This window comes from Pseudopipra pipra, chromosome 10 (genome assembly GCF_036250125.1).
Source record: "Pseudopipra pipra isolate bDixPip1 chromosome 10, bDixPip1.hap1, whole genome shotgun sequence".
NCBI classification, from domain to species: Eukaryota; Metazoa; Chordata; class Aves; order Passeriformes; family Pipridae; genus Pseudopipra; species Pseudopipra pipra.
In genome coordinates this window covers 18293319-18437497 of record NC_087558.1, presented here as the reverse complement: position 1 = coordinate 18437497, position 144179 = coordinate 18293319, and the positions used below count along the sequence as shown (strand labels likewise).

Below are 144179 nucleotides of genomic sequence, written 5' to 3'. Positions count from 1 at the left end.
GGGCAGAGGGATGCTACATTGATAAAAATAAATACTGAAATACAGTTCTTGGCTCATTTCTATATATAGAATGTTCTGATTCTCTTTGATCAAGCATACTGTTCAAGGGGCAGTTATGATGGTTTTGAGGCTTTCCCCCCCCAAACCCAAGAGAAAGCAAACAAATCATTGAATCACAGGAGTCTTAGAAACTAGTAACTACATACTGGTGAGGCTGTGCCAGCCAAAGCACATAAATCATAACAATTGTTCTTTTCCCACCCACTGGATGTTTTCCACATTATGGGTTTCCTCCTCGTTTCCACCCTCCTTCATATTTCTTTATCCTATTGCTATTATTCTTTTAACTGTTGAGGACTTCGTCCAAATTCTTCGAAAATGTCACCTTTGTATCTCCTCCCTCTGTTTTGATCTCACTTTAGTTGTCAACTCTTCCTATCTTTGTGACTTTCGTGTACTTGGGTTTTTTCCTCCTCTTTTTCAGAAAATTTGTTTCCACAATTGCCCTTTCTTTAGAAAAGCTTCCTAGAGTTTATCACTCACAACATTGCACCAAACCAGTTATTTGTTAGACCACAGAGTTTAATAGGAGAAACTGAACTCTGCTTTTTATGTGGTTGGATTGTTTGGGTATGGTCCTGTTGTTTTGTTGAGTTTTTTTTTAATTGTAGACTCACAGGAACATAGTAGACTATTAAATGCCACAGAATGACCCAGCCTATTGAAAGATTCACATTGTCTGCTACGTCATATAAAGCAGTTTATATCACCTTCTTTCCTATAATATCTGAGCATTTTGTAATCAATATTATGGCAGCATGGCATATAGCAAGTGAATACCACATTTTACAGCTAAAGAGATACAGCTCTTTATGCATAAAAGAGGATGCAGCTGCTATTTAGCAATGCAGGGCAGGCTATTTGTCACTCTGGGGTTTGTGGCAGTGGAATCATGACCCTATTTGCCTGGCCTATGTCCCCACTGCCATTCAGGCTCTTTTCTCATAGGGCTCCTAAGACACTATGATGGGCCACTGGAGAGCAGCATATGGGGAATGCTACATACTGAATATAACTCAGTGATTGGCTTTTACCTGGTTTGCTCTGGGAAAAAGAGCTACAGGAACCTGCAGTCTCCTTTCTGTTCCCTGTTGTAACTGTCATCTCATTTCAACTAAAATTGTTATCACAGAAAGATATCTCAAAAGAGAATTTCCTACAGATTTCAGTCAAGTTGAGAAAAGAAGGATCCCATGAGACCTGATTCTGAGATGGTCTATGTCACAGTCTCTCCTTATTAGACAACAGGGAGTGCACAGACACTTTACACAGTTCCCAGCTATGGGAATGATTCATGCTTCTCAGACACCAAAGGAAGACTAACATCAGATATTTGTACAGAAAAATGTAGAATCATACTCCATAAGGAATGAGGCTTTACTGCTGTCAGGACTCAAATTATTGCCTGATTGCAATTGCTGTCTGAACAAGTAAAAGTTTTAAACAATGTAATTCAGTACAACTCAAAATTAAAATTCTAGCTAATGAGGTTCTCACTAACAAAATAAAAATTCCATTCAAGATCAAAGAATTTTGTGTCAAGATGAAAATACACATTCTTTATTTTAAGGCATTGAATAGAACACACTTTCTTAAGCACATCTAAATTCACAACAAAGGTGGCACCTCGAAATTGTACTTTCTTTTGTCTGAAACCATTTGCCTATTTTGATCCTAACTCAGTCATTATTTTTGTTCTCCTTAAACTCCCTTCATCAGCAAAATCCCACTGGTCTTTATTTTTTGTACAGCTCTACTTCATAGCATTTGAAAAACATCAGTTCTGAAAAGAACTGTTCTCAGTACATTCAGTAGTGCCTCACTGGTCATTTTATCCTATGGATTGCGAGAAAAAATATCCACGGAACAAAGTATGTGGGGGAAAAAAATTGCCAAGTTCGACCTTTGCAATTACCAAACAGGAAAAACAGAATGAGATCTTAGGATGAGCTTTTCAGTGTGAATTCTTCATCCAGTGCTGCCAGTGCGGCTTTAGATCACACAGAGGCAAATGTTAAAGCCAGTAAAATCTCTCATCTTTATCTCCTGCCTTGTTTTTCTTCCCTCTGTTCACAATAGCAGCCTCCCCAGTGTGGGATAATTCCTCATAAAGATCTGTCTTGCTCTCTGTGTCCCGGGTTGTTTCTCTCTCTTTTGACACCACAAGCATCCCTTGAGTGGAATAATGCCCTGTAAAAGCTTAATAGTGCATGTGCTACATGTTGTCTATTTGTGTTTTAAATGCCTTCCCTGGTGTGGTATAATACCTAGTAAAAATCTGTCCTGTCTTTATGTTCTGCATTGTTGTTTTCTGAAACCAGTGAATTCAGCGTCTGAGCAGTGTCAGATCCTCGTAAATGGCAGTGTCATAAAAACAGGTACTAATACCATGAAAACAAATTATATTCTGAAATGTTTCTCCTTAATTTCCAGAATAAACTATGCAGTAAGAATAGCTGGTATTCTGCATAAACCAGCACTAGTGGTAAGTACCTGAACTGTAGGAGACTGAGAGACAGGTGTACTAATACTTTGGAGACAAACACTGAAAGAGTGTGGGTATACAAAGCTCACACCTACTCCCATCTCACTTTCTGAAAATAATAATAAGCAAAAATTAAATGTACAGTTGTGCTTAGTCCACCCAGAGTGCAGGAGAGAAAAGGTTTGATCTGTGGTAGCTTTTTCTACTGCTATCTTCTCTGGCCTGCTGTTCAGGGAAGAGAAAAATTAAGTGGTAGGGCTGTACACAGATGGCTCTCCCTAATCCAGAGTAGCAGGAAGTCTGGAAACGGTAGATAATGCAAAAGCATGAACAATATAGGTGCTATATTCTGCAGAACATGGTACTGAGACCCCAGACAGGGTCCACCAAAGCTGCTTAGCTCCTGCTCAGCTGGTTCTCATATCATGTTCATTCCACTTTGCTTTTCCCCATTCTCTCTATCAGCACTGTGCATGCTTATTTTCTTTTTAGCTAAAAACCCTTCATCACCCACAAGTGTAAGAAACAAGTCCCAGCAATACTAGAGTTTGATGATCATTTTCAGTTACATGTTACTGCTTTATATATTTTCTGTGGCAAATCAGCATTTATTGAGAAGTAATTTTCTGTTCTGAACTAACAAGCAATGAGTGTGACAAATACTGCTGTTAGTGATTGTGCATTTTAAGGTAATTTTAGAGTGCATGATCTCTGTGGGAATTGCCAAGCACATTTTGCTTCTCACATATATATAACTTCAAGTCTCAGTGATAAAGTCCCATTAAAGATATCCTACCCTCTTGACTGGGGTTTTTATCTTTGCTAATGTATTGCTAGTGGCTCTGATGCAATGTGAATGTCCTTGGACTGATTTAATTGGGCAGAAACCTTTGAAATATGCCACAGGCTAATTCACTTTGAGGGTTAAAACAATGAATCCCTGCAGAAAATAATGTATTAGTGGGTAAAAAGATGAATTAGTGGCAGTACTGGAATATCATCTCTACAGCAACCAGAACAGCTGAATTAATAACATACTGGGGTTTTATTATGGCTTGAGAATTACAGCTGTGATGACACTATGAGTAGCTCGACCTTCCTCTTTATTGGACCTTTGTAGACACAGTAATCCTTTGGCCCCTGGAGAATTTGTTCTTTCGTGGTGATCAAGCAAGGTTATTCCATTTACATGATCATCTCCTCCCTTAACCATTTCTTTCCCTCCTTCACACACAGGTCACACCCCAAAGGTATACCTGGACACATGCAAATCAGGAGCTTGGAATTGTAATGCCCTGCCTTCAAATCATAGTTTTCAAGAGAATAAATGAGTTCTCATTCTGCTTACAAAAATAAAAGAGTTTCTTGCAATAAACATATGGGCATAAAAAAATTCTTTCTGAGAAATACTAAAAAATCACAAGGTGAACTCTCCTGTCATGTGCCTTGGTAAAAAGATGGAATGGCTCTTTGTTCAATCGGGTGAAGGATACCAGAATTACACTGGAATAACAGTGGGCAGACTGCACTATGTGTTTCTATTTTTTTAATCTATTGACACTGTTCAACAAAGAGACCTCCTTGTGTGTGTCTGACAGTGGGATATTTATCTTAATGTACTTTTTTCCGCAGAAAGAATTTCAGGGGGAAAAATCCTTCAGCTACAGCATTATCTTCTGTTGTCTAAGTGCTTCCTTGATTGATACAAGTGCCATCTTATATCACAGAACAAGAGAAACATTTCTACCAATATGCCTAGTTCTTGAAAGTGCAGGATGAGGCTGTTGAATACTACAGACATCTGCTAATGTTATCTATCACTTTGGTAAAGAACTTTAGATTGTTTGTTCTATGAATATTGCTTCAAATGCAGAAAAAAAACCCCAAACAAACCTCAAGAATCTTTAAAGGATTTGATAAAACTTGAGGTATTAAAGGGATAAAAGGTAATTTACTATACATTTTAGATCTCTTTTTTTCAGTCTGTTGGAGAAGACAAGGGTTTTGTGGGGCACTAAGAGGGAATGAAACTCTTAGTTAGTTTGGTTTGGAGGGTATTTTTCCAATTAGAAAAGGAAATGCTTAGTGTATTTAGGAACTTGTGCAACTACTTTTGACAAGCTCGTAATCATAACCTAAGCTGAATAGAAACCTGTAGGCAGAAACACCATTCAGCTTCCAGGTCCCTGGAAGAAGCTGACAAGAAAGGAGGAAAAAGATCTGTAAAAAGCAGCAGAGGCAATGGTGGATGGAAATGAAAGGAGAGGCAAGGAATTCAGTGTGGTACCTTCACCTTTAAAGCTAAAATTACTCTCTACCACACTTAAACACTTTTTACCACACACACAATGATGACTTGGCCACATCTCTGGATATTTCTATTTCATACAGATTTCCTGTAAATGGGGATTAGGCCATTTCAATCATAACCTGCTCACATCACAACTATTCAGCAAAAGAGCTATTAAAATCAATGGGAGTTTGGACCATTTGGAGAATGCAGAATAAATTCTTGGTTTATGTTGTTGCATTTTTCTAAGCTTACGTTGCTATGGGTACTGAAAGGATTCTTTTACTGTGCAGGGGATAATCTCACTGTAAAAGACTGCTATGTTAGGAACAGAGCAAAATGACTTGGGCAAAAGCAATACCTACAGCTCTCAGGGTGGGAGCACAGAGTTTGGTTTGGCTGCAGGCATTTTCAGGTGTACTTGTGCTGTCACTAAACTCTCTGCAGCTGGATCCTCCCCTCCTTTACACTGGGTTTGCTTTCTGAGACTGGTACTTCTTCAGAGAGGAAGTGTTTTTCTACACTGCAAAGAGGTATGAGTGTGAAGCATGCAGAGATACACCTGAGGTAGCACCTACAGGAAAAAACATCTAGTGTTAATCACAGTAGAGAAAGAGTCGTAGAGAAATGCAACATCTAGAAATTAGAAATTCAGTTACTTCAGACTAGAATTAAATGCATATTTTTAAATAGAGAAGCTAATTAAGTCATTAGAAGACATTACCAGAGGCATGGTTTAGTTTCTCAGTCACTTAGGTCTTTGAACTCTTTACATTTGAATATGTTTCTAGGACTTTTCCCTACGTATAAATCTTTTCAGGTGCAGTATCACTCAAACTGAAGTGGTAATCTTAATGCCAAAATTCCTAATTCTGGTGTTCTGAAGCACACGTCACATTGCCAGGTACACATTAAAGAAGGTTTCCTCTTACTTCAGAAACTAGGAATTTCCTATTTAATTCCTGAGTGAATTTCCAGAGACTCAGTAAGAAAATATGCTATCAAAAAATGATCTGTTAACTTTGTTGATTGACAGTGCCTCACATTTTGTATAACTATTTGAATTCAGGGTGTTTACGCTGAACACCACCTTAGTAAACTTCCTCATCAATCGCCTAAATCCATACAAGGAAATATCTCATTTAACTTTGCAAATGGATATATGCAAGATTGAAACTCACATTAGAATTGAGAGCAACAAGCTCGGCAGAGAGAGAATATGAGAATTGTCACTCATTTGAGATGGGGCAAAAACGTCTTCCCCTGCTATTATAAATACTGCCTGTGTCAAAGCAATGAAATTATATACCTTGAGCAGAGATGTGTAGTTGTTATGAATCTGCCCCAGGCCAGTATGCTATGAACAGTGCATTGTCAGTGCTGTGAGTGTGCCAGGAGCCGGTAATCTTCAGAGATTACAGGTGAGGGGGCAGGCCTGCCATTTTAAACTAACAAAATGAGTGTTGTCCTTAGCTCACAGTTCTTCACAAACACTACTCTGCATTCATTTTCAAGCCATCATAAATTGGACCCTCAAAATCAGGTTTTCTTTGAGGTCTAAAAGTTGAGTTATTGGCACTCCTCGGGGGAACAGGCTACGAAAACTTTTGCATCAGAGTAATCTGGAGTGTTTTGCATGCTGTTTTCAGATCAGCTAGTTTGTCTAATGAATGAGATGTGAAATGAGTTCCTAGGGCTCAGGAGAAAGCTGAGGGAGGATTTCTCCGTCTCTCTGGAACTCATAGCATTAACCCTGCATACGCTATTGCACGCCAGTGTGTAACAAACACCTAGACAAACCAATCCATCACCAAACCGTCTGCAAAGCATTAGCAGCCAAAAGCAAGGGAAAGGGCAGGATGACTAGTTTTTGAATTCCAATAATTTTTAAAGAAAATAAAGGCTAACACATGAAGCTTTTGCCAGCATAACAGTGTCTTCTAGGGTTCTAAGTGTCTGTGCTGAGAAAGCCCCACACAAACATAATATAAGATATCCCCAGGGCTATCCCTTGTTTCAATCCCAGAACTACACGTAAAGTAAACTGGTAAATGCACTTTTTTGCTGGTATAAAGAGAGTCCAGACTATGTCTGTTTGCCTGTGCAGGCATGTCAGTATTGCTAAAAAACATTGAAGGTGCTTGAAACTATTTTCAAATACCACAGTGTGAACCTTTGCCACAGCTAGATCATTGCAGGAACTGAATGAGGACTCAGATTAAAGGAAAAAAAATGTTCTCAGTTGCAAACTGCAAATGCTTTGTCACTTATTTGCATACATAAATGTAGAGCAGAGCATGTGGGTGCCACCCTAATATAAATGTTTCTTATAAGCTATAATAACATCATGATTTCCATATGTAATGTCCCATACATAAGCACTGAAGAGTTTCCCCACAAATTCTCAGGCCTGTCCCTACCAGCCAAGCTGGGCTCTTGCCTTCTCATGCAAATAAATACTGTACAAAAAGGGTGTGAGCAGAGCAGGGAGCTGCAGTAGAAAGATTACCCTGGCCAAAATGGAACTCCACTAACACCTGTGACAACCCTGGCTTTGTGCCTGTAAAGTCATCCTCTTTGCTATTCAGCTGGAGACACACACTGAGTAAGAAAATGCAGGACCTGCTCTTGGTTCTCTCTCTACAGCTATTACAATTGACAAGGATGAAGAGTTCAGAGAATTCATGGATAACTCAAATGAGGGAGGCCATCAGATGTGGAAAAAGGCTTATTTTTCTAGCAGAACAGAAAGGAAGCAGGCTTTAAAAAAATCAGAACGGTGTAAGCTTTTTGAAGAGAAGGGAGGGAGCCAAAGCAGGCATTACTGCTGCCTCAGGTATTATGCTTCTCTCTAATTACCAGAGAAATTGTTGTAATCAAATGCCATCAGTCACATTTATGCATTAGATATTTCTAGATGAGTGAGATGCCCCCCTTTTCAGACAGTATAAAAATGAGATTGTATCTTCATGATAACATAAATGTCTAAGACGTTTCCCAAACGACAGATGGACAGCTAAAACCTAACAAAATCATTGATTTAAGCAAAGCTCCATCAAAAGCATAGTACTCAGAGCCAAGAGTGATCAGCACTTTGAAAAACCATAAGCAACAATGACTGCAGCTGCTCAGAAAGTTCCCAGTATCTCAGATTCACTCAAGGTTCATATTAGAGATTTTACTGTGGCTAACAGTTTTAGGATTTAGTGAGCTGCATTCTGGTATGGAGCTCAAAAAGAAACAAATCACATCCCTTTGTTAGCAACTCTGAAACCAAATCCTTCGAGTATTGACCACCATTTGAACTCTCTCACCACATAGTTCTTCAGCAAATAGCCTTTGTTACCAAAGTCACAGTTAAATAGTGTTCCTATTTGTCATTTACACTTCATAGATATAGAGGAGTATAGATAAAAATCTTTTAGTACTGCATGGCACCCAACCACTATTCCCTGCCAGTAATTAAATCCTGCTGTAAAAGTGCTACAAATATTTCTCAAAAGCAGGAACAGATGTTTTTTTGCAACCAAGCAACAACGAAAATCTAACAAGCTCCATAAACCAAAGTTGTGGGCACTTCAGAGAAAACTTCTATGATTTTTCTGCCATGCTGTCTCAATTTGCCAGCAATATTACAGAGATAAAACATGACCACTTTCTAATATTATTACTCTTGTCTTTAGTAACACAATAAGTGTCAAGGGAACTGTGGAGTAAAAAAAATAATAATCGTAATAATGAGGCACAACGGTTACAATTTTACAGTTCTATTTCCAAACCATAATAAATTAGCACAATCACTGAGACTCAGTTACTATTCACAAATCACATCCTCATGTGGCTTTCATAAACTATGATAGTCTAATTAATATTGGTACTTATAAACATCTCCTGGTTATTCAGTACCTTTTTTTTTTTTTTTGGTAGGTATTGAGATTCAATTACAGCACATGAGTTGTTCTAAGCAGTGCCCAAGCTGTGAGACAATGTATTTGAGATGGTGGAAGGGGGACATTTTGCATTCTCCTGGGTTAGGGCTGCTGCAAAAAGGACCTTAGCCTTTCCTTCAACACAAGTGACTAAGCCACCTTGAATTGCTTTACAACAAAGTAAACCTCCTCTCCGGTTCCAGAGTGTGTATATTCACCACAGTTGTCATGAGGGCTTGCCAGTAGGGTGAGATGAAGAGAGCTATTTGATCTGCAAGGACTTAAACTGATGGCAGAGATACCATGTTCAATCTAGAGTCACGGTAGCAACTGGAAACCAGGATTCTCAATCAAGCTGGCTTTAATCCAGTGAAATGCAGTTTAAACAAAAAGGGAGAAGACAGAGACCGGATTTCCAAGAATGCTCAGCACCCCCAACTGGGGCAATATTTTTAAAGAAATGGCTCAGATCAGAGATAGGCACCTGTAAAAACAAAGGGTTCTTCTGCTTGGTGTCAAGAATTTATGAAAACTGGGCAACGTGGACTAAATGTCTTAACAGCAGCTAAGCTGCCCACAAAACCTGACACATAAATTACCCAGAAAATATAATGCCTGCACAGGTTCTTTGCTGAAAAGCATGATGACACCAGCTATCACTTATTTAAACTAGTGCATTTCATTATGTCAGAGCAATTGCCACTCTGGTACATATCTTATTAGTGCTTATTTATTATCAATGTTAAGGAGGTTAACTGCACTGTTATTTCCTCTGCTCCTGGGCTTTATTGAATGTCTGAGGCACAGAGTTCTGACTAAGCTCAGGCAGCAAAGGAAATAACAGAGGCTGTGGCTTAAAAATAAATATCCTCTAAAAGACTATAGCAATCAGGTAGGGAAAAACAAAGCAAATTTCTTCTGAAGAGAAAAATTTCTTCCTCTAGAGAGGAAACCTAGAGTACCCACTCTGATGAGAGCTAGATGAATAACCTACAAAGGTCATTTATCTGAGTAACTGAATCTTTTTTTCTGTTGCAGAGTATCTGTAGAGAGAGCAATCTTCACTTGCTTGGCAAATTCCCAGTATTCTTTGATTTAACATTATGGCTTGATTTCTATCAGTTGCTGTGGAAAGTCATTTCTCATTGTAGAAGGAACATTAATTAGTTGCTGCCCAGTCAGAAAAGTTACCTTGTACTACTGCTGATCTGTCATTGCATGACCTCAAAAGCAATTCCACTACTGGTACTCGTAGTCAATTGGAACACTCACATGTTTAAAAGCTTTCCCATCACACCTTCGGACACTTGCCAATGTGATTACAAGGGAAAGTGATACCAATAGGAGTCCATCTCTCATCTCTCTTCTTCTCAGAAGAAAATTAGACAGAAAAAAAAAGTGATGTACCAGTAGTACCACTTTTGTATATTCGTCCACTTAACAGGAGCTCTGGTACAAGAAAGTAGTATAACAGTTAAATTACCTGCACACAAGTAAAGATACATTAAATAGACCATAAACATTTGAAAAAGAAGAATAGCTACAACGTTAATCAAGCAGTAAACCAACAGCTTCAATTTCCTTTGCATTTCCAAACAGTTAATGGCAAATGCTACATTTTACATTCCTTTACATATTGTTAAAATTAGATAAAATCACATAGATTTTTGCAAAAAATACAGTCCTGAACTGAAAAAAAAAAAAAAAAACCAAAAACATGGACTCATCATTTTAAAACAAATCACTTGTTCATTACACAAAAAGATGCTTAGCCTCTCCCACTCTCAAATAATTTACCTGCTCAGGCTCATCTGCACACACAAACAAACAGCACTCCTTCCCCAGGCACTGGATGTCCCGCAATATTCAAGACAGGAGTCAGACCTGGCACTTCATAAGTGAGAGAAAAATCCTGGTTCTAAACAGGAAAAAGATTTTCAGCATGTTATGAGACAGACATCTTGCATATTTCTGTGTCTGCTGACACTTATGACACACAAACAGGGGACCGGAGTAGCCACCTTAGTTGCTGCACATGGTTCCTGGCTAAACAGACATTTTCCTTTGCAATGGTAGTGGGAACACTGAAGCCCAAAGCATATATCAACCAGCAGTTGACTGATATATGTTGACTGCATTACTTGTTGATTTTTGCCTGACAGAACATTCGGGAATATATTTGTTAGATTTAATGTTACGCAGCCGGAAAACACTTTTTATCTTCACTGCTCTCAGCTTGATTCCCTCACATATATGCACACATATATCCATGGATACATTTTGTATGCACGCCTGTAAAATAGCTCTTCACTTTGGACAGTGCTCTCATCAAATCCTAGGAGGAATAAAAACAGGAGCAAGTCTTCCCAGCCTGAGGGAGAGGCACCCACAACTGGCAAAGACCCAGTGGAGGTAGCCCCTGGGGCGTATGGAGGTCCAGTGCTCCTCCACAGCAGCTCATGGACTCATTCCAAAAAAATAACTGAAACAAGAGAAGGAAAGCATCCCTTTACCTTCAGGCAGCACCCAAGAAATTTGCTGAACGACATTTGCTCCCAGCCCTGCAGGTTGCTTTGCTATAGAGCTGCTGTGAGGTTTCCATGAGCTGGGTAGTAATGAGGCAATAATTCAACAACCAAACCAGACACCACTGTTAAAAAAACCCAAAAAGTTAAACTTTGGGAAAACAAGGAAGCTTTGTGCTGATGAAATCCCCGCCTATCTCTCTTTGTGTTTTGCACCCTGATGGCAGCCAGGCAGAGCCTTCCATAATAGTGAGCAGTGGGGGCTGCGGGGAAGCATCCTCCTGGCCCCCAACAGCTTTTTAACAAGAGTCTTCCCTGTGCTTCTTAACCCTAAACCAGAGAAATTCGACCACTGCAGTTAAAATACAGGTCCCAGAGAACAAAGCACTGCAGAGGCACCAGGTTGGTCCCTCACTCACGGCCTCAGTGGCAGTCAGCAGCCACGGCCAGCTGGGCAGCCCTGCCCAGGGCACCCACCACCACCTTTCTGACTGGAAATATTCCACTCCCAGCTTTGTCTGCTTGAGGTGTTGAAAGTTGCTCTCAGTTCCACCAAATTTTCCTGCATTTTCCCATCCAATCAGTCTTTCTGTCCCTGCCTATGAGCCCAGCCAGCATTGTCCCACAGCGTGAGGCTGCTGTGGGGCACTGAGCTGGGCTTGGGCGAGCACCTGGGGGCTGTAATAGCGTAGCAGTAGAAGTGCTCCCATCCTGGGACACCCTGGACAGCCTGACTCATCACCCCAGCCCCATGGAAACATTCTTGGCAATGCATTCCCCAAGGGCAAGCTTGGCAGCAATAACATGACTAAGGATGGAAGGAAAGGTTAGTCCAGGGGAACAGCAGGAACAGCAGCCATGGGACAGTGTGAGGAGGAAGCGTCAGTCCCTGGTACTCAGTCCCCTATACCCACTCCTCAGGTGCTTCCAGGAAGCATAAGCAGGACAGCTACACATTTTACCTCCAAGCAGGTTTCAGTCACTTTTACTCTCTGCAAAAGCCCCTCTTGCACTTTTCTTTCTCTTTCCTTGACACACCTCTCAGTAGGGCCTTCTGCTCTTCCCCCTCCAGATGCCTCTTTTCTTTGCCCTTTTCCATTTGGCATCTGCAGAGCTGGTGGACTCAATGTTTCACCAGTAGCCAGGTTACCACCTGTGCTGAAGGCATCACTGTTGCTTTTCTCCTCCATCTGCATAAGCCAGAGGTGATAGAGACAAAAAAACGTTGCACAGATCGTTTGGGAAATCCCTTCAGGAGAGATAAGATTGCTGTAGATTTCAGGTTTATTGGCTCTTTAATTAATACCTATAGGATCAATTTTCAAGAATCCCCCACAGCCTCGCTTGGGATATTATTTAAAAGGCTAAAGGCAATTCAGAATATTTTTCCTAATATTCAAATTAGATTTTTCCCTTTATGTTCATTCTACTGCTCCTAATTATATCCTAGCTTATATGGTGTGACTGAATCCTTGTTTTTCTTATATATATATATCAATTACATTATTTTGCATTATTTTGCTATTTGGCTGCTATCCTGCTAAGCATGTAATTTACCAGAATTCCTTATGTTTACCTCTATACAGCAGTCCTTCCAGACCACTTGATTTCTCTGTTATCACTATTTTTCAGGTCACTGATATCTTTACAAGATATCCCAAACACGAGTACATGAGGATGCATGCGGAGCTATCAAAGTCCCAGGATACCACTATGAAAGCCTGGGAGCAGCTAATGTAGGGGAAAACCCATGGAATTAAAACCCTAAGGAGTTAAAGCAAGACCCAATCTATGGTTTATTTGCTCCAGGACACATTTCTAATCAATGCAGCCCCAAACTGTGCTAGCCTTTCTTCCTGTTATACCACGTTGCAGATCAAAGCTAAATTTATGGAAGCAATCAATCTCGAGTCTTTTTACTACATCATTTCTTGCTATATCCCTCCTAGTTTGGAGCCTGCTGTAGACAGGTTTGTTCTCATATATATAAGTTTTCATTTTTCCATAGTAAATTTCATTTTATTTTCAGCTCAAGAGTTACATCTACCTGTGGAAATAACAACTTTCACTTGATAAATTAGATTTTGACCATAGGCAAAAGTGGAGTGGGGTGAATAATGCAAAACCACTCAAGAAACAAAGAAAACTCATAAGAATATTCATTCAAATTTAAACACAAAGATGCTCCAGTTATATTAGTATCTGTGATACCTTTGCTTTCTGCAATTACTATGAAAATTGAGTTTTATAAGACTTTCTCTGAATGCTTGGTAAAGCAAATCTTAACTTTCTATACATGATCCCACAGGAATGTGATTAGGAGGATTAGGTTCATCTAGTTAAGAAGCAAAAACATTACTATACACTCTGTGGCAATCTGTGCCATAGACCCATGCAGAGCACATGGAAGTCAATTCCTTTGGCTGCAGGACTGAATATGAAGTGAATAAACAATCTAATAGAGATGGCTAGGTATGGAAAGTGTTAGCTAAAGTGCAAGTAAAATTCATGAAACATTTAATCAACTAATTTTAAAATATGAATGAGATTTAAAAACAATCAGAGGTTGTATTTAAACACCACGAAAAAAATGGAAAGTACATTGGAAATATACTTTTCCTGGAGTTTTACATATTTAATTTTGTGAGAGGTTAAATTGGGTTACACAGTGTTAATAACAATCAAGTGAGAAGATTTGTGAGGCATGAAAGGATAAGACTGGGGAATAATAATTTGATCTACTTGATTTGGATGAGAAGCGTGAGGTGAAATAGATGAGAGGAGAATTCTACTGAAAGTCTGGACAAGCAGTCCCACAGGGAGATTTCTAATCACAGGGGATGCCCAGCAAGGTGCCATCATGCCCAGGAGCCCAGAGATGCTCAGCAGCTTGTTTCAGCTCACTGGCATTGCAGGGATCTTGCAAGTCTCTCTCTCCCTTTGACCTTGCTTCCTGCCTAGAACATACAAGCAGGGGTGAATCCTGCCCTGAGTGAAGGAAGCTCAAACTCATCTCTGGATGCAGGGCCAAGATTTCCAATTTTTTTCCCTTCAGAGTGCCTGTTCTCTGCTTACCTCAACAAATTGGTGGACTTCACAGCTTGTTTGCTGCAGACAGCTGCTACACAAGCAGCTGAAATCCTGTTTTAAAGCAACAGCTCTTTCTGGAATAATGCAACAGAAAACCAAATTTGGAAGCAAATTGTTCTGTTGGATTCAAGGGTTTTCTTTCAATAGAAGCAGCCCAGCTGTATCTCAAGTCCCAGGCTATGGATAGTGTGATCATGTTACCATAGTTTTCCTTCCCTGTTTAAAATGGACACTGGATACAGAGAATGTATCTCTCAAGCCATTATGGATACTGTATGCTGTAACAGAATACTACTATTCCTGTAAAATCTCAACAGAGACACAAGATATCACTTGCTTGCCATTCTTAGGTGACCACTGCTAAATAATGGGTAGGTTGCCACACAAGGGGAAAAATATCTTTTTCTACGACTTCCAGTTTTACCTCAGTGAAATGCTTGCAGACTTTATCTAGGTGCTTTTGCAAGGTGTCTGAACCCTCCTGTCTGAGAAAAGGATGCACCAGTTTCCTCTGGTGCCCTGAACTAGGGTAATATTGTCTTTAATGGACTTGTGCCTACGTTCAAGATGTACCCTGCAATTTTATGTCTTGCCAGCCTAACAGGAGTGCTTTGCATTGCCATACAGGTGATTCCAGGTCTGATTTTCATTTCCCCTTCCCCATGTCAGATGAAGGTGCCAAATCTGCTTGTAGATAATAATCAAAACCACATTCTCAGCTCATTCAGCCTTCAAAGACCAGTGTACCCCACCATGAGGTCAAATTGGCAGGGGCTGTAGGAAAAGGCCTGGCAGGATGAGAAACACCCTGCTCTTAACAATCCAGAATCTACCAGTTGCTGTAGCAAAAAGAAAAGCCCAGGAAAACTGAAGCAGCTTTCTCTCATTTCATGACCGGCCTTGCTCTGTGCAACACGGAGCTGAGGAAATCACTGTTTGGGAGCCCAGCTGATAGCACACAGATTAATCACACGGGTATGCAAGAAAATAAGTAGGTGCATAAATGCTTTAGCTATGATGTGCATTTCCCAATGCAGACTTCCTTCACTTTAATGCTGACAAGCTGTTGATTTTTTTATTTTTAATTATGAACTGAAATCCCCTTTGTTATCAGTTATAAATGTAACAAACAGTGTGCTGTTTAACTTCAAACTCCATATCACTCATGGAAGTTGTAAGTTTAGTCAGCTTAGTATCTCTGAAATAAAATATGTGCCGGCAGGAAAATGAAAGGTTATCTCATATTAAATAAATAGATAGTGATATGACTTGTTAGTGAAAATTCCAGCCAGATGACTAGTGTTAATCTTGTAATACCATTAAACAAATCTACAGTTATGAAGGGTTTCTCAGCCCATTCCAAACAGCAAAAATGCAGGAGGAAAGATATCCTTGTCATTAAAGAACAGGTTTGTGATCCTAAAGATCTGACTTCTGTTCCTGGCTTTGTCACATGCTGTCTGGGTGACCTTTAATAAAATAACTACCTCTTAGTCGCCCTCAATTCCTACTTTGTAAACTGGGGATAGTGAAACATTCCCTTTTTTCTAAATAAATGAGGGTTTCTTTGGTGGGGAATCTGTAGCTGACATGTTAAATAACACAAGGGGAGCCTCAAAGAAAGACTGAGTTCTTCCAACATCTTAATAGAACTAACATATAAAAATAATAAGAAAATTATCACTCTTTGCACCTGGGGTGTAGGGTTTACTGTGGAACTTAGTGAGCTGCTAAACAACCCTTTTTTTATTTGATGCATTCCCAAATGTCAGTGTCTCAGACAGACTGATCCATTCTGCTGCTGTGGTGTTTGCTTCAGCCTTCTCTGAGAACCAACTCTCCTCCTCCTTTCCCTGCCTTCCCCTCAGGTCCTTTACCTCTCTCTCCCTTCGTCTATTCTCAAGAATGTCAAGGCTACAAGAGGTTCATGTTTGAGAACCTCTGACATACTCTGAAGTCATAAAAAGAGGATGTCTGCCTTGTGCACAGAAGCAGATAATCTATCATTTTTCTTGGGACAACAGATTTACAAGAACTTGCTTTAACACACCTTGTCAGCTACTGGGATCAACAAATCTGTGAGAGGGAAATTCTATTACCAAAAATATCTTAGAAAATCTGACTGGGATACTTTTTTTTTCCCTTTTAGATTTAGGAGGAGGAACAGAAAACCTAGCCAAACCCTTTGCTTACTTGAGAGACACGCTGAAGAAAAAAATGTCTCCAAAAATGAAGTTCTGTTGAAAGGCAGTACAACACCTCACAACTACAGCAAGTGGCAATAGGCAGTATGCAGGAAAACAAGCTTGTCTTGAATTCATGAATTGACAAACTGGTTTCTTATAATAATTATGAATCATCATAAACTTTAAACTTCTAACTCATTATATATTATTAACTGCTAATTCAGCTCTTCTCTTTCTTGTCTTTTGTCTCTTGGGAGAAGTGGGAAGGCATTTCAGAGCTTGCTTGGAACCTTTGCCTGATGGTTGATTACTCCAGTGCTATTCCCAGGAGCATTTAGTTACCACCTCAAATGGGGCTATTACTTTAATTTAGAATAGTATTAACAATTCTCTTAATCCGTCTATGCTGCAAAAAAATGTGTCCAGATACCAACTGCACACACTGATAAGGAAGTTTTTATAGCAGAAATATGCTTTCATATCTATTATTCTATTCTGAGCTTTCGAGGGCAGGGCAAACCATGGCTTTGTTATTGTCTTGAAATAGGAAATAAAATATTTACTAAGCAAAGGTAAGCCTGCCTGGGACTACACATTGTTAATCATCAAACCTCACCCCTATTAGAGAACCAATTGAGAACCAATGTCACAGAGTACTTTAGGTCCAGTTTCAATGACAGCAAGGCATTGTCAGGGTCATGAGGCCTCCCAGAGCCTCAGCAATGCCTATGATCTGTAGCATCACCTAAGTGATGCTCAGTTTACTTACTTAGTTTACTTACTTTACAGTAAGTAAAGTGAGTAAAGTGTACAAACATAAGTAAACAAAATCTATTATTTTTACTACAAGTGAATGAATTTTCTTAAGTGAATAACTACTTATAAGCTGAAGGTTAGGGAATAACTACTTATAAACTGAAGGTAGAGTCTGTAATTTTTGCATTTTAAAAAGCTTGTCACAACAGGCATGCTCACAAAAGAAAAACATTTCCTGCCAGTAAAGTCAAGCAGGTAAAGAATATTTCCCAGTAATTTCAGAGACTGGAAGCGAGTCCTAAGGCCCAGATGCTACATGAATTTAAGCATCTAACCCCAGAAAGGTTGAAATTCAAGTGAGTTTCCTAAAAAACTTAAAGGCACCCAACTGGAAAGGTTCACAGATCTAGAGAAACATCTCTGATGAGAGAAACCACCCAGGTTCTTTCACTACCAATATTGCCTTGTCATGCTTTGATAGCATTAATTTTTCTTGGAGCAAACCTGATTGGAAATCCCTTGAAGGACATGGAAAGAAGTTCATTGACTTGATTTCTTTGTTATTAAACTTAATTACTAGTGTTTATCCTGTCCTTTTAAAATAAGCAGCAGCAGCAAGTGCTCAACCCACCAACTAAAAAAAACTAAATCAAAAAAAACCCCACAAAACCTCTTTAGTTCCTGAAGGCCATTTTGCAGAGTAGCACATGAAAATGTAAATAATTATTTGGAGCAGAGAATATAAACTTTTAAATTACAATTGGGGCAATGTTATCTGGGCCAGTGGCATGAGCATGGTCATCTACTTACAGATCAAGGAATGAAAAGGTGTTCTACAGGCTCCTGGACAGGTAATTTCTTTTACATCAAGGCAAATATCAGTCTCTGTCTTTCATATGGTATTCATTAGCCTGTTCAGACAGTCAATAATAAAGTTCAAACAGCAAAAATATTAGCTGCAAGAAAGCATTACTTGTTTAAAAGTGTTAGGACAATTAGTCAAACTTCTTCATTTCAAACCCTGTATGTATTTATCTGAATCTAAATATAACCCTGAGACAACGCAGCCCCAGTGGAATGCAGTGACGTGCTGTGCTCTATGAAAGGTAGGTGGGAACAGAGAGGAAATGAAGCTCGTTTATCTCATTATCAGTGTGGGCTTCAACTGTATCAGGTCACAGCCTTGCCCACCTGTACCAACACTTCTGTAATTGATTCCTAAAAGTCCTCATGTGCTATGGCTTCCAGTTCCATTCAAATGCAGATGTGCACTAATGGAAGGGCTGCACATTTCTGAACCAAACTCAGGGAACATATTACTTGCCTATTCAGCAATCTGAATGCTTTTATTCTTTTCCTTAACAGCCTTTATTTTGTTGTGTGTATTTTTTTTTTAATTTAAACAACATGGGCTTTTTCCACGGTCTGTTAAAAGAGGAAGGGGGAAAAGAGCTAATTATATCTGAACTGAAGTGTAACCATGGCCCTATTAAAAAGGTAGCAGTTATGGGCTATTGATCGCAGTTCACAGGAAAAGCTTGTCATGTAGTGTCAAGAGGTTAATGTAATTACAAGAGTGGGCAGCAGGATCAGCTGTGTCCTCCAATAGGCGAATAACTAAAAGCTGCTTTAGAGACACATAATGTTGTCAAAGCATAAATAATTCATCCCAGCATTCGAGAAGAAATTACTGCTCTGTTCCAGCGTATTATTCAGCCATTAAAATCCTGCCCTTGTAAAGTCTTTTGATGTAGTCATATTTTCAGTTCTAAGAGCAGTTTTGGAGCATTCAGCTTTTATTAAGCCTTATATTGTGCAGTTTTCAAAGTAGTAAAAAGGATATGAAATAGACTTACAATTTGTTTAATAACTGCATTGCGATTCAGATAAGAGGGAGAGAGCTGTGTGGATTTATGGAGTGGCCGTGCAGCACGACGAGGAAGCTGTGGCGAGATGTGATGGAATTTTTAACTCCCTTAAGCTGGACAGAATTAAATAGGCTTCAGCTATTTACTAGCATTGATAGCTGCAGCAGTCTTCACAGCATTTGGTGACCCATTTCTCGAGAGCCAGCTAAGCAGGAGCCATGAGAAGTGTCGGTGTGCCAGGCTATTCTCCTGTTACAGCCTCTTGACTCCTGCTCTTTGCTTGTCCTCATTAAAGTCTGTGGCAATTTGATGCTGAATGGCTTCCACTCTGCATCTGCAGTCCGAACTGTTTTGCTGTTGGATTCAATGTATACAGTTGCCCACATTTACTGTCGGGAGGATGGTGCTGATTTATGTTAAATTAAAAAACTACCCTAAGTAACTGCTTCTCTACAAGGTTCCAGCTAGCCCCCATGCACAGGGGTAGCTTGGTGGAACAAGAGCAGGGAGGAAGGACAGGATGTTACAAGGGACTGTTCTCTTCTCAACCCTCCTGTCTCCATACAAAGTTAATCTGATGCTTGGACAGTTCTGTTACACAGGCAAACCCCCCAAATTGCCCTTCACTAATAACTCCTAAATTAAATTCCCAGATAAAATTTGCAAATAAAAGAGCTTTGGGGTCTCAACCCACCTATTCACAAACTTAGGGTTGCTGTGACATTGACCATGCACATAAAGGAAAAAAGAAGTGGAATCTGAACATATAATTCTGATGTCTCTGATTATTTTTTATTTTAATATTCAATCAGAAAAACAATTGCTTGTTTGATAACACACCAAGCAACTAGGAGCTTTAAGGAGTAGGGATGTGGCTTAGCAGAGAAAACAGGCCATCATTTCAAGCTGACCAAAAGGAAAGTCACCCTCTACACACCCCCAACCATTCTCTCCCCACCATAATTATTCACCCTTCTCTCCTGTTAGAGCCTAGTCCCTGTTCTTCCCCTGTCCACAAATGTGTCTAGAGCTGGAATGCAGCAGCTGGAGGCATGAGCCTTACCCTGCCCTCTGCTAACAGCACTGCTGCAAGAATGTTGCCAGTATTAGGAAGTCTATAGTGAGCTTTCAGATAATGATGGCTGTGGACCACTGTTCATTTTTCATCAAGTAAAACAGCAGCCTGTATTTGGTATACAATTACAGAAAACAATCATAGCATGAAATATTGCAGCTCTCAGACACTACAGGGATTGGCAGCAATCTGACAGAGAAAGGAATGAAAATCTAGTTACAAAGTCAGTACAGGAAAAAAGGGAAAATAAAACAGAAAATAAAGGTAATGCTGAGAAGACCACAACTGCATGAAGTAGGAGCCTCAAAGCAATTTCACGGGAGAGGTTTGCCAGAATAGGAAAAAATACAGAAAAAACATGAAGAGAACAAAAAAAATACAGGTTCTTCATTATCTTTTGCCCTATGAAAGCCCTTAAAATACCACTATTTTGGCACAGCAGTTACTCTTCTGTCTTATTTTCAAGAAATAAAAAACAAGTGAAGTCCTGCCGAAAACTACTATTCTAATTTTAAATCTACTTTTAAACAGGATGTCCCCAAACATTAGATATTTTGTCAACAGCACCTAAAGAGACCATATTTCTATGACAAAGAAGAGTTAGTTTTTAACCAGCCATTTTGTTTCAGCAACAAAAAAAAACAAAAAAAAAAAAAAAAAAAAAGAAAAGAAAAAAAAATTAAAAAAATTCAGGAAAAAAGACTCAAAGCAAGCAAGTTAGTCCTCACCAGGAATATCCTCATCTTTGAACCATGTATACACTGGTTTTCTGTGCCTGTTTCCCGTGTGCTCGTGTACGGATGTGTGCTGTGTTCTGAGGGGAATTTGTCTTGGCTTTGTGTGTGTCTGTGTGGTGTTGACAGTAGGATTTTGATGTTTCTTGCACTGTTTCAGTCAGAGCCTGAGGAACACAGCAAAGTTTATTCCTAAGGAAAGCTGAATTTAGTACCTTAAGTTCACCATACATGAGTAAGATGATTAGCAATGTGTCAATATTCTGCATTCATAGTTAACTAGGAGGCTGTGCTTGAAACTGCCAAACCAACTCTGAATAGCAATCTAAAAGCAGTTTTCTGATGGTTCAATCGTTACAAACCATGGAAAAAACCCCACAAAATATGCAAGATGGGGGCTTTGTGCTGTTTTTCTGCCCCTCAGGGTTTGTTTGGCCTGTGGCATCTCCAAAATCTCAGCAGTGTTGCATAGGGACAGCCAAAGGCCAGTCCCATGCTGAGTCCATCAGGCAGGGGCTTAGTCCAGTCGAGGACTGTACTTTTTGTTGTTCCTGTCACTAAATTTCATCACCCCCATCACATGGGGGTGTTTGGACTCCTTGAATTTATCCTCTGATAAGCAATTGCTTCCCAAGCATGCCACGTAGTAAAAATGAGATCTATGCATGTGCTCCTGTGTTTGATAACAGAAGCTCAGTTGTCTACCATGGCTGTGTGAAAACACAATACTCAGTGCCGTAGGTTGGACAGAGACCCAAACTCTTCTTAGGAAACAAGCCAAAAGCTGAAGCTCTCACCTGGCTTGGATTTGAAAATTTTGCAATTCAGCAGTTTTGAATAATATCTGTGAAAAAAAACGCCAACTCCTAAAATTAGACAAAGGCTTGTTTGGAAGGTTTTTGACGATTTTTCCAGAGAGCTAGTTTCACATTTCTAGTTCCTAAAGCAGTCTGACCCCCACCCCTCCCCCAGGGGAGTGCTGGCTGAGCCCAGTTCTTTTGTTTTTAAGAGATTCACTAGCTGACTGAATAAAAAACACACAGGTTACAATCTTTCTTCTTTTGAAGACAATGATAAAACTCCCAGTGGGGCTGGGATTTAACTTGAGGATTACAACTGCTGTGAATCAATCATCTACCAACTTTAGAAGAGTTGGGCCAATTAACACCAGCCAAGGGCACAGCCCTTTCATTCTACCCAGAAAGCAATAATATCCATTATTGTTTTTCCCAGCCAGCACTCTACCATTCTCCTTCACCATAATTTCCCCTCTATTTCCCACCTTTTATTTCCCAGTTCTGACATTTGACTTGCAGAGCCCTCTGAACCCTTAAAAATATTTGTTCTCTAAAAAGCAATAGAAAGAAAAATGTTTGGATTTTTGCTTTGTAAAGAATCTGTTTTACTCATGTCCAATTAAAACAAATATAAAAAATAATCTCCTCATCTTCAGTGAGGAAGGAGCTGGGGCTTTCAAAATATACAAATCAAATGAAATAACAGCACAGCCAGCCAGCCCCAGATCAGATGTGTATGGAGGGATGTATGCAATGTATTACAAACATCCACACTTCAGGCCACATCCAGGGATGTCCTTGGGTCCATTGTCCCTGTTCTGAACTCTTTAACACACAAAAACCTCTGTGATCTTAGATTATTTTTTTGTTTCAATACTTAGTAAATATAGTCATGTGATTTTAATTCTTCAGAACAAAGTTAAAACCGTTAATCTGTGATTTCACTTTTCATTGTGATAACTCTAAAAATGAGCAAATTCTCTGCTTTGAGAAACTTTGTAACATGCTTTTGTTCCACGTTTATGTGTTAGAAGTTTTTCCTCTGCTCTTTTTCTCCTCCTATTTCTTAGCTTCCCTTTTGTTTCTCAGCCTGGCTGCAGCTCTGCCCCAGCTGTCTCCTACATTCAGACCAACTTTTCACAGCCTGGAGCCCAGACTGAAGCAGGGACAACCTCCTCACTCATCAGGGCTGCTCAGATTTATACCTGCTTACAGTGCTGGGACTGAACCAAAGTGCTGTAAGACAAACTGTACTAACTGTGCTATTTCATGCCAGGAAAACTCCAGCTGGCTTCTTAAGCCATCTTTAAAGCTGCTTCACACACCTTGAAATCTGGGCCTTAGAATACGAACAGGGTTTTTCAGTTTTGTGTGTTTTTCTTTTAAATTAGAGTTTCTTGCTGGGAAAGTTTGATTGATTCAGGTAACACAAAGAAAAAAAATCCCATGCAACTCAGTTGCTCAGTCACACACTGAATTTCAAATAGCAATGAATTAAAGAGGATAGTTCATGAGCTGAATGCTTGGCTGTGCTCTTCAGTAAATCCATTAAAACAATACCATTTATTTTACAAAATGATACACAAACAAAAAGAGCGACACCATCGATATTAGATATCTACAAATGAGAACACAGCTGAAATACAGCTGCTTTAGCTGGGTTCCATTTGAACCAAAGCCCCAGGACACAACACTGATGCCAAAGAAGACAGAAAAAGCTGCAAAATGAAACAAATGAAGCAAGGCAGCTCCAATCTCACCGGTCCAATATTGCCCTTGGTAAATACTCCACTGGAAGTCACCGAATCTAAAGGGATGAATGTTACTTCATGCAGTTACATGTGGGAGAGGCATGGGGGGGTTTTGCACAGACTCAGACTTTACAATGAACACAATTTGTTCACAACTGAGACCTTCAGTTGCTCAATTTAAGATTCCATATGCTGTTCCTGCTGGTAATGAGATATTCAAGATTATGAGATAAACCAACATGGCATTCTGATTAAAAAAGGTAAGCTTATAAGTCCATGGAAATCCCTTTTTAATACAAGCAGAAAGGACTTAGCATTAGTGTAAGTTTGTTCGACAGTCAATAAAATTAGACTCAATAAGGAAAAGGATGAATGAACAAAGGGATTTATATTCCAGCAAGAAAATAAGACTTAGTGTTACAAAAATCATCTGGTGACTTGTCTTGTGCTAGGGAGCTGTTTGGGTTATGTGAACACTGCCTGGGCAGCCCTGTGTCTGTTGACAATACCACATACAGCTCCTCAGTCACACATGGGGGGCAAATTCCTTCTCAGAACACGAAGCACACACAGAGGAATGTGCGTGGTGTTTAATAAATGCTTTGTTTGAGAACAAAGGAAGGAAGGATTCCAATGCCTGACAGCACATTGTCTTTATTTCCTCAGTAATTTAAGTAGAGCTGCTTTTCATTTTTTTGCTGAAGTGTATTTATGTCTGCATTAGATATTGTAGTGATGTTCTCTGCGTGTGTGTCATCATGACAAGCACAAGCCTCTCCAGTCCTGAAACTACGGTGGGGCTGCCAGGAAACCACAGTGCATTCAGGACTTGGGAAAATGGAAACTCCTCACCAGTGGCAATTTAAGAGTGAGGGATGAGAAAGGTTTAAAGATGGAAAAGAAAAAAAAAAGCCAAAAAAATATAAACGGGAGTTGGAGAACAGGAAATACAATTAATTTGGGATGAAGATAAATATGAATAATTTGGGATGAACATAGGAAGGAAGCAATCAAAAAAAAAAAACAATAAACCAGGACTTCATCAGACAAAGCTTCACTGAAGGTTGTCTGCATCATGAATGAGCAGACTGAGGGACTGAAGACCCAAGTACAGGTGAAGAAAGTTAGTATTGGCACTGCTGATAACAGTGTGGGGAGTAATTACCAGGTAATGTAATGAAAACATGCAGGTTTCTTCAGAGAGGAGAATGTCAGGTAAAACCTGCCAAGTACACCGAGTGATTCTGTTGACAGCCCAGCCAAGGCCCTTGCTTTGTTTATTGCTCTGTCTGGTTTCTTTGACCAATGCAATACAAACCTGAGCTCAGGCTGAGAACTGGTCGTGTGTGCTTTTAGAACACAAACAGATTCTGTTCAGCTTTTCTTCCTCCACTGTGAGCAACAAAAGCTTATTTCAGTTGGCTCAGTGTTTAACAACAATTAACTTTGGGTGGAGGGAACGAAGACCATGTAATTTTTCAACAAACTGCAAAACTATAGCCCAAGAAAAAATACACCCCTACTTTCATTTAAAACACAAACTGTGCATGATTTTGCAGGTGTTTGTGATTTAAGTCAGACTTGTTTGTTGTTTGCTGCTTTTCCCAAGCAAATGCCAAGCTAAAGGCTCGCTGTGATACAAAACGTATCTACCACAAAAGCACCAGCCAAGACATCAGAATTGTTGCTCCCCAGCATCTGAGCCCAGAAACATCACCCCTTGGGATGTCCCAAGACACAAAGCACTTGGGTGCATTCCTGGCTGAGCCTGGGAGCACATGTGGCCAGGAAAGGCTGAAGTTGCTTCCGCTATTAATTCACACTGAGACAGCATTTGCATATCCTGACACCGCAACAAGTCCCAGACCAGCAACCCAGCCCAAAGAGAAAAAAATTACCTTGTATCCTCAGGGAACTGTTTCCTTCTGAGTTCCTTCTCCCCTCCCAAGCAGCTGCTGGCTATCTGGGGAACCAAGAGCATGGGAGCACTGTAATTGTGGCTTGCAATTTAAAGGTGCCCAGTAGCTGGGATACATCTCGGACAATTTCCACACCTGGCAAAAGCTAGATACACATTGACCACTAGTGGTTTCATATACCTTGCAAAGATCATGGTGAAGGTAACCAGTTGCATTTCCCACAGATGGAAGCTAAAATAACATGGCTGAAAGTGAGGGAAGCAAAAAGATGCAATGTCAGCAGTGTGTTTGCCCTTTTTCTTAATCAGACTACCCCTGTTCACAAGTACAAAGTGGCCCCAGAGAATAAATCTCTGTCATTTTTATACATCATCAGTCCCACCCAAACTCTCAATCCAAGCTCAGGGACAGATTGATGTGACTGACTTATGTTGTTTTATAACAAAAAGAGATTATTTATTTATTAAAATGTTCCCAAGGAAATTCTTATTGTTACAATACTTTAGAGAAAAGAGGTTGACCCAGGAAGAAGCCTGCGCTTTACAGGGAAGTTGGTTGCTCCCAGGGACTCTGATCCCTTGTGGCAAAAATTCACACAGCTTCAGAAGCATTTTTTTAAAAGCTCTCCATCTGTCCCACAAGAGTCCTCAGCCCATTAGCAGACACATCTGAGAGTGGAGGGCGATAAGTGAGTCCTGCTCATACTTTGTTTGGATCTGAGTCACCTTCTGACAGGTTGCTCTGTATCATACCAAAGGCATCCTTGTATTATGCACATTCGTTGCCAGCTGGAGTTGTCTTATTGTGTGGAAAATAAAAGACTAATGTCATTAATGATTTGCCCTAGAACACATGCTGGCAGCAGCATTGCTGTGGAAGCCGTACCTCAGCACTTGACAGGTTCATTTTCAGTTGTGCAAATAAAAGTAGTTGCCAGCAAGGTAAAAATACCAGTAAAAATCTAACAGTGGTATTACAAAGCCTATCTGAATTGTCTCCTAAGGGTGGTCCTGGGACAGGCAAGCCCATGCACAGGCAAGCCACATCTATTGCTACTAGGCAATATTTCAGGAACTTTTAACTGGGAAAAACCCCTCAAACTTTTTTCTAAGGATCCATAAACTTACTCCTCCCACCATTTAACTTGTTACTAAGCAAGAGAAAAAAACCACCCACTAATCCAGCAGAGCTCTTGCACACCCATCTGTATATTTTACTTATAATACTTAGTACTGTTGAAGTCAAACACAGGTTTAACACATCACTTACAAGTTATTCCCAGAATTGAAACAGTTGTGTGGACTTTCTTGGGTTTCAGAATAGCTCCTTCATAGAAATGTCACAGTCAATCAATTAAGAAAGCTAAAAGTAATCAGTCACCCACGGTTGATTGGATTTAGCAGTTGGTGAATGCTTTTTTGTTCTTGGATCAACTACACCCACTTTCAAAGCTGATTAAAAATTGTTGATGATCTCTTCCACCTGCTCAGGATGATAAACTAGCTCCAAAACTAATCACCTCCAAAACCCCGGGTAAGTCAAAAGTAGCTCCTGCCAGGCTGCACCCTGATGTGAAGACAAAAGCAGGAGAAAAGTGAAGCAACACCTGTGGAAGAAAAGTTTATAGACATCAGTTTTTGAATCTTAGTAACACTTAGGAAAGCAGTGTTCCTGGGCACAGAAAAGTGGAATTGCTTCCTGCAAATACTCAGTTACAGCCACTGCTTGGGCTCCTCTCTGTGCCTCCTCCAGTGCAGTGGGAACCACCACACCAGTGCACACGGAGCAAATGGCATCATTGTGGGTGAACCTCCAAAACTTGAAATAACACTGCCCTGCTGGTGCTTTTGAAAATACAACAGCCAGCTTATTAGGCTGCTTCCCCTCTGGGAGAGGTCACCAAAGCCAGCAAAGACCCTGGCTCTGCCATTCCCATGGCTCCCGTAAGCAGAGCTGAGCCACCGCTGCTCATTTGGGCTGTTGGATGAGGGGAGCAGGTTGTGTCTGTGTGTGCCTGCCCAAGCTCAAACTCCTTTAATGGCATGAGGGGGCTGTTGAGTTCTCCATTTCTTTCCTCCATCTGTGCATGCTAGAGATCAAAAGTGGGTGAATGACACATAGATGTCCCTCCTCTTCAGCAAACAGTGGAACACTCTGAGAGCCTGCAAAAATGACAGAAAAGGTCTCTGAGGATGGCGTGTTGCAATCTCAACCATTTGGCCAAACAAAACCCATCTGCCATCATAACATGAACCTGAAAACAAAGCTGACAAAGCCAGGAGTTGCAGGACTCCACAGAAATCCTTCTTGTCTGTTGTTGGATACCATTTTTTTATATTGTTCAACATGTACTTCAAATATTTGTATGAGTAATGGCCATACAAAAAAAAATCAACAGACAAGAAGACCCACCTGAATGTGCTATCACCACTTGAGTCATTGCCAAACCACATTTTAAAATATATTTTCTGGTGAAATATATAAACAAAATTACCTAAAGTTTCATGTGGCACGTAGCTAAGGACTAGATCCTTAAGCTGATGCAAGTCAGGGCACTCCCAGTGAGATCAGTTCATACCACCCGCAGGACCAGATCCTCATTTATACTTATTTCCTTATTATTGTCAGTGTTACCTTTCCTAGGCCATTCATTTATGCTGCTTCAATCAACCCAGCAGCCTCTTTAATTGTGGAAGGACATCAACATTCAATTTTAACCTTTTTTTGTTCCCAGAAGCATTTCTTTCCAAGGGAATTTTAACAATTTTTCAAAGAGGTGAAAGTAAATGCTCTTTCATTCTTGTCACACATTGTGAATCTGCTGGCTGGGAAGTCCCAGGTAAGGTCTCAGACACAGGTTAATGCAGTCAGCAGATGAACTGGGGATTGCTTCCCTGGGGATTCTTGTACTGAATTTGTAAGTGTTGAGTTTGCAGGTGATCCCACTGGCACATGGCAATGAGACAGCACAGACCTCCACAGCACTTCTGAAAATTTGAGGCCAGAATCCTTGAAGGACTTTAGGATTTAAACCTACAGAAAACCAGCATCTCTGATGCCTGCTCACCTCCCAGCTCTCTGTGTTTTCAGAGCATATGTGACTCACCCAGCCTCAGCCACTGAACAGCTGAAATGCTGCTGCTGTTCCAGAGCTAAGGACCTTACCCTGGACTTCAAATGAGTGGGAGCTCAGAGACCATCTCCCAAGGGACACTCACCTCCCACCTCACCCACTGAAGGGCCTGTCCATAACACCTTGGGCTCTGTTCAGGTTGCAAGGCAGGAAGCCCTGGTCAGACCTCGGCTTCTGGTGAGGAGGAGGCAGGATACCACTTCCCATGAAAGCCACCATCCCAGTGATATTGTTGTTGTGAGGAAGGACTGACTGTACAGGCCACAAGAGGCACCAAGTAAGAAGGGCCTGCAAGAGCAGGACCTGCCTTGGGCACTTCTCACAGTGTCTGGCTCAGGGCAGGGTTTGCAACAGGCTGAGAGGCACAAAAGCAGCAGAGCAGGTCCCTCTGCAGCTTTCCAGCCTCTCTGAGCTTACACAGCTTCCTGCTGTGAGGGTTGGCTTCTGAAAAATCCCTGCCCCAGGTGATTAGGATGGACTTTTGGGATGTCATCAGCAGGATGCTTAATGCAAGGCTGAAAATCCAAGTGGGAAGTGAGAGCTCATTACATGAGCTGCTGCACCCCTCTGCTAAGCAGCTCCACAGCATCATTAAAAACCTGGCAGTAGGCACCTACCTGCACCTGTAATTGCCTAATAGCCCTCAGAGTTTAGTTACTGACCCCAGGGGAGGCAGGTTACCTTGGTAGAAATGGGAGGAGAGCTGGGTTCCTGATGGTGGTTTTGTTTTGCTGACCAGGGCTTTTTTTTTTTTTCTTCCCATTTTAAAAACAGTCTTCAAAAAATGAATGTCAAAAAGCCTCAGCCCATTTAATTAATTATAAGATTTTATAGAAGAGAATCATGAGTAAGTTCAAGAGCTCTATAAAAACAAGGATTTCATTATCTTTTGTTGGTCTGGTTACAGGCTAGTAATCCACAGCAGATTACTGAGATATGATATATATATATATATATATATATATATATGTATGTATGTATGTATACATATGAAAGTAACTTAATGTAGCATATTCCTGTGGCTACTCTCTCTATCCACCCATGGAGAATATATTTTACTGAACTGATTGGAATGGAATGCTTTAGGTTTTAATTTTACTTTTTTGAAGAAAAACTCTACATATTCATGTAACTTTCTCAGAGGCTTCTGTAAACAAAGAATTATGTTCAGGGCCACTGCCAGAAATAAGATATGTCAGAGGTCTGTAACCCATTCAATAGAGGATCAGTCAATGGCCCAAGGGTACTTCCTTGCAAGGGAAAGGGTAAAATAACTGAGGTCAAGGCCTCAAACACAGCTTTAGTTTTAATCATGTTGTTGATTTAGAGCATAACATGCCTTTTTTTTTTTCCTTTGCAATTGTCAAAAAAAATTTTGCTTTTCTTGACATGTCTAAATGACCCCCATGTCTGTTCATTGCACTACTCCAAGCTGAGCTCATGAGCAGGGATGTACACCATCACTGAGATGCAAATATATAGGCTTTACATGTAAATAGATTAGTTTCCTTCATGCTACTCTACAGACATGTGGAAAGAGTGAGGGGCAGGGAAAGTGAAAATGTCTTTTTGGTAAGGAAATCTTTCAGTAAAATCCATACACTTGGAAGCAAATTAAACCATTGGGGTAAAAAGTTTCGATACAATGATTTCTTAGATTTGGGAGCTAACAGGGAAAAAGAGCACAGAATCAGCAAAAGAAGGGAGAAGACCCAAGTTTTCAATCCTCACTGGACATTTTGAGACAGTTGTTTCATAAAAAAAAAAGATGTAAAGCTTCTTATTTCATTTTGCAATAAAACTAAATAATTTGTAAAACATCTTTGTGCATATGAAATGGAATCTATTTTTCCACCATGACACATTCTATCAATACCTGACTGACTGAATCCAGGCACCAGATGAAAGATCCAGTTGGCTGCCTTCCTCACCCAGGTACAAAAGGACACAGCGAACTTGCTTTTAAATTACAGTACAAAAAAGTGCTATTGGCAGGGCTTTTGGGGACCAGGGCTGTATGATACCATTCTGCTGGCATCACTGGACTCTCTCCCAATTCAAGAACAGTTTGCTTCAAAATCTTCTTCAAATAGCTCAATCAAAATCTTAAGAAAATTTCTAGACGAGCCAGTTCTTCTGTGGCCCCCGCGAACGGCGTACATGTGTAATCTGGACAGTTAGGAGTGCCAGGAAGCCTGTGTGTCCCAAACTAAGCACTGCACTGCAAAGAGGTGACAGGTGAGGCCGTCACACGCACACAGAATACACAGCTCGTGCCCCTACATGTTTGACCATCACACAGCAACATCCTTTACACAACACCCACGCTCAGTCTCTGGCTTAGAGCTCTCTTCACACAAACTGCCCCTCCCCATTTTCTGCTGCTCCTGACACCTTTCACCACCTCCCTCTTTGACCACAAGTGTCCAGCATGAGTCCACTGACCCAAATTGCAGCCCACAAGGAGAGCAACACGGGCAGTAAGTCAGCAGTAAGGTCATGAGAGGTGAAACCCTGGCCCAAAGGATGCTGTGAAAACTGTAGGATTTCTGTTAAGGTGATGTCAGGTCTCAGGCAAGGTCCAGATGAGGGAGCGGGGGTGGGACACTATTCCCAGCCAATCCCAGTTGTGCAAATGAAACAAGATGATGACCCTGTTCAGGCACAGCGCCCATGGATACTACCTGGTCTCCAAGGAGAAATGATTGATATTGTTAACAAGGTCAGCCTGACTGCAGCATCCTTCCCACATCACAAACTCTTTCAGCACACCACACAGTCCAGGACATGAACTAGGAACAGTAACAAGCTTTAAGGTACTCGTGGGAGTTTTGCAGCTCAAACAAACTTTGGGAGTGCATTCCTGTGAAGTCTGCTGAAGAGAATTAATCCCTTTGGGGTAAACGCCAAGGATTTTTGATTTGGAGAATTATTACTCTGTAATTCTGTATTCGTATCTTGTGAATATGTTGTGAATAAACTCTACATTAAACAAATATACAATGATTAGAAATAGTCCATTTCAGGTTTGTACAGCAACTACTTTATTATTTTCAAATGCAAATGTTTGCATTGTTTGCTATTTTACAATTTTACAAACTAGGTATAAAAGACCATAAATAAATGACATAAGTTATGTGTACCTAAAATTCATGGAGGGGGGAAAAAAATTACAAATTAAAACAAAATAGAAAAATCTATATATCTAACCCAGAGATCATTCAAATGCATGAACCAAGAAATGCTGTTAGATTTTTTCAGTATGAACTAAATTATAATATGCCTCATACATTCTAATTTTAACCACAGTCCTTGCATATTCCAACATACTTGCAGTGATACAAAAAAATAAATGCACTCTCTTTTTATTTGTCTGATTAGTATTTCAGATTTTTTTTCTTTTCTGGTTATGAAAATGTCACATAAAAGAAAAATACTGCTTTTTAAGTCCTGTTCACTGGTTACTTACCAGCTTTTTGTATTTTATACATATATATTTTTAATACATAAGATCCATCACAAAATTAGCACAGCAAGAAAAACCCGGACAAACATCAACCAGTGGTGTGTGAGCAGGACAATTTCTTAACACACAGAGGCTTCTCGTGTCAGACAGGCCAGCAGTGACCTCTCCTCTCCCAAGGGGCAGCAGTGCCGTGGCACTCGCCTTCCACTTGTCCCAGCTCCATCTGGAGCAGCCTGTGGCTGCCCATCCCAGCACAGCTGGCACCTCCTGGTGCCCTGCCCGTGCCCAGCCAACAGCATCGCTGCCTTTGCTTCCCTCCCACAGCCCTGCCACTCCTCCTCTGCCAGAGCAGGCAGAATTACTGCTCCATGAGCTCCAAGGGTCAGCAAGGAGGAGGAAGCAGAAGCGACTTCAGGATACCACAGCTCCAGTCAAGGCTGCACATCCAGACTGCCCAACGTCTGCCAGAGCCAGCCCCTGTCCCACCTGGGCTGCACTGGTGGCCCCCAGCAGCCAGGGAGCAAGTGGGGAGCGTCACCTGCCCCACTCCAAGTACTCTGGCAGCCCCACGTTCCCTGGGTGCTTCCCCTCAGCTCCACTCCAACTACCTTACGCTACACTAGGGTGGATTCTCCAAACACAGAAAGATTTCCTTGGTAGGAACCAGTAAGTTGCAGCACTGTTCCTCGGGCCATGGAAGAGAGAGCATTTTCTACTGCACTTCACCTGCTCTCCATTACCTGCACAAGGAACAGGACACACTTCACAACTGCCTGGCTAACTACAGTTACTTTACTGGCGTTATTTGTTCCTTATCTGTGCTGGGAACCAGGGAAGTGTTCTGATTATTACATTACAAGATTTCACAGCTTGCACACAGAGCAAGGTGCTTCTGTGAATGGAAGAATTGCATATATTTGTTCGCATTCAACAAGTCTTTAAAATCCTATTTTTGCAGATAAAAAAGGCTACTTAAGAATTCAGTTCAGGATTACCAGTGGACGGAAATGCAGGTGTTGCCTCCATTACCTTGCCACTTGCAAACTGGTTGGTCTTGGTCATGAACAGGGCACTAGTACGAATAAACGACACTTAACAAAAACCTTTAGCACCCTTTAGATTCCGCAATCCGTAAATCCAAAACTAACTTGAAATTGCTCCTGTTTCAGGCTGCAGAACTACTCATTAGCGTGGCAGCTAAAAAATACACTTACAGATACAGAAATTCAAACTTTTTTAACGTGTGTGTTCTTGCTACCATTTCAGACACAAGCTATTGGGCCTACTCTCATATGACAGGGGACTCCTGCGCTTCCAGAGGTGTTCTCAGCACATTCACAGGCGGTTCTACACACGAGGTGCCTCGCAGGCAAACACACGCACACAGCCACACATACGCACCTTTCAGAGGAGACAATAATCCATTATCCACTCAAGGAAAAAAAAATATATTTATATCACTGCAATGGCAACTTCAGTGTAAAATGTCACCTCAGCAACGTACATAGGCAGCTCACAGGAACTGGGTTCTTTGCTGTGGCACCTGGCCTGGTGTCCTTGGTAAGATGTGTAGTGCTCCATCACCTGCATCTGTCCGAGATGGAGCGGTAACAGCCAGGGAGACGAGGAGAGGAAATAACAAAATATATAAATAAAACTGAAGGTAGGAAGAGAAGGCAGAAGGGGAGGAAAAAAAATCCAGAAGTCTGCAGGGCTTTGACACAGTACATTCCTCAAGTGACAACTGGGTGCTGAGTCTTAAAGAGTCAGTTATCGCTCAGTGGAGAAAAACAACAGAGTGGGTGGCCCGGAAAAAAAAAAATAGAGAAAGCAAAAGTCACACTCTCTTCAGGGACTGATGACTGCTCAGCATGTGTTTTCCAGAATCAGTGCTATGGAAGACGCAACTGTGGATCCAGAAGGCTTCATGTCTAGTCCATGTTCCTCCATGGTCAATACGATCAACAGGACAGGCTATGGGGCCGTGAAAGCAAAATCCATTTCCCTGCACAAAAAAGAACACAAATGTATTAAACCACATGTGCCAAGACAGACACACAGACCTGCCCGAATCCCTACTCCTGGATCTCCCGGAGAAGCCCTGCTGTGTGTAGCCAGTCCCTCCTCAGCTTCCCTCACACTATTTCAAAGTCTTGCTTCCATGGCATATCTTATATACAGACATATAACCTACCTATCTATCTATATTTACATGTGCCACCTCTTTTTTTTTTCATCTGCTCTCTTCTAGCTGAAATTACATTCCAGTGGATTCCCTTCATTGGCCAGATTTTATCACAGGGAACACAACCATCAGTGGCAGTGCTGAAAAACCAGCATCTGAGCTGCCTTCACAGTTTTCATTCTATAGGGACACAGTTTTCCATTTTGTGTGGAAAATATTGCACTGTTTTGAATTACCACTACTAGACTCCAAGACAGCAATTTTATAAACTGGCCAGAAAATTGGGTGCATTTTGTTTTTAGATAAAAAGATGATCTCAACAGAATGCAACAGATTTACAGCGAGGAAACTTGAAATATCTCTGCACTTAAGATGCAAAAGATTTTTTCCTGCTGAAAGTACAAATGTCAGGTCTTTAAAATGAGTAACTACTTCTTATGTTGCCTGGCAAAATGACATTAAAACATGCTGGTTTAAGTAGTTTTTTTTAAAGAAATCTTAAATTTCTTGAAATGGAAAAGCTTTTATAAGTAATACCGCAGAACACTTTACACTGAGCTGTCATGACTTGACAGGATCCAAATTTAGCATTCCATATTTTGAACATGTTGTTCTCTGAGAAAGTTGGGAATGCAGGAGAGTTAGTGGTCAAAATCATCAAGTTATTGTTAAAAGTGACAAAAAGTGATGTGAGTGACAATACAGTAAGTGTGACTTGTCCAACTGAGTGAACTGTTTTGGCTTTAGAATAAACTCAATTATTAAAAAAGTCTGACATATAAAGCCACTAAATCATTTCTGAATTTGCTGTCAGGGGCAGACCAAGACCAAAATATTATAGACTAAAGAACCAGTCTTAGCACCATCAAACTGTAAATTTCACCTTCTTGACATTGTGCCTGGCACAGCTGAAATGAAATGTCTATTCTAAAGGACACGTCATGAAAATCCTTCTCCTATTCAGCACAGTATAAGCGGGCCCGTCCTGTCTCTTTTCTAAGGTCATCTCATCACTTTCTTCCTCAAAAGGACTTTAAAAGGAATCTAATTTATATAGTCTGTTCAGAAAGAGTAATAGAAGCTTTAATATAAATAAAATTCAAACCTAAATGTGTTCAGAGCTTTCCTGGATAAAGCTTTATGCGGTGCGACCTACAGAGGACAACCACATTCCCATAGCAGTCTCCTCCACCTAACAACCCAGGGGATCCTTTCACTCACTCAGTCTCCCATCTGTTCCTTAGAGGAGGTGAAGGGCAGCTTTTCCAGCAAGTCATGCTCCATTTTTTTGGCCATACTTGCAGAGGGGCATCAGGCCTCAGCTATGCAGCCTGTACCTGGCACTCACACTCACAGCTGCCTCGATAATCCAGCCCACAGTGCTGGTTACAAGAGTGAATTTGGTTCCCACAGCTGATCAGACTGGATCACTGTGCCTGAACTGTAACATTGCTGCATAGCACAGAGCTGTCACCCAGCCTGACACCCGCACTGCAAAACCAGGAAGGCTGCATGCACAGTCCCATTTCCTTCTGCTTCCCCTCCCATAAAACCACTGACACTGCAACTGAAACTGGTCTTGCTAAAACATAAATATTGGTTCTACTTCTGCTCACGAGAGGGCAGGAAAAGTCCTTGGTTCTCCTCAGTGCATTTATGAGTATCCGTAACTTACAAGGTTATTGTTACTTCCTATGGGATCCACACGTGTGAGTTTTTCCATCCAAAACACAACCGCATCTCTACTGCTCTCAGTGCAATGTGGGGTCAAGCTCTCAGCACTGAGCTGAGCCCTAAGACACACTCCTACACCTTGTCTGCACATCCTGACATGCAACATCTTGAGAGCAAGACCAGATTTTGAAAGAGTGCAATTTTCACTGTCATCAAATAGAGCAAACAATGGGAAACACTCAGCAATTAGTCTGGGAAACCAGCACAGGTTCTTACAAACAAGTTGGGAACCCCAAATAATACATACCACAGCATTTTTTACTTTCCCCCAACAGTGTCGAAATCCTAGCACAGTTTAAGAAATAAAGCACCATGAACATGTACCTTCCGTGAGGCAAAGGGAATTGCTTCTTGAAAGAGAAAAGAAGTCTGAAAGCTCCACAGCCACGATTGTCACAGCTGACTACTGGCAAGATGTTCACAAAATGTCTTTCAATTGTAGGCTTCAGCACGGCACAACAACAGCCAATAATCTCCCCAGAAGTCTAGTTTTGCCCAGTAATCCACAAGGTGGGTCACTTCATGTCTCAAGCCCATAAATGGGCAGATAAATTGGCAGGCACTGATTAGCCAAACAATATTCTCACTGAGGTTTCTGCAAGGTATTAGTGATGCATCAAGTCTGCAAAATATATCCTAGGGCAGATTCTTCATTCCAGTGAAAGATGCACATCGGTGGTTTCACCCACGAATAAAACACTATGGTTGTAATCCTACGGGTCACGGGGAGAAGGAAAGTAATGCTGTTGTTTTTTTCAAGCACAGTATCTGGCAGCAAACATAGCATCAAAACTTGAATGTGACTTTATATTTATATAGATAGATGTATTTTACATATCGTTGATCAACAGAGAAGTATGTTCCAAGAAACAATTTGTTCCAGGTCTGATCTAAAATGACGGCTCGTCATTTCTGGAGGACCCCCCCCCCAACACACACGCTCGGCTTCCGCAATCTGTACATCAAGCAATGCTGCAGATCTTTATTTCGACGGGCGAGGAGACGAAGTAAAAAAAGTGCAGTTCTTCAATTAAAGTGCATGGATGAGGTAAACTAATTTCAAGAGTTTTGAGTTTATTCAGTACTGGCTCAGACGGGAACCATCCTGCCGTGCATCTGTTGCATTTGGGTGCGCATCGCTTGGACACTGCTCAGGATCTTGTTCTGGTGCGCGATGGCCGTGATCCCGATCCTCGCAAGGTCACTGTGGAAAGCAAGAGAAGAAGCGAGGGGCTGAGAACCATGGATCAGATGCTGGTGCAGAGAAAAATATTATGAGTCAACCACAAGCAACATTAGCAAAAGCAAGGCAGATGTACAGAAATGTTTAATTAAATAAGTGGAGGCATTTTAAAGTTATCCTCCATCCAAATGAAAGGCATTCCATTCCTTTAATGAGTGTAATGATATGCAGCACAAAGCAAAAGAGGCTGATTAAATCCAGATTTACCAGTTTTTTGTTATATCGCTGAGTACTTACTCCTGGTTCATATGCACCACAGCCTCTAGGGTGGTATAGCCAGCAGCTGTGAAGTTATCCTTGTATCGCTCCATTTTCATGGCTTGGAGCCAGTCACCGACAGAAACAACCGCTGAGAACTCAGGGGAGCTGGGATCCAGCAGGGCTGTGCTAGGTCTGGATGCCAAACAGTGAAAGGACAGAGAAATGGTGTCAGCTGGATCATGAACCACAAACCAAAGTTTGGTCTCTGCAACAATTATCCTCAATGATGAGGGAAAGCAAGGGCGAGACTCTGTGCTCAACGAAACTGGTGGCTCTGCACATCAATGCAAGAAACTGAACAAAATGCAAAGGAATAGGCCAATTTTTGCTAAGAAAGAATCTGACCTTAGGTTTTTATTTTTGGTTTGAGACCTAATTTGAACCACAATGCTGCTTACAACTTCTACCTCAGATGCAACCAAGTTCACAGAAAATGCTTTTACTTCCACAAACAAAGAAGATGGCAATGCTGGAAGGCGTTCAGTCTGCTGGGTCTGTATCTCACGGGCAGCAATGCCAGACCTTGCCAATCCTGCATGTGTCAGACCTCAGCTCAGCAGCTATAGAAACACTACTGAAGTATGTGCAAAGGAACTGGGAGTTCACACCCTGCCAGACTGGTTTGGAGGGTAAAACTCAGGGCGGGTTCAGATAAATCCTATTTCTAGCCAGGTCTGCTCAGAGCACTCAATCAAACTCAGGACAGCAGGGAGTTAATCCCCTCTTTAATCAATCCATTCCTGACTGCAGTGTGTGCCAGGAGTGGCGGGAATCACGCGAGCTTTGATCTTTCTCTTTTTGCACTGTGGAATGTGCTTCTCATTTTCCCTTGCACAGATTTGCCAATAATTATTTTTACAAAATTTGCTTCTCTTATTAATATTGCATTTATTATTTCATGTATAGCATAAGCCCCTGTTTCATTAAACCACTATAAATTACTACTATCTATCTAATCAAAACAATTATCATTTAGCAATTTATCTGAAAATGCACATCAAAGATTAGGTGTGCAATAGCATGGTTACATCTTGCCTGAGGCACTGAGTACACACTGGTTATACTTGGTACAACTCTTTTACTGCACTATCTAACACAAGACCAATCATGGCAACCTATTTATATATAATCATGCTGCATGTATAAAGTCATATATTAATAATGTTATATGCATACTTGAAATTCATATTCCAAAGATGAGAAATGTATTTATAAACAGCCATGAACATGAAATGACCTTGAATAGGCTATTAACTTACATATACACACACAGAATGACCTTGAACTGACTATTAACTATTGAAAAATCTACATATTTTCAAAGAGCACCTCTAAATTGGAAAGAAAGCAAAATGGAGGAGTTCATACTGTGGTTCTCAAATCAAATTATCACAGCAGATCATACTGTGATTCTCACCATGTAAATTATTTAAGCATCAAAGGAAGGATACATTTTTGCTAGGCTACCATTACAATTGGGGCAATTTGGAAGACGTGGTGATAGTGGCCTCACAAGGTTAATAATCCCTCTTCAGATAACACACATTGTAAGCAAGACTCACAAAGGGACCTACAAGTTTAAAAAAGGAGCTAGCTTTTTTTACAGTGCTGTTCTATTGAAGGCTGAGACAGAATCGCTGTTACTCCTTCGCTGATTCAAGAAGCTTAATTTTGTATTGTCTAATGGATATTTTTGTACCTTCCCTTCTACTGAAAAATATACTCCCATTATCTTCCTCTAGTTTCTTTTCTTTTACGCTTTTTTTCCATATTTGCTGTAAGCAAATTTACCTGACAAAGACATTTTAAAAAAGCAGACCAAACCTGGTGTAAATTTGTAAAGCTCCTATTACTTCAGCAGTATTTCATCAGCTTAAACAAACTGCTGATCTGTCCCAACAAAGATATTTTGGTTTTACCCTACTACTCTGGGAGTTTCCTTCCTGCTGTGCTTCTTTTGCACGTACCAGGTATACCATGCTTAGCAAACAAAACAAATGTAATGTGGGATCGGTGGAGACATGAAACTGGCTTTCCACAAAATTAAATTCAAATTCACATAAAAATTAATCCACACCTTCCCAATGCCCGCAAGGCGTTGGCTGTAATGCTGTAATGCTCATTTGCAAATCCTACACAAATCTAGGGTTTATAAAACTTGATGATGTGCTTTTCCTCAGAAAACCACATCACTCCTGTTAGCTACACTGCATGGGGATGACCCTACCCCATTCAAGCCCTTTCACCACGGGGGCAGATGGGAAAGACGCAGCAAACTCTGCCTTCCAACAGAGCTTGAATGCGTCAGAGCTTTTTCAGGACGTGCTTAAGGCTGTGCTATAAACTTGCTCAGCGTTGGTGTGATACAGCAACAGCTCTGCTCGTTCCATTTTCCTTCTCGCAGGGCTGGGCGAGCCTGGGGTGCCCTGGGGGTCCAGCAATGTGCCAGCACGAGCCCTGTGCTCGCTCGCACAGTGCAGTGGCTGCTGTGCAGCCTCGCTCTGCAGAGCCACAGCGCACACCTCACACCCAGGACTCGCAGCTTTGCCTGTCACCTCCAGTGTGCTCCCTCGTCCATCACCATTACTAAAGCACAGCTGACCTGGAGCTCTCACTGCCCGTCCTCTTCAGGCTGTTGGGGTTGCGGATGAGTTTGTCCAGCATGTTGACGATCTGTCCAAATTTAGGCCTGTCACTGCGCTCCTTCTGCCAGCAGTCCAGCATCAGCTGATGGAGAGCAATGGGGCAGTCCATCGGGGGTGGCAGCCGGTACCCTTCCTCAATGGCTTTAATAACCTATAAATGGCACAATTAGGAAGACATTAGAGAACATCAGACACTGCTCACATCTACCAGCTGAGTATCATTTATCCTAGGGCAATCCGAACTATGGTAACAAATCCACAATTAAGTGAAACAACATGGAAAATTTCACTCAGACTCAGGCGGTTGGTGGTCTCAGAACTGTCATTTCTCCTCAGCAATTCAAAACTAAAAGGGTTCAGCATCCAAAGCAGATATCAGATACAGGAGGGCAATGTGTCACAAAAGAGCACATTGGATATAGGGATGACAGAATAGCCCTGGTTAGAATTAAGCAACTATTGTTGGACAGAGTTGGAGAAGCAACAGCTCTACAGGAAATCTTAACTATCTGTCAGTTTTGGGTGCAATATGTTGAAGATTATGTTTTCCCCATAATTTTTAAGGTACAGCAGATCACCCCCTCCCCCTTGTCCCCCGGGCTAGTTAATCTCTATGAGTAATAGAGGCCTTGCAGAGAACCTGATCTCTCACCACTATATGCTCTGAGCCAAGAAATGCAGAGATGGGAACCCTTTTGTGCAGCTTTACAGAAGTCCAACATAGCTTAAGCATGTATTTCATATTTAACAGAATCCAGAGAAACTCACAAACTGAAGTAACTTCAAACCCTCCAAAATGGGCTCCAGAGCTCAGTATTCTGATGTCTTCTTAGCTCCCTCAGGAGAACGGGATTCAATTCTGACATGACAGGGACACGACCCAAGAGCCTCCAGATCTGAATTAATCGATATAACACTGCTGGCAGGACTCACCATGAGACCAGAGACCAGGAGTGAACTGAGACTGGGTTGCACTAAATTCCCTCATTTAGTGCTTGTCCAATTAGTGGCTAAAATCCACTGGGAGGACAGCGTGAGGAATATGCTTGTATTATTAGCAGCTATTCAGTGACCACAAACAAAGTGGCTCTCACTACTCCAGAAAGTATGAAGATCCTTTTGATCTCTCTTGATTCAACAGATACTGAGTATACTTTGAAATCCACTTCTGCTTTTTGTGAAAAGTACTGATTTTGCCATCATTAAGGAGAAAAAAAAGGCATATCTATGACATGTACATGTAAAGAGTGTGCAAGGACCATAATACTGGCTTTCCCCGTCCTGTTCAAGCCAGCTTTTCAACCTAGTCTAGCAGAACACATTAGCAGTGTACACCAGCCTAACATAAACAGCTCTAATAAAAACAGCTCTGTGTTTGTTGCAGTGAGCTCCACTGTGCTGTGCAGACATGCTTGATATAACCGAGACACATCTGGTGTTTTATTTTCTTGCTAAGTCTTGATGACTTCCTGTTAGCAAAGGAAGGCAAGATTGGGTGCCAGAAGAGACATTTCACATCAGAAGGAAATTAAAATTATATCCCCTGTTTAGATTAAATGCCATCCGCATCTAGACACTCTTTGAAAATGTTCAGCTCTACATAAGAAAGCAGATGACTTGTAAAATGACTTAACCACTCCCAGGACCATATATTCAGATTACCATTTTCTTCTTCCTTTATACCCTTGTAAATCCCCTGGGAAAAGAATTACGGATAATCTAGGCTTCATTTTCACTGGGATTTTTTTATTTTCATTTAATAAAAATTCCATTAGCAAAAGCTCTTATTAGCATTATTATTAAATACTCTTCTGGAATAGCAGCCATTGTGCATGCTCCCTCTTGGAATACACTGAAGTAGTCCAGATGGTACAGTTAAACAGGACATGCATAATTTAAGAATGGTCATTTCCAAAAGCTGCTTTTTAATGTCCTCGGGGGGCAGCTATACCATTGTCACAAGGATGCTCTGACTGGTAATCAGAACTGGATTTCATACATGTTGATTTAGATATCCTACAAGAAATAAAATCACCTGAAAGAGTTACAAGCATAGTGGAGCTTCAAGAATTAACTAGCAATAGGAAGCCCAATTAAATTCAAATATTTTTTTCTTAAAGACATTTAATAAACTCAAGATTTAATATGAACATTCAAATCTCCCCTCTCCTGACAGTATTACGATCTGACAGATTAAATATATTAGTTTCCCTTTCCTCCATTTTTCTTTCTTACATTAATTGTTTGGGTTTTTTTAATTAAAAAACCAAAACAAATAAAGCTGATACACAAGTTACAGACCCTAACTTGAAAAATCCCTATTCCCTGATCAGAGACCAGGCTTCGAGTACTCAAGGAATTTTAGTTCCAGAGAAGCTCCCTGAGAAAACAGGGGTTCTACCACCCGTAATATCCTTTTAAAAACCTGAAATAAACATCTTATAACCATATAGCAACTGACAGGGAAACACATCAGCAGACGTCTAAGGACAAAGGTAAAGGTGAGGTGAGAGGAAAGAGAGAGAAAAGGAAGAGGAAGCTCAGAAGGAGACTCACATCTTGATTGGACATATCCCAGTAAGGTCTTTCTCCGTAGGACATCACTTCCCACATGACGATGCCATAGCTCCACACGTCACTAGCTGATGTGAATTTACGGTAGGCAATTGCCTCTGGTGCAGTCCACCTGATGGGGATCTTGCCACCCTGTCACAAACAAAAGAAACCACAGGCTAGTGAGTCACTGACCCAGTAATGTGCGTGGCTGACATTGTTCTACACATTAAAAATACAAAATGCTTTTCGTACGCAACTCCAGAATCCTTCTTAAAAAGGCATCCACTTTCTCTCTTGCTTGCCATAAAACTGTCAGATCCAACCAGGAGGCAATGCTGCCCATCTGTTTTCTTTAGTCACAAGGAGGCGAACCAGTAAATTGTTAAATGAATTTTTATCAGCCCTCCAAGAGATCTCTGCTTAGGGCTATGCTGAAGCCTGAGAACAAGCCAGGGGTTTTACAAAGTATATATTAGAGATTTAGTTGACAAAACAAACAAGTACATGCTGTTAATTACTATTTCCTTGCTTGCCTGTCTGACCTGTTTGGCCTGTTTCAGAAAAATGGGATTATAAACATTTTGCTTTTCAAAAAGGCAAAATAAAGAGAGGAAAAACTGGAAAGATTTATGAATACGGTGGTGTTTCCCATGGGCAATATCCCAATTCCTACCAGAGATGTGAGATGGCAAGCAAGCCTCTGGGCTCTCCCAGACCCTGGGGGAGGAGTTCTACACCAGACCATGGTACAAAGCTGCTTTTGATACCTGTTGGAGAGAGCTGCCTCTTCTTACAATACTTCTTTCTAAATAAATAAAAAAACTTGGGCATCTGATATGGACCACTGAGGTCCTGCACTGTTTAAAAAGGAACTCACTCCATCCTGTTTATCTGATTTTGCCTTAGCTGAGTGATCCCAGGCCAGAGATTTCTCCTTTTGTTTATGCTAATATGTAAGGTGTTTTTAATTGAGCTTTTGGTTTCCTGCAGTTCCATCTGGGGAATGACTTAAGCTGAACAAAGGTTTTCGGGTTTTTTCATTTGCTTTTATGCTTTTTTGATTAAGTTTGTTTTGGTAGTTTTCTCCCCAACAACCTTTCAGATAGTTTTTATCCATAACAGAGTGCAGCATATGCTTACTTAATGGTATATTGTTCTAGTATATCTCTCAAGTGTTTTATATGGACTTGTTCCAAAGCCAAGGGAAATCAAAAGGGGTCCTTCTCTTAGCTTCTTTGGCCTTTGCATCAGGCCCTTTGTGAATCAGGTTGTAGCAATATGTGCCTTGTGAGGCTATAGGATGCTCTCACTTTAATACTACTAACAAGAGCAGAACACACCATTCTCTTATAAAAGGCTGCTTTAAAAATTGCATTCTACTGCATTGTCTCTGGTTATGCAAAAGCTTTATTCCTCCTTTCAGACACAGATGCATGGACATTATTTATACGTGGTTGTTGTTCTAAAAATTGTCAATAAGCTCTTTATATTTAGCTGCTTGAGCACAGTGGAGTTAATTCAAATTTTCCTGATCCTTCATTACTGATACCAAATGAAGACAATGACTAAAAAGCAAATGTCATTGATTCTCTTTAATTTACTCTTGAGAGCAAACATAATGTTGTATCTCCACTTGCTAAATTTAAAGGGAAGCCTTTTAGTCATTTCTGTCTTGCCCTTGTGTACTTGTCTAAACTCTAATTTCCCCAAATCTAGCTTTCAGATATCTGCTTCTTCCACTTGTCACCCTTATGAGTGAGAAAAAGCAAGGCTGGCCAGCATTTAATACTACATGAGTCTATCCTTCCCCATAATGAACTGTGAATCCATTAAAGGATGAGTGTTGGGATTAAACGGCAAGATCTGAGTGCTGCAAACAAACTCTGCACTGCAGAGAACAGATGGAGAATGGCAGATATTTAAAAATGAAGAAAATAAGCAATTAAAAAAGGAGACCTTATAAACTCTGACTTTTTTTTCTTTGCGTGCATGTTGATATCAGAGGTGTTGGTATAAAGACTGGTAATAACTGGGATGTTGTTTTGTGGCCAGAACTACTTGCATTAGCCCTATTCCACATGCAGCATATTAAAATGGATTTAGCAAAATTAGTTAACAGTGGGATGCTGAAATACAGATAAAATGGGAAAGAAACAAAAAATGGGAAAGAAATAAAAAATGGGAATGCAGGCCTAAATTATTCCCAGTACAAATTATTTAGGTCAAATTTACGACTGGCTTCATGATGGGCAAGAGTGGATTTATATATTTATTTTTTTTTTTGGTGACATGTCTTCACTTGCTGTATCAAACCTCAAGTAGGACCGGCCACTTGAAAACCATTAGGCACATTTGTAGATATCGGAAGGAAGCTCTAATTTCCAGCATCAGATTCCTGTCATGCACTCTTCCACGCTGAAGGAACCAGAGGAATACAGGGGTCACATCCTCAGAGAAGAAATACTGATGTGGCCACTGCTGTAGCAATAACACTACATCAATTTATACCAGCTGTGGAGTCTGGGCCAATGTTTACTTTTAGGTTGTGCTATAAGTTTTCACTTGTGACTGAGATTATTTTAAAACAAACCACTGTCACCTCCCACACAGTCACAAAACCAACATGTAGGCAAGACAACCCACTGGACATTTTCTTTCCCTCCTTACCCGTGTGGTATAAGCTGCTTCAGGGTCATCTTCCAGGACCCGGGACATGCCAAAATCAGACACTTTGCAGACCAAGTTGCTGTTGACCAGGATGTTGCGAGCAGCGAGATCCCGATGCACATAACTCATGTCAGAGAGATACTTCATTCCTGAGCCAATGCCACGAAGCATCCCCACCAACTGGATGACCGTAAATCTGCCATCATTCTTCTGCATACGGGGAAAGGAAGAAAATCACAGAGCATTAAGCTAAAAGCTGCATTATTGCCATTGCTGAAACTGGCAAAGAGCATAGCTCTGGATTCCCATCTTCTCTCAATAAAATGCAATGTTATTTCCTCACTCTCCTGACGAGTGTCTATAATTCACCAGTAAAGCAAAAACCCAGAGCTTCTGTCACAGCTTCCAGTGATGCAGTATCCAGTTTGCAATGAATCTGGTTTTAATGAGCCTACAGCACTGCGATGCTTTCAAAAATGGAGCAAATCAGAAGTGGTCCCATTAAATATGCTGCTATTTTAAAAATTACATTTATACTATACTCTCCCCCTTTATATTTATTCTGGTTTTCGATAGAAGCAACACCAGAAAACAGAATTTCCCAAGTACAGACATAATTTTTTTAAAACTGCTGAATTTTCAGTATCTTTCTGGGGGAAAAAAAAAAAAAAAAACAACCCACCAAAAAATGTTTCCCAGTATAAAATCTCCTTAGCTTTTGAAGAAATCACTTACCCTGAGGAAGGCATCCAAGGAGCCATTCTCCATGTACTCAGTTATGATCATTACCGGTTTACCTAAAGTTCGCAGAAAGAAAAACACAATTCCTTGATGAACACCGATGTTAATGGGATAAAAATGGGTTGCACATGATTTTACTGCCAAGACACCTGGCTTACACAATCTAATTTAATTTGAAAAGCACCGAGCTTATGCCTCAGCTGTGGGGAGCAAGAGAAGAAATATTATAGGACAGAAACATTTAAAAGGCCCATCTGGAAGGTTAACCCTTTGACTGACTCATTGACAAGGTCTTTAACTAAAGTGGCTCCTGTTCTCTAAGGAATATATGAATTGACAATTGAGAGCTAAAAACCAAAGATCTGTTCAAACCTGACAAAAGTCTTTAGCGTAATTAAATTGTTTGTACACTAGAAAAATGGAATTTGTGAATGCTTTGGTCTCTCTGCCTCTTTTGAAAGATCAATGCTTTAAATGAGTTAGAAGCTGTCATGAGCTAGAAGGTATTCCAAGACAACTGGATTCAAGAATGAAAAATACAGGCTCTTCCTCTCAACTTTCTCTGTCCCAAATTTGTATTCCGTGTCTCTCGTTATTTATAAATGAGCCAAAGCCATTTGCCTCCTGAAGTCAACCACAGGCTAAATGATTCAATGCACTGTGTCACATGTGGGGCACAGTGCTAGGCAGCACTCAGCTCCCCATGCTGCAACAGGAGCCAGGCTGGGCAACCTGAGAAGAAATGTCATGTCACTGACACAGGGATGCTTTCTAGGCACTCTCCTGCCCCAAACAGCAGCAAATACATAAATAATGCTTAATGTTGTCTTTAAGTTTTATAAAGGTCATACAATGCTGAAACTGAAAACACTTAGGTACATCCAAGTGGCACTAGTTATTCCTTGGAGTTAAATCATGCTGGATATTTGGAATACAGATACTTGTGGAAATAGGTCCAATAATATCTCAAAAGTGAGACATGGGACAAGTACAGAGGTGACTTATCACATGTCGAACAGCAGAAGCCTGGTCCCAAAATGAGCACTGTTAAGCTCACCTGAAGTCAGGGGAGTGCCTGACAATCAGTGCTGTCTGACATGGCATCCCTTCCTCCCACTTATGCTTAATACCTACAGGTATTATAGAGTTTCTTTCTAAATAAAAGATGGTGTCCCAGAGAAGCTCAGCTTTTACTTCCTGGAGCAGCTCTGAATAAGGAAACATTGGGGAAAGAAGGCTTCAATGGCCGTGTCACCTAGACTGTAGATAGCTCCACTCTGTCTTGGCATGAGAGGTATCAGAATAACTCAATTCTTCTTTGCTTCTGTCACAAGCAAGTATTTGCTCCCAAAAAGCCATCTCTCAAAATTACCCTACCATGAAATGTTGCAGTATTTAAAGTTCCCCTAATAATTTCTACCTCAGTGTATCTTTCACCAAGATGCTTTTCTCCTCATTTGTCAGGGATTTCTGTTTTTGAAGTAACCTTTTTTTAATTAGAAAACAATATGCTACAAGGACTGTCTGTACTGAAAATTTTACATTTCACTTAGGCCAAGATCTATGTGCAATGCATCATTTATTTTACTCATCAGTACTTATTTCACCTTTTTAGTCCCAACCTCTCCTTTGCAGGCCTTTTACTATTCCTGCTTTTACTTCCCTTCCTGCTGATATCCAAACTCTTACTGCTTTGGTCCCATGCAAGCTGTCAATGAAATGCCAGCCTGGCAATGGAACCCTTTCTGATTTGCATGAACGCTGCAGAGAAGCAATGGTATTGCACAAAGCAAACTGCTCCAGATGAAGGGCTTAGTGACCTTGGCTGAGTACATTCTTAAGTAAAAGGATGTGATAAAACAACATTCTCCCTCTAATTCACCTTTGCAAGCATTCTTTGGTAGAAAGAGGAAGACCCCCAAGCAAATCTGCATATGGCAGTGTTTCATTTATCCTTTGCAACTATGACACCAACCCTTCCACTGAACAAATACAGCTAAATGAGTTTTAATTAACCTTCCTCAATCAAAAGATACTATGTCAACGCAGAAGGGAAGAAAGGGAGACTCTTTCAGTGCATTAACATGTAATTTCATTACTCAGGCACTTCTTTAGCAGGGGAGGGGGATAGAGAGCGGAGGGAGAAGTTACCATCAGTGAGTCAATTATTAAAGTACTTGACTAGCAGCCAATAATTTATTCATGGTTTTTTGCTGCCTCCCTCAACCCCCATCCATACCACTATTTATCTCAGATTTTAATTTTCAGTTTATTAAATGCATTCATTTATCACAGCATTCAGAAAACCCATGGAGAAATTGAGATAAATGCCTCCTTAAGTAGCCCTGTTTACCCACGAGCCCAGCTCTGAGGTAACGGAGCCGGCTCGCCGCGGGAGCATCGCTCACCGTGAGCCAGGGAATGGAGCGTTCCCGGGTCAGGCCACCACCTCCTCGGTGAAAATTCCAAATCATTTTAATTCACTGACAACTGCATTATGCAAATGCACACGGTCATTTATAACTGCTAGAGCTGTAGCAGCTCAGGGGGTTCCAGCCTCGGTGGGATTTCAACATAAAGATTCCTCCGTTGCCTTTTTTCTTTTACAGGGGTGCTAAGAAAAATCACTGTCTGTAGCAAACACCGTGGCCTGATCACAACATCCCTCCCCTTTCCTACAACAACAACACAGAGAGAGACTCAGCCCTTCCACATTTAAACAGAGTACTGTCTTTTAATTTTAGGTTTGAGGGAGGGTCAAAATTAGTCCAAACTGCTATTTGCCTTGAAAAGCAAACTGCTACACGCTGTATGAGCCATTTTCAACAACTGAGAGAAGGCAGAGTAGGAGAGAGCAACACAAAGAAGCAAGGTTAAGATTTCCAGAAACACAAATGGCAGAGTAAATATCCAGCTCTCACTGACATTCAAGAGAGACAGGGTTTTACAGTGGTATTGATGGCTTTGACAACTCTCTCTGAGAAATACTTTGTGCTTCTAGCAATACTTTTTAACTTTTCATCCATCTCTAATTTCAATTCCTCACGCTATTAATAGCCTGCATTCACATTCACCATGTACACCATCAGATGAAGAAGGTAAGCTTCACAAATTCCACTCTGACAGCAGCTCATAAGATCACTGTCTGCTTTCTTTGTACCCTAAGCATGAGTCCCGACATCCAAAGGGTCTTTTAGGATTAGCAATCAGTGCCAGGCTTTGCCAACATGCTACCTAGGGCAGTCAGAGCAGGGACAATAACTACATCATCACAGTGGCACCTTATCAAGTCAGACCCAAGCACGGCTGTCTCACAGGTGTATTTTCAGTTCTAGCCCAGACAGCACCTAGCGAGTGCTGTCACTCTCTTTCTAAGGCAGAGTTCATGGCACAGTGAGTGCTAACAGACTTAAAAAAACCCCAAACCAACCAAACAAAAAGATCGGCCAGGTAAATTCTGCAGAGTGAAATTATCACACCTGTATATCAGAGAACACAAATAAGCAGGTTTCACACTAAAATAGCCTACTTCATTTCAAAGGCTTGCTCCTTACATCTGTGCTTTGTACCTTAAACATACAACTGTGAGGTTTGTTTTGGTATTTTTTTCCCCAACCATTTTGAATTCTTTGCTCACCATCTGCTTTTGCCTATCCTGTAACAATCAGCTCAGTCTAGCAAAGATGTAAAAGATGCCTGCTTGGCATAGCAAGAAGGGGGGGGAAAAAGCCAACCTCTGCAGTATTAATTCCCCCTACAAAATCTTGTACAAGCTGCCTACAGATAGAGTATCAGTTGAAACCATAAACCCATTTATAGCTGACAACAAGATTAATGACTTGTCCTGCACTGATTTCCTCCTATTAGCTATCAGTGGATCTGTTCCATCTGTCATTTTATGGGAAAGAGGGTAAAAAAAAAAAAAAAAGCACACACAAAACAGACTTAATTTCTCAGTGACTTCCAAATTGGACTTGTGATGAAAATGACCTACTTACATTTAGTAACTACACCTTCCAAGTGGATGATATTGGGGTGGTCAAATTGTCCCATGATACTGGCCTCACTGAGGAAGTCTCTCCTTTGTTTATCAGTGTAACCAGCTTTTAGAGTCTTGATAGCAACACAGATCTCTCTTTTTCCTGGTACTTTGAGACGTCCACTGCACACTTCACCAAACTCCCCTTAAGGAAAAAGGCACAATCATGAACAAGAAGCATGCACTTGTGTTGTCAAACTGTTATGTCAGTGCATTTGGGGGAACTGCCATACAAAAATTACAGGATCACATTTCCTAAAAGCAAATTTAAAAGTATATTTACAGAAAAAAATTGTAAAAGAGCTGGCACTTACCCACACCAATAACTTTTTCAATCTTTATGCAGGAGGCATCGATTTCTTTGGCAAATTCCCTCACAGCTTGGTTTGGATCCTCATATGTAAAAGGATCCACATATGTTCTAACACCTGCAAGGCAGAAATGTTTTATTTGAAGTCACTGATCTACATGCTGCTGAACACAGAACATATGAGACTGAAGCCTTAATGATATACAACAGCAAAGAGAGTGTACAATAAAAATGTACTGTAAGCCAGGAATGACTGATGAAGGCAGGAAGGACTTAATGTATTTTTCCCCCCAGTGCAATATTTTAAAATGTAAACATTTAATAGTTCCCAATATTGATGTAAGGAATCAGGCTTTTGCCAATTAATGAGCTTCACAAATCACTGCCATCACTAACAGGCCAATCACCTGTCTATGGATTTGTGAGACTAAAACACATCCCATTTTTCGTATGGAAGCCAGGAAATTCTGAGCTCAGGTCCTGGGCTTGGTACCTGGATGACTGAGATGGAAGTAACAATAGGATTGATTCGGTGCTGGGAAAAAGGCAGCAAAGTTCACATTCTCTTTCCTGCAGTATTGCCTCTGGCCCATTCAAAAACTTTTTTAGCAGAGTATTGTGGGGAGAAATCCTGCCAAAATATCAGTGGCCAAGGAACAACGAAAAAATTTGATAAACCTTTCTCCTGTCTGCACTCTCAAAATGTTTTGGCCAGATACTTCTATTTTCCCCATTATTAAAGTAGTTTGGAAGCAGGATGTTCACAAGAGATGAAACAAGAAACATATTCATCTCAAGAGGAATGTGATCCCTTATTTCCCAAGCATCAGAATGTGGGACGTGTGTTATGACAAATCAAAAACCCCAAGCACCATGGCCTTTTACCTTGGTTCAAATGTTTCTCCTCATCTGCCTCTTGCTTAGCCTTGCTGTACTTACTGCGCCTGTCAGAACAAAGCAGAGCATTAGAGTTCAAATAAGTATCTCACCCTGAGACAAGCTTAGTTGTCCTGACTTGCTGAGACTTGAGCTGCTAGCACCTGCCACAGCCCGTGACACAACACACACCAGAGGTGCAGGAGGATCCTCTCCTCACACTCCTCAAAGTGTTACAGGCACCAACAGAGCATCAAGGGAAGCACAAACCTACTTGCATCTCCACATTTAAAGAAAGAAAAGAATATGTGCATTTCGGCTCCTTTTTCTTCAAATGTGCATTTGCAGCTGAGGAGCCAAATTTGCTTTTTAGCCCTGCCACATCAGGATTTAAATGCTACAACAGAGGTGCTTGACTGATTTTCAAACGTAATTAGGCAAATGCCAATATCAATATACTTATTTAACTGCAAACTTAAACTGGAAACAAGTCTCCACACAGAAATTGGAATCTCAGCAAAAAAAAAAATCCCCACCAACCCTGACCATCAACAATGCAGATGCCAAGGATTTTTTTTTCATTCTTTTAATCACTGTATAATTAAAGGGGCTGATGAGCTCCTGATGGCAGAGCTCCTCTACCAACCCTCTGAGTCAGAGAAAATAATGTAGTATAGTATGTTAATTCTATGGATTACTACTTCTACACTTACACCCATGATATTGTATCTAGTTATGAATTTAATTAGTTCAGCCTTAAACTTCAATGAATAAGTAGCATTAAGAAAAGTTAATACAAGAGGTTGGTCCATTAGGGAGGATATTGAGGAGTCAGCTCTGCCATATGTGCAGGGATTTGAAGTTCCCCTGCATCTAATGGTATGTAGATGTCAAGATCTGCTTTGGGCTTTTACCCATTCATCACTGAATGTTCAGAATCAAGCATAATAACAGACACTGCTGTAGAGAAGAGCTTACTCTCAGTTTGCCTGTTCCTATGGAAATCCAAGTCTTCCAGTGTGTCAGACCCAGGTCAGCTAACTGGCAAGAGTCTGGGGTGGAGAGAAGAGGGAAGGCAGAAGCAGAAACCAAGCCTGGAGAAAAGGATGCAACACTGGTACTGGCTGCAACGTGCAGCTGCTGCCTGGAGTGGGGCAGGAGATGACCAGACATGCCAGGGCTACAGGGGTGAGACAGGCTGAAAACAGTGAATAAGGAGAGGAGGAAAACAGGAGCAGGTGAGACAAAGACCTATGGGGAGATGTGAGTTTAAAGGGGTCAAAAAACTTGCAGATAACTGGAAGAAAACACATGACTGAGAGCCCTGCTTGCAGCTAATCTTCATGAGTTTCACCATACCCCTCCCATCAGCAAAACCTTTCTGCCCTTTAGCAAAAAGTATCCCACTTCCATCTCTGCACCTGCCCTGTGGGAAATGACAGCTTCCCATCACTGTCAGCTGGGAGGCCACCTCCCAGCCTTTGGCTTTGCAGTCAGTGCTGGGTGTTAAACACACTATGTCAATAATAAAAAATATAAATTACCCATGAAACGGAAAGAAAAAAAAATCCTATTTGACATGTGAAGACTAGCTGACCTTTGAACCAAGCCTGACAGCTTCCAACATTGACAGGACTTGTGTTCAGACAGAGAAAGCAGGTACACATCCAATCATAAGCCCTTGGGAGCTTCTTTTCTTGATAAAAATCATTGAAACACAAATGGCTCCAAATCACAAGAGCATTATTAAAACCCACACTGGATCCAAACATCATTTAAACCATTTAATTTTCCCCAGAACTCGTGTAACAGAGCTGAGTTAAACAATGGGATGATGTTCTGCTCCCAGCTACTGAACTGAGTAAGGCAGAAGAGGTGGCACAAACCTCACTCAGTGTCACATGGGATCAGGTCAGTTAAGGGGACTGCAGAGACGGTTTCAGGTATTACACAACTTCTCTCAGAGGAAAGAAAAAAAGGGGGGAAAAAATGAATTCTGCTTTTTAATCAGGACCTTTCAAATTCATTTTATTAATGTTTAGGCACAGGTGGGAAATACGAAATGCAAATAGGCTTTGCATGAAAGCATTTTAAGTATGAAAAAAATTCTCTTTTATTTTTAAAAAGTACGAGCACCCTAACAACAGATTAAAAAATAACCTTCCCCCACTAAAACCCAAAGACATGCAAAAAGCGAAGGGAAACAAAGGGATTACTGTTCAAGCAATATAATTGTAGCTTATTAAGTTTAAATAATACCTTCCAAACTAACTACCTACTTCCACTTCTCCCTGTGTCACCTGTTGACCTCTCCTGCCTGGCTTTGGGCAGGACACTGCTGTGTGCCATTGTCCCCGAGAGCAGCCCAGGAGTCCTGCACCACGGGGCACAGGGGCTGGGGCTGCCTCTGGGGCAGCTCACCTGAGTGGCAGAAGGGAGCCTTTGTCACAGATTTGAAGCCCGTAATTACAGGGATTTTGGCAGCGGTGATTAAATAGCCGGCATTCAGGAAAAGAACACAGAAGCTTTCAGAAACTGCAGGGGTCAGAGGCACAGGCAGAGCTACAGGTGGGGGCCGGTGATGAAGAGGAGGTAACAACGCAGGGTATTAACAGGCACTGAGGTGAAACAGCAGGGCCCTGGCGCCACACTGCTGCTCCCACCTCCTCCTCCACACACAAAAGAGGGGCTGGGGGTGCTCAGGCACCAGGCTGGCAGAGCACCTGCTCCAACACCACCAGCAAAAGGTGGGCAAATGCGTTCACCTGTTGGTGGAGCAGAGATAAATCAATTTATCAGCTGGAAGAATTTCTGACAGAAAGTTCCAGATGCCCAGAGGACCATCCTACTCCACTCAAGTCCTTTTATAAAGTGCCTCTGTTTTACACTTTCCCGAATCCTCTACAACTCTATTTGAGACACCATAATTTCCCTCAGCATTCCTGCAGAGCAGGGTTTAGGAACACCCATGCCACCTCCTGCACGCTGCTCTGTGGATGTGCCCATCTAAACCTCGGTAACTTCAAACCAACATTAGGCAGATTAGTTCTCACATCAGTGGTCACAGGACAGAACCAAACAGCTTGAGCTGCCTGAAGGCAAAGTCCTTTGACAAATTCTGCTGTAAAGATGAATTTTGGGATTTGAACAATGTCCTGAAAAAATATGATACCAAATTACTAGTAATAGCCCAGTGTTCAAAAGTGAGCACCTACAGCATATGCCCAGCTCCCGCATTTGGCTTGTGGATGCACAGAGGCCATGTCTGCAGGCCAAAGTATGGGCTTGATTGTACAAATATGACTTTTAGGTCATGGCTAGATTACAAAACCTCCTCATGGGGACTCTGTGAAACAGAAAAGCTTGTTCTCATCTGAAGTAATTTGGGAACAAAGTATAATTATTTTGCTATTAACTTCTGCTGGTGCAGGAACATCATGAAATATCCCCAAAGCCCACACCTCTAAATGACATTGGTATAGTGGTTAAAATCATTAGAGTAACAGTGAATATTAAAGTAGATTCTGTTTATTGAGAGCTACTTCCAGCGACTGGAGAGCTGTGTATTGAGGAGGGCTATTAATTAGCAAGGCACCATGCATTAGTATGCACAGAGCAGTTTCACTGTCCCGGTATTTCATTCATCTTACTATGTATGTCTTCCCCCTTCCACGGCCTCTCCAAGAGCTACCAGTCCGGAGCCACAGGACATCTCAGAGCCCGTGGCCACCAGGGTACTTTTATCTCCATTCCCACCAGTGCCTGGACCAGCCTTTTGTCCCTACTGCCCAGGTGCTCTTTGTGGTGCCTTTGTCTGGGCTGCACTCGCGTGGGCAGAGATAACCGAGCAGACATTCCGAGCGGTGAGGGGACCTGTCTGAGATCAGCAGGTCTGTCAGTACCTGGCTCCAGGCAGCCTTTGCTCTGACAGCTTTATGGCCGATACTAACGAGAATCAATATGAGGGCAAGGGGTTGACAGTTCATTTTCTGAAGAGTGATCCATTGAGGGCCGATCACCAAGCAGTGTTTATCAGCCTTGGGAAGAGACATTTTTTTATAGGGGGAAGAGGGGGAGGGATCATCTCAAAGTAGCTCGACAGGCTCAATTCTCCAAGGTGGCGACTCATAATTAGAAATCCAATGTATCCTGCTATCAATCCTGCCTTAAATAATAAAATGATCAATAAAAGCAGAGAGGGGATTAAGTCATCAAGCTCAGTGATGCTATTTGCTGTTTCAATGGCTTTTAATAAACCTGTCTCTCTGCATCACATTTTCATATGTTCTGCTCTTCTTTCTTCTTGCCAGCATGGAGGCTTTGAGTTGAACACCCACAGAAAGCTACCACAATGCATGTCTACTTTACAGATATTACAGTCATAGTCACTTAACTGCTCTCTAGAACGATTTAAAAAGAGCAAATCAAGAGGAATTTATGCACATTTACAGCTGATGTCATTAAACTGACCAACAGAGACTGACAAAACATGCATTCCTCAGATCCTGGGCTTCAGATGCAGTAATGATACAACCAGTTTTATCCCAAAATTACACTGAAGCAAGATCACGCTGATCTTTTTAAATGAGACTGAACACAAAGATGAAGACAGAAACACTCACACTGTGTTTCTGCTACACTGTCCTCCCACTCACAGGATTGTTCCTGACGCCTAGGTTGAATCTGGGAGAGTGAACAAGTACTTGGTAGAAGATTATAGTGCTGCTTTGATGAAATAAGCATCGATCCAGTCTGCTGTGTTACTGCATATGATGCTGAATGACTGTGCCTTCCATTTCACAGTCATATCCACTCACACAGGAAGGACTAACCCAAAAGACTAATGCAAACTCATACAGACTAACACAAAATCACAAGCATAGCAGTCTGATGGCTTAGTTCACAACAGTGCCGCTGTTTACTCTCTATCAGGAGTCAGTCCAAGGAAATCTACTGTACCCATACCCATTAAACTTAACTTCAAATTACAGTAACCACAAATCTCTAGCTGGCTTGCTTCTCAATGCCAGTTATTGGAATCAGCTTTGCATTTGAAGGGCAAATAGAGCTGGAACTATTGCCATTACATCACATGCTGCTTGGTACTAATGTTGAGAAGATCAAAGCTACATGGGAGAAGGCTTGTAATGCAAATGTACTGTTTATGATGCTAATCAAAGAATTTAGCTTTGTTTGGAGGAGACAAAAAGCTCCCTGATGAAAGAAAAAGAGGGAGAGAGAAGCTTAAGTTCTTACCTCCTGCTGATGACAAAGGCTGCAATGAGAATGACCACAAGAACAACACTGCCAGCCACTGAAACAAGAAGCACTGTGGGATTGGTACCATCACCAATGATGGGGGAAGGAACTGAAAACAGAAGAGGGAGCATTAGTGTCAGACACTCTCAAAAAATCAACCTAGGTAGCACTCAGTGAGCTTTCTGGCTTGTGAAGGCAGTTTAAAGTAGCACTCAAATCTACTTTCAGGCCTTTATTATATAGTAATTTGATACAATTTTCCAACAGGGTGCTAATGAGCTGAAGACATGATATTTGATAATGATTTGGGGAACTGAAGTTCACTGGGAACTCCTTCTCTCCTTCAGAGCTCCTCAGAGGGTATAATGGCTAATTTTTTTTGCCTTTCTAATTGCTTTCCACACTTCTTTCCTCCTCCTTTTTCCCTCAGTGGGGCCAGATGATCACTCCCCAGGCTGACACAAAGAGAGTAAGTTATTTTAAAATGTCTACCCTCTTCCTGCTGGATTGATTACTTTCAGTTGTTCACATCCTGAAGGATGTTGCCACTAACTGGCATGACCTTAACTTGATTTAAGCAGACCTGTATGTCCAAAATAAAATAGGCTTGGTCACACTGTCTTCCTGCCACAGAAAAGCAAACATTCTGGGAGCTAAATTTGCACATTTCCTTGAGCAAAGTGAAAAGCTCTGCTAACAACATAATTCAAACATTCTTGTCTTTATATGACTGCCTAAGGAAAAGTGCAAACACGTGAGCTGATGCAGGACACCTAAATAATCTATATCAACAGCTTCCAAAGGGGAGTAACAGGGTTCTATTCTCCTTGAAATAAGATATTCCAGAAACGTGCAGAAATCTACATTTACAGAAACAAAAATCTCTCAAGCATCAACGGCTTCCAAGTGTTCACAGGGTGCATGTTTCCTTAAGCCACGCTGAAGTATTGTCATTGCTAGAATCTAGAATACAGCATATCCAAAGAGACATCTCGGGTCAGATTCATGGCATCACAAACAGCCACATGGCCACAGAAGAACATTTGCTCAGAACAGACACACTACAGTCCAACCATCCAACAGGAAACTCCCAACACACAGCTCAGTTACATCTGCACTCTTCGCTCAAGGAAAAGCAGAGGAATTCAGTGGGCCTGTCGTTACCTGTGTTGGTTGTGAACTCAAAGGGTCCGCTGAAGTCTCCGTACCCTGCTGCTGTCCTGGCCCGCACGTGAAACACGTATGAAGTGAGGGGGTTCAGGCCCTTGATGTCCGTGTTCCTGGAGGCCGTCTTCACAATGCGGTAGCTGCGCTCGTTTTGGTCCTGCCAACAAGAGAACACAGTGGTGATCCAGTAAAAACGCCTCGCTGCGCCATGAACCACGGAACCCCACTTCCTTGCCAAAGCTGTCATGATGAAAAAATATGAGTTAACAATGATGGAATTCTCAAAATATGTCCTGAGGGCTCCTGCTGTTGGCCTTGCTCAATACCCCTAGCACTGCGTGCTGCGTGAGCTCTGAGCAAGCCAAAAAAGGATGATGAGGCGGTAGGTATGATGCTCATATATCACTGATTATTTAAGAAATCACACAAGGAAAACCTTTGGAAAACAGCCAAGAGTTCAAATAGAATCCTCTTGATGAACAAGCACATTTTACTCACACATGCTGGCACTTTCTTTTTCTTCCTACCAGCCAAAAGCCACATAAAAAAATTGATTAAAATATTTTAAGAAAGAAAAGACTTAGAAAATGTCTTCCAGAAAGTTCAATCTTAAAAATTGTTCTATTTTTGCCTGGGAAATCCATCAGAAAATGTAATAATCTAGCTTGTCTGCAAATCAGATGCCTTTTTCTGTGTGTGTTAGGAAAGCAAGTGATTATAAAAAAAATTTTGAAGCATACATGTGCATATGAGAGACAGCGCACACAAGCAAGAGCAGGTAATTGTTCATTTTTGCAGAGAACCTTCAAAGAAAATAGCTCTTTTCATAATTCCATACTTGAGAAGTTATTTGGAGGAATAACATCTCCCTCTAACTTGAAAAGTATGAAGAATGTAATTTTCTTTCCTTGTTCTCTATTAAAAGCCAGCCAGTCCACACTATCACTCTAAGCAGAAGCTATCGGCAAACAGATCTTATTATTATGACTCTGTTATATACTTCATTATTATACTTCTGTCTATGAAGTAAAGCTAATGTCTCACTTCTGCCCGACATTATTGATTCTCATTATAAATATGATTGCTACAAAAGCTCAGTTCCTAGGTAGGAAAAAAATATCCAAATAAACTCACACCATACAGCTGGAACAGCCTATAAGTTTTATTCTTTCAAGCAAGTATTCCAGTGCATGAAATCCTTAATTGGATTTTATTAAACTGAATCTATTTGGTTTCAAATGACAGAATCCTATCTGGAAATAAAATGCAATGGAATGAAGTATAAAGCTCTACCCAAACCCAAAGGAAAATCCTTGCTTCGCCATTTTTAAACAGTACCTTTTCATAATATTTGACTTCATACTCCAGGATGACTCCATTTGGCCTGTCAGGTTCCAGCCAAGCCAAGGCAACACTGTGCCTTGTTATCTCTTTAGCCTGGATCAATGCAATTGGGGATGGAGCTGCCAGAAGGAAAAAAAAAAAAATATAAGCAATAATTTAGTCTTAGTGAGGAACAGGTATTTTTAATTGTAGCTTTCACAACATGAGCACTTTCAGAAAACGTGTTTTTCTTGCAGGGCACAGGGAGGAGACATTAGAAGCATTAAATATTTTTCCTGTTTTCTCTAACAAAATTATATTTAATCCTCTCTAATAAAGATTGGGTTTGGATTCTGGACAATACTAGATAGATGGATTTTCAAGTAACAACCCAGTTGCCTAAACACTGCAATGTTCATGATTCCCAAGTACAAACCTCTATAAGAGATAAAGGTTCTAAAAGAATCTGCCTTATTTTTGTTGTTTGTCAGGTACAGCGCATAGACTTGTACTTTTGTTTTGGTCTACAGTGATTCTCCTCTTCCATCTCCCAAAATTAACTGATGTTATTTCATTAGCTATTTACTTTACAGGAACTATGAAATTCCTGAGGTTCCAATCTGGTTTTCTCTAAAGCTGAGAAAATATTGCCACTGAATTAAGTAAGACCAGAATAAAGCTGAATATGTATGACCTTGGACCCTCCCATTAAATCCAGGAAACTTGTATTTCAAGAGTCTGAGCCAATTTGTGCCTCCTAACTTGCCTTGCTTACGTCACAGTCTGTGAGCAGTCCCTGGAGAATGGGAAGCTCAGCACCCAAGGGCCAGATTCTGGCTTTGATAGCTCCTTCCCAGCCAAAAGATACCAGAGATTGGGCCATTGTGTACCAAACTGGCATCATCTGACCCCGTCCCACGTGGCGCTGTATTGATGCAATGAATAGAAAAAGCAGGATTGTACTGCCAAGGGTAAGGGCTGCAGGATTTTTGGAAAAACTCTACCTAGCAACAAGCTAAACTCCAAAATCCTTTAAACTGTATCTGTGTCAGTAATAAGGGCTGCAATGATGAAGATAATGGAAAACATGTCTTTGTGCACCCTGCACTGTCTATAGAGCCCCTGCTAAGGCTGAAGTTCAGGTTTCTGACTGGCTGGAGGACAATGCCTTCTCCTTTGCCTGTGATAGCAGCAGATTCATGGCTGCGCTGGGGAACGGGTTTTCTGAAGATTTATGAACCCGGCTGCCCCTTTCTTGCTGTTGTGTTGCTGTGTGGTCACGTCTCTAGCCAGCTGTTATCAAGCTCTTTTGATGCTGACAATAGCTGGTATAAATGGCGGAGTCTCCAGGGATAAAAAGGGACATTCATGAAATTTTTAATCTTATCTAACAAAGCTGTCCTGTATAACCAGAGATTAGAGGTCTTCCTAAATTGAATATATTTCTTCTTTTGCCCCCTGATGCTGTAGCTGCTCTTTTTTTCCCCCCTTTCCCTTTCTTTTTGTTTCTTTTTCTACCCTTAACTTTGGGATGACGATCCATGAAAATGTTGGAGAGTAAAAAGTATCCTTGAAACAGGTATCCTTGAAAACTATCAAGAAAGACAAATAAATAAAACACTCACTATAAATGAAAGGAAAATTGAACGTTGAAAGCTTCAAGCCTACTTGACCATATCAGACAGTTCTGATGGAAGTGAAAATAACCAGTAGACACTGCACAGTCACAAAAGGGTGTCTCCTCTTGATGTGAAACCATCAGGGAGCTGCTTCCCGATTTACTATTTGACAGTTTGGCATCTCTGTTAGAAATGCCTCCAGAACCTTTATCTCTTTTTCCTTGTCTGTCTCTCACATGCAAAGGCAAATACTGAATGACAGAGGAGACTATAAACACAGCCAACAGGGAGGATCCAGGTGTGCTCCATCAAATTAGATATGTGGCATGACTGAGAACTTGCTTAATAACCTCACAGTTCCTCAACAGAGAATCAGACTTTTTTTCTTCCCCTCTGCAGTAAGAATACTGCTCAGCTAATAAATTAGAAATCAGATTTGTTACCCTAAAACACACACGTGCCCATTACTGACAAATCAAGCGGAGAGAAATCTGCTTAGTTAATCGGTGCCTCATGCAGGGCAGACAGGCAATTCTTTTTACCAAGAATCTGTCACTTACACTGGTCTGACCTCAAGAATTGTAGAGAGAAAGTTCACTTTCTTTCCTTTATCCTCTTTTTAACCTCCTTGGTTTCCCATTTCTTTTCTGCAGGCATCTATATTGGAATTTAGTGAGTCCTTCAATACTGGGCTGGTAAGTGCTGTATGAAAACACATTTCTTTCCTACTGTAAAATGGCTATTTGCAGTAGAGGAATTTATATTAACTAATCCTGCTTGTGAAAGATGCTTAGCTTTATATAGCGTAACAAGTGCTTTCTCATGTCTCTCACAAATGGACAGCTGATCTTATGCACTACACCATACTGGAATGAGCAACACACTCCTGACCTCCAGGACACAAAGAAGACTTGTACATCAATTCCTTTGTTATTCCTTATAATTTTAATAATGGCCCTATTTTTTCCTTCCTGTCCTTTATGTGCAAATTCATCCTCCTCAACTTTTAGTCTCTTCTTTTGTCCTGGATTCTGCAGATGAGCAATTTGTTTCTGAGTGTGTTTTGACTGTACATCCCGTCTCTCCATATGCTATATAGAAATCCTAGGAATGCCAAAGTCCAACTATAAGATGAAGTACCCGAATTGCAAGATGCTGTCCGGGAGCTGTCTGACATCTCTGCAGCACAGACCTACAATGGTCTATGCAACAGGATGGTGACCTGCGGCAACTGGGCCCAGAACCCACAGGGAGCACTACAGTTACCCCACTGCATGGATAAAATCCTAAGTTACCAATTCGCTTTTATTTCTGCAAATAGCCCTACAAATCAGGTTTATTTGTTTTCTTGTTTTTCAGGATCCTGCGCGGTTGAAAGACTGGACTCCTGGAAGAACAGCAAGTCAGGGTCTCCTTGCACATATATTATCAAAGGGCACAAGAGTCTGGTCAGTAGAGTCCAGGACAAGGACGACATTGCCACTGCCAGCTCATCATGGCACTCCAGGGAGCAGTCACAGCCCTCTGGGTGAGCTTCTGCAAAATATCTACATTCTTTGCTCTTCTCCCTTTTGCCTTTAAATTGCCTCTGTGATGTGAAGATAAATATGTAAGGTTGTAAAACGATGCTTTGATCATGAGCAGAATAAAAGACACAATCTTCTCTTATATGTGCATGGACATTATCTGGGTTCATTAGACACACACACTCCTACATAAAACACATTGAGGACAGCTTGACCAAAAAGAATAATGTACACAATTAAGATAGTCACAATAAGATCCCATAATACTTACGGAAGGGAGTAGGATACCACTTTTTCTTTCACTTTTTGCACTTTCATCCACCCTACTCCCTGATATTTGGAAAGGAACACTAAGCAATAACTTGTTTCTCAATCACCACTGCTTACAACAGCAAGCTTTCTGCCACACGTGCACAAACTGCACATACCAAGAACCAATTCTACCAGAACGGCCCATTTAACACAATGATGAGGTATTTTGATGCCTAAGAAGGGGTCCCCCCTTGAACAAAAGCACCAAGTGTAACTTTCCCGAGTTCAAAGCTCAGCAGTTCCTCTCCCTTAAGAACCCCACTCCCTACCGATGTGAATGTTGCAATTTTCTTTCATCTACTTCCTCAATAACCTGCCATTAAACACCTACTAGTAGTTTTATTACCTCGATTCTGAGCTTGCGGCCTACAGAGAGAGAAAGAGCACAGATGTACTACAAAAACTTCACCCAAATGCCATAAAGCCATATCCCAAGGCTAGTGAGTGCTGAATTGTAACAGTTTTGAGGCACTTTGAAGGATGGCAGAGGCAAAGTGTCAGTTTTTCATTACTGGTTCAAATTGGGGGGGAAGGAAAAAACAGGAAATAAATAGATGCAATAAAGTCTCTGGCATGTAGGCATCCATGAGTGAAAACAGCCCTTTATAAAACTACAACACATGAGTACTCAGATATCAAAGATACACAATGCCCAGTGTTTTATTGAAGATGCCTTCTTACCCACAGCAGGGTTTACTTTCCACTCCCCATGATTTGAATTTAAATAGATCATGTTTACTCAAGGGGTCTTTCACCGACTGAAAAATATACCCACAGTTTGTACATTATCTCAGCTAAATTCAAATAACATATTTAAATTTAATTACTTGAAGCTTAGGGGTTTTCATGCTTTTCTTTATTCCCTCAATTGCACACAACACTTATTTGTTCTTATCAATGGCTATGCGCTTTGTCAAGCATCAAAATTAAATGCTTGAAAGCACTAATGATGTTACTGTGATTAAGGGTTTTTACCTTCCAGGGTAGATACTAAAAGCCTTCTCCATTATTAATTACTTTAAAAAAAAAGAAAAAAGAAAACAAGATTTCTGAGAATCTAACACTGAAGAAAAGTCCTCTTAGAAATCAAAACAAGACAATAAAAAGTCTTCCATTAAAAGATTTTCTCTTGATTAGGACACAACATATATAAGGGAACCTGGCACATTTCAGGTTTTCTATTTGACTATTTACCTTGTAACATTGTGGGGGTTTACATGTGATTTTTTTGAATTATATTAGCAAATAATCTCACAGCAGGAAAAGCATATGCAACACAGAAAATCAAATATCGTTTAAATAATTTCTAAAGGCAACATTCTTTAGGCCACATTCTGATAATTTTATTCATGTAAGAGAGCAACCTAATCTACGAGCTGTCGCACTGAGTTGAAATGAAGGGAAGGGAGAAGTATCCAGCCCTGTTTAGTTACATGTACCAGAATAAATTAAAAAGAAGGCAGCTCCCTTTCACAGAATCACAGAATTTTTAGGGTTGGAAGGCACCCCTGGAGATCCTCTAGTCCAATTCCCCTGCCAAGGCAGGGTCACCTGGAGCAGGTGACACAGGAACACATCCAGGTAGGTTTGGAATGTCTCCGGAGAGGGAGACTCCACAACCTCCCTGGGCAGCCTGTTCCAGTGATCTGCCACCCTCAGTGTAAAGAAGTTCTTCCTCATGTTGAGGTGAAACTTCTTGTGGTTTAGTTTATGGCCAGTGCTCCTCATCCTGTCACTGGGCACCACTGAAAAAAGTCTGGCACCATCCTCTTGACACCCCTGTGAGGTATTTCTATGTATTGGTAAGATCCCCTCTTGGTCTTCTCTTCTTGAGACTAAACAGGCCCAGTTCCCACAGCCTATCCTCATAAGAGAGATGCCCCAGACCCCTTATCATCTTTGTGTAGCCTCCGCTCCATCTCCAGTAGCTCCTTATCTTTCCTGTACTGAGGAGCCCAGAACTGGCCACAGCACTCCAGATGTGGCCTCATTAGAGCCGAGCAGAGGGGCAGGATTGCCTCCCTTGACCTGCTGGCCACACTCTTCCTGATGCACCCCAGGATACCATTGGCCCTCCTGGCAGCAAGGGCACACTGCCAGCTCATAGTCAACTCATCATCCACCAAGATTCCCAGGTCCTTCTCTGCAGAGAAGGATTTCCTAAAGTTCTGCTTCCTATTGTCCCTTGGGCCTTTTATCCACTCCTCTCTCCTGTCCAGTCGGAAGTGCTCCAGTTTCTGAGGAACACCACCCCTCTGCTCCAAGTATTCCTGGCAAATGGCTTTGCAAACAAAGGAGAATGCACTTTAGCAAGACCGCATTTCCAAACATATGCAAAGCATATGCATAAGCCATGCACGTACATCAGGATAAGCAAATGAAAGCCTTCTGCACATGTGAACCGATGTGCACACACAGATTAGATGTCTGCACGTCTGAAGAACAGAGCCAGAGTTTGGCATTCCTGCTCCTCACTGCCAGTACGACAGCTACGCCTTTCTCTGAGGGACCTGCCAGAGTCTGCGGGCTGGATGTGCACTTTAAAAATTAACCACATGCATATTTAGGGTTTTTTCATTATTCCCTCTGTATAAGTGGAGCAAACATTTGTACTAGTGATGATTGGGCCAGGTTAGGACTTGGACAAAGATCTAGAGGCCTGATTGCTCAACCAAGCCACTGGAAGCCTCCCAAGACATTCCCGAGTCCTCTGTCTTCCCACCGTCTGCCTCTCCCTCCCCCAGGAATGACGACTGGCGATGAACACCTCCCAGCTTGGAAACTGAGACACGCCAAGATTCAGGCCAGCACTTTCAAGCTTTAGCATTTTAAAGCAAAGACTTTAAATCTACGCCACTGGAGTAAAGCGCCCAAGGTTATCCACCCACACGTGAAAATCCCGCTGAGAAGCAGCCTGACAGCTGAGCTTGGCCTCTTTCTCTCAATCCCTTCAACCAGCTGTAAGTCTGCTGAACTAAACTTTCCCTCCTTGTTACTAGAAATTACACTGCTCAGGAAAAGCACCAGCTTGGCCACAGGATACTCTCAGAGGACACATTCATCCAAAATGACAGGCACAAGGGATCTTCCCTTTCTTTCCAGGCTCTGCAGCCCAGTCACAGAGAAAGACCTCTGAGAAAAACAAGCAACAAGCTCTCAAACCTAGGGACCAGCTCACATCAGTCATGTTTGTAATGATGTGTTCATAAAGAAAGGGGCTAGAAAATGAGATTTTGAAGACTGTTAACACAGTATTATTATCTTTAAAATGTTTCCTCTGTTTTAAAGTTTTCATTTCTTGCCTCTCCCAAAAGAACCTGTGCTGCAAATCTTGCCAAACCACAAAAGCTGGCTCTGACTTGCATCAAATCAAAAGCTTGAAGGAAAACCCAGGCTCTTAGCAGCAACAAATAGTAGTAGCTGAGGATTATTAAAGTGATGTGTTTTTACCGCCCCAATCCAGCTTCATTTCTTGGCGACATGCAGTGGCTGCTGAGACTCTAAAAAGAGCCTGTGTATTTTTTCTGGGCTGCACATCCAGTTCTGTGTCAGTTTTAGCACAGACTCCTTCAGCACAGCAGAGCTGCTCTAATTGAGATCAAAACTATTATAGGAACTGAGACGTGACCACAGTTCCCTGTGGTTTACATCAGAAACGAAAGGATGGTGAAGAAGATTTTGCATGCCCAGGAGATTGCTTGTTCTGTCTATTAAAGAGGGCTAGCTCTTGACAGCAATACATTATTTTCAGGTACTGGCCCTCCAATTTCGAAGACCAAAAATTGATGTTAGCTCATGCACTACAGGTCTGGAATAACTCCAGAGATCTAAATCTGCAACCTACAATCCCAAAGATTGCCTTAAACCAAAAGATTATAGAATCTACACAGCATTTAGCAAGAGATCTGTATTACAACTCAAGCATGGGGTCTGTTTAGTCTAAAAACTGCTTGTTTTCTTTCTGCTAGCTTGCTAAGAAATCCTGTTGGCATGTTCTGACAAGGATAACTTAATAGTTGCCAACAGAAACATGGCAGAATACCGTGTATTTCCTGTATGTATGAATGCCAGTTTAAAACAAACAGGAAAACAAGCCTTTCAGTTGGAAGGCAATTTATAAGAATCCGTCTGAACATTACAACCAATTAAAAAAAATGCAGCACTGAAACATTTCTAAATGCTTAAACTAGAATGATTAATGCAGAAGGGTGAATATACTTAGTGCTGTGAGTTGCTCTAGAAACTCTAGAGCTATAAGTAATTTGTTGAGATGGGGAATTAGTCAGCAGCTGTCTGACCTGAGCAGGTTTGGAGCCGCTGGTCACAAAGCAGGTCATGTTGCAGTTACTCCTCGCTCGAGTTGAGGTTGGAATCTGACCCAATATAAACAACAATAAATTCTGTAGCCTAAAGAAGCCAACACTGATGCTCCACTGCATTATATTGGATTGAGAGAAGTAGAAAAAATGGGCCAGGCAGTCCAGACAAAGAGAAACTGCCATGAGCTGGAGCAGTCATGCTTAGAGAGGTAAGATCCCAGGACACAAAACGGATAGAACACTCGTGGGAAGCACGTGCTGTGATCATTCCCTTACTTCCCAGACGCTGGTCCAGCAAGCACAGACTGCCAAAAGCACTGATGCTGTGACACAACATACAGCATTGTGGGGAGCCAAAATGAGGAATTAGAGACCATAACCTCTAGTTATTAAAGCAGATAATAACGTTGGAAACGGGGCATTCCCCAACAGCTCAAAATAAGTAGTCTGGAGCAATATGACCCACTTAGCACCATCCCCTCAGGGCAACTCTACCTCACCCACACACCCTGCTGTTCCTCCCAGGAAGCCGGAGGTAGCCACCAGAGTTAATTCCTCCCCAGAAATAGCCTGTCCTTTACCCTTGCATTGTTGCACAGGAGGAGGATCCACTGAGCCGCCTTTTCTAAACAAACTCCACTACCCCTCCAGCCCCTTCCACCAGGAAATCAAAGCTACCCATAAAGACACATCTGATGCCTGCAAATGAGACCCCTGTCCCATTCTCTAAGCCCTTCGCTCAAGTGAAACAACCATCCAGCTACTCCTTCTTCCATTTTGCCCTCCTTCTGCCCACAGTCAGAGCAGTTAAGACATGTCTGCATACACGTCATTAGTCAACAGACAAGAGGGCTAGAGCTGTTTTTAAACTGTACAGGACCAACAAGGTAACTTACTGTATCTGCTCCCTGGTTCTTTCTTATACTTACCACCAAGTTACCTGAGCATGAGCTTACTCCAACAATTATGGGATAAAGCTTAGCCCACTATGGGACAAATGTGTAATCTGGCATCCAAGGCAACACATCTAATGCTGTTCTCCTTGGCTCTTGCACAGCTATTTTTTATTTACTTGAAACGTGTGTGTCTAGATGATGATATATATGTGCTAAATAACATCTTTGTCATCTACTTTCAGCATTAAAAACATTAGATTTTGTAAAAAGAGCTGCTTAAAAGCCTTTTTGAAATCCAGACGAATAAAAGCCTCTGCCCTATTTGCCACTTAGATGCTTTGGAAGTACTGAAGTATCTTCTAAAATAAATAAATAAATAAATAAAAAGTATGACTCATTTTACTAAAGCCGCATTCGTTATTTTAATAAATAGATTTGGCCACATTGTCTCATCCTGGCTTCTGAAGTGCTCCTGTAATAGCAGAGACTTAGACTTTCCCATTTGGGTTTCTCAGATCAATCACCTGCAGTCAGAAATGGCAAGAATCTTGGGGGAAGAAAAGATAATGAAATTATAAACATTTTACTTCAGTTGTGATCCACAGCTCCAACAGCAACTGCAGGCTGGGTCTCAAACATGCCCCCCTGAGCCTGAGGCACACAACAGAATCAAACCCCAGGACTCACTTGACAATAAAAATCCCAATTCCCATCTTAACACTTGAGAGTATAAATTGTTTCATAGTCACCAAAGTTAAGGAACTTCAGCTGTATTTACTTTAGGCTCCATCACACAGAAGAGGCTGGTGCAGAAGGTTTGCATTTATGTATTTACATTTCAGCTGAACGACCTATAAATTTTAATTATAGTTGAAATTCAGAGCATTCAGCTGGAACTCCGGTAAAGTACTTTCTGTACAAAGGTTAGATGGATTTGACATGATACCATCTCTGCCTCTAGGCTGTTGAGAAACTCTTGAGACTGAATCAAGGATTGGGTTTTCTGGGCTCACATCAGGAGCACTTTGTGAAGGACACTGGTCTGACAGCATGTGGAGATCCTCATTCTTCCAGGATGCTGCAAGACACCCTGCCATACTCCCCATCAAAGTGCCTCTTCTCAAGGGGGAAAAATACTCTGTGCTTTTGGAAAGTTCCACAGAGAATCAGACTGCAGCACACCTAACTCACACATTTGGAGCTCTCCTACCATGTCCTTTCACTGGAACTGAATTAAACTCCCTTTCCTTCACCTGCAACGGGCAGATTTCTTCAGGAAATTAAAAAACATTAATAGACCCGATGAGAGAGAGAAAACTCCGCACACAGGGTTGCTGCAAAAAGCAACATTACCTGATGTTTGCTGTTCATTAAAAAAAAAAAAAGTGATGAGGTACAAAGTGGGGAAGAGTCTTGAGCTTCCTGAAACACATAAACCTTAAAATTAAAATCTTACTTCATGATGTCAGTAACCAATTACATCATAGGTGGCACATAATTAAACTTATAAAAGGGTTTCATTATTTTGGGTTTATGCTGCATACTGAAAACCAGTGTATTATTCATTTTAAAACTGTGTCAATTAGAAAAACCCCAAATGGAATCAGCAATTAAATATTAAAGGTGGCTGCCTCAGTGGAAAACACTCGGAAGGATAATTGGTAAAATTTCCTGTGCAATGCAAGTGCCATTACAAAATTGAAATCCTAAAAATAAATAAATAAATATTTTAAAAAATCAGCCTTCTGAGGTTATGAGGACTTTGAGCTGTACAAAGAAACCAGCCGTGTTTATGTCCTGCAGGAGTACTGAGTCTGGGTAAATAAAAGCCCATGAAAACAACAATCCCAAATTAGCTCAGCAACTGCACAGACTGCTGAGTCTGTATTCCAAGTCTGGACCTTCATTTCTAGCCCCAGATTCAAATACATAGGATGGCATGAGAGCCCATACCAGCTCCTGAGGAGATGATCTCTGCAGCAGATCTCTTCTCCCCACCGAGGCCAGGACTCCTAAGGGTACTGGCAGGGTGGAACTGAGACCTGCACAGGATGGGGACTGCAAGGAAAAACATTATCTTCCTTCAAAACCTGCAATTTAAAAACCATTTATGCTTCCAGCAGCACACAAAGCATTTTTCAGTGTTATGTCTCTCCTCTCTGTAAGGTTCACAGTATTAGTTTCAGTGCAGTTTTGTCATCGAAGTCCAATCATTTGATCCAGATGAAGCGGGTACCTTCCATTTAAGGATCACTCAGATCAAAAACAAGCTAAGGAACTCCTGTGTTACAGAGCCCCTCAAACCTGTGATGCTTGCAGCTTGTCAGTGTAACAAATACAAATAGAAATATTCTCTGGTTAAAGTAAAATGCCACATGTGCAGGCAGTACTAAGAAGTCTCCCTCTGAGTCCATCCTCTTCAGGTCAGTTTTTCCCAGTACTTCCATAATTGCAGTTAAAATCCTCAGCACAGGCAGTAGTGAAAACGAGTGGCTGAGAGGCTCTTGGAAAGGCACTGCTGGGTCTGCACATCATGTCTGAGGTACTGTGGAGAGCCCACAGATCTCTGCAACTCCTCCAGGACTCCCCTTGGCCACCCTGTCCCAGAGTGCCCAGGGAGCTTGAAAAGCCTGGGATTTAACACTCAGCCACTTACATATTCCAGTCACTTTCTGTCTTATTTATGTGCATGCATAGTATCCTGATAAACTATAAGGGAGGCTGCAGCTACTCCATCTGCATTCCCTTTTATGCTGGAAAGATAAATTGGGGCTGATTCAGAGGACAGATTTAAAGAACGCAGTATGTTACTGAGACAAGCGCAATCTTCCCAGGGAGCCGCTGTAGTGGGTTGTCTTGAGATCATGCCTTTATTTGTTTGCTAAAATAAATGGACACCACACAAAACCCAATTCATATATGAGACACCTCAGACAGCCCACTATACCTTCCTATTTTGCTTATCCAAAACTGTCTTGTTCTATTATGTCTTGATGGGACCACTTAATGGCACACAGAATACTAAAAATAATAAAAAGCTAATTAAAAATTTCAATGCTTTCCTTTTAAGTCTTTGGTAATCTAAGAAACCGAAAGACATTTATAGCCAGAGCACATTACAGTTTAAGGGGTTTTCTGTCTGTAATAATCCATGGATACTTTCAATGGATTTTAATACAGACAAAACTAAAGATATTTTATGGAGCAGTAGAAGAATTTAATAAAAAAATCAGAATCAGTCAATTGTCTTTTTAAGACTAAGTGATAGAATTCAATAGCAGGGATAAAAGTCCTAATAAATTCCACAGGAACAGTTCAGAAGGCTGAGACAAAAGCTATAATTTCCTTTTAAATTAACAGTAGGACTTTTCCCTAAGGGATGGTTTGAAATACAACTGACCAAAGAAATAAAATACAAATGCTTGAGCTTCCTATATCTCTCTTGACTGTATTTAAAAATATAAATGCAAACCCATGATCAACTTTTGTTATTATCAGCTTACAAACCACAATTTTCAGAGACCCTGAATCCATCCTGGGAGTGCACTCAGAGTTCCGGGGCTCTGGTTCTTGAATTTAGTAATGAAGGCAGATTACCTTAATCTAAGGAGATGCCATGAAATCCTTCAAGTAGATGCAGAGAGAGGCTATGCATTTGCCTGCTTTGTTTGGGAGGGGAAGCCCACTGGAGCCCTGCCATGATAATAAAGCGCTCCCTGCACACCAGTTCACACGTGGGGCTAAATCTGAAGTGACATTTCTCAATGAAAAGCAGCACTATTCACTCGTGTGCTCAGCATTTTGATGTCCACCAAAATGTGGCAAACATGATTATAGAGATCCAGCAGGCATGCCACAGCTCTATTTAGTCCTCATGGTTTAACACAATGCTATGCAACATATAAATAAAATATAACTGGCTGCCTTGGGATGGCATTCTGGGAGTATGATTTCATGCATATGGATGGACTTGACACACATTTTGCAAGGACAGAATATCTGAACCAAAGGGGGCTGGCTTTGCCCACCCTTTAGGGTCAGTTCAGCATCCTGCCCTCCAAACTATGAGCCAGTGCAGAAACTCTGGGCTTCGGGGACTAGCGATGTTTATTTGTGCTACTCTGCATGGCATTTTAATTAGTAACTGTGCGGATTTAAAAACTTTGAATGGACACACAGGGGCAGTTGTGCAGCCTAGCTTTTGTGTTTCCACTCTCTCAAAAAAATCCTGTTTGAGGACATCAGCAGGGGGTTAATGGAAGCTTTGATAAAGTTCTCCGAAGCCTTTTATTGTTGCTGAACTACAGACCAGACTCTCCTGTCTCTCTGGCTGCTTTCCAATTAATGTAGTCAGCTGCAAAAACAACTACAGAATTTAGAAGCCCATCTAAACACTTGGGAGCCACAAACATTCTTGGGCAAAATCTCCTTCCACACGAAAATATTTCTGTGCCAGTTGTTTAAGGGAAGAGCTCAGATCAGTTATCAAGCTCCATGAATGGTAAATGTCAGTGTGCTGCCAGAGAAAAGGAACACACAGTTAAATAGTCCAGAGCAAATAAAAGCTGCAGGACCACATCTTCGTCTCTGTCAGTTTGGTAACTATTCATCTGTACCAACATCACTGAGACCAGAATTTGACACCTCCTTGAAGTAAATTTATATCATTTAAGTATGATCAATTCTACCCAGTCCTGAAATTAAATGTGTCTTTTTCCCCAGGAGGATGTGTAACTAACCTCCATTTTCCATACCAAACCACGAGATCTTTCAAAAAATGTGACCAAACTTTTATTTAAATGCTGCAATTACTTCTTGGCTCTATCTGACATGCAACTTGTCTAAGCTGTTCGTTGAACCCTGAAGCTGGTTATTTACTAAGGAGCTTTAGAAAGCACTTTTTTTTTTTTTTCTTCCGACCAAGACTTGCATCCCCCACCTTGAATACAAATTCATGGAAATGGGTGGTGCAGACAGCTTTGCCAGAAAGCAGGCAGTTGTTATTTTAATTATTATTTCTTTGTGGAAAGCTGCAGTTACCTTAAAATAATAATTTAATCCTTCTCAACAATAGTTTTCCCGGTTTTGTTTTTAAGCATACGGGAGCACGTATGCTTATAACTACACAATTATTACAGACCATCAGTTAAAGTCTCTGCAAGAACACAGAGTTGTTAAGAAGAAACTCCCACTTGCATCTGCCAGCTTGGAGAAGCTCCTTACTCAGACATACATAACTTACAACACATACTTAAATATGCAGCAGAAGAAATCTGGAGTGGTCAACACATGACATCTTTGAGGCTCGGAGAAATCTCATGCTCAACGCTGAAATTTGCCCATCCATTGTTCACTTCCATGCTATTCCCAAATTTCTAGTGCTAGGATCACTTAACTTCTTTCTGGATCTCCCACTGCACTAATATTTGAAAGATCTGTAGTTTCCCAAAATACATCATTTGGTTTGCTTGAGAAGTTCTCACTTTACTCCTTTTGATGTAAATCTTCAGACAGCAAAAGCCAAAACACAACTCTCTTGGAAACACAAGGGAAATGGAAAATGCAAGGAAAAGAAAGGCAGGTTGCTGTCCTGCACAGCCTGGCAGGTCACCTCCCTGATTACAGCAGATGAAACCCTACAACAGCTGATAAGTTGTCCCAGCCCCCCAGCTTGAAAATGTGTGTACAAGGGGGGGATCACTGCTCATGTCTAGCAAATAAACATGAAGCCTTAGAAACACCACTGGTTTAGATTCAAAATGAGAAAGTTGCAGACAAGTAGCTGGGAATTCTGCAAGATGCTGCAACAAATCACTCGGAGTGTTACGCTCACGGATCACCCCTTTTTCAAGTCCCTGCTTACTAGTTTTGAATTCACGCTTGACGCAGCTCCATTTGAAGAATAAGGAGACTGCTGATCCATCATCCTTACTACAAACACCTTAAAGTAAAAGAAGAACACCCCTTTGCAACTCTCCTTTTCCATTACCCTGACATTCTACAGAAAAAAGAATGCAGCAGCTCGTAGTATCACACACACTTCCCATGCTCTGGACAGCTGGCATGTATCCAGATGTTTGCCAAGAGATTATTTTAAATCAGGCTTGCAGGGACTGGGTGGCCAGGGTGCCGTGACTGTTTACACATACCCAGCTACGTGCATGAGTTCCCTCACGGGTCTGTGTGCCTGTAAAAAGACTACTGGAACAGGCTATTTGTATCCTTTGGCTGCAGGGAACAAGTAACTGGAAAGGGTGGGACTCTGCTGGTAGCAAGTACTTTGAAAAAAAGTAAAAATAAAAACCTGAATTGACTCCTGGATGCCTGGGAAGGCTCCAGCCAGGTCCAGCTGTGTCCAGCATCTGGAGTGCTACTCGCTCCTCTGCTTGGGCAGAGACATGAACTTCCCCACCTGCTCAGCTCCCAGGCTGGGCCATCCAGCTTGCTGCAAACCTCCACACTTTTCAAAGGGGCCAAACACTCCCGACTGACAGCCTGTCCCAGCATTTTAATCCTTCCCCCCACAAAGCCCTAAACCTCACCCTGTCCCCACATCACCCAAGGGAGGCAGGAGGGAGCTGGACTGGAAAGCCTACCAGCCGTGGAAGGGGAGCTGACTTGCACGAGCCTCCCAACAGCCTCACCAGGCACTAGGGAAGGGTGATGTCAGAGCAGAAAATGACTTATTCTGCCAGCTTACAGTATTTTACAGGGTCTGTGAAACTGTGACACAAGTGTATGATGAATTCTGTCTTCACATTCACAGAGCTCCTTTCCTGGCTATTTGGAGATGAAGTCTTCACTAGGGTTATACAGCCCTTCAAAATTATGTTTCAACACAACAATAAACAGCTCTTCACTAGGACTGCATTAAAAAAAGGCATTTTTTTTGCAAGAGCTGAGCTGAGCATAAAACTAGCAGTCTGAATGACTACAGACCTTGATGTTTTTAAAATCAAAATTAACTTCTTTCACCACCTCCCTATGGTTAAGATTCTTATTATGCACATAAATATCACCACACAAAAATCAAAACCTGTTATGTTCACTCTCAGCAAACAGAAATGATTTGCTATTATTTATAGTGAAACCAGGACTATACTCAAAGAACACGAGGGAGTTTAGAGAATCAGATGGATTGTTCAATCTTCATAGTAACTGTTAATTTTATTTTACAGTAGTAGTTTAAGTGTGTTCATGCAGTCACATAAAGAAAGCTCTGTGACTGAAATCTACTTAACAGTGTCTTTTGATGTTTCACTACAGAGCAATTCTGAATAGATAAGTTATAAATATCCAGGAAAAAAGTACATTAAAATACTGAAATCTTTAGGTTTTCTGGTCTTGGCATGTGTTGCTTTTGATCTGCCTGAGCAACTATTATTTTGTCGATACGAGGAGTGCACACTGACCAAGGGCAATGTATGTCCATGAATTTTTACTGACTGCAAATGTAGCTCAGCACAGGCTAAACCACACTGGCAGAATCTAAGACCTTATATGCATTTTCTGTGCTGTTCTGTACAACACGGGAGGAATGCTAATCAGCATTTGAAAGGAAACGTGGGCTTTCAAAGAAGACCCACCGAAATGCAAAATGGGAATATATATTCCCCTAGCAAAAAGTCCAGTAGAACTTATGAGTCATCTAGAAGCAAATAACTCCCACTTCTCCCCCTCCAATTGCTAACTTGAAACACAATCATCCTCAAAGGATCAGGATCTTTCAAGGTTGTTTTTTTTTCTTCCTTTTAGTAACAGAATTAAGAACATAAACAACAAACAAATCTAAAGGCGAAATAAAACTGAGTAACAGTTGACATTTCCCATCTTCACTACAACTGCAGCCTGTCCCAGAAGAATACTCAATTCACACGGATCTCCTTGGCCGTGCTTAAGTCCTGGTGGCACCGTGACCCATTTTAGTTCCTGCCTGGAAATGGATCCTGAACCACCGCAGGGCTCTGAGTGACGGTGAGGGACCAGGGGAGCATACAGAGGAGGGGGAAGGACTGCAGCACCGCCAGCCACACTGCTCTGCCTCCGAGATGAAGCGGCTCTGAGACAGGTGAACAGACAGCTAGACAGGCAAGGTGTGGGGGAGCGCAGAGACAAAGGGGCTGGGGAGAGGAACGAGAACAGAAGGAGGGAAAAATGGGACAGAGAGCCTGAGATATTCATAAGAAAGAACAGTTCTTGATCCTGAGCACAGGGAGCTTGAAAACATCCAGTAAGATGCAACAAGAGAAAGACGAAGTTTATTTATTTATATTGCATTTTCATCCTAATTGGCATATCCTGCATCCATCTAGCTGTGTCAGTCCACTTAAGGAAACACTGAGCCCAAGGTAACCTAACAAGGTAACAAATCACCAGGCAGTCTGTTTATTCTGAAATAGCAGCTGCTTTAAACTCCAACAAGCAAAGGAGCAAGAAGGACACCCATCCTTCATAAAACGCAAACAAAACGAAGGGAGCAAAGCAAGCAGCATAACGAGTTTGGATTTTAAATCTCATTTAAGCTTGTGTAGGCTCTGCCCCCCACACTGCTGCCCTGCCTCATGAATACCTTTAGCATCCGTGCAAAAACCTTGTCCCGGCGGCGCTGCCCCCTTGGACACGCACAAGAGAGACTGAGCAGTGAAGCTGGCTCTCAGGCTGCAGACCTAAACAGCTCAGCTGTAATCTTTAATAACAATATAAACTGTTTAGCGCCTCTTCAAAAAAAACAAAAAAAACCAAAACCCACAAAAGCTTCCTGCATGCTGTGAACAAGATCTCTTTATTGAGAGCTTTACTTTTAATTTTGAACAGCTTCACAGCATTATCCTTAGCAGGGAAAAAAAAAAAAAAAAAGAGCCTGGAGATTTTTGAGCTATTCTGACAACTGCATGGTAAGAGTTCCTCATTGAAATTAGCTTCTCCTAGCAGCATCACAGGAGAATTGCTGGTCTGCATCTCCTCCACAAGTCATTTCACATTTTTTAAAGATGGACAAAGTGCTTATTTCATTTCATTTCATCGAAAACTGAAAGCCACAAAAGCCATCACCATTGATGGAGACCCACAATATCAGCACTTCCAGTACTCAGTGTGCTAGGGATGCTGGCTCCAAGTTTCAGCGGTTCAGTGTTCCATCCTTGCTTTTTCAATTTGTTTTTAATCTTATATGGGAAAAGAGTAACAAGTTCCCATCTCAAAACAATTTTAAAAAATTATTATATTAAACATGCAGAACAGCGAGTTAAATTCACGATTCAAAATTCTTAAAATGTCACAACATTGAAGTATTTAACTAGGAAATAGAAATTTGTACATGGTTGAAAGCCTGAAATTTAGTTTGTTTTTTTTTTTTAAGCAAGCTATAAAAACCAGGACCTTTTCAGAGGAACCAGAAAAAATACTTTTTCAAATGCTTTTTGATCCTACTTTGAATGGTGAATCTTATTTTCATTTAAACACTTTTCTACAGTATTGGAAACTGAAGAGTTTCTAAACAAAGAGGGGAAAGTAAACTGCCTCATTTCATTATCTCTAGGAGTAAAATGGTAAAAGCAAACAAAAAACCACCTGTGCCTTTCGACTGCACCTTTTACGTCACTGCAACACATTTCGTCAATTTTGTGCTGAATATACCAGTAACTGATTTGTCATTGTTCTCTGCCTGTCTCCAAATGCACACCTTCTACAGGAGCTGACACTAACACATGCAAACATACAGATACCCAGATTCCTGATCCTGACATCAAAAACTGCTTCTAAAATTTCTGCATATTTTCTTCAGGTTGTATGGTTGCATATTTGGAAGGTCAATTTGTTAAGAGGAAGGATTCCCTGGCCTCCTGCATTCCTACTGAATTTAACTCAAAGATGCACCTCTGGCAAGAAATTCTAGCAAATTCCCCAGAATACAACCCAGAAACGCTGCTCATATGTAAAGAACTCCAAAAAACACATTGACAACATTTTTTCCTATCAAATATTGGAAAGTACAAGCAGAGAGAGCAAAAACAAAGTAATTCACAAATTTTCAGTGTTGGTAGTTTTATTTTTATTAGCAAAAGAGGGAAGAACTGTTTTTAAGGGAGGAGCTTGGGTCTAATCTGAATTTAGAAATTGCCTCAAAAAAACCAAGGCATTACATTAGTGTAAGAAAGGTGCAAGATCAAAATCAAGTCTGTGACAGTGCTCTATCATGATGTGATTTCTTTATAATGAAATATAGTGAAAGAAAATTAGTGGCATAAGGATTTTAATGCACCCCAGACACACATTTACAATGATTAAACAGATCAGTACTTGTAAAACCCAAGAGTCTAACTTTACAAACCTTTACTCAAGCAAGCAGCTTCACCAAAATCAATGGGATTATTTGCATATGTAAGGATTATTTATCTCAGCTGAGATCTGTAGGTTTAGGCCACACATTTCTATTTAGATCTTCTATGCAGAAGAAACCACAAAGTTGTATGAAAAACGGGAGAACACTGGCATCTTGGTGTTAATTTTCATTTATACCAGTACAATTTTCCCTGGCCCTCTGAGGCATTTGATAGACTGGGCATGTTTCGAAATTGGAAATGTTGGCAAAAATACAAATTTCCTGATGTGAAGAATGCTACTCATGGATAATAAACAAAATCAATTCTTATTTGCATATTCAATCAGATTTGGGTTTGCATATAAAAGCATAAGATGGTAGAATTTTCACACGGTAGATGGATCCTGCTCACTTATCCATGCATATATGCATCCACTAATCCTTACACATGCCAAAATCAGTCAGAAATACTCTCTTTGCTAGGCATTCATAGCACAAAAACACTGTCCCTGCTGCTGTTCTCAACCTCCTCTTTTCGTATAGCATATGACAGCACTCTCCCACGGCTTTCTCTCAAGACTCCCTAATAGCCCCTGTTCTCTATTAGTCTTCTTTTCACTAGGCAAAGCGATAGTTTGAATTTTTGAATCATAATTTAAAAGGGATGCTGTCAACCGTACGTGAAGAACAAAAAACGCTGGACCAGATTTTCAAAGGAGCTTCAGCTCGGACCTGACAACTTCTCCTGTAACTGTCACCGCAAAACTGAATGTATCTCTCACTGTAATACTGACACAATTCCAAACTACAGCTAAGATCTGCAGATTTAGACCTTGCATACCTATTTTTCACACACATCTACTAGAGAATAGAATTAAAAACATTTATGTAGTCCAGTACTATCAAAATATGCAATATTAATATTGTCCCATACCCCAGAAGTCTAACAATAAATTACAACCCTGTAAGCTACGCTCCAAGGTGCAACATCTGTGGGACCTGAAGGCAATCAGTGCTGTGAGCCATCAGATAACAGGTTTGACAGTCTTGTAGCCAGTCTGACAGTCTGGATCCCTAATTTGCATATAGAAGACTGTCATATTCAAACATATATAATTTTGTGCATCACATTAAAAATTCAACTGGAACCCTGCGTGAGAAACCCTAGCTTGCTGCAAACTAAGAAATGTTTTCACATAATTAAAGAAAAAGATCAAACAAATTAGCATCAAAACTAAACGGCAATCTGCTGCAGCAGCCTTTGCCCTTACTAGGTCAAGCAAAAGGGACCAAAAAATCAGAACTGCCTAGGGTATCTGAAATAATCTGGTACACACAGAAATAGTATTTCACTCTCCCAGATGAATGAAGCGCAAAAATCAGACAGCATGAAGATGAAAGCTCATATAGGATTTCTACAGCAATGCCAGCTCTGATCAATTGAAACATTGTCAGCAGCAGGTTAAGGAGGTATTTACTTAATAACGGAACAGAATTTAATTGACTTTGCAGGAGAGGAGAGTGAGCAAGCAGGCAAGCAAGCCACACTCATTCCACTCTTTGAATCTTACACAGTCCTTTTCGAAAGGGGGCAGGAGCACAACCCTGTGCTCCCAGAGTGTGTATTTTGCCCTCTGTAAATACTAAGGACATATTTGTGTCTCTGTGCCAGGTCTCTCCTACAAAGGGGCCAAGTTGCTGGAGGGCCAGGAGAGGGGACAGGACAGCTGTGCTGTTGTGCTTCCGCAGATGCCTCAGCACAGCCTGCTCCCAGACACAGCACCCAAACTGCCCTCTCTTTAGCTCTGAAGAATTTAAACTATCCATATAAATAACCAGAAAATAAGGGTTTGACCCAGTTACACATCTTAGAGCTCCTCGCATTCATTTGCTAATGCTAAATGTAATGGAAATCACAGCTTTCCTAAAAAACAGGCAGCAGAGAGAGAGGAAGAGAATTACTGTTTATGTTCCTACCTGCTTGGTTAGTTGTCACAGTGACTGACACAGCTTGGTCCTGGCTGGGGTTTTGCTTGGACACTCCATTCACCGCCCAGACTTCAAAGGTGTAGTTGGTGTGTGCCAGGAGGTCAGTGATGGAGACTTTGGTGGTTTTCAGGCCGTTCTGCTGGGGGCTGAAGTGCACTCCACTGCCGCAGGACCGGCAGCGGCCGAGGTCGCCGGCACCGCACCTCTTGCACACCACGTTGTAGGAGATGTCTTCCCGGCCACCTTTGTTCTGGGGGGGGCTCCACTCCAAGTTCACTGATGTCTCATTGACATTGGAAATCAAGTTCTGGGGAGCAGATGGAGGGCCTAAAAAGACAAAGTCCACATGTTTTTAGTAATTGGAGAAAGCTTACGTAGTACCATCAGACTTAGGGTCCCAGACCTGTGCAACTCCCATTTAAGTCAAGGACAGCAGAGACTAAACAGAATTTTACTTCTCTATGTTCTCAATAAGACGAAAAATTAACTGGTAAGTCAAACTCTGATCTCTTCGTCTGATGAATTAACAGTATTCTCCAGCTCTAAATAAGCCTGAAAGCCCAGTACTGCAATTAAAAAAGGGGGCTTTTTTACTTTCACTCTTTATACATGTTATGAAAAATGTTAAGTTCACATATTTTACACTGATTTTTCCATGATCTCCTGAGCAAAGGATCAAATGCATAAACTCCTGCTTCACTTGACATTTTCACGTTCTCCAATACCTACAGGTAGACTGTCACTGAAATTGTTATAGAAATATCTCATGAGATTTTTTTCTGAAAAATAGAAGTGCAGTATTTTCCAGACAACTTGATGTCAAATCACATTCAGTGAACACTGAAGCCCATCAAGCAGGGACCTGGGCATGACGTTTTGGGATGCAGAATGGAGATCTGAGAAGAAAGCTGGACACAGAACTAAGGCTTTGAAGGATGAGGAATAAAGGTTACAATAGGGGAGTGCTGGAGAATGTGAAAGAATTGGAGAGAAAAATATGGTGAGCAGCTGAACGAAGAGCTGATAAAAGAGACCTGGTCAGGAACAACAGATCAGACAAAAAGCTTGGAAATATGGTTGAATTTGAGACACAATGTCAGCTCTTCCACCACAGGGACAGGAGACTTTAAATAAACACACTGCCAAAGAGTTCCCAGCTGTTTCCAGCACAGGGATTGAGGACAGAGCCAAAGGCAGGCTGGGGATGACCTCCCTGGGCAGGAGGGGGCTGATCTGGGTGCAGGGCAGGAGCGGGGCAGAGCCTGCTGGCAGCAGCTCCTCCTGCACCTTCAGCCCCCCTTTTGGGACTGCTGACCAGGGGGCAGAGCCCTGCCTCGCTCTGGACCAATGCACAGGCAGAAATCCTATTTATATGCTTAAATCCCCACAGGCTCCAAACCCATAGTCAAATTGAAAATGCAGAAGAGCTAATCCTATGACTCTTAATCTAATTTCAATATAGTTGAGACACACTTTATGTACCCTTAAATTTAACATGGATGATTCAGAGCAAACCCATGAAAGGAATGGGTATTTTATACATCCCGAAAAGTTTCCCTGGCCACTAAAAGGCAGCCTGCTCTGGGGCAGAGCACAAAGGCACTTTGACTACACTTATAACACTTTGAAACAGGTAAGCGCTATATCAAAATGAAACAGAATGAGAACAGAGCTTGCAAAATATAATGATCCAAACAGGAATACAGTAAAAATAGCTGTCCTTAGTAACTACTCCCAGTCAGAGTTTTACATACAAATATTATTGGCAGAAAAATACTAGAAATAATTTTGTAGAAAGTCACAAATTCCATTTTTATTCAAGACACGAGAGAGCTCATGAAAGCTTCTTAAATTTTATCAAAATACATTTGTTGGTTGGAATTCAAAAAAAATTCAATCAGATCTCCTGGTAGAAAAGAGAAACAGAAAGTTCTGGCAAATTTCATGCCAGTTTTTGCATTCCTGCTATTTGTCAAATGTTATGAAACTGAGGGGGGATGTTGGAGAAATCAGTCAGTACCAATAGTTTAATTAACTGTATAAATACATCAGTCATAATCTCTGATATGCCAAAGGTACAAAAAGAGCCATGAGGGTAAGATGGGAATCGAATACATTCCAGTGAAATTCTGCTGAAATTACAAAGTGACTTATCAAATCCAACAGCAAAGAGGTTAAGCTGTTAAGAGGTGACTATGGGGAAGATTAATTCTGGCTCCCTCAATTCATCAGGTGCATCTCAAAAGAAGCCCAAGACCTAAGCACGATGTATAGGACAAAATTTTGAGGGCTGCATCACTGCTCCGTGTCTGTGCTTGAAGCTGCCAGGATGTTACACATGTTCAACAGCAGACAGGATTTTTATTCGGGGACGGATAGGTAGGTTAAGAAAAGAATCTCACGTTACACAGAGGTCAAATGTATCTAGTTATCTTCAGTACCTAAATGACAGGTCTCTGTTGCAGGAGTAGCTGAGCAAGGATTGTTTCTTTGTGCTTACTTCAGAAATACAAAATTAATATATTAATTTTGAAAAGAGGGAAATCCTCCCTTCCTGCCAAACCTTTGAAACAGTCTCTGAGTTAATCAGGGTTGACAGGTAAAATTACTGCAAGAAGAGAGAGCCAGGGCCAGCCCCTGCCATGGGGAGCCCTCCTGCTTGCTGCACCACCAAGCTGCCATTCATGACTTTTATTTATACACTGGCAGCATTTAGGACTCCTAAGGACAAAACCCTTTTACTGAAAGATCAGTTACTGAACACAGTAAGAGATGTTTCCTGATCCAAAAATGCTTAGAAACTAGACGAGAAAGAAAAGGGAAAGAAACTGATTTTAATCCCTGCTCATCATGTGGAAATGGAGGCAGACAGAGTTGTGGTAAGACAAGGGCACACAAGATGTGCCTTGCACATCTGGGCATTGGTCACAACTGTCCCAAGTGTCAGCCCAGTGTCTCTGTCCCACAGCCAGCTCTCCTTCCTCCAGAAGCTGGCTTTGCCAGCTCCCTGGGCAGGAGAAAGTGGTCTCTGCTTTGCCTGCAAATACACGAGCCTTCTTTTCAAAAATACACTCGGAGTGCAATGAGGTGGAAGACACTTCTGAAATTGTGAACTCAAGCAGCAGCACAGGAACTGCTGAGCAGGAACTGATCCAAACTCCATCAACCCAGACCTCCCCAGACTGCCTCACACCTGGGCTCTCTCTTCAAGGTGGGCAGGTGCACAAGGTGACAACGTCTGTCCTTCCACACTGTCAAGGAAACAGGAGAACCAACAAAAGCCTCAGGAGGGAACCAGCAGCCTCAGCAGCCTGCAAGCCCAAGGCCACGCCATGCAGCCCTGGTCTGCCCTGGCCAGAGCAGCTGGCAGAGCCAGTGGAAGCTGAGGCTGTCTGTCCTCCCAGAGTCTGGCCAGCACCTGACAGCAGGAAGCCCTGAACAGAAACCGCTCCTGTGAGAAACAGCAAGAGCCCTATAGCAAGAAAAAGCAAAAGGTGTTTTCTTTCAGAGAATTCACTTGGTGCAATCACACACGCAAGTGCATCGACTCGCAGCACAGCCAGGGGAGCTAAGGTGGTGCCAGTGCAAACACCTCCCTCCCCAAGCAGCACCCGGCTCTGCCAGGGCCGAAGAATATCCCCATCTCAGCGGGGTATTCCTGCAGCAAAGACCTCCACACGAGGAGGGTTCATACTGCCACAGCTGTGGTCTGAATGATGTGCCTCTTAGCTCAGATACAGCAGCCAGTTTGGGGTTAAACTCAGAGTTGCTCTGATGTCCATTAAGATATTTTCCAAGGCTCTAGGTCCAGTTTCACATGGGAAAATGTGCCAGAATGAATCAAGCTCCTCAGAAGCAAAAAGTCAGTAATTAGTATGTGGGACAGGGCACTGCAGTGTCTAAACAGAGATGCGACGAAGCGGAAAACCAGGGAAGCAGATGCTTGCAGGTCACAGAGATGAGTGCACCACCTCCAGCATGAAAAGGAAGATGCGGGGGAGTCTCCAAATGGTGGGTTGACATTACAGTGAGGGAAAAAGCAATTTCTTTTCTTTCTGGAGCATAGTCATCAATGGAGCTGTTGGCACCGGGAGTGGGGAATGGCTTCAGATTGATGGGTCTGGTTTCAGATGTTGAAACACAGGGCGTATCTGCTCCTTCAATGGTGATCAGGATTTGCTTTGTTTCTGACAAACAGAGCCGCTGCTGCTAGATGAGATGAAAACCCTTTCAGTGCCACACCAAGCTGCAAGTGCCAGCACAGTTCCAGGATGAACCCAGCTAGCAGGATCCCACACGAACAGCATCCTGCCAGCCCGACCACCGCCCTCACACAAACCCTGTGTCCTCTGGCACAAAAATATAGCTAGGGGCAGATGAAAGAGGAGACAAGGACCTGTGCCTCTGAATCACCTCAGAATCACATCTGTGACTCTGTCACAAGTCCCATGATTTACAGCACTTTTCTTAAGACTCCTGCTGATGGAAGCACGCTATTGCATGGGCCATTCACCATGCTGGAAGGAGCTAACACTGCCACACTACCCAGGACAGCTTAAAAAATGTGGCAGTTCCTAGAGGAAAAAAAAAAAATTAAATCTAGACATTTTAATTTTTAAAACCAACTAACTTTAAAGCTCATTTTATGATTTTGGGAGGACAGGTGCTGTCATTTTTCCTGCCCAAGTCAACAGACTCTGAGGGATGGATCTGCAGAGCCGCTCACTATTCTCACACTGGGGACTGCAAAGAGGACACGTTTTGATCACAGGGCCTGAAAGCCAGATCCTTCTCCCAGCCCATTTACCAGCACCATGAATGGACATGGGGGTCTCCTCTGTGGGAACACAGGGAGCGGAAGTTTTTAATTTTATTCCTTCCTGAGGCTCCATAAATCTTGCTTCACAATAAACCCATCAAAATCAACTGAGCCATGAAGCAAATGGAAAGGCCCTGGGTGGAGCAATTCATTGTGTGTGTCAGGGCTGAAGGAAACACTGAAGAGTCTGTTCAGCAACAAATAATCTTCATCAAGCTATGTTCCTCACCCCTCCTATTAGATTTACTTAAATGTATTAGGCAATGCAGATTGTTTGGTTTTCTCTTGGTGCAATAAGCTATAGCCTTCATATCCATCTGTCTTTCACCCACAAGTAGATCTGTCTGTCTTAAGGACAGTGTTCTATCTTATGTCAAATCAACATTCAGGGAAACAAGAGCTTTTAAGGGGTTAATAGCATGACCATTACTTGTACTAAAAGGACTGATGTATTTTAGCACTCTTTCTACAACCTCAAGCAGCATTTTAGCTTTTCATCCATCAGCATTTCTTTCCCTCCCTTCTTACAAAACACTGAAGTCCCTCTCCAGTCAGAAGCCTCCCACATGCCCCTGTATGACCGACAAGGGCCTGCTGAAAATCACGATAAGGGCACTTATCAACACCTGACTGTCTCCCTCCTTCCTTCCAGACCACAGGAGATTTCCCTGTGCTCCATTACCTGTGTACCAGCTCTCTGTGGATTATAGGTCTCTGTGGGCACAGTTAAGGAGCCTCTGTAATGCAAACCAGGGATCAAGTCCGGTCCAAGCGTTAGATGACTCACACAGAGCTTCTGCAGTGAAGACCCAGTAATGAACTTGCTCTCCAGGACTAGACTAGCACCTGTGGGGTGCAGATGGCAAGGGGCCACAGCTGCAAAGTGAACCAGGCTGCAGACTAACACTGGGCATAATGACACCTCAGTAAACTGTTTATTTGCAAGGAGAACAGTATTTTTCGTTTAAATCAGCTGCCCTAAACACTGAGGGACCATCAGAGCTTGTTGGGTCAAACATCAGCAGGTTGTTTTGCCTGTTGTTTGGACCATCCTGCTGAGAACATTATCCCAAAGCGCTTTTTTTTCTGTCCCCAAAGGACCAGTACAAGTATAGGGGGTTCAGCATAATGAATCTGGCAAAATCATTCTGGCAAGGAGAAAGAAAGTCTACCCTAAACGCACTGAATGATTTCAAAGGCAAATAGCACAAAGACGATTAGCTGCAACTGAGTGAATATTCCTGCTGCCCTCAGGCCCCAGCCCTGCAGGCATGCCAAAGCAAAAGCACAGATCCCAGGACCCTCAGCATGCCCAAGGATGGGGTCTAATCAGGGTGTGCCAGGATTGCAAGTTCAGCACCACCACAAAGCTAGGAGTCAAAAGAGGAGAGTGTCTCCCCTGAGAAACACCATATACCACAGACCCATGTCAGAGGATGTGCTGTAGCTGGGCTCATAGAGCTGGAGGGACTCCAGCAGGACAGGCAGGCAGGCAGGATTGGTTGGGTGTGCAGGGAGACTCCAACCAAGAAATCCAATCCTTTCTCTCTACAGCTGTAAACCCAGCCCATCTATGCAACCGAAAAATACCTCTGGAAACTAACGCTGGGATCTGAAGGTAGACTTGTAAGTGCACTGTACTGGGGAACTGTATTTAAATGGTTATGACAAAGGTTTTAATATCCCTGGTTTTACATCTTCCTTTTTTATTACTGATCTGCCCAACAAGGTGCTTCTCTAAAAGTCTCTGTGGGTGTATGTGGTAAATTCAATTATAGTTTTCTACAAGCAGACCAGACAGACTTGTTTGACATAAAGAATACTGTCTTCACTAAACCAGTTAATTTAGTTCAGCAACAGTATATGGTTAGGAGGCGTGGATTAAAGCACAGAGAAAGGAGATGAGAAAGAAATGATTCCCAGCAAAACAGCTCCCAAGTGACTTTGTTGTCTCATAAAATGACAAAAAATCAGAAGGATCTTGCAGCTTGGTTCTCTGCTGCCCCAGGCTGACAGTACTCCAGAATCCCACTTCTAGACAACCAGCAGCTCCAAATTTTGGGCAAACAGCTTTTGTTCATCCAAGCTATATGCAAGTAAAAAAATTCTTTTTCCTTTCCTCAGAGGTCCCATGGCCCACAGACTGAAAATAAAGTTGTGGGCTCTAGTTTGTCCAATTTTATCAGACACGAGTAGCCATTATATACTATTTTCTTAGGCTGAAAACAAAAGCATCACAAAACAAACCAAAAAGCACCTCAGCACGGGGTTCTGACACTTAATTCCTTTGAAGTAAATTTAGCACTTACAGGAAACCCATTCTGATGGCACACATCTGTCTGCACTTTTCTATCACAGTCTGTCCCCTGGCAGAGGGCTCCTTCAAGAACTCCTTTTTTTGTGCCAGCTTAGTCCTCTGCCACTAACAGTGGTAGCAGATTATTTTGACAGCAACATTACCCATTAAGGACTGAACTGATATTATCAGTATTTGGACTGTAACCACATCTGTTTACTACTAGCCTATGGTATAGTTAAGATTTATTACCTTAAAAGATCTAGCTGTGGGAGGAGATCTATTAAAAACACAAACTGAAACCCACACTCTCCATGGAAGTACTAATAGGGATATTTCAAATATATATATATCCTCAAGATGGCATGCCTTTGTTAGGAGCATCCTGTCAGTCACCAGATCAGTGCATTTAAAATGTATCCTCCTTTGAAAGAAAGATGCTTTCAAAAGATATGTATGTAACTAAATAACAAGCAGGATGAAGCTTTTGAGCCCTGGAAGGAGAAATGATTAAAAAAATAATTTACTCCGTCTGTGTGTGCACATGTGTAAAAGCACATTTCTCTATCAGGTAACGGATGTCTCTGCAGCCAGGGCAATGGATAATTATTTTCAAGTGGGTTGTCACACTGCATTCATCTTGCGTTCACCTGACAGTGTGAAATCAGAAGGAAGTTTCATTGGCAATTCCCACCAGACATCAGAAAACCTCATGCATGTAGAAAAGACTTTAATCTTCTTTAACCATTCCCGCATTCTCCTTCATGAAAATATCACCTCCATTTTTTTGAGGCAGAAAAAGTAGACCTTAGGTTAGTAAGGATTCACAATTATTCTAACAGTAAAAATAATACGATAACTTGCTGCAGTTTGAAGCTTTCTAACTTCACCCCAAAAACTGAGAAAACCCTACAAACACACTGTTAAATGCAGTGTGCCAGCTACGGGTGTTTGTTAATCAAAGTCAATAAGGCAGACCAGCAGGCTTCAATGGGCTTTGGATCAGGACTGACAAAAGGATCCTCTTTGTGAGCCTGCTCCAGAGATGCTGACCCTCTTCATCTCCAGTGATTTCAAAGGGAACTCGAGGTATTCAGAAATCTTGAGCTAATTTGCTACATAATAAACAAGATTCATACAACAAGGAAGGTTGCTATGACTCACTGTCATTTAAAAGGAGCCTAGCATGAACTGGGCTGTTTTGAATCGGCAGCTTGGCCTTGGCTATACTACAGAGGAGCAGCTAAGTCTTTGATAAGTTAAAGGAGCAGCAGGCACCTGGGAATAAGCATCTGACTGTCTAATAGCATGAAAACCTAACTAGAAATGCACTATCAGGAACGGTGAAAAGTCTAGCACAACTCCTATACAAGATCTGAGAGCCAGCTTTTGTGTACAACACAGCAAGAATAAAGAGAACAAATAAAGAGGTGTAAAAAAAGAAAAGATCCATACAATGAACTTTTCCAAAGATCTTTGGAGCATATCTGCGGAGGGCTATGAAATGCCACTGGAAGTACGTCAAGTACCATTGAAGGGGATAGTCCTCTAGTCTTGGACCCAGAGGGGCAGGACTAGAGTTCTGCTAAGGCTGTTAGTCATGTTGCCAGCCTCACCACTGGACCATACTGCTGCTCTCTCAACAGAGCCTCACCATGCCATTATTGCACAGATGGCCTTTAACAACTCCAATCAATGCTCTTTAACTTGATCACGATCCTAGAATTCATCTCCCTGGAGGCAGGGCTGAGCATGAAATAGAGAGTTTACTATTTTCAGAGAGGATGCAAAGAAAGTAATTATTAAATAACCAATGTCTTTAAACTCCTTAAGTTCACTCACTAAAATATCTGGCAAAGCAGTGCCAGGCACTTCAAGAAAAAGCACTTTGGCATCCTCTTTCCATCTCATAAACTTTCATTAAACCTGGGCAACTGTGGAGCTGTCAATGATGTTTCAGCATGTGAGCTGTGATGCCCTTCAGATAAGCCTCTGTTGTTGATCTCTAACCATCTGAAAGACAAGTTATAACACAGAGTAAACACCTGGGCTGTGTAAGTTTAAGCTTAGAAATAAAGCCCATACTTTCCTGTGACAGTTGTGTATGTTGCTGTCACTAATTGCTTCTTTCAGCAGTTGTGGACAGGTCCCCTGTTGTTGTGGGCTAATTTACACAAGCACTGGCAGTTCGGACAACCCTCACTTCTTGTCTGCCTGGCTTTTCCTGACCATTTATCATTAGCAACTGTGTGTTTTTACAACTGGTGAGACCAAAGTCAACAGCCCGCAAGATGCGGCAGCCACGTGAAATATCAGTCATCTGCTCCATTTCCACCCCCTCCTCTCTGTGCATGGTTAGCATTACAACTGGGTTATAATAAGGCAAATGATTTGGTAAACAATTCTTCAGTTATTTACTTGGGCAAGATTCCTTTGACTTCAGTGGGAGCTCTGCCAAGCCAGGGATATTGGACCAGTGCCAATGATAAAATGCCCGTTTTACTGGCATGTACGACTTCCTATTTACTTGCCAAAAGAACCCTGGTTACCAGCTTCACAATGGGCTTTGTCCCTTTCACCTGGACAATCAACCAATTAATATCTCCTCTCCAGCCTAAGGGAGTTAGGCAAAAAGGTCCAGTTACCACTGGCAGAGGTGTGGGAAAACTGATGCTTGCAGGCATCACCCCTGTGGGCTCTGGGCTTCATTTCCAAAATCTGCCATACAAGAATATTTTGCATTGCCACATATGCTAAGACATGTTATCATATCTACTCTAATACGCTGTGCTGCAGACAATATCACCTGTGTTCACTCACTCTTTTGAGATAAAAAGAATTCCAGTGTGGATACCAGAAGGTTATCTGACAGTCTGACAGGAAAGAAATCCAACCAGAAAAATAAGTTGTTCTGTAATTGGCCCAACTACCAAGATTCTTATTCTGTTTTGCCCTCTAATTTACTTCAACGACTCTACAGAACTGGGTTCTGACTAACCAAATCAAAGCCCCCACTTAATTGAGTAAATGTCTCTGTTAATTTCAGGCTCTGGCCAGAAAATCAGAAGACAGCTAATAAACAGTTGCTGTACTTAAAGGAGTGATGATTTGAAGTCTACTGATTATAAACACACATTGTCAAATTACTCCCGTCTCTTCTCTTCAAGCCATAACCACTCCCCTTCTTATTCAATTCTTTCAGCTCATCACCACAGACGAGGGGAGACAGCCTTCTCCTTTGAGATTCCCATCACTCACAATCCCTTTCTCTCGGTCTGGCAGCGATGCAGCGATGGATGGTCTATTTTCCCAGACTATGTGGAGAAGAAAAATTACTCTCTCCCTACTGCCTACCCATTGTTCCCTCTGCCCTTGCAACAGCCATACTACAGCTTAAAAGCCATATTGATGTACTATTTACATAATGTACATTATGTAATGTGATGTTTTAAGAACAAAATAATTTACTTAAAGTATAGACATATATAAAGATGTGGAAGAATTATGTTATAAATTTCAATTCTGAATATTAGAGTCTGTGTTGGCATGTACTTTATATTATAGAGAAGGGGCTCCAACAGCAGAGGTCAGACTGCAATAGTGCCAGCACAAGTGTGCAAATCCAGGGAAAGAAGCCTGGCAAAGCCAGTGCAAAGCCACCAACAACACACTAGGCAGCACAACCATGCAGTGTACCTACTGTCTTTTCTCCTAACAGCTAAAGCAGTGGGAATCTGCATCTCACTGGAAAACTTGGAAAAGGCACAAGTTAAGTTGAAGGAAAAAGAGCACATTTGTTTATTTAGAAGTCTAAGCAATCATTATAAACATATGCTCAAATAATCAGCTCCTGTGTAATTACTCATTTGCAAATGCAGTTATTAGGTAAGTAAATTCACTCCTTTTTGAAAATGCAGGTCAAATATTTATCTCTGAGATACATTAAATGCAACACAAGATCGTACCAAGGATTTGTATTAGACTGCAACATTTACAAAAGTGAAGTGTTTAGACCTTTCAGACCTTTTTTAAAGCCTTGACCTTGGGAACAAATAAGGACAGTGTTATTTTAATGTGCATTCAAATTTTAACAACACAGTCACACAGCTCTAGTGGAATCCACATTGAGTTTCCACTGTAGATTGCTCATCATTTCATTATGGTTCATTATGCTGATAACTGTCAGAAAGCATTAGAAGCAGGAGCCTTGAGTAATAGCACTGAAATGGTAATTTAAAAACAATATACTTTCTGGAGGAAATACAGCAGTGCACTAAATTCAATTAGAAGAGGGGAATGTAAAGACAAGTAAGTGATGTTTGCTGTTAGAAGTCAGGCTATTCGGTTTCTTGATAACCTACACTGGAGAAGGTCCTTTTAAAAGCAGACACTTTTCTCTTGCATCTCACTAAATTTTTTCTCATTATCTCTAAGCTTCTCTGGTATAAACTGTCTTAAATGCAACCATTTTCGAAATATTTCAGGCCATGACAAAATATCAATCCATCAGTCACTGTTTGGGTGGCATAACGGACTAAATTATTCAGGGTCATTTACTGAGAGAGAGATTTCAAGCTGGACAGTCTGTGCTGATAATCTCTCTTTTGTAAAGAGCTTCCAATTAAAAATCATTAATAATTCGAATCGAACAGACAATATAAACAATACAAAACTGTCCCTTCCTCACTCATAATGTGAGCATTGTTTGTTAAGAAAGAGTTAGAGAACTCGACTCATTAACGGTGGGGACGCAGGAACAACGCCCATTAATTTGGGTGGGAACTGCACCTGCCTGTTCCAGGCTGCAATTCCCAGCGTATCTCCTTACGGAGAAGGAAATTCAGGGACAAGGACCATGATTGAGACTGATTTGTTTTCCAGCCTCATGGGCTTGTGTGCGGGTCAGGTAATTTATTCTCCATTACATTGCTAACCTTATGAAAGACCCTTCCTCTCAGCAAGTACTGAAATATAATGAAGCTCTCAAGAGTTGCCTTGACATTACTTTTGCAATGCTTCCAAAAGGGAAAGGCGTCCATGTTTTCCACGGTTTGTGCTCAGGTGTATTACAGGTCAATCATACCATCTCCACAACCAAGCACAAAGCTGACAAGCCCACTGTGCTTCAGAGCTGAAAGTCTGAATTCCCGAGTTTGGCCAAAGCAGCAGATGCAGGGCGGCTCTGGCCCTCAGTGGTGACAGACACATTGTTGATTATCCCCATGAGGCAAGTTTAAGGGAAAAGATGCATCAGTAAACGTGTATGTCAAAGTGTCTATGCCTGGCCTTCAACAAAGCCCACTCCACTGTCTTACACTGTGCCACATTCTGCTTTTACTAGTACAAGCCTTAAGCCAGACATAATTATTCACTCTAACAAAGCTGAAATTGAGAAGAATAATAAAACAAGAGTTTGAGTTACTTTTTTAGGAACCTGATGCTTGGCTTATCTGAAGTTAGATACAGGTTTTACAGCTCAACAAAAGATGGCAATATCAAAGAGTAGCATTATGGAATGAAAAAATTCTGGAGCACCTTTCCAACCAGCACATCAAGAAATAGCTGTTGCGTTTCTTACTTACCATGGGAATTGCAAGAAAGGAAAAGGAAAGGGAATTCTCCAATTCCCTTTCATCCACTAGCACAATCAGGCTAATGGAAAGTCCTAACAGTCCTCTTCCCCCAGCTTCGAAGGTGAGATAAGTGACAGGGCCAGCCAGTTTACTAATAAAGGAAATCGATAGTCAAGGGTCAAAGCTTTACAAAAACACATCTTAAGAAGGCTGAAGTTCTTCATCTTAAGAAGTGTTAAGAAATAATAAAGAAAGGATCAATCCACAGTCCATTCCAGGTGTTCTTTCCAAATTACCCAATGTTACTTTTATTCACCTGGTCTAATAGTTCTCCAAGTGAACAGAAACCTGATTTTACAAGCCAGTGGAGCAGAGTCTATCTTTTTGCTAGAAGAATGGATCTCAGATACTGTGTTTTATTTCTTCATTAGCGTGCCGTCACACTGAGCGATTACTAAATGCAGGTCTGAATGAGAATACCAGAGTTAAAGAGAGCATAATGAACAAAGAAGGTGCCTGATTATTATGGCTGTCAGCACAAGGGAATTGGGTTTGTCACCTGGTTTAACCAACTGGTAAGAACTGATTAGAGTCTGAATCCGCCTGAAAGAACCTTTGATGTTTATGCTCCCTTCTGTCTCCACATCTTGTCAGGAAAGGCAGACAAACGGGGACCTTCTTCCGAAGGATGTCCCTTCAGCAGAGGCCCTCTAAATGCTCTCTGTCACTTGCCTCAGGTGCATGGCCAGAAGGCTACTCAGTGTGGGGAGTATGGCAAAGGAACAGCTCCCCAGAGCCCCCTGCCCCATACTCCATGGGCAGCCACGCAGGCAGGGCTGCATTTTGTGCCTGAGCAGGTCCTACCATCACAGCAGCATTCAGACAGGGCTAAGGCTGACCCCAAAGAGGGGCTATGGGCAGGCACAGCAGGGACTGGGGGGGCACAGCTGCCCCACCAGCCAGCTCAGAAATAACCCATGTCATTCTTTACCCTGGATCCCAGAAAAAGAAGCCCTTAAACTACAAGGAAATTCAAAGCTATGAAATGGGACCTCCAGAGACAGGCCTGTTTTCCAAGAGCAGGTGTCCATGGGATTGTGGTGTTGGCTTGCCTCTGCAAGCCTCTAGTCCTCCTAGACTGTTGCAGAGATGAAGGCTGAGGCCAGCACCACAGCCTTGCCTTTTCTTCTGTCCTCTTTGTATTTTCGAGTTAAAAGACCAAGATCAGCAACTTCAACTTTGACTGACCTCCAAAGACAGGAATGGGGAAGGGTGCCTGAAGTAGGCCCAAAACTTGACAAAAAAGGGCTAAGATTGCAGGGGTACATTTTGCAATACAAGCAAACATACATATCATTTGCTCACTATTTCCCCATCTGGAAATGTTTCGCTCTCTCCTCATACTTCACTAACTGCACATGCCTACTTAATTTCAACCAGTTGATTACTAATTTGATTTCAATTTGATCAGGATATCACTCACTAGGACCAGGGCTTTGAGAAACTTCTGCTGGTATAATATTATTTAGGGTGTACATTCCAAACAATAGTTCTGTTGTTGCAGAAAGACATTTTTCCTATCAAAATGGTCAAGTTTTATATCTCCTAGTGTAAATTATATTATATAAAGCATGTTCTTGCCCACTTAGGCAAGTTTCAAAATACAGCTAGACCTCCATTCCCAGTCAACACTTGGCAAGGGATATATGGACCTCTCTGCTTCCTACTAAGCAAAAGCAGCTGCTCTTGGCTATGCCCTGGCCTGCTCAACCACCACCCAGCAAAACTCACTGCTGAAAAGAAAGAGATCACTGAAGAACAGCTGGAATCAAGGGGGGGTGAGGAAGGGATAAGTGCTGGCTTAGTTATGGACATACTCTGTTTATGCCTTGTAAGGAAGAAATTAAGATTTAAATAAATGTGAGTCATCTCTCCAAAATTAATTCACAATATATTAAGATGTTACAAAAGAAATATCTTGGCTGTCCCTCACTCAGAGACACACACACTCTCTACATAAATACACAGCTGAACTCCAAAAATCTAGAAGCATTTCCAATAACTTTCAGGGAAAGCCACACATGGATACCCCCCTGGTAAAATACAGCCCTTTCACTTATTGCTTGAAACTGCTCTGCGCTCCTAAAGAAGTGAAAACCAAAGATGACACAGTTAAACACCAGGACATGCCTAGAATCCCAGGTCTTCAGCTGTGTGAGCCATAAACCAATACACAGGACAAGGAATTGCTCCAGCAACTCTGTGAGTGTGCTCAATGCATCTCTCCTTCTCCCTGCTGAAGGCATTTTGGTAGAACTAAAGCAAATTCCATTTGCTGTACATGATGTATTTATCTACGTAGGATAAAATAAACCATGCCTTGAATGGTTGTTTCATTAAAGTTTAAGATTTACTATTACAATCCCTTTCAGATGAACACTCATGTTGCTAAGGGTCACCATCTATATTTCAAGCAAATTATATATATAATGATATTATAAATATTACCTATTTACCCCAGGTCATACAATTACAAGAAAACCTTTCACAATTTCTGCAAATATAAATATTTAAAGAGATGAAAGGTGATGTGATCTACTGGCCAGGTGCTCAGACTGGAGTTTAGATCTGTATTTTATTTCTACCTCTGTTACTGAGGTCTGCAAGTCACTCTTTTTCAGCTGCATCTCCTCCCAGTCTCCTGATTTATTTAGACTGTAAACTCTCAAGGGTCAGCACAACCCTGTCACCATTAGGAATTCAGGGCTGAGAACTAACACTTTCTCTCCCAGAAGTGTGAGCCAAAATCCAAACCACATCTGCAAAAGGCTGTAAGATCTACTGAATGCTGCTCACAGAAGCAGAACACTTTTTAGAGACACAGATCTCCAGGCAGTGTTTCCTACATACACAGTGAAAGGAAGACAGGAGAAGAAACAGACAATGAAAGGGAAAGAGACTGTTCAAAGACCAACTTACGAGTGCAGGGCATGGAGGCAGCATCATTTTCAGCTCGGAAGAAGCCCCGATCGCAGGTGCAGGAGGTAGAGCCTTCCCAGATGGAGTAGCTGTGAGGCGGGCATTTGGCACAAGCAACATCTGTTGAGAGAGCCTTGTAGTATCCGATTTTGCAAGCTAGATGGAGAAACAGGAAGGGAGAGTGTTATTGGCCCAGGCTGTGATCATAAATTGCTGGCTTACTCATTCAAAATCAAGGCAGGAGACATTTCAAAGAGATCTAATGATGTCCTCTTAGCCCCAGGTGAAGAATTAACAATCACCACACTCTTAATGAGTAATCCTATGTCAGGGGATACTGATTTCTCATTCCAATAAGAGCCATTTTAAAAGCTGGCTTGGAGATGGCAAAAAAAAATTATACTCTATTGACACTGCCAGAAAATCAGCTGCCTCTTTGTGCTTACTGTGGAGTTGCATGTGGCTTAACCCATGTCCACCTGCACACACACACACACACAGAGCATGACAAATGGGGTGCTATTGGTTTATTCTATGACCACTTAAGGAATGGCAGCTGAGAGTCAGACACTGCCAATTTTTAAGAGGGAGCGGGACAGGAACTCCCTGCAATTGGCAGCAGGGGCCTCAGCCCAACATGCCCGGAAATGGCACATCTCCCTCCTGGCAAAGCAGAATTCATCTGGCTCTTTCTCCCCAGGGGAGGAGATCAGCAGTGCTCTCCTCTCCTCAAAGCCAGGGCATAACTGCACCACTGTCACCAGGTCCCATGGACAGTTGGCAAGCTTTCGGTGACATCATCTTCACAAATGCAAAGCTTACACAAATGGTTACTTTTACCTCAGTTGGAAAAAACTCATTAGCATCATTAATAACACATTTTCATAGTGGTTAACAGGTATGTCATCCTAGAAATTTCTCTCTTGGCTAGAGATAAAAGCCCACCATCACCACTCACTTTTAGCACTACGCAGAAGAGAGAAAATTCCCAGGCATGCAAACCAGTAAAAAGGAAAGGTTGTTCCCAGTATTTACTGTGTGACTCACTCTCACATCTCGTCATTTATCACCTATGCTACCTTTAGGGTTCCCCTGCTACACACAGACTCCTGTTGGGAGGGCACAGGCCCCTGTGCAGCCAGGGCTTGCTCTTTCTGTTTCAACCTTTCCTTAGTCCTCCTTGTTCTTTCTCTCCTTCTCTTACAAGGCCCTCCAATGGGAAATAGAGAAGGAACTTTTCATTTTAAACATTTATAAAAGAGCAAGTTACTTCATTCTTATTAAGCAGAGCCTTTTATGGAATTTCCCTAACAAGTCCTAACTTTACGATGTGCCACACCACCTCCACGAGCGCTGGGAGATCAGCCCCGTGTCGCTCACTGGGGCTGTCACTGGAGCAGAGGACCTTGTAAAAACACATTGCTCAAGTGACCAAGATTTATGCTTCCAGAGTTTACATGCATTGTGTTATTAGATAAGGTTCAACCTGCAAGGTGCTTTTTGGCCATGCTTCAAACAGCCTTGGGGTTTCAATTAAAATGAGCAACCACAGCTCCGGCAGGAAGAATCACGGGGGTCAAACCCAGCCTCCCCACATCAGAGACAATTAGGGCTTGAACACAAACCCACCACGGATGGCCTATCAACCAGGCACTTGCACTATGCAAAGACAACTCCTGTAAAACAGCTTATTGTGCTTGTGAGGGGAACTGCCCAGCAAAAAAAAAAAAAAAAAAAAAAAAAAACCTAAACCAAAACACACAGACACAGAAAGTAACCATGGGAAATAACCTTTCATTTTTTTTCGTATAATTTGCAATATCTGCTGAGCGAGTTGTACTATCACCTCATGTTCTCTTGTGCCTGGTTTAACAAGAGCAGCAGTCAAGTGGCAGATGCTGATCTGAGATATTATTCCTGTTTTTCACTGTCACGGCTCAGATAAAAAATATGCCTAAGCCTGTATATGACCGGAACAGATACCCACAGGCAGAATCTTGCTGCCATATAGAAAGACAAGTCTTTGGAAAGCAGAATACAAGAGGAAACCACGCTGACTGCTCTTATCCACAAAATTCTTTCCATTATTCAACATTTTAAAAATTAAACATGTAAACTCTAATATTACTGTTAATATGAACATCATAGTTCACAGAAATTATTAAACAAAGAGCCATCTTTAGCATATTCCTGTTATTAAAATACTTAATAATCAACAATCTAGTACAAGACTGAAGATACTGTTTGGGTTATAACATGCTGCTGGAAAGAAAAATGTCACAGGTAAAGATTTTTGCAACCATTCCTCCCCCTCCCTGTCTTCTCAGACTCTGTGGTTTAAAAGGGAATAGATGGATTCAGTGGGTACTGCAAGGTCAACACTCTATAACTCGAGGATTTTTATCCCCTCGTTTCATGCACTGTATTTTGTTTTCTACTATATTAAGCCAAGATCATTAATATTTCAAGACCTGAAGAAAGCTCTCCAAACACAGTGGTTGCTCCTTAAGCACACGCAGCCATTTTGCTTCAAAAATCACCTACTCCTGAAGAGAGTTTCCTTCATTTTAGTGTGCTCAGAGATTCACCACATTTCATAACAAACATAAAAGGGCATTAGAGAATGTGCTGCATTAAAAGTTCTTTGCCCCCAAGAGCTCCATGGTACCGTCACTTGAAAACTCGAACCTAATCCTGTAAAAGCTGTTCTTAGCATGAAGTGCTGCTGACACACCTATTACAACCAGTGCCTGTTAAGGCTACGGATGGGCTTTTTTTGAAGGTTAATGATTTAGTAGGCAAACAAGAAGCCTGTACAGAACCTGTTCCCTGGAAGTCTTTATTGCTTGCTCATGACAAATCTTCACGCGGCTGCTTTTCTAGGAAGGATTTGCTGGGTGAGACCCAGCATGAATGGGGTTCTTACACAGTTTTCGAAGGATGCCATTGTAAAAAGATTAGTTCACATGTGCAATGCAAACTTTGAGTTCAATTTCTTAGCTTTGCCTTAATTAGTTCTTTCTGTTAGGTTTTGTTGTGGTTTTTTTTTAAAGAAGGAAAATCTTTTCTCACATTCAGATCACCCACCAGCATAACACGGTTACAATCGACTGCACTGGATTCAAGGGAAATTCTTAAACCAAGTATTTTCAGCTCACAGTTTTTCCTCAGAACAAATCCCATTGATTTTAAATGGACATCAGCTTGAAATAATCATGCTGATATCTTTGAGTTATAATATTAAGCTCAATTTGATTTCTATTTCTATTAAAGTGAGACAGGATTTGGCAAACATTGCTGGTCATTATTACATGCCTTTTTCCTTCTTTTTTTTTTAAAAAAAAAAAAGTTAAACTGCAAAAAATGTTAAAACTGCAAAAATTGCTCTGAAGAATTATGGAACTCCAGTCAAATCTAGATGTAATTTTTCTCAAGCTGTTTTTCAAACTCCATTTTCTCATTAAAACCTGACTTTCAGACTCATAGTTTCCTAAAAAAAAAAAAAAAAAAAGGAAATAAGAATAAATGTGTGGGCTGGAGAGTCTGTTTGCTTGGTCTCTGAAACTGCTGAATTTTCTATTAGAAAATTTCAGACAGCAATTTAAGAATTTAAAAATTCATCTTATAATGGAGGAAGCACATTCTTTTTTAACAAAAGTACGACAAAATAAACATATTCAATTGGTTTTTGACCATTTTCAAATAAGCTATGGGGGTTTTTATATTGGGGATGGGGGAATCTTTAAAAAATTGTTCTTGCAAATTTAAAGTTGTTGAAAAAAACCCCAGTACTTCCTTTTAAATTTTTCCTTTATCTTTGTGGAAATGGTAATGAATCATGCCATCATATATTGGAAAAGGCTTGACATGCTTAATAGTCCTTTAAAAAAAAATTATAATATCTTGTAAAGGGTTGGATAAAGAAATCATCCCAACCTCTTTGTTGAAAAGTCCCTAAATAATTAAAAAATGCAGTGCATATCTTAAAAATATCTCAGGGAGCTCCAAGCAGAGGCTTTGGTAGTGCCATGGAGGCAGCATTCGGCTCCTCACCCAAGGAGAATGAGCGGGATCTGAGGCAGGGAAGGGAGAGACCCTGGATCCCGGCAGGGCTGGTCAGGCTCTGAGCAGTGATAGGATGAGGAAGGTCCAAGCAGGCCAGCCCTGAGCTGAAAACTGCTGGGCAGGAGCTCGGGCAGCAGCCCTGGCAACCAGGGACCAAGGCCAGGAGAAACATCCTACCTGAGGCCTCAGCCTCTGCTGACGAGGAGAACTTGCAACTGAGAAAATACTGATTTCTGATTAGGAGCTAATCAATAGGGTGAAAAACAAGCACAGAAACGTGGCTTTGCCCAAGTAAATCTAGTTAAGTCAGTGAACTTATAATAGAAGAAAATTTGGCATAGATGTTCTGAAGTGCTTTTTTACAGAAAGCCCAGTGGGATGCAGTCCTTCACAGGCCAGCATCACTGGCTGAAGAACCATTGCCTTAGAGACCCCTGTGCTTAAGTCTCGACACAAACATCACAAGGAAAGGGCCCTCAACCAGGTCAGGACCACAACCAAACAGAAACCACACTCCTGCTGCACCCTCTTGCCCAAAAGAACATTCTTGCACCACCAAGAACATTTATTATCACAGGCAAGTGAGTACTACAGCTAAAAATCTGTGGAGTTGGCTGAAATTTGAAGCAGAAAAATGTATTAGCTACATGCTCAAAAAACACCTCAAAATTCCTTGGGATTTTGAATCAAATCTCCCTCTACACACAACAGAAGAGGGAAAACTTCTTTTAAGTCAATAACTGTAGCCAACTTTAAACAAAGATCCTAAAATAGCACTCTTGGTGAAATGAAGGACAGAGCAAATGATTTAATAAGAGATATTTCAATGTCAGGCTTATAGATTTCAGTGAGAAAAGAAATTTGTGTTTAAAGACTTGAAAAAATACTTTGATAGCATATTTGATGTCTTTCATCACTGGTTACTTTTTCTTCAGCTCTTCTCTCTCTGGAAATATTTTAAGCTCATGTTTTAAATGCACCCTTAGGAACAAAAAGTTACTTTTATTTTTCCCCTTGAATGTTGTTCTTAGTCTTTAAGAGGATGGATTTTCTCTCTTGGATTGTAACAAAACCACATCTGCCACATAAGTAGGCAGCATCTTCTCAGCTTTCTTTTACTGTTATTACCATTTCTGAACAGATTTTTGTGTGTTAATTATAGAACTCAATCGTTTGGATAGTCTCTTTTGATGAGCTTTCTGCCCCGCACCATGAACCCCTCTGTTATTGTACAGCTGTTTTACTTCCAAATGCTCATCAGGGTTTTCTAATTGTCAAGCTGTCCCAGCAACTAGTTCTTTTGACCTAGAAGTCAAAGAAAGGGAGTCACCCTTGTCTCCCCGACATGAATACTACAGGGGTCCCAGTGGCCCCCTGGTACGTACGAGACAATGCCTTTCCAGATCATTGCCACTACAAGCATAATTGGGTTTTGGGTGAAATAAGAAGATTTAAAATAGGATGAATTAATGAGTTTCTGGTAAAATTAAGTCGTTCTCCTGGTCCAATCTAATCACTCACTGTAATGCCCCTGAGGGTGATAAATAAAGATCCTTAGAAGCCAACGGGGGAAGAAAGAGCTTTCTCTTGAGCCTTTCTTAAAAGTCAAGTAGTAGAATCTGATGTGATGTACCAAATGCTGTTTCCAAATAATGTCAGATTCCTTTGATGTTCACATTGTAAGATCTTTGCCTCCTATTAACAATGACTGTACTACTGCTACAAATTAAAAGGAGTTCCCATTTTTAACTCGTATCGCTGATGAGAAAACCAGTATTTCTACACACTAAGCATATATTTTTGATGCATGAATGACACAAGGAAACACAAACACAGTCCCACTGGGACACAAGGAAACACAAACACAATCTTACTGGGGAAAGAGTCTAGACTGTTTGACTTCAGAGTAGTTTTACTCCATGATCGGGTAACAAAGGTAGGAAGTTAATAACAAAAATAAAGGGAACTTGGAGTACAAATGTACTGTGATTTGAAATCCAAACTCTGCTTAAGCCACTGGAACTGTGCATGCAAGTACCCTGGCAGGTAAGCACCATATCTGGCTAGATTTTTCCCAGTGCAGTAATTCTAAATGTTAGAAGAGAGGCACCAGGCATGTGGGGTTCAGCTGCACCACACCACAGAGATGACTCTCCATCAGCTACCTGCACCTGCCCAAGGACCTGCAGGTACCACCATGGCAGGAGGACTCAGTTATGCCACACCAAACGATGGAGGCTCCGCTGCAGGTGCCTGTTGCAGCCCTTTTGGCACTGGGAAAGGCTTAGCTACAGGCAGCAGGAAGAAGAGGAGGGCAGCATCCCAAGGTAGTAGCTGTAGGTCACAGCAGGACTCAAAAACCTTTGGCAATCCAAGAGAGTGCATTGCCTGATGTGCATCCATGGAGATGTGGTGATCACCTCATTGACAGGTGGCCAGATTTTTATTTGGCTCATGGGAGACAAGAAATTCCACTGCCTACTTCAGTTTAAGAAGCTAAAAGAAGTGAGGAGCCAGAGAGATCTTTGGTGTGGAAACAAACCACTATCACCATCCGAGGTCTCTTATTGAATCCTCAGGAGGGAAAGGGATGAGGCATTCACTGCCAACTGCAAGGTGCCCATTGCTACAACCTGTCAAAGACAGCAGGGAGTGGCCATTCACTGATATCAGCCAAATCCCTCTGCACCATCAGGCACATCCCATCAGGTCCCATGGACTTAGTCCTCTCCTGTAACACTCCCACAGACTTTACTGGACCTGGAAGGCCAGACAGCCAACCTTGCCAGTGAAAGGCAAGGCAAAAAGGCATTTGGTACCTCAGCCCTTGCCATGTCCTTGGTCACTAACTCTCCTCCCCTGCTGATCAGTGGGACCGCATTTTCCTCAGCCTTCCTTTTGGTGCCTGTAGGAGCAGGCGTCCTTGGTGTCCTTCATATCCCTCACCACGTCCAACTCTAGCCAGGCATTGGCTTTCCTAATGCCTCTCCTACATTCTCAGGCCACTGCTAGACTATAGAATCCCCCTGGGTGCCTGAGCTGTGCCAAGGGCTCCCTGCCCATCCATCCTGGCCTTCTGCTACGTCTCCTTTGCCTTCTGCAGCTGCGATGGGCTGCACATGTGCTTTCAGCAGATTGTCCTTTACAACCCACCAGCTCATATGGGCTTCTTCACTGCCCTCACGAGGAGAAAACTCCTGAACACGCCAAAATCTGCTGTCCTGAATTCCAGAGCTTTAATGTTTTTTTTCCTAATATACGTGAAGTCCAGTGAAATAAGCCAGGAAAAACGAAGAAGTCTCTAGCTCAGAAAAGGGCACAAGCACAACAGGACAGGACATGTGATACAGCAATCTGTTCAAAAGAGAGCTACAGGCACACACAGAACTGCCAAGTGTATGACAAGAACCAGAGTGGCCTATTAATCCCAGCCAAGGAGGTCCTGTTCTCCTGGGTATCATTTTCTTGACACAGCCTTCAGAGCCAGACATTTCTGCTGTGCAGACCCACACTTGGACACCACACACAGCCAGGCACAGACCCATGGCACCACTGGCACCGCTACACTTCCAAATCCTCTCTGCAGGGACAGAGCTTGCATTTTTGGAGTGCCACTCCTAAGCAGCATCAGTTCTCCTGGGTTTTACACAGAGAAATGCTTTGCTTATCTTCTACAGAAATATTTCAAACCAACTTGTATCTCGGCATAATTATGCTGATAACCCAATAATTTCAAAAGCTGAAACCTACTTTATCAGTCACCCTTTTCTAAGGAAACTACAGTCAAAAGCATAAAAGAAAAAATTAAATACATATACAGTTCATATGTTAACTAAGTTTGATAGGCACACACATAGAAAAGCCCCAGAATTAAAAATTAGCTTTTATTCTTAAAAACTATGAAGAATTATTCTGAACTTTGCTACACAGCTGACAGATCACAACTGCTAAAGAAAAGAACCCCCCTCAAAAATATATGAATTTGAAAATCTCACATTTCTATGGATTAATAATAATAGCTTATCCAAGTAATCCACATCTTTGCTATAGCTGTGGTATTCAGGGGGAAGAGCTGGGGTTAAGTTTGACATTTCCCACATCATACTCACTACTGGTCTTTGACAGCACCCTGATCTCATGTTAGCTCTGTCAACCCCACCTGCATAAGCAGCTTCCAGCTCTGCACTGGGGGGAACACCTGAAAAATCTCACTAAGGCATCTTAAAAGAAAAATCAGCCCCTGGACAAAATATTTGCTGCATTAGGTTTTTGTCTGAAATTAAAAGAAAAATCAGAAAGCTAAAAATCCAGGGTGAAGAAATTTGTGATTGAAAAAATTTACCACCAAAAAAAAAAAAAAAAAAGAAATAAAATCTTTTCTCTCAGTGAGAAGTCAGCACTTTCCTCAAGGAACGAAAATCCCAACCTGCTCTGCTCTCTACAGGAAGATATTTGCTAGGACTGGCAAAGGCAAGCGAAGCAGCCGGCGGCCACCAGCGGGAAGCATTGGGGACTGTCCCCGCAATGCCACCGGGAGGGGTCCCTTCCTGCCAGTGCAGCAGAGCACTGAAAACACGCACAGCTTCACCTTTAAGTGCTTTAACGAAGAGGAACGTGCTGCTGAACCGGGGACTTGGCACCTCGTGGCTTGCGTTTTTACTTTTTAAAAATACTTAAACAATAAACAGATGCCCTGGTATGATAAAGATCCCTCTGCTCAGAAACAGCGATAGGGCGGCTGTGCCCTTTTTGGGAGCAGAGAGCACCAGCAGTGCCAGCACACTCATGCAAGAGCTAAGGGGATCTTTAAAATACTGCTGCCTGAGCCAAGTGTTCAAATGTTTTGTGCTTCAGAGTGCTCAGGCTGTCACTCTGCTCTATCACAGACTTCATCTAACTTTGAAAGTTTAATCACCTTTATACAAGCTGTGAGATTTAAGAGATGAGTCAACTAATCAGTTTCAAATAATTACTCAATTAGAAAAACAAGTTGACGGTTTCCCTTGAACAGAAGCAGCAGCACGAGGAGAATAACCAAACACAGATTTTAAAACAAACCTAAAAAGTTAAGATTTGGGTTTTTTTTTAATAAAACCATAGAAAATTATGATTTTGTTCTTTAAGCAATTAAATTTTACAGAAAAAAAATAACTACTGAAGTTTTACCATATATACTCCAGTGAAAGCTGATTAATTGGCCTGAATCTCCACATTAACAAGCCCTAATCCTCTTGTCAGGAGACCTGCTTACAAGCTTCTCTCCCCAGTGGTGTAAAAGCACTGATGAGAACAGAGATCTGTATCTCAAAGCACTGTCCAGCCAGCCTGGGATTATCTCTCATCTCCTAAATCTTAACAGCTCTGTAGAAAGCCAATTAAACCTCCAAAGTTAGATGAAGTCTGTGATAGAGCACAGTATCAGCTTGAGCAGTTTAAGACAGAAAGACCTAACGCAGAGCTCCGACATTGCTGTTTAAAATAACTATTTGATCCTAATCAGCTGAGGGTCCTGGACTTAGAAAAGAGTGTCCTTATAATGTATCAAAGAGCATCCAACATGTTATTTCCAGTTATTTTAAAACTGCTTGTATTTTATACAGGCTAGTGAGACGCTGAAATAATTATTACATTAATACCCTTTAACAAATTGTCTATTGTCAAGAATTTGAGAATTGATCCTGCCCATAAATCCTTTAATGCTGTCTCCTTTGTGCAAGTGGAATTTCCCTCCACAGCAGAACCCAGCATAGCTGTAATGTTTTCTGCTACTGTTTGAACTTGTATCATGAGTGTGATGGAGCCACATCCCGCCAGCACACTAAAAACTACAGTGTTTTTCTGGGCATCTTTATTCTTGGTTTAACTGTGAACAGCCCAGAATAGAGTTCAAGCTCCTATCTCCAGAGCTATAGCAAGATGCCTTAATATGGTTTAATCATCACATCCTCTCTAGATGGCTGTATGACATTATTTAAAAAAAAAAAAAAAGCCAATAAAAACCCACCCAACTATTTTGGTCTCCCCAGAGAATTGCTTGACACAAAGGTTTTGGGAGATGTCTAAATATAGACAGTTCTGGTGAGATCCGGGTCTATGCAAGATAACAACTCTGCACTATTTTTGACTGTTTAACAAAGATGCTGGGAACACAATGGCTTCAAACAAACACTGCTTTGGCTCTCCCCAGCACTACAGAAAATAGATGAGGTGCTTACAGAATCACAGAGTCTTTTAGGATGGAAAAAACCAAGGAGTCTGACCGCTAACCCAGCACTGCCAAGTCCACCACTAAACCATGTCCCTAAGTGCCACACCTACACATCTTTTAAATACCTCTGCTTCTTAGAGACTTCCATCACCACCACTGTAAAAAACTATCAATCCTCTACTAAGTAGAACATCAATCAAAATAGTGGCATGCAAATCATGATCCATTAAGTACTTCACACTTGATTACCCACGACATTTTAGAGAGGGTCATACATTGATGAGTTGCTTCTCTCTTCTTTGCCCTTTGCGATTTGGAGTACATAACCACTTCTAGTTCATTACCAATGCAAAATTTAGCACTAAGCTCAACTTAAACAAGAGGAAAACAGCAGCTCAGTTGTTTGTCCTTTTCTCCTTAAATTTGTTCAGTCTGCATGTTTCTCTACTTTACACAAATCACACCTTTTCAGAAGTGTTGGACTTGAGGCACATGCAGGTGCACCCTTGTTTAAATGTGGCATTTGCTACCAAAGACATTCTCAAAGTGGAAGACTCAAACCACCCAGGATTTTCCTTGACACTTTTCTTCCCCCAGCTTTCTCCTAGATGTGAAAATCAGTGTGAAGTTTCACAGAACCACAGAATGGTTAAGGTTGGTAAGGACCACTGGAGGTCTTCTAGTCCAACCTCCCTGCTCAAGCAGGGTCCCCTAGAGCACATTACTCAAGATTGTGTCCAGACAGCTTTTTAACAGCTCCAAGGAAGAAGATCTGCCCCTCACTGGGCTAACTTACAACCCCCCAAACCTGCCAGGAGCTATCTGGAAGCCATTCTTATGCATTTGTTCTCACAGCCTGAAGCTTCACAACGAGATGTGATCTCACAGCTACACGGGAGACCAAGATAAGTGTAATTCCTGGCTCTGCCACAGAGGCTGAGGACAGCTTGCCTGACCTGCCTCTGGCATTCATGGACATAGTCTGTATCACGGTTTTAAGAGGAAACATCATTCGCTTTCCTCCCACCTGGTCTGGCCTCACCTTCTGCTCACTAACTTCCAGGTCATCTCTCTGCAGGTATGGGAGGTTCTCGCATATGGATAACCCTTTCTCGCAGGAGTCAATGGCAAGAAAGAAGCAGGGAGCAGTGGAAAAGAAAGCGTGGCTGCTCCTCTGGGGCCCCTAAATTGAAGGGTGTAACTATACATACACCCAGTGTGTAAACTTCAGTATCCCTGCCTCAGATCATCCATTTAGAAAGCGGCAATAAGATTCACAATAGATACATCTAAGAGCTGTTGTGAGGTTTAATTAAGCAATAGAGCACTTGGAGATCTCCAGATAACAAGGCGCCCATATAAGAGAGGAGGTGATTACTTCTGATGAAACAAATCATGACAACAACCTGGCTCAGCAGGGAATACCCAGGGCTGTGTCAATTCTCCTTTTACAGCCCTGATGGAGGAAGCTTGTGGAGATTGTTCCCTGCTCTTTTGCATCTCAGGCTTTGGCAGGATGTTCGAGAGGATGCAGAGAAATGCCTGCATTGGCTGCACGTGCAGAGATGTGAAATACAATCCCTATTTAAAAATCAAAGACCTGGGAATCTACTCCTGTCAACAAGCCTTTCAATAGGGAAGAATAATTTAGCAAGAACAGATGAAATCTCCCACCTTAGGGTGATCTGGGTGGCTGTGAGGAGAAACGCGTTTTGGCAGTTCCCACATTCTTTTGTCAAACTTCTGTTGTCTGGGAAAGAGCAGAGTGCCAGAAGCCCTTGCAGGTGAATACCTTGGCTGTTTCATGCTCACTTGATTCAGAGCAATAGCGTGTTTATCTAGATGTTTGGAAAGTTATTAATGAGATCAGCAAATCCTTTCCATGTATAAATTATAAATCACCTTCAGCACTGCCATGTAAATTATCAAGTCAAGTGAGAACATGCTTATTTATCTGTGACAGTCTTTTATCACCAATAAATAAAAGCAAGGCAGGAATTACCTCAGGATAAAATAGCAATGAAGCACCATGAGTTAGGTCACGAACAGAAACACCAGCACAGCAGAACCCCTGTATCAAGACATCCTGAAGGATATGCCAGGAGTGCCACTGCACCAGTCCAGAAGGAGTAGGAAGGCAGAGTGCGCTGTCCAGGCTGCGCTGCTGACCCCATTCAGGTGCACTCAGAATGCTTTCCACCACACTGGTGCATCAGCCCTTGCTCTGCAGAGAGCAGATGTGTCCCTCAAGACTGCACTCAGTACCTTTTCTCATCATCACACATCCCTGCAGAGCCAAGGAAAGGAACTGGATGCACAGAGGCTGGTTTGGGGGACATGTAGCAACCCCATCAAGCAAGAAGTTCGGAAAAAGAGCGGCTAGAGAGATACAAGTTTTATGAATGGCTGGTGTGAGCTCTGGATAAGAACAATTCTAATTTGAGCCAAACTTGGCTTTTAAATCCTCTACCATCCTGAATTCACAAGACATATCATGCACTAATTCCTTTAACTGATGTATAGTATCTTTATATCAGAGTTCTGCCCATCCATCTTTCAGGTTGGGACAACTCACAGATTTACAACAGCTGCTGCTCTAAGAATACAGGATTTGGCCCAGTTGTGCAATGGGCATGTCACCCGGTAAATTTTAAAGTAGAGGTTTTTTTATGGAGGCAGCCATTTAATGAATGCTTTAAGCCAAGTTTTTCTTCAAAAGTTCTGCAGAAAGTTTCCCTTGGTATAAGAAGGTACATTAAAAAATATATGAAATAAAATAAAATCCCAAGGAAAGGAATTGCAGAAATTGATGTTAGGCATTACCAAAAATAGTTGTGATAGGTCTCCCCCAGCTTAGTCTTTGCCATACAGCTCCAGGGGGGCTCTCCGAAGACACACCAGTGAGCAGGTGGAAATGATGAATTACGAGAGGGTGGCAGGGGCCCTCTGACTCACTCCAGGGGAAGTATCCAGAGAATGAATCCATCTCTACCAGAGCAAAGCTGAAAGCTTACACAGTGGAGGTGCCTGTTGCTCCTGTGGGACATGGAGCTCACACTCTGGGCACGGCAGGAGGCACACAAACCACGGCCTGATAACACAACTTCAAGACAAGACTAGTTCCAGCATGAGGAACAAGCCCACAGCTGAGCCAATTGCTAAAGCAGATCTAAAGCAGATTAAGACTTCTCAGGTGACTGGGTTAACGCTCTCCAGTGCTGATGAACAAGTGACAGGTTTCTTTCTCCTCTCCACACAGATCACCAGATGCCAGACCCATCCCCAGCAGGGGCAGCCGATGAGCCGTCCATCCCCCGTGGGGCTCTGCCACATCACCCTGAACCTCCTGTGCCCCTGGTTACCAGAGCAGGTACCCAAAGAGCACAGCCCATGGGCTGGGATACAGGTCAGGACACAGCCCAGCCTGCAGAGCCTGTACCCCTGCATTGGTGACACACAAGAAGGAAAGCTTTCTTCCGAATTCCTGCTGTATGTCATACAGCTGCTAATTGGGAGAAAGCGACAAAACAAACACAATTTTGCTTCTAATCTGGAAAGGCATCCATCTCCAACAAAACTATTGGCAAATGAACCTAACAATAACATCTCATTTTGGCTCAGAGGCCCTCATAGCTGACATGATAGAACTATTTATTCAAATATCTGCATGATACGTAAATTAGTGAAAGACAATAAACGAAGAAATTGATGGTGGTAACCATGAAGCTATTTAGAAATGGCCAAAAGCACCACTGACTTCAGGCCACAAAAATTTACTCTAGCAAAGAAATGCAGTGGTGAGACTGGAGTTGGCGTGTGACTCACATCCGCCCTGATCACCTCACGCTCTTCCTGATACGATAAGTTATCAGCTCAGAGTTCTTATGAGTGCTATTTTATCTACTCTAACTAAACCATATCAAGACCTAATTTTACCTCAACAATTAACAAAATGCTATCACCAACATCCGAATTGCATCTAAGATAGCTTAGAAGAGTGAGGTTTTAAAATGCTGTCAACAAGATGATCTGACACAAGTTAAATATGCTCGGGCATGCAAGACCATCCGTTTGCAGCACATATTTTTCACTTTTCTGAAGATCCAAAATTCACACAGAGTAACCTTCACTTTCTACCTTCAGCCACAACAGAAGACCCGAGGAAGAAATGTTTCCTTTTTTCTCTCTGCTTCTGTCAACTATCAGTGGATTCATGCCAAAATAGAAAAAAAAAAATACCCTGCAAAACTTCACTGTCTTCCTGGTGTTCCTCTGACTGCCAAATTTCATACAGTGAGGCACCTTATGACTACAGATGGATAACCCTCAGGAGCAGCCACCTGTGGCCACCAGAGCCTTTTTCCCTGTGCCCACCCCACAGAAGGATTATTTGCACTCTGCCTTTGACCACCAAAACCAAGTTCACTGAGAATTTGTTAGGTTGCCCCAGCAAGAAGTCCTTCCAGGACCACCGTTTGCTTGAATTTTCATGCACTTTGTCACAAATTACCAAAATCTTTATTAGCCTATCAAAAAGCCATAGGAGAGCCTGTACTGTCAAAAAACTAATGCTCAGATCAGCATATTAGCTTTCCACGTTCCTTATTTGTAATTACTTAGCGTTTTTTCTTGCCTGCATTCATTAAGAAATGTGAACTTAAATAAACAAACCCAGGATTTTTTAACAGAACCAAACCACAAAATTTGTACATAATCAAAACGTGAGGCAGTTAAGCAGAACAGAAGGAAACATGCTGGCTGCAATGAATTAGTTATGGCATGTCTGATGTGCCAAGTTTATTTTCTAGACATATTTTTCCTATGTGAAGGTGCAGCCGAACAGCAGCCACTAATGGGTCAGTAAATCTCCACTATGCCAGGCAGAGCCTCAAATACATGAGATCAGCAACTCACTTGGGGAAGAGGGGAGATGGTTATTTTGCTGTATTTTATTCTTATGCATTTGCTTGCTTGTGTTTTGTGAATGTGCCACTTAAGGCTGTTTTTTCAGTTGTGCCCAACTCATCGTGGGACATAAGCAATCTTTTGAAAGACCCGTATGAATCACTTCTGTCAACATTAAGTGGGTTTTGACATTGCAAACACTTAGTGACTTCAGTCTGAAATTCATAGTAATTTCAGGCCTTCAGAGGAATACAGAGTTTAAATATTTAACTAAAGGAGAGCAAATTCTAGGCCTAAGGTAGATGCCTCCTACTGAGGTTGCCTTAAAGCAACAAGAAGGAAAGTCACTCCTACATGGGAACAGTTACACTGGACTCATCCATGGCCTTAAAAACCAGCTTGCCAAGACCACTGGCAGAAGGCCCCCTGGGTCCATGGGGGTGAATCAGGACCCCCTGCCCAGGCTATGCTCTGCCAGTACCAGACTGCCACATGCACCCAAGAGAGGCCACGGACAAGGACTCCCAGCAGGGCTCCTTCCCACCTTTGCTCGGGACCCTCTGGGAGGCACTGAAGAAGCCAAGTCCAGCAGACAGAACAGCTGCTCTGGGATATTAAAAGGTTTCCCAGAACTGCTGTTAAGGAGCAGCCTCAGCATCCAAATACTTCAATAGTTACCTGAACACTCACAGGGCTGCAGCTGACTCATAACCCAACTGCACTGGAAATTCTGCAACTGGGGAGTAAAGGTGCTGCCTCAGAGCTCCTCCACCTTGTTACACACACAGAGCCCATGACAAAGAGCATTTGCAATTCAAAGCACTCATGGATTCAAGGTCAGAGTTTCCAAGTTTAAGAATTCTTCATAAGTGCAAAGTCTAAAGCACGGATACCAACAGATTGATTTTTTAGCATCTATTTGAAGCAAGCAAAGATGAAGGCTATTATTAATTCAGCTTCTTGAGGGGGACTTCCCTGTCAGTGTGTGTTAGAAACTTGTTAAACAAAATGTTTTGCAGTAAATCACATGGAAATGTGAACTCAGCAAATGCCAGAGGCAATGACAGGAGGATATAAATGACAATCAGAAAGGCGTGTCCGGATGCTTGAGGTATGAGCCACGATAAAGTGCTTGTGAAATTTCACCTGCCTGGATTGGGACAGAGGTTGTGGCCTTCTGATTTAAAAAAAAAAAAAAAAAAAAAGGGGAAAAAAAGAAAAAAGAAAAAAAGGAAAAGAAAAAAAATAAAAACACACAAACCCCAATGTGCTAATTAGAAAGTAAACTATATGTCTGAACAGACATCCAAATATTCCAGCCTCAGGAGGGAATAAAATCTACAGATTGTGAGAATTAGCCTGAATGAGACCTCACTAAATGGTCGCAGTAAAGTTGGAGAAAGACAGTGCAAGCCAACAGTTACTGCAAGCACCTCTTTAGTCAGCGGGAAGAGTGAATTCTTTTCACATAATCATTCATTTGCACTCATTCTGAAATATATTTAGCAGACCTCTGCTCACCTTCTCAGAGCTGCTTTTGACTTTTTAGAAAATATATGGAGCCGATAACAATCCTTGCAAATTTTGAGAAAGAAAAGCAGATAGACACATACCTTAGCTGATTAAATGTTGAACATTAACAACATCCATTACCCTCACCAACAGCTAGAGATGACTAACAAAGAGGAACATGAAATCACATTATTGCATTCAGCAAACCTACAGAAAATGCTACTTTTCACAGTCAAAAATAGCATACCTTACCAGCCCAGATTTGATCAGCCCATTTTGTCAGCAGTAAAAGCTGTTTTCTAGGCCATAGCATTTTCCATTAATGCAATCTGATTTGCCACTGCTTTTTTAGAAAGCTAAGGTGAATGTGTGATATTGAGAGAGGGCAGTCGTTAATCCAGAAACGAAAGTCTGAAACTCCTCATGTAGGGCAAGGTCAAAGAACAGCTGCCTATGGAAAACCCCACACAGAGACTTGCACACCACGTTCTAGCTGGTATTCCCAGGAGCTTTGTACTAAGGATATTTTAAATAAACAGCAATATACTTCTCAACTAATGATTTAAAAAATGTGGAGATAATGACTTCTCATATGGCTTTATTACTGCTTGCACTTACAAATACGTCACCTGGGTAGTTTTATCTCCCACATTAGTTGATATTTAAGAAGTTCTGATTATTACTCACATTGTTCTGAGTGTTATATCTGTTCCTAGCAACTGAGAGAAGAAAACAAGCCAAATAAAACACAATGGTATTTTTGAAGCCACAATATAATAGTTACCTAGAATAAAATCCTGCCTGCATGCTTCTAAAAACTGTGGTGCCTTACAGAAGTAGTGACGAAAGAGCTGGTGGCAGTTTTTGATAGAGACAACTATCATTCCTAAGCTACCGGCAAACTAAACAAAAATTAACAAGCTCCATAAAGCAATTAAAATCCAAAGTGTAAAGTAGATGTAATGACTCAACAGCCTGATCACTGCTCTCATAAAACTACACTAATAATGCATGGCCTGAGTCTCCTCGCATTGACATCAACATAAAACCAAGTAGCAAATTGAAATTTTTCTCATTAGTGGAGTTTCACTGATAGAAAAGTTGTAAGGCAGGAGAAGCAGACCTGAGGGCTGCACATGGAGAAGACTCACAAGAAACCAAGTCTGGGCACCACCCTATGTGTGAGTTTGGCTACATCAGGAGTCCCTGTATGGCTATCAGCACTCCACTGCACAGTCTGCACACTCTGCATTGCTTTATCAATCCCGCTCTCTAAAGACAATTAAGTGGGCACTGTCCACTCACATCTTAGAGGCAAAGCACATCCCTCCTGGCAGCAAAAAAGCCTGGAATGATGGCCTAAATATTTTCCAGTGGGTTTAAAAAAAAAAAAAAAAAAAACAAAACCACAAAAAAAAACCAAACCCAAGCCAAAAAAAAAAACCAACTAACCAAACAACCTCCACCCAACTGCAGAAGGGAACAAGCACTATGTAAACTCCTAATTTTTGCCTTTAAAAACCTGTCTCATTACTGGGTGGACAGTCCTGCTCCTTCCATCCCACCCTCTGCACTGCCAATAGAATACTGCTTGCAATTTGTATGTGATTCAGACTTAGAAGATCATTCTCATTCTAGACTTGTACCCAGCTGAAAAGTTTCAAAGATGTTGTAAGATTCAATACAATAGAACAACTGTCCTTGGTCTCCCAGATAACAAGGCTTTTTTAGTGTTTAAAATAACCAATATGCATTCCATGCATATTTAACCACATCTTTGTATTGTTTCTTTATAAAGACAACTTTGGCCCTCACAAAAGAGGCTGTTCATGGTCTTAGGTAATGCAGAGGATATTAATTGGGCAATACCTCACACTTATTTTGGAATGCTAATTTGGACAGAGCCTGGCTCTCACTGCACTGACTGTCACTTGCTGACTCTTTAGAGGGGTGGCAGTGAATTAGGAGCACAACAGCACGTTTGTGAGGTGAATTTCAAGCATGCATGGGTGTCACAGTATGGCTTAAAAGCAGTGACCCCGAACCACCAGAGCTGATGGGTTGAGATTTAACAACCTAGTTTAGGTGGTAGAAGTCATTAGCAGTTTGGGATCAGCTTTTAACTTTGGATGGAGGAAGAGAGTTCAAAAATTAACTAGATACTCCCTGCCAATATCCATCATCAAGCCTCTGCCAGCAATGAAGCAGCTCTTATTCACTGTTTATGCAGCTCATATCAAACTTAGACCTCAAACTCAGGACATTAAAGAGTCCATGCTACATAGTAATTTGGGACACCACCTGCCTTTAGAAAATACAAGCAGGATGTTTAAGCAAATGAAAATGTCCATGAGCCAGAAATTTCCACAGCCTGTGTTTAACAGAGGAGCTCAAAGCAGCCAAGGATTTGCATAGATGCGTCTGCACCCTTCCCTCCTGCTCACCTGAAGCCATTCCTGAGGCTGTGCCCTGAGCCATGCTTGGAGGAAGGCTGAGGAGGGAAAGTCAAGCATGGCTCAAACACCACCCTGCAGTACAAGGTACCCTCTGAAGCTGGAGATTGCTCAAGGAGCCCGCGGCTCCAGGACTGAATGAGGCAGCCTCAGGCTTCTTCTGGTGTGTACTCATTGGCACTGGCTTCTCAGGGCCATAGATCCTACAGAGCCCTCAGCACTTGCCCTTGGGACTGCAGGTGCTGACTCAGCAAGGCTCTGGGCTCTTCAGGCTGAGAGCAGCCCTGTGAGAAAAGGCAGGGCTTTACAGCACTTCCAAATCCACTTTTTAGCAAAGCCTAGTCCAGAGCCCCACTCCTCCCCTCCCCTTCTGGACCAGAACTAGTGCTAGTCAACTTCCTGTGCTATCCCCTTAGCAGTTTAAGTACATCAATTTGCCTGACTTACTTTGTCCCAGTAAAGCCAGCAGTAACTTACCGTGGCTTGCAATGTTACCTCCTCTTACGCTGCCTTAAGGCACCGCTGTGTTGCCTTTCCTCTCTCTCTAAATGAATCTTTGTTTAACCAACACGAAATTAAATGCAGAGAACCAGAAAGACCCTTCTTGCCTTTAAACACTTTCCACTGAGGACAAATATTTTTGGTGACTGATATTTTTAAGGTTTGGGCAGTCACATGTGAGTTTACAAAAGACCCCTTTCAGATTTTGATTATTTATGTGCTTCTTTCTTACCCAAATAGATACACTGAAACAAAGACAGAGCTCTGACCCCAGCTGGGTGGCAGGCACCTTCCTTGCCTGACACTCGCCCAGCCATGAGCCATTGTGGCTCAGGTGAGGACTTTTGGCAATGCCACCTCCACTCAGCTGACACATCCTTTCTCACTGCTCCATGAACGTCACTGCTGACCCCAGCCCTTATTTCCTGCTACTCCCTCCCTGTTGCAACGACATTCCCAGCACGAGCTTTAAATAACAGCCTGGGGTATAAAAGGAGTGACTAACTCTTTACATTTCCAGTCATAGGCAGCGCTCTCCTAACAGGCAAGAGCACTGACAAACCCTTCCTGCAAAACTCTATTTAGCAGACGTTTTTCTGTGGAAAGATGCTCATAATCATATCTTAGGACAATTAGAAACACAAATTGTTTTTACCTTTCTCCTCCCAGCCACTGGCTGGCTGTGCCCTTGAAGTACAAGCCAACACAGCCAACACAGACAGGTAGGACCAGCTGCTGCAGGGAGTGGGGCTGAGGCCCTGGGGGATGAGACCTCAGCTCAGCCTGCTGGGATTCAGCAGGATCGCTCTGCAAATGCAGGCTCAGGCAGGAACTGCTGGGTCAGAACTGGATGAAACTAAACAGATAAGAAAGCCTGACTTTTAAATGGGGAAGAGCATCCCAGTGGCCAAGGCAGGTGACAACCAAAGACCTGAATATGCTGCTCTCATAAGGGTTCAGTGCTCTTCAGACAGGAGTAACTGGACAGGTATAGGGAGCAAAGTCCCCACCTCACATGATAAAGTGAGGTCCTAATATGAAGCAGAGTCACTGTAAACGTGTCATACTTTATTGCCTTGATATTGCAGACTCCCATGAGAGCATTACAATAGTCTTTAGGATTCTAAGAAACTTCAACATTTTGATACTAAAATCAGTAGGATCTCTCAGCTAAAAAATACACTTCCAGTTTTATTACAAACTTAAAACTTTGTGATTTGCTAGCATTCATATAATTCAAAGAACAGTTTCTCTGGCACTTCCCTAAGCTCAGGAATTTACACTAGCAAACAAAATGAGTGTTGTAGGTTGAAGTTACTCTTTGATCTGGTAAATAAACCCATAGTAAATTCAGGTTCAGTTACAGTATTTAAATTTATGACATCTACAGTGCTGTAACAAGTTAGTGACAAATGCCAGTTTCATATAGAAAACATGTATTAACATGCACAAGGTACAAAAAAGAAAAATCAATTGGTTCTAACAGATGTATCAAAATGTACTTTGGCAGTTTTATACAGTCTTTTATATGTATTTGTCAATACATTTGATTGCAGTTGCAGATACTATTAACAACCCACTATTACAAAGAAATTGCTAGTTTCATACCTGAAAAGTAAAATTTGCTTTACTGATACTTGTGTGTGCGCACTTACATGCATATTCAGCAATGTAGTCATTGTTATTCCTGAAATTTCATTTGCATGCAAAATACCTCTGGTGCAAATTACCAATAACATAAGGGAGCCCATGAAATGTTAAAGACTTCAAAGGATGAGAGAAAAAGTATTTGCATTTTGGGCCTGATCCAAAGCACATTAAAGTAAAGGGGAATCTTTCCATTGGCCGCAACAGATGTTCTGACTCCAGGAAGTTTTGATGCAAGTTATTGACATAACAGTAGACTAGCAAGACCACAAAATCCACTATCTGAAGAAACTGAAAGTCAACTTTACTAAATACTGATTTACTGCTTTTCATCATGGCAGTTGTCTCTCAGTTTCTCCCAGGACAGTCTTTGCTGCCTCTCCTGTTGTCCCCAGCACATCTTTCTGTTCAATAACCCACATTCATTCCAGTTTTTACACCTACACTTTCTTTTCTCTTGTTCATGGCTTTTAAATTCTTTCTCAGTCTGCAGATACATAACTTCCTAATACTGTTTAATTCCACAAAAGTGACATAGGAGACAAGTATCTATACAGGTCAACATAAAAACTGTCAAAATCTGGTTTGATAGATCGCTACCTATAGAGCATGCAGATATCAACTGCTTTCAGTCTTTAAAAAACTCCTAGTGGGTCTCATAACAAAAGTAAACTGCTAGCTGCTCTCATCTGTTTGAGAATAATCAGCTTAATCAATGTTACTTCAGCAATCTCTGCTCTACTCTATCAATGTTTTACTGCAACTTTTCATATCGCATGAACATAATAATGCCTTCTATACCAGGGCAGAAAAAACCTGTTCACATAAAGGACAGGAAGCACAGTGTGGTAAATGAAAACAAGTGACTGGACTTGTAACAGTGCAGGTACCACGTAGAGAAATAACAACAAGTTTATTTAAATAAGCTTGAATAATTTATTCCTTTTAGGAAGGAACATTTTTCCTGGCATGATCCAAAAAGAAATGAACTAGTAAAAGGAGCATTTCTCTAGCACAAACGTTATTAACAAATGCCATAGCTATTCTAGGTGTGTCACCAGTAAGCAAAATCAAACCCACTGCAATAAAACAAAACCAAAAAAAAGGTACTAGGACATAGAGTACATTTTTCTTCCGCTCTATACTTCAAAATCATAAGGACTCCTCATATTTCATGGTAAAAGGTTTTATTTCTTGGTTCCTGCAGCTCAAGTAATGATATCGTAATTCAAAGGTGGTGTAAGGCTCACTATAGCTCTGACCTCGTAAACAATTTTAATATCCCTTCTCCGCATCTCAACAGATATAGGACTGCACCTGAGCTGCCAATATCTCCTCAGTAGTTACCTGTTTATTCAACTTTTAAGAGAGCACATGTGCTGCACATTAAAACCAACCTGGATGCAAAGAGAAGGCTTCCATCTGTGTGAAAGGGCCATGTTTCAACAAATATCTCAGGTGCATGGGAGGAAATGCAAAATTAAGCCAAAACACAGCACAGACCCACAAAGCAAGGCACACAGCACCACACCTGCTATGTGCATCTACTCTGGGCCACTTGAAGTGTCAGAGACAGTGTCAGAGATAGTGTGCTGCTCCTGAGCGATGGGAGCCGTTTTGCTGCAAACAGGGCTGGAGGGAGAATCCAGGCAGAAGCAGCATTTGTGCTCCTCTTTCCAGGTGAGCCACTAACGGGAAAAGCTCTTCAAGGCTACTCCACAGCACCCCTGTCACACTGCATCATTACAACAGGCTCAGATAAGGATGGGACACCAAGGCCAGCAAAACAAACCAGCTTCGAAGCTCCTATGTAGAGCCAGGATATGTTGGAAAAGCCACAGCCTGTTCAGTGTCCCTCTGCAAAGGACTGGAACAAACTGATAGAGGGGTATCCAAGATGCCTAAGGAATGTTCTGTTTAGCTGAAACTAGCTGATTAAACTGGAAAACTGAAAGGCACAGCAAGAGCTTAGCAGCCAAAAGACCTCTTCAGACTGAAACAGTTTCTCCTGAAGGAAAGAGGTCAGGAGACAGTATGATCAAGTCTCTGTTTCTAGGTCAGACCTCAAGAGCTACGTTTCTGCTCTAAGACAATGGGGATCCGATAACAACTGTACAAGAGCGCTTACCACAAGAGATGTGGATGGAGATGATCCCAGTTAGTCTATTCCCCAGCCCCACAGGAGGATAACCTGTACTTAAACAATGCTACTAGATGTCTAACTTCGAAAATCCTCTGATACAGAGATTCCCCCACATCCCTGGGCAATCTGCACTAGCATTAAAGATCTCTGTAATTATGAATTTATTTTTTTTTTAACTTGGGTCTTGCCTAATCTTCTGTTTTTGCATTTTAAGCCTGTTATTTCCTGCCATGTTATCACCTCCATTTTTACAGCCACCTTCTACACACTTCTGGTTAAAGAAGAAAGGTAAGAGATATTTCAAGATATCTTCAAATTTAAGCAAGTCCAACCTTTGAACGCCTAAAAGTGAGCTGGACAGAAAGCACTAACACAGGCAAAAGATGCCTTAGTCTCTTAAGCCTGCTTAAAGGCTACAAATCCATCAGTCAAGGTCTCGACTAGTTAAAAACCCACTGCCTAGTATTTCAATTATTTCCTTCTGGAATAAGGCCAAAATACACTTGTGGATGTGAATAGGTAAAACAGAATCCACTACTTTGTGAAAAACCTCTAAGGAACAAATTGAAAAGTGCTCTCAAAAATTTATTTCCCCTTACCACATGTACTTATTTGTTATCGAAGCTCTGCCTGCAAGATTCACGATGCTCTGCTCAGGGCAATAAACAATTTATTTTGAGAAACCATGTACAGACTGAATGAAGATATAGAAATTACGATCTAACACAGAAAGAGGCAGGTCAGATCAACACTGGGATATCTAGATAGTATCTCTATAGAGCATCAGCAATGCTTAATAAATTTAAATTTATACCACACTTCTGGCTCTTCACAAGGTTTTAACATAAAAAACTGCAACAAAAAAAGTATCTGGCAAAGGACAGAGGTTATTTTCCAAAAATAGTTGTGAGGTCTGATTTTCTTTTTCGTTAGCACGACTCATCCATAGCCTCATTACATGGCTTACAACTTCCCTGCACAAAATCAGTGAGAGCAGTGGCATCAATCAGGTCTAGGTCTCTAGACTGTGGAAAAACTCCTGGGCAAGATTAAGAGCCTTTCTCTGATTCCTGCCAACACTATGGCATGGGAAAGGAGGAGTTTTCATCCTTTTAATCATAAAGAACTGTAGGTAAGTTGTCAGAGAATCTTCATATTCACTTCAGATTGTTTTATAATGGGCAAATTCTGCCCTCATCTATACTCTGACAACCCCTACTAACTCTGAGTGACACAGGTATAGTATTTGACCTAATTGCATTTTGAAGCTCAAATAAGCTTCTTGCATTCTAAACTGAGACAGACAACTTTTTTCTTTGCCCCACCCACAAGTCCCTGTGACACAATACTTCTGACACATTGCAAATTTCTGAAGTATTATTCCTTCCAAACAAATATCTTCCTTGTTATTTAGCCGGGCTGAAGGGCAGTTCACCATCATTTATGGCAGAGGCACAGAGAGGAGGGAATAGCAATTACTCAGCATTTGTTAAAGCGACGGCCTCACCTTTAATAATTGCACAGTCACATTTCTTTCCACAGGGTCAACGAGAACTCCGGAAGGGAGACTTGCTGATTGACACAAATATGTTTGTATTTCAAAGGGCAAACTACAAAGTCAAATACAAGGCAATATTTGCACAAGAGTTAACTCTGTCATTCGGTCATTCGGCATTCTCAAGTCATTCGGCATTCTCAAAGAGCTCAACAATCCCACGGAAAAATGTCTCTCCTTTGCTACAGTACATTTTTAACTCAAACTTTAATACAGGTGTATGGAGAGGTCAAATTAGCATGATTGCTGCAGAAGGCTAGCTAAGCACACAACCACAGGAAAGAGGAGTTAGTGGTGACCTTTAAAGAAGCAGAGCAATACAGTGGGCAGAGCTCCTGCCCCCCAGCATCCCCACAGTGAACTGGCAGCAGCTGAACACTCAGCACAAGTTAGAGCAACATGGTTCTCTAACTGCATAGACAGACAAACCAATGTCCAACCAAACAGGTAAGACAGAGAGGAGATCTCCTTCTGCACACTCTCATACTCCAATCACAGTTCATCTTGAACTAAAAGGACCAGCTCTGCACAGTCACCGTCCCAGTGCAGACTAATGGGAAGGAGATGAGATAATAAGGCCAAATACTACCCTTGGGAGTGCACCACTCCTGTTAAGACAAGGGCAGTTCCCTGCAGTGCTGGATCAGCCCCATGGTGCCCCTCCACCAGCCTCAATCACAGCCAGTGCTGCTCTTTCACAGTGGACAAGATCTCCTCCCCTCTCTGGAGCCAGCTGCCCTCCTTGAAATTGCTGCAGTCACGCTCCTTCCCCTTCTGCTGCGGGTGACTGTAGGTGGATTTTGTTCTCTTCTCTCACAAATTAAAGAATCCTGAAACTATAAACACATCCTTTCACAGTGCCCACAACTCTTTGAGCTCACTTTCCCAAGCTATTGGGTGTGTTGAATTCAAGGTTACCAAGAACATTAATTCTGGGCATACTGAAACTGGGCACTGAGAGCATGTCTTCAAAGAGCCACTGAGAACTTTAAGGTGAATCAACTAAATGGATAAAGGATCTGCACATGGGTAGATTCAGCAAAAAAGGATGGAAACAGTCTTGTGGGTAATTAGTGATGTACCTTAAGTTATGCTCACTGACTTCTCTCCTTTAGTTGATTGCTTTCAACTTTCCTCCCCACACAGACAGGCCTTTGAACCTCAAAGCATTACAAAACTGTGTACATTATCAGCCACGTCTATATGCATGTGTGTTGTACTCAGCACCCACTGAACTGTCATGTCCAGCCTAAAGTATTGGATCCAGTATTTTCATCTTGTATGAATTTTTGGAAGTAGTCCAAATTTGGGTAGCCTGACAGAAGTACATCTGGGAGTAGCACAGCACAGTTTCTAATGTGCCATGGGAATGACTTCAGCAACAAACCTCAAAAAAAGTTCCTTCACATTAAGTGTAACTATTGCTACTCTGAGATTAAATATTACCTGGAAATTACTCTCATTAACTGCAGAGTCCTTGATTAATGAGCAGGTGGAGTGCACATAGGGACCTGGTCCTGATTTCAGCTGTCTTATTAGCTCTACCCTGGACACTACTGATCACCACAAAAATAAATGAGGAAATCCAAGAACTAATTACAAGTGGACAAAATGTGTCAACCTAATAACTGTGTTACGGGACTTCAGAGATTAAGGGAAGGCTGGCAGATGTGCAAGATGCAAACACCAAAGCCACTAAAAAGAAACAGCAACAGAACTCTGTTATCTTCTCACGTCTCTGGTGTGTGAGACCGCAGGAAGCCTCCCAAGAAAGTCTCCATTTCAGAACAGCTCCACAGCCATCTTGATTACTGCAATCATTTGTTCATTATTTTAACACCAATGGCCACAGGAGGAACCTTCAATGCTTCCCCTGACTCCCAATCCCACAAGCAGGGGCCATCTCTCCCACCAGGGCACAAACACTGAGAACTGCCCCAAGGCCCCAGGGAGGCCAGCATCAGGGAGCAGGAGTTTGGCAACCAGAAAGCCAAGGACAAGAGAGAGCATCCCACCTGGTGCTCCTGGAAGGTGCTGCTGCAGGTGTGCAGGCACCCAGGCTGGGGCTGCAGACCACACATGGGGAAGTCAGAACCATCTTCTTCAGTTTGTTGGCAAACACAGCTGTATCTAAGCATCTCCTGCTATACTTATCCAGCAGCCACTGCCCCCAAGGTGTGAAACAGTAGGGACTGCCTACACACCTTCTTTTTAATTTGTGTTTACTTGTCTTTTGAAAAAGCCCAAAGAAATCTTCTACACACACCAGCTAAGTACAACAAAACCGAATACTCCAGCATCAGAAGGAGTTCAGCCAACTTGTGCCCTACAACTGATCTCCTATTTCTCCCTACACTTTCCTTCTAATCCTGTTTATAATTACACAAGCTGTCTGATCTTTCCAAAGCTATCAATTCCCTCAAATCCATTTTCAAATTGCCATCCTTGAAAGAGCCTGGGCACTGGATCAGCCAGTCTCAGCTTGACACAACCCATGCCACTATTGATGGCTCCCTGGAAATGCAGGGGTGCAGCTGGCCAGACCCCGAGCAAGTGTTGCCCAGCCCCAGCAGAGAAGAGGCGAGGGGAAGGTATTGATCCGGTCCTTTTAACATGCTAATTTGCCCATTGGCTGCTTCAGTCATTGCTAGGCTGGACACTTCAAAAGGAAACTGTTTTCAAAGCAGCGATGTCTTTTTCAACAGCAGAAAACACTTAAAACTGAAAACAAATGAATTCAAGCCCCAAGTTCACAGAAGCTCTGGTTGGTATTTTTCAGCTCTCCAGACAGAAATGTTTGATGTATGGAAAGACAGACTTGTTAATTAGGGCTATTAAAATGTGGCCTGGCAAAAAGCCTCTGAGATTTAAAATAAGAAAATCCACACCCTCTAAGTGCACACTTTATTAATATAAAGATAGCCTGTATTAGTATCGAAAAAATTCAGCCATAATATCTTGAAGTGTTCCATTGATTCCCACACACACACACACTTCACAGAAGAATAAAATGTAGTTAAAATTAAATTTCTGTAATTCAATTTCTGTAATTCAGCATCAACACTGGAACACATTTTGGCCTTTCTTAGCATTGATAATGGGGAAAATAAAGGCAGTTGTTCAATCCCTTCAACCGCTGAGAACACATGATGAAGGCCAGACAAAACCCTCAGTGTGACAGAGACATTATTAAAGTATTTCAGAAAGCAGCAGCATTATTGACTAACGCCTTTGCTACCAACACACAGTTTTCAATCACTGGCTAAATACAATGTGAGGAATTGATACAATGGCAGGATTTAATTACTGGTCTGTGGAAGCAGTAAAATATGTTACATCACAAGTTGTGCAGATAGAACAGAAATCAATTCAGTGTTTCACATCTGTGTTTGTGGCTCCTATCATGCTCCTAGTAAAGCCTGAGGTAAGCTGTGAAAACCAGGAGTGTTCTCCAAACTAAGGGAGATAATGAGTAGTAGCTCTGACCCACCAGCATATTACCCTGCTTTCAAAGTGTAAAGAGACGAAAACTTGAATTTCCCTCCAAGTATGTCTTTATTTCCAAGGCTAAAGTCAGTCTTGCTTGGCAAGCAGAAGACCTGAACCCAAATGCAGCAAGAGCTTAAGTTACCAAGCTCAGTCTAGTCCTTCTCCTGTGGACCCTGACCTGAGACAGCCACAGCCCATCGAGCCCAGTGCCAGCTACACCAGCAGCACCAGCTGCATCCCTCCATGCCCACCTGCCCTGGCACAGGAAAGAATTTGGGATGCTGCTGATCTCTAACCCCTGGCTGCAGGGGACAAAAAAGCTGCAGGAGAGAGCAGGCAAATGGGGAGAGCTGACTGTCAACCTGACATTGGTTCTGGAGCAGACAGCAACATCAGAGCAAACTCATTCACAGAAACAAGGCATGAAGAGATAACACTAGAAAATATGAGCAAAATGGAACTTGCTTCCTTGCCACTAAATTGTCAGCTTTATGGGACTTCATGCTGAACAGTATGAAAAAAAATCCAATTTGCTTTGAAGCACATTAGTCTAACATCCTAATTATTGTTTACATTGCCATTTGCCTTCTATTAAGAATTGAATAATTACCCAGCGCTCCATAGTTTAAAAATACAAGCAAACAGGATTATCTGGGTAATTAAGACACTGTACTGCAGCTTTGTAGTGTGGCTGTACAAAGCATTCACATATACAAGCAGAAGCAATAGTTATTGATCTCCTTAGTTCAAATAATGCTTCAGGGAGCTCCAGCACGTAAGATGGGTCCCTCATTAGAGAAAGGTGACCAATTGCTTTTGAGGAGTGAGGAGGGGACACAGGACACTAGAGTCAGTCTTCCCTCTGGTCTTATCTCAACCACAGACATCCTGCATGGCTCTGGGAAGGTTCCCTAGTCTTCCCTCCTCCAGGTGCTGCAGCACAAGAGCATCCCTCCTCCTCTTCCTCCTGCCCAGGACCCCACCTTCGCTCAGGCTGCAGAAACCGCCGCCTCTCCGCAGCCTGAGCCATGCAGCACCATGCCCCCAATGAATCCAAGGCCTGTTTTCCCAGCACACCTCTTTCACTGAGTTTGTATAGATTAATAATAGTGAGATTGAAACCCACCCATCTAAGGAAAAAATAAAAAGTAAACCAGCAAATGGAGTGTTTTCTAGGCATCCATGACTAAATGAGCCAAAGCAAATACCAACTGTACAGCATAACTTTCCCCCCCCCACCCTCCTTTTTTCCTCCAAACCTTAATAGCCCATCCATATTGTACTTTAAACAGCATGACCTCCCCTTCTGGGTGACTATTAGGACAAAAGCAAAGTTTTTGCACGTTCCTTTGTTATTTTAAAGAGCCTTTCCTCCATTTAATTATGCCACCAGGTTTCACACTGTGCAGTTTACTACCCCTGTGAAATTACCTTCAAGTTAAACACTAATTGGACATCCAACAAAAACGAAAACTCCCCACAAACCATGTTTTTCCTTCTGGTTTCTTATAGGATGTAGCCCCAACACGACTGGGGTCCCAATTTCATACCACTGATTTATAAAGACACAAAATGAAAACCAGTACTTTAAAGAAATACAGTACATTCATGCAGCATGTGTTCTAACTTATATCAATAAACCTTTCAACAAATCCATTCTGAACAAGCCTGTGTTTTGGGAGCATTTAATGAGCCTCAGCTTTATTTCAAGCCAAAGGCAATTTTAAGTAAAGTTGAAATAAAGCAAAGTTAAAAAGAAAAGAAAGCCACTAAAACCAAAAATAAAATAAAATATGGGTTCTCGTATAATCATGAGGCTTAAGAAAGCAGAACTTTTCTCACAGATTATTTTCTTTCAATAAATAAAGACAGCAGAGCATTTCTGCATGTTTACTTACCCAAGTGCCGGGAGCCCCTTTTCACCACACTATAACCATGGGCCAAGGCCACTTCTGCAGCCTGTAGAGCAGAGGGAAGGGCACTAGACCAGGCCTGAGCAGGTCCTTGGTACAAAGCAGAAAAAGTGTCCAGAGAAAGTGTAATGCTTTTTTATGCATGTGTGTGCACAGAAGGGATCCCACCTCCTGAACCTGGTCATCCCCCAGCTGAGGATGCAGCTATAGAAGGGCTTTGTGATGGAGAACATATAGAGGAGATGACACACAAGAACCTGCAGCCCCACCAGGCACAAGAAGCAGCACTTCTATACCCCAGCCATCATTCTGCAGAGAAGGCCAGGGTTTTGGAGCACAGCACTCTCCCACAGGCTGGCTTGAAGCTGCAGTTTGGGGCAAGAGTGACAGTCAGCCATAGGCAAGAGGAGACTTCAAGACATGAGGAGCACACTGTGCAAATATTACACTATCTCTTAAACAAAGAGATTAAAAAAAAAAATAAAACCAGAATCCATTTGCATAAAATCCAAATCTTTGAGCTCTGCATAAACAGAAGGAGATTTTGGCTGGCTTTTCCAAAGGAAGCTCTTATCTCCTTTGTGAAGTGGGGAAATGGGTGTGCTACTTTGCATGAGGGTGTATACAAAAGATGTAAATGAGGAATTTGCTGCATGCAAAAGGCAAAGCTGGCGACAGCTGCCAATCCCCATTCACAGGGAGAGCCTCCCTAGTCTCTAGCAGGAGGAAGGAGAAGGGAACCAACATGTTTGCTTCCCAGGGAGGTGAAGCAGGCTCTGAATATTCATAAAATGGCCATTTAGTCATGGGAGTGTTAATTGTCTCTGATTCACAAAACTGTGTGACCTCACCTGCTCCCTGCAATATTTGAAAAGGATGTGGCATAATGGAATGAAACCAGATAAGATATTTATCTCACAAGTTTGGGGGGGCTTTTTAATGCAGTCTCAAAAGACCTTAGTGTATGCTGAGCATTTCTTTAATCACTTCTCACAGGCGCAATAAAGACCAAGCTCAGTGGAGCATATTATTAGACAGATAATAACCCTTACCCAGCCAAGATCTAAATACCAAACTCATCGCACACAAGATGAGCTGTCTGGAAAGTGTTGTTCTGCCTTTTTTTTTTTTTTCCCTATAAGAACACACACAAAACCCAGAAGATGGGCTGTTAGTCCCACCAAAGACTACGCGGACCTACCATGAAATTCATACCACAACAGCTCATCTGGCTTTCATTCTGAGGATCGTGCTTTTTACCAGTAATACACAGAATAAGGACCAGATATTGCTCCCCTGTGTACTAGCAGAAATTTTGTCGGGAATTCAGAAGGAAGCAATCCCAGCCCTTCTCCAAGCAACACATGAAGGGACAACTGCAGCTTGACTTCTGAGGAGGCCAGGCAGGAGAAAAGCAATAGAGAGCCTGCAGTGACATTTAAATGGAGATTTTGAAATGCACCAGGTGGTACAAAAAAAATAAATAAATTCACAGAGGGAGGAACCCTTGGAAGGTCTATTGAGCTACATGAGAACATAACATAACCAAATCAGCAGAGAAGAGAACCAACTAAATTTGGTTCAGACAGACTGTGTTTCAGTATCGCTCCCAGGCCCCGCCTGGTAGCTTCAGTCTTCTCAGCTCCTTTTAAAACATAACATGTTGAGTCTATGCATTTTTTTTTCCCCTCTGCCAAAAATAATCAACCTGAAAAAAAATCCTTCTGAAACCTCAAATCTGCACAGTCTTAGTCACCCTTCTGATTACCCTTTTGTGCAGCCAGACTGTACATCAGTGCTATTCTGACAAAAAAAGTTATCTATGACTAAAATGGGAAAGTACACACAAATTATTTTACTTCCCCACCCCTACAAAACCCACCATCCAAAAATCTTATCGCAGAAAAACATATAATTAGACTGCACCCTTCTGATGTAAACTGAACTGCTGCTTTCAATGATCACAGCCACTCTTCAAAGCCTCTGAGATAAAAAGAATCTTATCATTCAAATTATTACTTCTTAGGGATGCTCTTATCAAAGTTCGAAGGAAAATTCTAAAAACAGCAGTGATATGAAACCAGGACTGAGCCATATTTTAAATGACACTAGATTTTCTGCCAATTGGCCAATTCACAACTCAGAAAAAGCAAGTGTAGATGAAGACAAAGCTGTTGGCTCTCATAACCTTTACAGTATCACAGTAAAAATCTCAACTGTCTCACATATTTATACTAAATGGCAGGTCTAAAATTGAGATTTGTAATTTCACAGCATCAAAATCATCACAGATGGCTACAGTCTATTGCTTCTTTAATCTGTCTTTTCTCCCTTCCTGCTTGTTTCCCCCCCCCCTTTGAGTAAGAAAGATACGTGTTTTATCATAAGGAAATCGTAACTAAATCCAAACCGCATTATATTAATGTGTAACAAAACAATTTACATAACAATGATGAGTAGAAGAGAAGTTGAAAATTACTTTATGTCTCAGCTTTGCCCTAAAGCACTAATTGCCTTAGCCTTGAGATGTGACACTAGTTGGGATAGTCATGTTCCATCAACAATATTCCACATTTATGCTCTCCTAAGTGGACAGCCATTAACATAGAACATTTGAGGGAGAATAAACAGTAACAGAAAATTAAAAAAAAAAAAAACAACCAACATTAGATTCACAGCTACAAGTGCATCTGCGAGCAAAGAATCAGTGCTCACCTAATATTTCTACTGATCAGGACCAATTTTGTAGAACCACTGCCATGACACACCTTTGAAGCTTCCCAAATAAATATGGATTAAATACTTATCTCCTTTTCCTTCCTGCCCTGGGTTTTTGCATATGTGCATACACATCTACTTATGTATGTTCAGTAAGACAATCATCATCAATAAAATCAGCTGGAGAAAAAAAATAGCAGTCATATTCAAACACCTCCATACCACCGACACAATTTTTTAAAAATCCCATTCAAGGTCAGAAAGTCATTAACTCCCACTACAGAAATAACTTTAGATGTGAAGTGGCTTTCCATTATGCTTCCCACACACACATCAGAAATTAAGCAAAAGCATCTCAAGGAAAATGCATTATTTAAAAATCGGGAGATTGAGTGAACTTGAAGCAGCTCACAGGACAACCCAAGTGCCAGCTGGTCTGCCCCAGCACTGTATGGCAGGGAGCAGGTCTCAGGAGAAGACACGGAATTCCAACATCAACTGCGGATCTCCCAACAAGTGCAACTGGCCTGAACTATTTCTGCCCACTGAGCTTTTGTCAAACATTTAAGATCTTAATCAACACTAACTCTGACCCTAGGATCACAAGGGAAGATGGATGAGGAAACGGACAACCTCTGACCTTTCCTTGTATTTGTTCTGCCACAGCCAACCTACCGAAAAACAATTGAGGTGGAACCTGCTCACCAGCTCCAGTCCCAGACCAGCACCCTTTTAAAGACTTTCCCAAACTCAAACTCTCTCCCCCTGCCCCCAGTCCTCTGTACCAAAACCACAGGAATCCTCCTCACTTCATCCTCCTCCTCCTCCCTTCCAAAAACCTGTCAGAGCAGAACATTTGCTAAACGATGAAGTTAAGAGGGGAAAGAAAAGGGGAAACCTCATTCAATGATGTCAAAGGCCAAACTGCTTTAACAGCCTCACTGGAAACCAGAGAGGAACTGCACAGTTCCAGTGAGCTTCATGAATTCACCAAGAGGAACTTCCCAGTAAACTGTTCTGGCTGGAGAATGGCAAGTGTGAGAAAAGGAAACCACAAATAACCACTGATGAAATGGGTTTAGCACTCTCAAATTATGTGCTGGCTCAAATACTCTCAGAGTGACTAGCACAGGCCAACTTCACTCTGGAGAGCCCAAGAGACAGAATGTTCCTATTGCCTTTGTCAATATGGCATCACCTGATCTTCCTGTTAATTGGGAAACAGAAAATTGGGTTTCCTAAGCCCAAACTTGCTCAGGTGCAGCTGAGACCCGTTAGGTAAGCTGACATTCGTCTCTAAGGTCTAGTCCAACACTACAAAAATAAATTCAAAATGCATGTCAGTATAATCACTGCCCACCAGTAAAACCTCAAGAGATTTCCCCTCAACAACACAGGATTTGTTAGGCAATTAGCTCATCACGTCTGGGCCACTGACGCTGAAAAATGGTAGATCTGTGTCAATCAGAGTGACCCAGTGCTGACCTAATAGGCCTTTAGGAGAAAGCAGAATAATCCCTGTGCAATAAACCAAGATGTGCTCCTCCATTCACTTCCTCCTCTCAGAAGCCAGGCTGTAAATGTGTCGAGAAGCTTTACCCAGAAGTTATTGAGCTATTAAGAGAGTAACAGTATCCCCACAGCCACCAAGGGCTCTCCTCACGTCACCCAGTCAGTACCACAGCCACAGGTTCACACATCTCACAATAAATAGGTTTTCAAGTTTCCATCTCAATGGATTAAAAAAAGAAACCAAATATTAAAAAAAAAAAGAAAAAACCTGACTAATTTACCCCATAGAGGATGCCCTATCATTATGCTGCTCATCTTTCAGTTCTCTGTACAGCCCACACCAATTTTATTGCCACTATATCATACCTAAGCTTTTGTCATATAGCAAAAACTCTAGAAATTAAGGCTGAAGTTTACACTTAGTGCTTCTTTCCTAACAAAGCTTAATTTCAACACATACTGCTGAACTTCATATTGACTGTACATTAGTGTTCAAAAGAAATCAAGTAAGACATTCAAAAGACACCATTCTCTTAGGAGTCCAGCCCAAGAGCTGTCAGTTACTTGCCTTGCTAACTTGTGCTTAGTCTCAAGATCAAAAAAATGACCTCATGAAAAGCACACCAAGAAGATGTAAGGCAATTGGCTCCAAAAAACCTTTTCTAAAAACACGGTTCCAAATCCCCTAAGGAGCTGAGCACCTTCAATTCAGCACCAGGCAAAATTAAGCTCACTGACCTGTGCAAGAATCCATTTAAGTCTGATCTTAATTTATGCTTACATGAGCAAGAGTTTAGAAGCAGAGGCTAAAGATATTTTATTTATAAACTCCCTTCCATCCCTTCCCTAATCTTTTACAACTTCTTTTTCCAGAAAAGGGAGGTGTACAGAATATAGGTATTGAGGTTTTTTCTTTTAGGAGAATCTGTCTTTTATACAGACTTTAATCCCCAATTCTGCAGCACACAGGATGGTCTGTCTGTGTGTGTGTGTGCGTGTGTGTGTGTGGGAGGGTGGGGTGGAGACTTCTAGCATTTCTAAGAGTATCCTAGCACCTCTATTATTTAACTGACAATAGAGACTCTCTGAGAAATGAAAATATTTAACAAAGGCAGCAGTGTCAAATATCAAAGGGTATTTAGTGCTAAAAATTTGCGACAAGTAAAACACCAAAGACTTCCACTTCCCAAAGCAGGAAAGTAATCCAGCTAAAACTCCTGTCCCTGCCTCCCAGACTGGTTCTTAACCCACTGCATTATCCAGAGGAGACTTTGCCAGAATTTCCTGTGCTTAACAAAGTTCACTTGAAAGATTTGTCTCTTCAAACAACGGTAGCTCAACTGCACTGTTATGTAGTCATTCACATTTCAGTGACTATCATGAGCCAAATAAAATTTAGGCACCTGCTAGAAAATGTGTTTCACCTTCTGCCTATTATGGCACTATCATTTGTTTTACATTATGTAATTCTTAGCCTTGCCACCTGGAGCTATTGGACTTCTTCATTAAACCCCTCTGTCCCATCAAATCCCATGTGGCTGTTAATTACTGGCTTTACTCCATTTACTCTCATCTCTGATGCAATTATGCATTTAACTAAGCCCTAATGAAGAGTACAATATGGCTCATCCTACCTTGGCATTCACCATTGCGTTCTTCATAGCCAGCATTGCACAGACAGTTGCCAATGGGCACCAGCCATTCGCCATCTGCCCCACAGTACATTTTTGGCACATCCTTCTCTTCTGAGTTGTTGACACAGGAGCCACGAACCTCCACCAGAGAGGATGTATCAGCCCCAGTAATGGTGTCTGGAAACTGTGCCAGGTTCCGAACTGTCAACGGGCACTTCTTATAGAAGACACGAACAGAGACCAAAGCAATGCAGGCACCGACATCCTGAAAAGCCAAATAAAACCCTTTCTTGCTGAGTGGTCCTACATCCCGTATCTCTGTATTCAGCTTCATGATCCTGTCTCCAATGTCCACCTGGGTGAAGCTCTCGTCAGCAGCAATGGTATCGATCTTGGCAAACTGGCTCTCTCGAATAAAACGCTCCTTATCATTGTTTGATTCATAGTAATAAAGGTTGAAAGTCTCTTTGCAAGTTCCCATGACACCCGGCAGGCTGTTGCAGTCTCTGAGTGTGAACTTGATTTCAATATATACCCTTTGAGCCCCCTCACGGGGAATCCAGTCAGTTCGTAGCCAATTATTCTGACTGGGCTCCATCACATTGCAGACTTGATAGGTGCGGATCGGAGTGTTCTTCTCATCCATAATGCTTACTTCCTCCCACTGCAGAGAGGAAAAGGGGAAGAAAAATATATATCTGTATTAAAAGGAACAACTGAGCTTCACAGCAAACAATCTGCACTTCTTCCATTAAAGGGAAACAAACAAACAGAGGAACAAAAACAAACTAGCAGACCAAGTCATAGCCAGGACCTCAACTACTTGGACATTAAAGGAAGAATCTGTTCAGGAGAAACGAGTTCCAAATCCAGTAATGCCTCGAGGAGCAAACATGTTTTAAAGGCCCTTTGAACCAATCCAAGAATGCTCCATCAACTGACTAGGTTTATTTGCACTACAATTCAGTCCACAGGACCCTGCTTAGATTAGGGCTACATACAGGACTTCACAGACTCCCAGTGCAGAACTGGCCTGCAGTGTTTTCTCTGCAGTGGATAACATGTGGACTCTGTCTTGTACATGGAAATATCCAACGCTGACATAGCATGACTTGGTCACACAAAAAACACAAGACAGAGAGAATAACATCCACATTTCTGGCATCACTATCACACAGTTTAAAAATTTTCAAGCCAACTCTTATTATTTCTTTAAGCTGCCAACTCCTTTCCTGGGCTACCCATATCCCAGACACTCAGCAAACAGTCTTTACTTCAGAGCTGGCCAGAAATAGCTGTCTACAGAGAACTGGGTCCTTGATTTGGTGGCACTTAGAGAAGGAACAACAGCATCAGTCTACCAGCAACACTACCATAACTTCGTTATCCAAACAGAGTTTCTTAGTAGTGGGAAGGCAGAAAAAGAAGGAATATTACATATCTTTTTTTGAGGAAATGTCAGGAAACAGCTACATTCATATCATCAAAAACCCAAAAAGGTTAACAGAGAGGTAAAGTGCTGAAAGATCAGGGTAGCTTGCATGCTTCAAAACTGTTACACCCCTCAAATCAAGTTCAGATATCTTCAGAAGTGCCAAACTAACAGGCAACATGACTATGAAACAACAACAATACATGTAATCCAAGGAGGGTATGGAAAGAAAAGATTCATGAGTTCAGCATGATGAACTTAGAAAAGGAAAGCACACATACTCAACAGTTCTGAAAAAAAATTGTTTTAAGTATTATCAGAAACAGAAGAAAGTTTATCACAGTGCTCTCCTGGTGGTAAGAAAAGGGAAAGTACAGGCATTAGAGAGAGAAAAACCTTTCCAGAGAAAAACCCAAACCATAGCACTTCAATTTATATTATTCAATTTATTCTTCTTTTAAAAAATATTAGATAATGATATGCTGACTAGGTTTGCAGGCAATCCAATGAAGCATATAAAGTTATCCTTAACAGTAATAACTTTAAAGAGACTTCCCAGAAGTGCTTTTCAGAACTACTGAAGCCATGGCTTTGATAAACAGAAGCCTTCTTAACGTTAAAGGGCTTCTTGTATAATATCCTACATTCTTCTCACAAAGATTGCTCTTATGCAAGTGATTTTTACTTAAAAAGCTTCCAGCTTAGCTGAATCCGTTTATAGAATGACAGCAGTTAGCACCATGAGTCACTAGGAGCAGAAAGAATAATATTTTATTTGCTGCCTAGAGATAACTGCAAATTAAAATGAAGGAGGGGGGGGAAATCAATACTCAGCATGTCACTCCTTTTCAGAGAAAAGGAAAAAATAAATCCTAAAAAGTCATCTATCAATGTAAAGCGTAACATGTTGTTAGTAAGAAGACAGAGTTGTTTAATTTACAGCTGCCACAGAGCTAGTTTACAGTTACAATATTGTCTTTATGATCCATCATTTTCCATTCTGCTTATCTTCAGATTGTCTATGCTACCTATATTGTGTGTGGTACAAGAGGAAGGAAGAAGCAGAGGGAAATAATACTTGTTGATGGGATTTCCTTTAGTGCATTTACACAATGGAGGATGCTGCTAGAGGATTCAATAAAGAGACCGCTGAGGTCAACAGACAGACAGCAACTGAATTCAGCAACTTTTCTGATCGAGTTGTTAACACACCCATCTCCTGATCAACATACAAATATACAGAGTTGGGTTTATTTCATAAACACACAAACAAAAAACAAATGTGTGTCTTTCTGACAGAGCTGAAAATAACTACAGCCCCAGATCTCCAACCACTGTAAATGACTTGTAACTCTAAGTATGTGGTCAAAGCTGTAACTTTTTGCTTTCAAGCTGAAATTAACTTTTATAATTCAACTCTTCCCACAGTTTAATGATGCAGAGTAAAACATTCTGGGCACAAAACCTGCTTTTCAACTGTGAAATGCAAGAGTAAATCATTAATTACATTTATAATGCAATTCATTAATTCCTCCAGGGCTACTATATATTTGATTACTGCTAGTCACTGCCACATTACTATGTTTATCTACAGCCCTTCTTATCCACACAACCCTCACACCTCAGGAACAGTGTGGTACAGATCTAGAAAAATACTTTTTTTAATACACAATAAAGTATACACAATTAAAGAAAAACACTAAAGGACAGAATCTTCCCAGAAAGATAAAGGAGTTTGTCACTGCTGCTTGAAATAAATCTGCAGCATATGAAGTTAAAGTAAACGCTTTCCAAGCACTGTATCTCAGAGACAGGCCATATACTCTTAAATTTTTCACTACAGGCTTAAAAATAGAACACACGTATGTAGGTTTAGTGAAACGAGTCACGTCCACAATAAGAGCACACATCTTTTTCTCAAGCTTGCATGGTGCTTTCAGAAGAAACATGGGGGAAAAGGGGGAATCCAACAGCCATTAATAAAATACAGCTGTCCTCTGATCATTGATTCTACTGCTGACTTATTAAAACTTGTATTTTAGGTCCTGTTTTAATACACAGCATAGATACCCCTTGGAGAGCCATATAAAAGGCCCTGTCTCATTAACCGACCTTTCCAGGGTGCTGGATTAACAAGGAAGCCCAACTCTCACCGAGATAGAGCTGTACCTTTCCACACTGTCAAAAGATGAGGGCAATTGCCTGCAATCTGCAGTGAATGTGCACCGTGGGCGCTGCCAGAGGCCTGCCAATCACTTCCCCACTCTTTGAAAAACCGGGTTTTGGGGATAGCACAGTGTGCTCAGGCACAAGCCGGGACCGTAGTCAAGTTCACCCAGAACAACAATGGGGGAGCAAAACAATCCCCCATTCTCCCATGTTATGGTTATTCAGAGCTTATGCATAATGCATCACCAGCCAACGCAACCTCGGATTCCTTCCGCTCACTGCTGTTTCCTTAGCTCTGCTTCTTCTAATTACGAGTGGGAACGCACACACACACAAAAAAGTAAATTTGTAGGTTTCCTGAAGAATCCAGTGCTTTGTTGTGCACAGGTCCTGATCTTTCAGCACTTTTCTTTTCCAGTCACTTTGACTTTGTTACTACTGCTTAAGGATTACAAGCTGCTTTTGCCCATTTAATATTTAAGGGATTTGAGGGTTTTTTACATTAACGTTTAGTGTGCATTGCTGGCATTTTTCTTAAATTGCTCATTTGAAGAAAGAAAAAGCTTTTCTAATTGCTTATTAAAAAAAGTCCCATGAAGTACAGTCTCCTCCATACCCCTGCAACTCCAAAGTCCAACATTCTCGAGAGTTTCCCACAGAAGCACTAGGCACCCTGCAGGTCAGGGCACAGATGAGGGAGCAGCAAGGTGTCCACCCACTAATATAAAGCTAAACTAAACAAATAAAGCTACCTTGCATGCAGCTCCACTAAGCAAAGAAGCTCTAAGCCCCAGCAACGAACCCTCTTATCATCACACCACCACTGGGCAGTGCATTCAAGCAACCTTCTCTTACAATTGTCTTATTTAAAAGTACATCGAAAGAAAGTGCAAGGAATCACCATCAAGCACTGGGTGCTGCAGTTTATCTGTTCAGAGACCTAAATAAACGATGTTCACACCCTGAAATAGGGCAATGTCCCATCACACCAAAAGGTCTACCCTGTATATTGATCCCCACTCCTTCATCCAGAAATAGAACAGCAATTGCCCTGAACATCCCCCAGCCGAGACAGTCCACAGATAAAATAATAGCAGTCAAGAATGCCAATTCAGCCGGCAGATCACATTTCTTGTTGGTATTTCAGTTTTAAATAGGCATCTAAGCCCATGCCTCAACCAATCTCCTAATTCTGAAACCTCTTTTCTGCCCTTTTGGTTTCCACTTCTTCCATGACAGAACTATCCAAAGGGAGTATAGAGTTTCTCCAACAAAGAGTAATTCACTTGGTAAGCCAAGGAAGAAATCTGACCTCCTCACCACAATCAACAATAATCGAGCCATTAGGACTCTCTGAAAGTTACTAATCACCCCCTTTACCCTTTTGATCAGATAGCGGTTTAAAACTTACCCCTCCTTCCAGGGGACTTGCTATCCACCCCAGCTCTCCCTGAACTGATCTGGAATCCAGCAAGGTAACTGCAGAAAGGTACAAATAAAACAGATTAAATTCCAGCTGCCAAGAGGCAATATTAAAATAAATCGTTTACCTGAACGTTTCCATATGTGTGGAGCACGATCGCATCCACCTTCCACTCGAAATGAAATGTTAGTTCCGACCGCGCCAATATCTTAAAACACTTGGAAAGTCTCTCGGGGTAGGTCCGAGGAATCGCACGCTCGTTTCCCGGCGCGCCAGAGCCGCTCCCGGGCGCGGAGCGGCGCAGTCCCGGCACACCTGCGGGGGACAGCGGAGCGCCTCCCGGGAGCGCTGGGCACCGCATCTCCCGCCGCCCGGGACCGCGACCGCACCTTGGCGATAAGCGGACAACCGGTACTTCCCGGGGCCCCGGGAGGGCAGCCAAGCACCGAGAGACCTCGTGGGGGGTTCCCGAAGGGACTGGCGCCCCACGCCCGCACCGCGGGACGACCGCGGGCTTCCCCTGCTGAGCCGCCGCCGGACCGTCCCGCAGAACGGGCTGCACCCCGGCCCCGGGGAACGGCGCGGAGCCGCCGAGAGCTCCCGGGAGAACCGGTTTAATGAGCCGCCCTCGCGGCTCGGGGCCGCCCCGGCGCGGCGGCTCCGCTCCCGGGAGCGCTGCGGCCCCGCGGCGCGGCCCGGCCGGGAAAGGGGCAGCGCGGGGGGGAAGCGCCGGGCGGGCGGCGGCCGCTCCGCTCCGCCCCGAGACACCTGTGCCGGTGCCGCGGGCGGCCCCCGGAGCGCCGCCGGGGCAACTCCGCGACCGCCGGACGGAGAGCGACTCCATGGGACAGCGCGGGGCCGGCGGCGAGCGCGGCGGGGAGGGCACCGTCGCCAACCCGGGGGCAAAGTTCGGTGCCCCCGGCGCCCCGCCAAGGGAGCGCTGATCCCGGCCGCCGGCAAAGCCTCACCTTCGTTGGCGGGATAGATCCGGGAGCCTGTGACGGCCCCGCAGACGCCGACGAGGAGCGGGAGGAGGGCGCAGATCGGGACCCCGGCCATGCCGCCGCCGCGCTCCGGCCGCGCTATCCCAGCGGAATAAGTGCCTACATGGAGCGCGGCGCGCGATAGACATTGCCGGGGGGGCGGGGCCCGCCCGTCCGTCAGGCCCCGCCGCCAATCGCCGCCCGCCCCGCGCCGCGCGCCCCGCCCCGGCCCCGCCCCCGCCTCGCGCCCGGCGCGGGCAGCCGGGTCCGCGCGCTGCCACCGGGGCGGTGGGGGCGCTCCGCGGGGGGGGGCGAGGGGAGCGCGGCCCCGGGCGGGGCGGGCAGGGAGTGCGGGGAGATGGGGCACTCCGCGGGGTCTGTGACCATCACGGTGTCCCAACACAGAAACACGACGGAAAAAGGGGAAAAAAAAAGAAAAACGAAAAGTTAGGAGCGGCAGAGCGGCGCAGGAGCCGCGGCCGCGCCGCGCACACGGACTTTTCCCCGCGCCGAGCCCGGAGCGGCTCCGCGTCCCGGGAGCGTCCCGGCTGCTCCCGCCGCCCCGCCCGGCCCGGCCCGGCGCCACCGTTGAGCAACAGCGCCACCTGGCGGGGGCGGCGCGCCCCGCGGTGCCGGTGCCCCGGGCGGGGGTGCGGGTGCGGGTGCGGGCGCCGGGCCCGGCGGGCGGGCGGTGGCTGCTCCCGGCGGCAGTGGCTGCCCCGGGGCCGGGGAGGGCCGGGGAGGGCTGGGCAGCGCGGCGGCAGCCCCTGGCGGCGCTCCCTCGGCCGCAGCGGCGGTGGACGGGAGGACGCTCACCCCCCCCCGCCCAGTTCACCGAGAGATGCCAATCGTTGTCGCTTTTGTGCACCGGAGCAGCGGCCGGGGCTGGATGGGGTGCTGGGAAAGCTAAGGGTTCGGAGCGATTCCCTCTGAACGCCAAGATCCATCGGGACGCACAGGCTCGTCCCCACCTGGGACGCATCCATCCGAGGCAGCGCCGTGCCCGGGGACACCTGTGGTGGCCGATGCAGCCAGCGCTGTGCAGCCACAGCCCCGCTTTGCTTCGAGCGCTCCGACCACCTGGCTCTTTAAAAAATACTCTCTAACTAAGTATTTACAACAGAATCGTAGGTTTTAGGAGCCCGCTAAGCCCTGGGTGGGTCAGGCTGAGCACCGTCCTCGAACAGTCCGTACTGACAGAACTGCCCCCGGCCCTGCCTGTCTGTCTGTCCGTCCGTCCTCCAGGGGCAGCGCTGCGGGACCGGGGAAACCGAGCAGCCCCCCCTCCTTCCCGCCTCGGGAGGCTCTGACCCGCCGCCGCTATCAGTACCGCTGCCAGTGCCTCGGGAAGCTCCAGGAGCGGCGGTTCCCGCAGCGCCTCCCGCCCCGGGCGCCGAACCCCCCCGCGCTCCCACCCGCAGCTCAGTTTCCCGCAGATTAGCGCGGCGGTAACACTCCCCCTCCTTCACCCGTGGGTGCAGCTCCCTCGCCCCCGCAGCGCCCTCTCGGCACTCCCCGGTACTCCTGGTACTCCTCTCACCCCGTGCGGGACGCAGCTCCTTCCCCGGCTGCACCCCAGAATCGGGGAATCGCACCCAGACTCCCTCTGGGATAAAACGAATCCTTGTCACTGTTAGCTTTAGGTTCCGCACAGAACCCTTGTACAAGCTCGATTACTTAAAAATATACTTTGAATGCATCTTAAAGTTTGACTAACAGTCCTGTGCATCAGGAAACACATCTGCCGAGAATCAGCTGTTTTCTCTTTAAATCATTCTACTTTTTCCCAAATTCAAATCTCTGTAAAGCGTAATACTTACAAATGCACTTTTTTTCTTAAAAATACAGAGTATCTTTCACGTGGTTTAATTTCAGATCAAGATCTAGGGAGGATGCATTTTACGGCTTTTAAAACTGCTTTAAGAAGGTTTATTAACACAGTATTTACAATGAGGTTCCTATAGTATGCGTCTCAGTTTGTTTTCCCTTGCCTTGAACATTTCTTTTGGAGCTCCCACTGGCAGAACCTTAAAGATAACCCTGCAAAGATAGCTGAGATAGCTGGTGTGTTTTTCTCTTTCCGTGGAAAATAAATCTTTTAAGCAGCAGCTTGGATAATGGGAGTTAGAAAACAGTGCTGCACAGTCAATGCAACTGTTAAAACTTGTACTTCCTGACTTTAATTATCTACAAGAATTCTTGGCCTAATGAGGAGGAAGAAAAGGTTTAGTTCCTTTTTATTATTTACACAAAAATAGAGGCAGTCCTCAATTAAAGCAATCTGAGTCGTCTTCTTTTCACATCTTTGATGCATCTGACAGATCTACTACAAGTCAGGGTAAACTTTATGGGAATGATGGAGCATCAAAACATCTTTTTTAATTGAAGTTATTTTTGTGGCAATGCCAGAAAAGTCAGTCGTCATTAAAAATATATAAAATGCTTGGAAACCTTAAAAATATTTCTATAATTTAATGCAATTTTAATTTGTTTTAAAAAATGTAAAATAAACACAGACAATGTAAAAAAAGGCCTGCAAATGTCATAAAATAAAATGTTTGCAATTCTACCAAATCCACTGTATTTTGGCTCCAGTATGTGGCGGGTTTTTTTAAGTCTTGCCAAAATAATCATAATTTCCTTACTTTGTGTCATTTCAACGAATCGTAAAAACCCAGCTTGGTTTTAACAGATGTCATCGATACTTGGACTAAATCCTGTTCTCAGCTTCAGCCAGTAACCCCACCCTTCAACAAAGTACCTGACATCAAAATTTATTCCTTAAAATTTTGTTACAGCTGTTGGAGCTGTTATATTTTTCTTAACTGCCTATTACCTGTGCTGCTGCCAACCTGCCATGTTATTGTAACTCACTATCAGGAGTGATTTGTCTTTGATGGGAACTAATCATGTTTGTACCATCATCAAGTTTACACCATTTGAACGGTCAATTTAATGCAGCTCAAAAAAGCACAGCCAGCATCTCTGATGTTTGTCTCAGCTCTTGTATTTGTCTCAGCTCCTCAGTGAAACTGTATTCACTTGCAGCAGACACTGAAATAATTATGACAATGTGTTAAATGTTTGATCCTGTCTGCTTCATAGAGGTCAACCCCAGCCGAATTATTTAGAGATCCGTTTACAGGACTCAAGTGGTACAGACAAACAGGCACTTGAACACACAAACACAGAGTTTTTGGGAAACTGTAAATCATCTTGAAATGTAAGGACTGAAATGTTATATTTTCCACTCACAATTTGTTTTCCTCTTATTCTAAAAAACTGAGGGAATATATCAGTATACAAATAATTGGGCATTGACACAAGGTGGTTATCTTGGATGTATCTCTGTAGTTAATATATTTTTTAACATTTCTGAGCATTTCTGAATGGATATCAAATGTCTCTCACACACATACACTTATATAGATAGAGTTGCTTTGTGTTTTTCCCAATCACAAATACAACATTTGTAATTTAAATACATTACAGCCCTTGAAAGGGGTGTGACTTTGGATGAACGTTCAGTTATATTTTTACTTTATCCTTTCATTCTCCATTTTTCTATGTCCACCCACTCATGCTCGTCCATCTCCCCAGAAGCTTTTTGCTGTCAGTCAAGTGACAACCTCAGTAGGAAGCTCTGTGTGTTCATGGGCCTCCTGAGGCCCAGCACTACATTTAGATGGGGAAAAAAGAAAAAAAAAAAAAAAGGAAAAATAAGAAGACGGGGGGAGGAAGCACAAGCTCTTCCTTTAGTATGCAATTCCACAGCCTGCAGAAAAAATTCAGCCATCTCCTCTGAAAAGCCATTTCCTACAAAAATGCAGTCCTGCTTACTCCACTCCCACACAACTTCCACACTACTTGGCTATTTGCAAAGAAGTGTAAAATAACCCCAGGAAGTTTAACATTCACACACAGAGTCTTATTGTAAAAGGGAATAATGCCCCAAAGGTGCACCTTTATCAGGCTTGGCACCAGAGAGTCACTGCCAGCTCCTTCCCAGTACAAGAGCTCAGATGTGCCCAGCCTTTCCCTCCCTGGATTTACTGATTCTTTATGGATCTGTGAGTATTAAACATTTGTCGATAAATTACTTGACAAAATTTGTTGTTAGCTATTCGAGAATAAGAGGTTTTGATTTGATTTGAGTGAGATTTCATTCCTCAGGTCATGTTTGCCTTAAATGAAGTTGCAGGCTGTAACACAAAAAGCCGTAGCGGGAGAACATCTACGTGAAGGTAATATGCATTTCTATAAACATCAAGCTGGCAGAATGATTTTGTTTCAGCTGGGATTAGCAGGAGTTTTGCTGCTGACCTCAATAAGAAAAGGATCAGGTTTATAGCTCACTTGCAAATCCACTCTGCAAAAAAGTGAGCTTTAGGCACTGTAGATTATTGACACTTCCTTTTGTTAATCGTGATCATCATCATAAGGGTTTCCTATTTATTACTGCTTTGATGCTGATTACAGGACCTGTGACAGTGCCTTTATTCAGACTAGGCACACGGCGTGACTTGACAATATCCAGATAGACAGATGCATAGATTTTTTTGCCTTTTCTAACCAGCAGGGCTAAGGGAAACTAGATAAGCATAAGTGAAATGTAACAGGATTTTAATGACAATTGAGGTAGTACCTTTTATTACATTGCTCCTGACAACACAAGGCAAATCTCATAGTTAGCCTAAAATGTATAATATGCCATTATCAAGTCCCTAAAAGAAAATCCTGTCATCAAAACTATTTACAAAGCTGGGAGTGTTTATGATGCAGTTTATGCTTCCTAAAATAAATAAACCTAAAAGGGCACTGGCAAAAGGTAAAATCTGAGAAGCAGTGCGGATGGAGCAAAGAAATAAATGCACCAGGATGTCAAACCAGATATTACCTCTTTTCACCTAATAAGCAGATCAAATGTAGCAAATACAAGTTGCCCACACCTGCAATGGAGGTGTCGGCTTCGCTCACCAGAGCTTTCACCCTCAGCAGGGCCAGGGACAAGCACCAACCTGCAGGGTTTTTTTCCTGTGAAAGTGTGACCAATAAACCAGTGCAAATAACTGTATAAGGCTGCAGGTTGTTTGCAGTGCAAGCACAGATGCTTGGCAACCCGGAGAGGAATGTGCCTGCCCACGTTTCACTGAAAGGTTATTTAGAGCTGCGGAGGTTAACAGACACCTTAATTATTACAAACTGCTTTCGAATATCGCTGGCTTTATGCTGCCTGTCCTTAGCAGCTGTGCTTCTTACTCATTCAGGATCTTTTGGGAGTAGCGTCAGCTTCCAAAAAATAAAAGTTCCCGGGATGAAGATGTAGGGCTGGTGCGGGAGTGGTGGTGGTGGGAGGAGAGCTGCTGGCAGAGCCAGGGCCACCAGCCAGGGGGGATCTACACAGGCAGCCTCCTCCAAAGGGCTCCTTGGAGCCTGTGTGAGGGAGCGTGTGCCATTAATAATGAAACAAATGTCAGGGAAAGAGCCTCTGTCAGAAATTGCAGGGAATCTGCCTGTAGCGATTTCAGAGGAGCCTTAGCTGAATTTGAAAGGTAGAGATGAAGTCTAAGCATCCAGAACCACAAACTGCATCCAGGCTTCTTTAAAAGAACCTACCTGTTTTTTTGCAGTGGAAGAAAACATTCAGTCAGACAGACAGGTTTTTTCTTTCAAGAGCAGGGTCACAATTTAAGATTTCTGTACTGGATTCTGGCCTCTACTAAGGTAAAGTTGAATTTTACTAGCAGCTTAGCTACTAAGCTTTAATAAGTAGGCAGAATCGGGCCCTTCATGTGAAATAGAATAAATCTAAAATTACTATGAAAGAAAAAAATATTTTCCAGATTTGTTTTCATACTGGAATTTTAGGTTTCCTGCCATAATTTACTGCAGGTAGTATTTAAAAAAATAAAAATGAAAAATATAGGATTAGTTTTATTGCACCACTAAGTGTTCTGTATAAATAAAGATAACTTTTTTGCCAAGTCTCTGAACTGTCTTTTTTATAAGACTGTCAAAAGAATAGAGTGTCAGAGCTCTAATTCATTTTTATTCTGTGTGTTCAGAGACAACGATCTTTTTAGAGATTATTTATGCAATGATGGTACCAATCAAACTGCAGCAGAGACAGGTTCCCTACAGAGCACTGAAGCTTTCTGGCACTTACAATAGAGTGTAAACCCTAATTAAACTCAGATT

At 42.1% G+C, this 144179-nt stretch overlaps 1 protein-coding gene across 1 annotated transcript; it reads right to left on the bottom strand.

The window, feature by feature from the left end:
- Window positions 1–31618: 31618 nt before the first annotated feature.
- EPHA4 (EPH receptor A4) lies at window positions 31619–138115 on the bottom strand. The gene is made up of 18 exons (XM_064666555.1): window positions 137967–138115; window positions 136987–137054; window positions 131975–132638; window positions 95720–95875; window positions 80041–80379; window positions 59086–59210; window positions 57745–57904; window positions 56578–56689; window positions 51331–51389; window positions 50450–50563; window positions 50095–50280; window positions 46091–46152; window positions 45356–45565; window positions 42689–42838; window positions 40090–40283; window positions 37464–37619; window positions 36308–37187; window positions 31619–34069 (listed from the first exon to the last, which is right to left on the bottom strand). Exons 1-17 carry the CDS (start codon window positions 138055–138057, stop codon window positions 37073–37075), a joined length of 2961 nt encoding a protein of 986 aa, XP_064522625.1. The 5' UTR covers window positions 138058–138115; the 3' UTR covers window positions 31619–34069; window positions 36308–37072.
- Between the last annotated feature and the right edge of the window lie 6064 nt (window positions 138116–144179).

Bases quoted from the DNA above. Each gene is read 5' to 3' on its own strand.
- EPHA4 (XM_064666555.1), bottom strand. From the start codon at position 138,057: ATGGCCGGGGTCCCGATCTGCGCCCTCCTCCCGCTCCTCGTCGGCGTC. The intron at 50,281-50,449 runs GTAAGTGCCAGC...TTTTTCCTTAAG, and splicing joins TGAAAAAGTTATTGGTGTGG to GGGAGTTTGGTGAAGTGTGC. The intron at 42,839-45,355 runs GTAAGGAGGGAA...TGTTTGTGACAG, and splicing joins AAGCAGCTTATACCACACGG to GGTGGCAAGATCCCCATCAG.